Below are 144,179 nucleotides of genomic sequence, written 5' to 3'. Positions count from 1 at the left end.
ATCACACTTCTGTGAAATCAACCTGTCCAGTTTGGAAGCAACATTGACTGTGAATCAATTTCACCTTCTGTTGTGCAAATGAAACAGATGACAGGTGGAAATGAGAGGCAATTAGCAAGACAACCCCTATAAAGGAATGCAGGTAGCGACCACAGACCATTTTCTGTTCTCATCCTTTCTAGCTGATGTTTTGGTCACTTTTGCATTTTGTCAGTGCTCTCACCCCTAGAGGTAGCATGAGGTGGTGTCTACAACCTACAGAAGTTGCTCGGGTAGTGGTTTGTTGTGTCTCTCAACACAGTGTCCAGAGCATGGAGGAGATACCAGGAGACAGGCCAGTACACCAGGAGACGTGGAGGGGGCCGTAAGAGGGCAACAACCCAGCAGCAGGATCGCTACCTCCTCCTTTGTGCAAGGAGGAACAGGAGGAGCACTGCCAGAGCCCTGAAAAATTAACTCCAGCAGGACACTAATATGAATGTTTCTGCTAAAACTGTCAGAAACAAACTCTATGAGGGCGGTAGTAGGGCCCAACGTCAACAAGTGGGGCTTGTGTTTACAGCCCAACACCGTGCAGGGCGATCTGCATTTGCCAGAGAACACCAAGATTGGCAGATTTGCCATTGGCACCCTGTGCTCTTCACGGATGAGAGCAGGTTCACACTGAGCAGATGTGACAGTGTCTGGAGACGCCGTTGAGAACGTTCTGCTGCCTGCAACATCCTCCAGCATGACCGGTTTGGCAGTGGGTCAGTAATGGTGTGAGGAGGCATTTCTTTGGAGGGCTACCACAGCCCTCCATGTGCTAGCCAGTGGTGCCCTAACTGCCATTAGGTACCGGAATGAGAGTCTCAGACCTATTGTGAGACCGTATGCTGGTTCAGTGGGCCCTGGGTTCCTTCTGATGCGTGACAATGCCTCATGTGGCTGAAGTGTCAGCAGTTCCTGCATGATGAAGGCTTTGATGCTATGGACTGGCCTGCCTGTTCCCCAGACCTGAATCCAATTGAGCACATCTGGGTCATGTCTCATTCTATCCACCAACGCTTAATCCAGGTCTGGGAGGAGATCCCTCCCGCCGCCTCATCAGGAGCATGCCAAGGAGGGAGGTCGTACAGGCACATGGAGATCACACACACTACTGAGCCTTGTCTTTATGAATTTCCACTATAGTTGGATCAGCCTATAATGTGATTTTCCACTTTTATTTTGAGTATGATTCCAAATCCAGGCCTCCATGGGACAATAATTTTGATTTACATTGATCATTTTTATGTTATTTGGTTCTCAACGCATTCCACTATCAGAGCAAAAGCTAATTCCAATACTGCAAAATTTTCTACTTATTCAAAACTCTGGAAATTGTTAATCTTTCAGTACAAATACAGTGACAGGATCCTCTTGTGCTGTTCAACTTGTTAAAATAATAATCATGTCAGTTACACTTTGATGCCTCATGTGCCCCAAATGTAGTCTTTTGCTTTCTTTCTGCCACTCTTTCTCTCAAACACAGACACATACACACTCACAGATTACACTAGCACTGGCATCCTTACACTAACCCTAAACCTAATTATTAGGTTAGGTTTTACCTAATTATCAATTCTAAAACTAACCAGTTAAAAAAAAAAAATCCCTTTAAAAACGTGGGGCCCACCACGCCTTGAACTCTGTAAATTTAGTGGGTTCCCTGTTTTTGGACCTTATAAACATCGCAAAACAAGTATATATACACACACACACACTGCTTGTGTCTGGCCTTCAAGGCCAAAGAAATTAAATGACTGGGAAGAAAAACCACATGACCAGAAAAATAAAGGCAGTCAGTCAGCCATTACACTTGCGTCTGGCTTATTTTATCCTCCTTTGAAACAAATATTGTCATTGCTTCTTCCATTCTGCTCAACTACTGGCCTTTCTGACCCCTTTCTCTCCTCCTCTATTTTCAGCTGTTGAAATTTGGGTTAGAGGCAGAGCAAAAGTAATCCTGACGTGCTATAAAGTCCAGGCTCACACTCAAATCAACTAGTGATGTCATGGAAGTATTGTATCAGTGTAGAAATAAAATAGCTGTCCTCTTTTGCAATGATACATTAGATACATTTTTATTCTTTTTACCATTACACAGAGTTTGACCATTCTGCTTTTAGCTAATTGGTTACCTTTGAGACTTTGTGATGCAACTGACATGAACCAACTTTAAAGAGCAATTACTGAATATTTAAGAATTGACAACTAGGTCTTTTATTTCCACTGATTTGAGTGAGTTTTTTGTTTCATTTGAATAAATGTGTTTCATTGTTTACCATATTTTTCTTCCATTTTTGTAGAAATCAATGACAAATTCAATTCAATAATACTTCATTAAGAAAAAATTATACAGTTGCAGTATAAATACTAACTGTTGATAATAACAGCGAGAACACACAGCCGTTATAAGGAGTCATTAAGTAAGGCTTTTCTTGTAGGCTGTGATGATCTCCTGTACCAGTCTTTGTAGGTGACCTAAACAACCATCTGACTGATAATACCCCATGGTTTAATCACCATGTAGCATACAGAATGTGCAGTGATTTCTGTTACAATCAGCAACTTTTGCAACATTCATATCTGTGCAATCAGCTACAGAGCAGATCCCACAACAGAGGGAGACTTCTTTACTTCTTTTTCTAGAATGGTGCCACAATGGCAGCCTGCTGCATTAGGTCTGGACATACTGTGTCTTCTTGAGATTCTCAAATGACTTTTTTTTTCTTTGAAAATACAGATCTTTTTTGTTACTCTAGATCTGGATCCTCTGCTGATAGGGTTATTTCTGCTATTCTGGCTTTTTTGCCAATGGGAGAGCTGTTTGCATTCAACATGAGTTGACTTTTAAAAAAAAAGCACCTGGCTTAAATAAGAAGTCCAAAACTGAAAAAAAAAAATTGTCACCTATAACTTTTACTATGGCACACATTCACCAAGGCATCATTTCAATAAGCTAATGCAAAATCCCAACTAGGGCTGCATATAACTGTTATTATTCATTGCTTAATCTATCAACATACTTTTTGATTAGTTGCATAAGCTAACAATCATCTGTTTTATTAATCCAACAATTATTTTCAGTTTATCTGATTAAAATCTTGAGTAATTTGATGATTAATATTAACCATAACTTTAATTAATATTTCATAATCATGATTATTTAAAAAAATATATTTTTTCTAAATTTGTCTCTTTTAAATTTGTCTCTTCAACATCAGTTTTCTTGAACTTTAAATCGCATAAAATACAAATGTGAAGCACTAATAATAAAAAAGGAGGTTTGAAATAAAAACAGTAATGTCAAGGTGCACAGTGAAGGTGGTGGGGAACACGGTCATTGATCAGATGGATAGACAGGACTATGGAATGTTTGTGATCGTAAAGCCTGTCTTGCAAACCTTCAAACACTTTAAAAGATTTGTTGGAGATGCGTGTAAACAGTGCAATGCATCAACATATGCTACACAAATCAACAAAATTCTATAACTTATGTCAATATGCCATTGCTGCCTTAAGCACAACATCCCTTTACACCCAGAGTTGCATCATTTTTATTTTTTTTTTGCCAAGATCATGTATCGATGATGACAGATTACTGATGATGTGTAAAAATTGTTTATAGCAAATCCCAAAGACTCTCTGTGGGATTTTCAATCATGCTGAATCCATGTTTGAATATGATGGTATTTATGACACACTGAAAGACCACCCCCTTAATAAGCATATTGAGGCAAAAATGCATACAGAAAAGTAAAAACGAAGACAGGGAAATGTGAAAAGAAAACGTGGAAATAAATGGGCAAACGGAAATAAATAGGAGTAGAAAGTGCACTGGGGAAATACAGAAAAGCACATACATCTATAAATAAAATAACCAATACAATTTTAAACTGAGTGGCAAAGTAAATAAATAGCAAAGTAAGTGATGGACTGGCAACCTATTCAAGATGCACCCTGCTTCTAGCCTTGCCTGAGCTAGGATAGGCTCGAGCCCCCTGTGATGCAGTGCAGGATAAAATGGATTTGGCCATGGTTAGATTTTACAGCTGACTGATAGATTCCACTGTGAAGTTTTTTAAGACAGAATGATTTAGCTGCTTTTAAGTCTAAATGATTATAACAATTCAATTTAGTTATTTTGATGAATAATCACTAAACAGAAGAATTCTAAGCTGATACGCTATTGTCCAAGACAGAAAGTCAGAGGTCAACAATGAGGATGGAAACAGGTCAGGGCAACACTGACACAGAGCAATTCAGATGAAGGCTCTCACCATGAATACAGTAAGGGCGTATGGGAAATGGGACAGCTGAATGTTCCCTCATCACCCAATCCCCTCAGCTTGGATGGATTGGAAATTAGACAAATTCCTAAGAGTATCTCTCTTGTTTCAACTTTGCATCTGTGTGTTAAGGCTTGGATGGCAGCCAATCACCACATCAACACTGCTTCAGCCCCCCACTCGACAAGAATGTGACTGCTTCACCTCCAGACACTAATTTACTGATGACTACTGTGTGTGCGTGTGGAAGGTTCTCACACTACTAAAAACGCATAGGGACGGCATTAAACAGAGCGTATGATTACATCCATGAATTTTCACATTTTGACAGGGAGTTTGGCAGATAGAGCAGAGAAAGGCAAAAGAGAGAAACGAATATGGAAAGCACCAAATTGTTATTAAAACCACTGCTAACAATGGCTTCACCATAGATTTGCCACATTCCATGATCTTGTTTTTTCACAGCATACGTCTGCCAGTCATTTATCATAAGGCATATTTTGAGCCAAACATGGCAGCTGATTCTGGCATGCAAATGAGACTTAGAGTGACTCTCTATTATTCTCAACTGATAATAAAAAGATAATCTTACATCCTTCCACTATCCAAACACTGTTTAAAAAGAACATAAGTAGAAAGAAGAACCAGCACAAGAGGGAAAATGAACAGGAGTGCAAAGAGGATGAAAAATTTATAAATGAAACAGAAAGTAAAACTAAAACAGAGAACATAAATACCCATTAGTCGAACAACAAACTCCAAAGTAAAACAAAGAAATAAGAGGCACAACAAAAACCACAGATTATGATAAAACTGCTGACGGCATGATCTCTGATACGGACATGAATGTGAGTGAAAGAAGAAGGTTGTTGCTTCTAATGTAATCAAACCACCTCAAGAGTTCTCTGACTCAATGGAAAAGAGATTCTAACTGCTGACTAGTTCTGAGAGCTGATTCTATCATCATTTTGGCATCAGCAAAGGCGCAGTGATGCATACAACATCTTATCAGACATCACTAGTGAGTGGCATGTTCAAAGGCTTAAGAGCTTTCACTACATCTTCTGCAGTTGCAATGTCAAGAAAACTTTTTAAAACTGGCCACTCTGTAAGAGCTTTATCAAATCCCCACAGTCACCGAACTGACTGGCGTTTTTGTAAACACCTACTATTATAATACCTCTGGATAATATTACTCGCTGTGCAGCTGGTTCCAACTCTATTCAGATGAGAAACATGACACTCCAGTGATTGTCAGTATAGTAAAAAGTAATTCTATCTTTGAAGTATTTTCTATTGAGTCAGGGTTGCTGTCTCTGTCTACTGTTACAAAACTGAGGTGTTTTAGAATGTGGAGCATTAGATGGTAACTTCACTGGATGATGCAGTGATCGGTAAGACTTACTTGATATTGGTAATGTAAGTGGATAGCATATATGGGTTGGTAGGGCTGGGTACCGAACTTCGGTTCTTTTAAGGCACCGACCGAAATGCTTCGGTAGTACCGAGTATCAAAACATGTCTCGTCGTTCGGTGCAAAGTTTCTGTACCCAGAGATTAATCACGTGATCAACTGATCAACTGATCATGAACTGATCATGCTACCCTGGACTGGCTGTATTAACGTCACACTTTGCCGCATGCAGAAAAATGTGGTTATGCCCGCAGACAGGGTTCCCGTGCATCTGCGTTGGGAACTGTTGTGTGCGTGTCGTCGAACCGGTTAAACAATGCCACCGAGTTCAAAAGCATGACTCCATTTCACCAAGATTGAAGCCAGTAGTGCACGATGCAATATATGCCAAAAAGTAATCGCTGCTAAGGACAGCAACACGACTAATTTAATTAATTATTTGACCGTGCACAAAATCAACTTAAGAGGAGAACGTTGCTCCGTGTTCTTGATCTAAGACAGGGATGTCCACCTCCGGTCCTCGAGGGCCACTGTCCTGCAGGTTTTGGATGTTTCCCTGCTTCAGCACACCTGATTCAGATCAAGGCATCATTAGCAGGTTTGTGCAGGACTTAACAATTTTTTAAAGAGATCCATTTCATCTGAACCAGACGTGTTGAAGCAGGGGAACATCTAAGACCTGCAGGATAGCGGCCCTCGAGGCCCGGCTTTGGACATCCCTGATCTAAGAGTACCGAGGAAGGCGCAGTGTATGGCATTTTAACAGGTAAAATAACGTTCAGTGAAATCCAGCAGTAATCTTAATGATACTGCAACTTAATATGTGCAGGAAGCAGACATGTTTATTTTTCTGAAGAAAAACTGCTAAATGAAAAGTATCCTCAGTATGCAGGATAATATCAGACACCATCCTGTCACTTGTTTGCAACTGTTTTGCACTGGAAATGATTTGTTGTTCATTTTTTCTTTCATTAAACTGATTGGATTGGGAAAATACTGAGCTGAAAAATAAAACTGAAGATTTGCACTGTTATGTCTAATGAAATTTCCTTTTTGTTAGAATTGATATTATAAAATTGGTATCGAAAAAAGTATCGCTCAGGAACAGGTATTGAAAAATTTTGATTGATACACAGCCCTACACGTTGGTTGATTCAACTGAAATCTTGTCTCATCTAACAGATATACACATAATACACACATATGTCTTGCCTCCTGATGTCTTATATCAGGAGGCATGTCATATATTGTCAAGATATATGATAATATGTGTTGGATGCATCTGGTTGTCACTCTGGCTTAAAAAATGGTGGTGAAATTTAACTAAAAGGTCACAGTCTGAAGCTCAAGAAAAACAATATTTTTATATCTTTTAGTATCAGAATATCGATTTTTTTTATTTTTTTTTATTTTTTTACAACCTGACAATCAAAATCCAAAGATTTCTAAATTTGCAACTCTGATTCTGATTAAACTTTTACATGAAATCCAAAAGTCTTCTTTCCAATAGCACAATCATGGAGGATCATGGGCACTGTAGTATATAAAGCCATCAACAGTACCAAACTGAAGAAAGAAACGTGATAGTTAAAAGAATTTAACTGAACATATACTGTGACATAGTGTTATTAAATAAGTGACTGCCATGTTTTGACATAATAAAAAAAAGCAATTTGAAAAGAAATCATCCATGCGACACTACTCCATTGATAAAAGAATCTAGCCCTTATCCAGAACTTTTCACATTAACTGCAGCTGCCTCAGTACACAAAAATGCTAAGTAACCCTTAAGGCTTAAAGACCCACAGAGTTCTCCTTCAACTGTAGCAGAATAAGAAGGCTAACATAACTATGTTACTCTTGCGATTCGTCAGACCTCAGTTGGGCATCAGAGCATATAAAATGTGAACCTCTAGTCAAATAAAGAAAACCAAGAAAAAGGGGGAGTGGAACTAATTGAATAGGCTGACACTACTTAAGTCTACTATCACATAAAAAATTAATCCATTGTTGACCTGAAAAATTCTTCCTGCTCTCTCGCAGCATTTTCAATATTAACGCAGAAAGATCAGTCTCACCTGAGCCATGGCAGTGCTGAAGAATCATCCTGTGGTGCCTTCCCGTGGCTAACGCAGTCAGGCGAAAACAAAACTTTCTCTCTCCTCTTACGAGTAAAAGCCAGTTTTGCTTTGTTTTTGTTTTTTTTTTTCAAAACTGCAGCCTGGACTCTTTACAGTCCAACTGCACAAAAGAAGTCCATGAAAGAGTGGGTAGGCAGGGGAGGAGGGAGAGCTGTGTAGCAACTGTAAGCTGTTTGTAAAACTGTGCTTGTAATTCTGTCTAGAATTTTAACTGAGGCACATGGTGATGCATTACAAGCGGATTACAATCCTCTAAGGAACACACAGGAACTTTTCTTACCGTTCGACAATGGTATATTATATATCAATAAAATCCTTGACAGTTTTGGAGCATGACTAAAAATGGGAAACTTTGGAATCATCTGAGAAGGAGCAGCAAGTCCACAGTCTTTGTTTTTTGCACATTTGTAACACCTCAGAATCGATAGGCCAGCTGCAGGGGATGCCATAGAAACTACCATAAACGCAATGTTCACTTTCTTAATTTTTCAATATTTAATGTGTATGAACTGAATGTTTAATAAATGCTCAATAAAAAGTAAATATCAACCAGCAAAGCTAACTTGTTGGACCCTGGATATATCAGGCTAATGATCAGGTCAACGATCTCTTCCATCAGTAGCTGTGAATGGCGAAGCTGGACAATATTTTGTGTTCTGGCTCTAGCCACCCACCCTTCACCCCTCTACCAAGGTATTGGGGTAACCACCACCACCTGAGCTCCTTGTCATTTCGCTGTCTGCCACAGCACGCCTTTGCCTGTGAACAGGTTACATGTGACCACTGCACATGCGTGACTGGCTCTCTGTACTCGCAGTGATAAGGTTTTGTGTTGCTGTCTGTCATGCATCTTTTTGACAAAGATGCACAAGGACAATAACCAGGGGTACAAATAACTTTTTTGGTTTGGTTGTTAATGGAGCACCTGAAAATGTTGCTTGGTGCCCACCTCCATACAGCATGGTTATTTCATTGTCATTGTCACCGCTCTCTTGACTGCTCTCTTCACCAACTTCCGCTCTTTCAAACATGGTCAATGATGATGTAGGCCCACTTCTTTCTCCTTTATTAAGTCTGTGATTAGCTGTTTGTATCCACAAGTCAACAGCAGGCTTTGGGTCAAAAGTCTCTGTGTTCTTTGACAAGTTGATGTACATCAGGGATGAGAGGCGAGAGTCTTACAGCAGGGATGTCCCTCTCCTCGAGGGCAGCTATCCTGCAGGTTTTAGATGTTTCCCTGCTTCAACACACCTGATTCAGATTAAATCGATCACTTCAAAAGATTTTTAAGTTCTGCACAAGCCTGCTAATGATGCCTTGATCTGAATCAGGTGTGCTGAAGCAGGGAAACATCTAAAACCTGTAGGACAGCGGCCCTCGAGGACCAGATGTGGACATCCCTGGTCTTACAGTCATGATCTGTACTTGCTTTTTCTTATATGGAGACATAATGAACATTTGAAAATTCTAAAATCAGAGACAATGTAATGTCAAGCTAACATTAGTTAAATTCATTGTGGTATAACTTAAACTAGCCTGTTCACTGGTTTAAGCTTGCTAACGTCCTAAAGAACCCACTTAACTAAAGATAAAAGTTAGCCTAACGTTAGGTGATTAACGTCTTTTAACATGAACACCTGTTCATAAAGGCTATTTTACCACCGATGTATGAAAATCCTAATTTTTCACAAAGGAGTGTCTTTCCGTATTAACCCTCACACATTTTCTATTTTGACCATGCATGCGCACCTGTGCACCAGTTATGTTACCCCCTGACAATAAAAATGTATACTGACCAGCCCAAAATCAAGGCCCTGTCTGAATGACCAAGTGACCTAGAACTTTGTTGTAACTGCAGTTCCACTACACAGACACCAACTGTAGCATTTCCTGGGAAAAGACTGTGTTAAGGCATCCTAACAACACACTTCTTCTTAAAATGCTCAATCTATAACCAACATATCGCATCACTTGCAAGTTGGGCTAGGCTTGCTTAATTGCAATAACTGCTTAATTGGCTATACAAATCACAAACGTGTTAAGAGGTGCTAGCAGCCTTTAAGTTTTTAAAAGACAAATTATTTGGCATTGATGCATTTCAATAAATTTCTGAAACAAGCTAGCTAACTGTTTGCAGTAAGTTCATGATTCTACTCCAATAAGCCCCTGCAGTTAAAATGCAGATGACCAAACTCCTGCAACAAAAATTTCAGAATGATTTTGGTCGAAACATGGATGTAGCCTATATGCTGTAAAGCCTGGGTAAAATAAAGCTACCACCCAGATGTGTTGGAGCGCTTACATACAAGGGGACTAAAGCAAAACATGGGGATCACTTACAGTAGTGTAACACTATACCCCAACCCAAGTGCTTACGATGTCAAAATGTAAGACTATGGACTAGCTGTGTTGGATGCTTTATGTACTGTACGGCCAGTTTTTTCTGAGTTACCATTCTGCAGGGGTCTGAAAAAGACTTAATGAAAGCCTTTATAGGTAGATATTGACTATAAAGTAAAATCCTGGATACTGGAACTGCTTTTCTGCAAATGCACTGACACACAATTTGAAATCAAATACAGGGAACATGTCAGATTTGTTTTGTTCTATAATGATATCAGAACCCTAACTAATACATCTATCTAATATCCATAATCAATCCAGAAGTTAAACTGAATTCTTACAAATAAATTAAAGCTTAATATAGAGCAGGTCTTTAAGTGAAAAATACCTCAATTCTGAGTAGGAAGCTGATACTACTTTTTCTATGACAGTGTTTGTTTATCTATATATCTATCTACCTTTCTGTTGTTGTCAAACGCACCTTGCAGGGGGTTGTTCAATGCCAGTTGCTTAAAGTTAAAAAAAACGGGTTCTATTAACATTGTAGATTAGATGAGGAAATTGGATATCATGCATAACTCTGCTGTACAAGTGTAGATTCAGCAAGACAAATAGCTAAATAATTTTTTTTTAAAAGAAATAGTCGACCAACTCTTACCTGTAGAGGAGCAGAGCAGCATTTGAGTCTCTGTAGAGAAAAAAAGAAAAATATAGAAATGAATAGATTGTTTTCGTAAGACACTTAAAATAACCTTTAGGGAATACTACACTAATGCTCAAATGTACTTGATCAGTGTTGTAAGTGTGGCAAACCTGAATACAACAGCAAACATCTACTTGCTATGAGAGGATTTAGTGGTGTGTTAAAGTGGTAACATTCTCACCAGAGAAAACAGCCTCACTCCTTCTGTCTGTATCTGATTTATTCATCATAAACTCTCAATCTGACACCAGGTTGATCAGGCTTGTTGGATATGTGCTGCTATGCAAATACCATAAGACATTTTCTGCTCTACAAATACTAATTGTCAGAATCAATTTTTATCAAACTACCTGTACAAGCAACATACTACACCAAATATATGCATACTAAATAAAATGACATAACCTCCCTTCCTGTCGTTTGATTAATGTCCATACATTGTCTATACCTACTTAATTCAACTCAGAGTGAGCTGGAGCCTACCTCAGCTGTCATTGGGCAAGAGGCGGGGTACACCCTTGACAGGTCAGCAGTCCATCACAGGGCCGCATGGAGACAAAAGGCAAATTGGATGACTCAGAACTGTTTACTTCTAAACCCAGACAAAACTGAAGTTGTTATCTTTGGACCCGAGCGCTTCAGGGAGACATTGCCTAACTTGTTACTCTAGATGGTATTTCCTTGACTTCTTGTACTACGGTGAGGAACCTTGTAGTTGTTTTTTTCTAGTTGTTTCTAGGACTGCCTTCTTTCACCTTTTTAACATTGCCAAAATCAGGAACATCCTGTCTCAGAGTGATGCAGGAAAACCAGACCATGCATTTGTTACTTCAAGACTGGACTACTGTAATTCTCTGAAAAGCCTTCAGCTGATCCAAAATTCTGCAGCCAGAGTTCTGATGAGATCTAACAGGAGAGATCATATTTCTCCAGTTTTAGCTTCTCTTCATTGGCTCCCTTTTAAATTCAGAATAGAATTTAAGATTATTCTCCTTACATATAAAGCTCTTAATGACCAAGCTCCATCATATCTTAAAGATCTCATTGTTACATATTTTCCCAACAGAGCACTTTGCGTCCAAACTGCAGGTTTTTACTTGTGGTCCCCAGAGTTTCTAAAAGGAGAATGGGAGACAGAGCCTTCAGTTATCAGGCCCCTCTTTTGTGGAACAAGCAGCCAGTAAATGTCCGGGAAACAGACACCCTTTCCACCTTTAAGACTAAGCTTAAAATGTTCCTTTTTAATAAAGCTTATTGTTACAGATGGCTCAGGTGATCCTTAAACATTCCATAGCTAAGCTGCTGTAGGCCTAAACTGCTGGGGGGCCTCTCATGTCACACCTTCCTCACTTCGCTCTCTTTTTCTCCCTTTTATTTCCTCATATGACATTATGTACATTTGGCATTACTGTGGTCATTAACTTGTGTTTCCCTGTCTCAACAAGTATCCTTTGAATGGTGTTATGGTGTTTGGTGTTTGCAAACTCCACACAGCAAGGCCTGAATAAACTGTTGCTTATAAATAGGTACAGAATTTATGAACACTCAGAAACCAATAATTGACATGAGTAGTATGTAGTTAACAGTGATCACAGACCAAAAAGGTTTGTAACCACAGCCAAACCCACCATAATATATGATGGTTTCTGTAAGCATCATTTCAACCTGCTTTGTCATATAGGGAGTCACTGATTGTCATGTGTGGATATTGATTTAAAAAAAAAACTGGTCTGCTTGTGTAGGTGTGGAATGCTGGAGTATCACTTTCATAAATATGTAGTTAAGCAAAGTCATATTTAAAATCAAGTGGCTTTTCCTGTAATTATTATGTGCATTTTATCAAAGAATATTTTATTTGTTGTTTAATCTGTTAGTACCTCTTGCAACCTAGACTCATGTCTCTAACCGGTTTGTAAAGATAAGACTCACCAACTGTAAACATGTTTTATCCAATCGTAAGATCCACTAGCAAAAGAATTTGGACCTATATAGGCAAACAGAAACTGAAAAAATTGTGACTAAAAAGAGCGCACTCTTTTTAGCAACAGAAGGTGTAATGCTGAAAATGTTACTCAGAAGGAGAGTCTTATTTCTCAGATGCTCTGTTAGTGGGGAATTTTGGTCCATATTACCATACTACCAAGACAGTACACCTATGCTACTTTGGTAGCTGTATATATCTCACCATCAGGTGTTGCCAACACTGAGTGGAATCTCATCGGCTCAGCTGCGACAGACTAAAAACACAACATCCAAATGCCTTCATAAAGTTTCCAGGGAATTTCAAAAATACTTTTCTCTATGTTGTACTTCCAGTTTTTAGCAATTTGTCAAATTATCTATCAGGGAGGATAAAAAGTTAAATTTATTCAATGCAGACCTTATATTCAAACTTTTCTGCACTTCATCCATTTTGGAATTCAGACCACTAACTTCTTACCTTCAGCTACACACCACTTGTTCAGTAGCATCCTGTGAACATGAAGACTATAAGTTAATTGAGGAGACACAGGAGACTGTACAAACACCATTGGGATGACATCAATCTCATGACTTTCTGTGTAACAGCAGACATCAACATCTAAGTGGAGAACACCATCTTCCCCAACAATAAGTCATAAGTCACTGGTGACTAAAAGGAGCTGCTGGAGAGCAGAGCAACAGCCTTCAGTGAGATTGACCGGGAATTTTGAAGAGTGTGCAGAGGGGGCTGAAAGTGATACTCAAAAAGAGAAAGGAGGTGTACAATAAAAGGCTAGAGAGCAGTCTAGAACAGAACGTTGAGAGGAATATGATGACAGGGATGAAAATCATTACAGGCTTTAAGGCAGTGTTTCTCAATTTCGGTCCTCATGACCCACTGCCCTGCATGTTTTCGATGTTTCCCTTCCTCCACCACACCTGATTCAAATGATCAGCTCGTCATCAAGCTCTGCAGTGGCCTGATAAAGAGCCATTCATTCAAACTTCTGGTGTAATCGGACAGCAGAACTCCCAACTATGTTTAATGGTGACAGTTAAAAGCATTTCCACATGCATAATATAAAAAGAACTCAAGGTATTGGGACTAAAAGTAAACAACGCTTCAGTGAGACCAACAAAAAAATTGTTAGAGAGCATAAAGACTGGATTCTGGAGAAGTGGAAGCAATGGAAATCATGTGTCATGAGTCCAGATTTATATTTTTTTCAGAGTTATAGGCTCATCAGAGTAAGAAGGGTGGTGGATGAAGTGCTGCACCACTCATGCCTAACGTCTGCCATACAAGTCTGTGGGTGCAGCATTATAATTTTTTTATGATCTGTTATGATCAGGTTCCCAAAAAATTAGCTGAGCTGACCACCTGAACTACCGTTTTTTTCCATTAATAGTATCTTTTCTTTCAGGGGCCTAACAGGGGCTTATTCCAAAATGACAACGCCAGTATTTATCAGGCTAATATTGTGAATTCAGGATGCATGAGACGTTTTTACACATGGACTGGCAATCACAGAATCCAGATGTTAACCTCATTAAGAATTTTTAGGGTGTGTGGGAGAAGACTTGACAGATCAGCTTGACTCTCCCATCATCAACACAAGATCTTGGTGAAATTTCAAGGCAACAAATGTTGTAATAACAATGCTGATTTAAAAAAAAGTGCACTCTAATCAAAACTAAAGGTGGTCCAATGAAAAAATCTAGCCCCTCCTAATGTTTCTCAAGCAAAATGCAGAAATCAACCATGACTGAGGGAAAAGATTAGAGCCGAGAGTAGTCTCAAAGCACTGTCAATCACTACCACTTTACAGTTATAAACCCTGTTTGTGCATAACAACCTCCTCTGTAGGGAGGGGTAGACTGAAGCACAGCAGAGTGGGAGGGCATTGGAAGTTGAGATTTTCACATCTATCTTCTTAAGTCTAAAAAAAGTTTTTCCTAAGTATGGATCAGATTAGATCTAACTGAAACTAAGAACAAAACAATGCATTTGACTTTTATCCATGCTTATTGTTAGACAGTTCATGTTAATGTCATTTTAATGCTGAATTATTTCCAAAACCTACTACAAGTTTTAAAGCTGAATTTGGACTGTTGGTAGGACAAATTAGGAAATTTTGATGGGTTATCTTGAGCTTGTTATGATTTTATAGTGGACATTTTCAGCTCTATAGACCAGATGATCTGCATGTGCTTGTGTCTGTTTCAAAATTGTGAATGAAAAGTTCCCTGCTTTGAAAACCATATTGCAGGATGGATGCAACAAAAGAGTAAGGGGCCCAAAGGGCCAGCATGAATGTGCTGGGGACCAGGACCAAGATTTTAATGCTGTACCTATAAGTCAGTGATCTGATATGACCATTCCAACAAATGTAAAGCATGTGAAATAATCATGTGAAATGATACTTGTTATCATACAGGGCATTAACTATTACAACGATGTTATCATACTGTAGTGAGAATAAATAGGGTTAACTGCCGACCTGAAGGACAGTAGTTAACTTCCACTTCAAATTTTATTTGTCAAACATATTAAGAGAGTCTCACCTGATACCATCTGAGCACAGTCCAACATATCAGGTAAGCCGCCAGACTGAACTTGGCAGTCAAGTATCTCCCCGTTAAAGTGGGCTGATACAAAAGTAAGTCCGACTGGCCCTCAGGTTGCTGCTCCCCTCCACGGGTCACGCGCCCGCTCCCCGCAGCGGTGTCTCCGCTTCTTTCCATAGAGCTCCCTGCTAAGTGCGGCTCTAGGAAAGTTCACAGCTATCCTCGAGATGGCCTAACACAGACTTCTGGTGGACTGATGCCTGCTGTTTCGTGAGACGTTTCCCTGGCATCACCTCTTGGACCATTTTTTGTCCCTCGCGCTAGACTTTCATGACACCAACACATCCACTCTTCCTTACATTAAAGATCTTGCGCGAAGTGAACACTTCCTGTGTGATCGCGTTTCATTTTTCAAAGTAGAGGTCCTAAATATTTCGTTCATATCCAGGATACTTCCATCCATCGCCTACATGGAATCCACTGCATGACGTCCGACAGGATTACAGCACTCCCTGCTGGCAGTACAACACTCAGCATCAAGCTAAAAGTCTTGTAGTCTTTACTTTGATGGAACTTTTTCACATTGGTGTTGGTCACGAGTCTGATGCAGTTTGTGATGCTATTGTAATGCATTATAAATACTGACAGGTGTCTTTCGCGTTTTCCACACCTTATTTCACATAAGGTGAGTTACTGAAGTGTGTGTGTGTGTATATGTGTGTGTGTGTGTGTATGTGTGTGTGTGTGTGTAGTGTGGGGGTGTTAAGGTGACACTATTGAGATTTCTTGGTATTGTAACCGTAAAATGTGGGCATCCATGAACCAGTGCATGAAGAGGAGGAGTGGGACAGGTGTGCGCGAGTTACAGACTAAAGTCATTTATTATCAAGCTCATCTATAAACACAGGAGTAGCTCAAGAGAGGAGAACAGTGAATCCTTAAACATACAGTAAATATAACAATCAAACATTGGTGTACACTGCATGGCAAATAATATTAGTGGTCCTTCAGTATTATTCATGTTGAATTACAGTGCACCAGAACAAAGTCAAACACTTTGAAACATGCCAACAATAAACTTCACACTACCTAAAACAAAATTTCCTACAATACAAAAGCAGTATTTCTATAGTGATCTATAATCATCAGTTGTGCATTATTAATGCAAGCGAACATAAGACTAATTAGGCAACATACATTTTAGTTGATTTCAACCTTATACTTTATGCAGATCCTCTACCGTGACATACACCACCTGAGACAACACATAGAAAAGTACAGACTGAATAATAAACAAGTAAAGGTCATAAATTACAGACCATATCTCTGAGTATGTAAGCAAACTGTATGCAGCAATCCTTTTAACATTGGAAAAAAAAATTGTCCATATTTGGCTACATTTACATGTATTAATTTGTGGCACTTTTGCTTCCTTTACAGAAGACGAGGTCATCATGTGTTATAAAACATTTTAGAGTGGTCAAATAAATTCAGTTGACCCTAAATGGACCTATAATATTTGCAATAAATCACATGTGCTCTGCTGCGTGACAAGGAGTAAGTATCAGTATCAGTTGCAGGACACTGACAAATGTGATGCAGAGATTTAGAAGCGGATATACTCTAAAAAATAAGTGTGCATACCTGCATATACCATTAACTACATCACTGATTAAGGTGTAACATGTTAGGTGGCATAATGCTCAGTTTGTTTTTAATGTCTACTGTTTATGTTTGTTACATTGTCTGTTATGTAAAAATATGATCCTGAAAAATGTCAAATTCATTTATATGTTGTTACATTTAGTTTTAAACTAATTAACTTGAAACATGTAGCTAAAGCTGGGAAGAAACTTGATCCAAAGTGTCTGTGGTGATTCTGCTATAGTACAACCAGACTGAGACACAGTCAGCGCTGTTAAGAAGCTCATATTCACCTGATCATGGCAGGGATCTGGGTGGTTGCAGATGTCCTTTGGGAAGGCAGAGCGCATCAAAATTTTAACCTCCTCTGGGTAAACATAGGTGGGCTGAAAAAAACTCCCCGCCTCAACACCAACCCTGTGAAGCACCTGGAATAAAAGTGGCAGGTGGATGGAGGGAAAAGAAGGCTACAAACATTTTCCAAAACCACTAAGGCAAGGCCAAAAAGGAGCTTAAATCCACACCAGTTTTCTCTGCAGAAGACGGTAGGCTTTCTTACGACGAGCATGGTCATTACTGAGGCATTTAACCGTGTGGAGTACAGATGCAATCCACACGGGAAGTCTAAAAAGAAGAGGAGTTAGACATTTTAAATCAATAACTTGAATTGTCAAACTGTAGAAAAAAAGTTTCTTTTTTTTTAATGCAATGTGTATAAATCTTTGTAGCATGGATAATGTAATTCCTGACCAGTAATGAAAACTGAGTTTACTTATTTTTACCTTTAGTTGCGATAATTTCAAAACTTGATGTTGAACCAAGACCAATACTGTTAACATGCACATGAAGCCTGTAGCTTCAGGTGCCTTTAAATTTTAGAGTTTAGAGTTTCACATAAGAACAGTACGTGGTACGCGATATGCTAAGTGGGGTAGTAAAGCAGAGCTTTCGATTTTGACAAAAAAATAATTAAAATTGTCTGTGTTAATATTAGGATCATGATTACTTAAAATGATTAGTGCCTCTGGGAACAGCAGACATTTCACTTTTTTTCCATGTCAGATTTCTGCAATCCAAAGCAACTCCAAGTGTCTAATCTTGAGTCAAAATTATGATGAAAAAAGACTACTTCAAAAAGTAAAGGAAAGAAAAACAAACTCAAGTAGAACTAAATACAGATAAGAGGGATTTAATTTAGTTTTTGTGATTGAAGTAGCGCACAGACAAGAGGATGTTGGTGCAACACAACAGAACAACTCACAACATGAAGAATACTAAACAGTCATTACTTAAGCACAAGTATGTTGTTTTCATTTTGAGATAAAGTTGAATGATTAGCACAGTCATACGGAGTGAAGTACTTGTAATCTTGGCTTGCATAAAGCCAGAAAACAGAAGAAACATATATAATTACATCACGCATTCTGAATAGCACTAATAATTCAGCACTAACAAGTGCAGTACATACATTACCAGGGTTACTGTAATTTTTACGTACGTTTTAGCCTACCTTTTGCACGGCACCTTATGAAAAAAACCAACAACCCAAAAACCTGAAAATGTGACTTTTCATTTGTTCTCATCTCAGAGTCTACCTCAATTCTTCATCAGCATCTAAAAATTCCAGAATATAGCAGTCATGAGCCGTCCCATACGGACATCTGTGACTATGACTCTTACTACCATTTTAGAGTTTGCAAGACCATCTAAACTTAGAAAGCGTTAGACTAAAAGTCAAGTTATAGACACATGTACATTCAACCTTTTAAAAAAACAAAAACAATGTTTTTTCCAGCTGATGTTGATCTTCTCAAATAATTCAACAGTTATGGAGCATTACAGAGAAAACTCCATGTGTGAAAATCTAAACTATTTCAAGCAAGAAATAATCCTAATTTAGTACAAAGCTATATCAGATTGGAACTGTTGTGGATTGTTAATTTAACAGGGCTCTTAATTTCTGCTGTCTCTTCAGAGTCAGGACAGTGGTTAACAACTGAGAAACTGATTGATGTCCTTGTTGCTAAACGTTTCCTGGGTTTCCTGTAGCTGACTGGTAATTCAAGCAGTGGCATTTTGACACTGCTTAACTGATCACGCTAAAACCAGATTGCTTACATATCTTTTCAAACCAACAGGAATACTTTGTCATCATTCTTACAAAGTTGCACATTTTTAGGGCAAATTTGCATACATTGAAAAGACTTGAAACAAGATTGGGATTGCTGAAAAAAAGGCTTACCCAAATGAATAGCAGAGATCAACATACTCATCCATGGAAAGACTGACGGACAGCAGCAAAGTCTGAGAACCAAAAAATACAGCTTGTCTAAACATGAGCCATAGGCGTACAGTATTCAACAGTAGTAAAGGTTAGTTCATCACTGAGGTTTAAATTCAAAACTATAAAGAACAATTCAGTTCAAGGGAGGCATCCTAAAAAACCATTTCTGGTGATAGTACAGAATCCATCTCTAGTTGCTGAGTTAGTATATCCATGGACCCATGCTACATAGATAAAAAGTTTGTACTCCAGTACGACATTTTTCTGCATGACGAAGCTGAGATCCTTGCAGAAAGATGCTGCAATGCTTTCATAAGTCTGTTGTGGAGAGAGAAATGTGCAGCATCTGTTGGGCAGCAGTATCAAAGCCAGGGACCCAAATAAACTGAACATACAGATAAAGAGGGTAGGTTCTGTGCTGGGGTTCTGGAGCCCCTGTTGACTAATGCAAGATGAGTGTTGCACAAGCTTCTCAACATAATGAACAATAAAAACTTTGAAGCTGCAAACTTCGGAGTAGGTCTTTCCAAATTTGAGCATGCAGCGTAACCATGACCAAATTCCCTCGCAATGAGAGTCCATTAAATTGCATGTTGTGGATTAATAGCAACAGCTTCCAAATGTAAATAGCACTTTCGTAATTGATTCCAAAAATTTCACCTGCTTAACTGATGAACTGTAAATAAAACAGAATTAACAAGTTCAGTTCTTGTAAGTCTTAGAGTTAGTTCTATCAGGTACATTTGGATACAATGGATACATTTGACAAATGAAACCGTAGAGTCTTTTTAAATTTGTGGTCACTACACAATTCCTTCAGTATTTCTTCTTAAGACGTAATCCTACCGGATCCAGAGAGTTGACCAAATCGTGTAATACTGAACGGTGTCTGTGCGTTGTTTTTCAGTATGTGTGTAATTGTACAGTAGCATTAACAGTTGCGGACAGCCTACAATAAATCAGTTAGCAGGTTATGAGAACATATGACGGAAATGAACTGTCAAGTTCTAACTATACCTTACTGGAAGCGTTCCCTTTGGTGACAGGGGAGCCTGCACTGGTTCAATGGGTGTGACTGGCAGAAGGGGCGTTCAACGAATCGCATTTTTCGTTTGATGATCGTTACAAAATAAAAGTGCATTTGTTTTAAATAATAGTACACTTCAGGTTGTGGCGTGCTCATGAAGATTTAAAAAAGTAACCTAAATATTATATAGAAGAAAAATCTGTCAGAAAAAAAGAGACAAATTAATAGTTTATTGGCATTACTGTCACGGTTTATGTTCTGTTCCATGTCCTGTCTCGTCATTTCCTGTTTTATTTTGAAAGCACTAACTTTCTCCTCTTGTTTCAGGTATCTTGCCCTTCCTCCTGTGTCAAGCGTCTCATTGACTTCCCTGATTCCCAAGTGTTTCCACCTGTTCCCCTTGGTCCCTCATGTTTTCAAATAGTCTGCGTTTCCCTTGTCTTGTGCCAGTATGTTGTCTCTCCACATGAGCATCATTACCAGCCCTTTCTCTTGTTCCTTGATCCACAGTTCCACGAGCCTGCAGTGAGCGATCCTCCTGCAGTGCTATCTTGTGTTGTAATTTATTCTTACCCATACATAGCCGTAGTTGATTTATTCGACACGGTAAGTTTTATAGTCTTGTTTTTTCCTCCGTTTGCAAGGATTGATTTCTCGTTCTTACCATTCATAGTTGCCTCCGTTAAAGGAGAGCCTTTAGTTATCGTTAAAGTTCATAGAGCCTCTGTTTTGTTAAGAGTGCGTCTTTTGTTTTACTCCGCCTCGTTTTGAGAGCTTGTCTTTGTTTTGTTAAGTGTTCATAGCGTTTCTGTTTTCCTCCCAGTTTGGAGAGATTTGTTTTGTAACTTTTATAGCTGCGCTCCTCCTCCGCTTAGTTACTGAGGAGAGCGCTTAGGTTTTTCAAAGCCATTTCTTTGCGCTGCTTGGAGGTCGCCCTGCCTTGCTGTGCTCTGTGTGCTGTGTTTAAATAATGAACCCACACGACCCTACGTCTATGTCCTGAGTCTTCATGGAAACTGACAATTACGATTCCCAAGGATGTTGTGAAATGAGCATGATCGAGGATGGGGTGAATAGTATTGTGAAAATACTGTGAAAAAATACTATGAAAAAAAATTGTTTTTAACTGTAGGGATGCTTTCAACAACAGCGAAATCACGATCTTTAAATAAAATATCGTTTAAACAACCTATTATTACCTCTGCCAAGAAGATAGGCTTGATTTGGTTTGTTTGTCAGTTTAGGATTTCCAAACAAGTTTAGGACATAAGGATTAGCTAAAAAAAAAAAAAATGTCCAGCCTTGGTAAGGGTACTTAGTCTCTGACTGCCCTTGTTCAACATTTCCAGTAAGTATTGTTTGAGTTTGCTTAAGAAATCATTTGGCTACAGGATTTCTAAAGGTGTATTCACCTATGTCTTAAATGTAACCAAGTCAACTAGTAGGTGTTTATTCCAGCAAAGCGACAACACTTGTAACATTAAGCAGACATTAACGGGTTAGTCCAGTCCTAACTTTTCCTTCACAACTGTTTGTGTCCTTTGCAATAAACTGTACCTCTCTTCGGATGCTAAAAGCATCCCAATGTGTGAACCTGTATCTTTCTTTTGAACAGTCTTACCATCACTGTCATAAACTCTTGGGGGTTAATTGCGCAACTGACTCAAAAATGTTCAACATCACTGGCACTTTTTACCCCACAACCTCTTTTTTTATTTCACTTTAACAAAATTGTTTCACACGGTTGCTCGGGTGAACGTGTCAATTTTATGTTTTATATTCTTGGCTAATATTAGTTAAGTTGACATATGAAAATGTCAAAGTATTGCAGTTTGGCTGGTTCAGGCAGTTGACTGTTAAATTTAAGCCCCTTTATGTGCATGCACATATTCAAATTAAGATACAAGACTGATAACTTAATTAACATAATGAATTTTCTTGCATTTACACTAACTACCGTAATATATAAGACCTCGATGGAGCGGCACCAGAAAACGACAGTTACCTCACTCTGACATTGGGGGGAGCTCACTGGTGAGCGCCAGGTGGCCCAAGCCTTGGGTACCGAGGCTCAGCCAGAAGAAGAGTCAAGAAGCCACTTCCACGTGGGCCCACTACTCATAGGGAGGAAATTCGAGGTTGTGCGCAGTGTGAGCTGGGCGGGAGCCCGGACATGCCAAAGAAGAAGGCCTTTCCAGTTCGGTTGTCCCAGGGGTCACCTGAAGCAGCTGACAGGTACGGAGTGGCTGAAAGGGCTGCAGCATTTGGTGTTTGCTGAAGCTAAGACCCGGGTGTGGGAGGAATTCGAGGAGACTATGGAAAAGGACTTTCGGTTGGACCTCAAGGAGGTTCTAGCAAACCATTCAACGACTCAGAAAGGGAAAGTGGGGACCTTTGCAGGTTGTGGACGGACGGACAGACAGATACTTCTACTATTCATCCCACACTGGAAAATTTACTTGTTACAGCAGCAGAAAAGAAAGTGTAATATACGCTACAGAATTAAAGTAAAAAGGGCAGAAGCACAAAAACCCCCATAAAGAACTATCTATAACCTACACAATAAACAAAACAACCTGCAAACAGACAATGTGTAAAAACAAGTACTGAGGATAAAAAAAGTGGCGTGATATAAAAAGTATTGTAATATTGCAAAAGTGACCATGATATAAATAAATAAAATTTGCAAAAGTAAGTGACCATAATATAAATAATATTGCAAAAGTAAGTGACCACGTAATAAATAATACTGAAAGGCATACATTTAATAAAAATATTACAATGTTGTAAGTGGAAATATAAATATTAGAAATATTTAATACAGAATGAATAAAGATAAAAATACAGCCATGTTGAGAAGTAGTGAGTAGAACCATGAACATAAACAGGAAAACTACAACATTATCTGGTGGTGCAGGTGTTGTAGAGCCTGATGGCAGCCGGGATGAAGGACCTGCGGAACCTCTCCTTCTTAAGCTAGATTTATAGTGGTCTGGAACGTTGCCAGTGTCGACATGACATCTTTCATTGAGCATTCGAAGTTCTGCGTCGAGGGAACAGGTTGCTCTACAATTCACCGCCATGCCGCTAGGGGGGTGTGGCTGTGTGTTTGTGTGGTTGTATGGGTTATAGCCGAATCCATGCTTTGTCTTCCGGTCACAGTTAACAGCAGTAAACAATGGCAACCGAGATGGAGCAGCTGTATTTGCAGTTGAAGCTCATCAATATTCTCATCATATATTCTCTGTTCGACTTGGTCCATTGTTTACTGATCCAAAACAACTTTAAAAATGACAGTGTAGAAATTTTTAAAGTTATGGCCCGCGTCAAGGCGACATGTAGTTAGAATTTTTGGGAGGTGCACTACAGGCTACGGCGGAAGGGCCAACGTCGACGACGTCACTACTAAGTACCGATGTCGTCGACATCACGTTGATGCATAAACTACGACTTACACTTTGGGTGTAACAGTCTGCAACTGAAGGAGCAGCTCAGGGACCCCACAGTGTCATGTAAGGGGTGAGATGATGGATGTCAGCTTAGCTAACATCCTCCTCTTACCCACTTCCTCTATGGAGTCCAGAGGACAGTCCAGGACAGATCTCGCTGTTCTAATCAGTCTGTTGAGCCTGCTTCTTTCCCTGTCCGTGCTGCCCCCTCTCCAGCAGACCACAGCGTAGAAGATGACTGACGCCACCACAGTCATAAAATATCCTGAGGAGAGCCCTGCACACCCCGAAGGACCTTAGTCTCCTCAGCAGGTGGAGGCTGTGTGCTCACTAGTGGTCGCAGGTGTCGCAGGATGATCCTCTCCATGGTCTTCATCAGGTGAGAAGTCAAGGCAACAGGGCCTGTTGTGGTTAGGCTCCTTGGTACGTGATTCAATAAAATCTATTGAAGAACAGATGCAGTTCATCTGCCCAGTCCTTGTCCCCGCTGGCTTGTTTTCTGCGATGGCCTGCGATGCTCTGCAGCCCTTTCCAGACATCTCTGGTGTTGTTCTGCTCCAGACGTTTCTCCAGTTTCCTCCTGTAGCTGTCCTTCCTCTTCCTGATCATCAGCCGGAGTTCCTTCTGGACTCTGTACAGCTCCTCTTTGTCCCCCGATCTGAAGACCCTCTTCTTCTCATTCACCAGTGCCTTAATCTCGGAGGTCACCCAGAGTTTGTTGTTGGGAAAACACTGTACCACCTTGGAGGGCACAGTGTTCTCCACACAGAATTTGATGGAGTCCGTGATTCAGTGGGTCATGCTGTCAATGTTGCTGCCCTGGGGGCTGCAGAGTGCTTCCCAGTCTGCTGTCTTGAAGCAGTCTCTGAGCCTACCACTGGTCTCCTCAGACAACTGCTCCACAGGCCTCTTCACAGGTGGTTGTTTATTCACCACGGGTGTGTAGTCTATGATGAAGGCGAAGACGATGGCAGGTTGAAACAAGAGATGGACAAATGTATTGGGGCTTCATCAGCAGTAAGGAGGGCATTCCTCCAGTCCATTGTGGTAAAGATGAAGCTGAACCGAAAAAGCAAAGCTTTCAATTTACTAGTCCATCTCTATTCCAACCCTCACCTATGATCGGGAGATCTGACTAGTAACGGAAAGAATGAGATCGCAGATACAAGCGGCTGAAATGGGTTTCCTTCAGAAGGTGGCTGGGCTCAACCCAAGAAATAGTGTGAGGAGTTCGGCCATCCAGAGGGAACTGGGAGGAGAGCCGCTGCCCCTCTGCATTGAAAGGAGTCAGCTGAGATGGTTCAGGCATCTGGTTAGGATGCCTCCAGATTGCCTCCCTTTGGAGGTTTTCCGGGCATGGCCTACTGACAGGAGGCCCCATGTCAGACCCAGGATTTGCTGGAGGGATTATATGTCCTTTCTGGTCTGGGAACGCCTCGGGATCCCCAAAGAGGAGCTGGGGAGAGCAATGTATGGGTTTCTCTCCTGGACCTGTTGTCTTCACAACCCAACCTTAGATAAGCGGGTAAAGATGGATGGATTGAGACTGATATAATAGTGAAACACCACAGAATTGGAATGCTCAAGTGAAGTAGGCTACCAGTAGCCTACCTGAAAACTTTACTCAAGTACAGTAGCTAATCATTGTGGGCTGTAAAAGGTATTTAAAGAAAACGTGAAGGCTTGCCAGCTACCTGACTTGTCGACTGCTGTATAATGACGTTTTTTATGTAGCACATTTCATTACATTCTTAATGCATTATATTATCTAATGTGCTTAACATAAAAAGACAAATCATGAGAAAATAAGTAATATCTAATACATTCACACATAAACATAGACAAACATGCACAAGCATAAACATTGTGAGATAAATACACTGCACAGCTATAACATTATGACTACCTGCCTAATGTAGAGGGTGTTCTCCTCATCCTGCCAAAAGAGCTCTGACCGGTCAAAGCGTGGTCAAAGAACTGAAGGTATCTTGGGAGTGTCTTGTACCAGGACCTTAGCAAAGGATCCTTTGGACCCTGAGGGTTGTGGGGAGGGTCATCATTTATTGGGCTTGCTTTCCAGGGGTGCTTTCAGGTCCCATCAGATTGGTGTCTGGAGAATTTAGAGGTCAGGTGAACATCTCAGCAGGTTTTCCCAGGAGAACATTGTATTAGATCAAGATGAGAATTATTGCTCACTTTTCCTGTCAGTGGTTATAATGTTATGGCTGATCAGTGAATACATCTCATGTATAGATTCTGTATAGCAGCTGCATTATGAATGACTTGATTATGTAATACTAAGAACTGTAGATTAAACTTTCCAATATCTGTATCTGAACCTCATCCAAATTGTCCTTTCTCAACCAGCTACATGAATACAATTACATAGCAAGTTAATAATGATATGAAAATAGAAATGATAACACTGACAACAGCCCCTGCTGCATGACGGCTTTTCAGTAACATTTTGTTTTCTTGTAATTTAACGTTTGAAAATAAAGATTTTGAACTTCTCTGCCATGTATAGTGTTTTTTTTCATTAGCAATTGCGTTGTCATGTATTTTAGGAAATTCTAGTTTGATATTTTTCTTTTTAAAAATCACAGATCTACTTTTTCCCAGAAAACAGTTATTCCTGAACTTCAGTTTGCGTTTTTAAAGTATGCATTTTTCACCATTTATACTATCAATGTCATCATTTTAGCATTTTCTTTGCTGTAAACATGTCCATGAGAGTTGACTACAATCCAACTCTCAATCCAATTACAGTTGTCAAAAAGAAAAAAAATACTCCATCTGTGATCACGTGGGCATAAGGCAGCCTGGAGATTGTAGCTGTATTAGATTCTTTGTTTTGTCAAAGGTCACATAACACCACAAATGAGCATTTTTCACAAATGTGAAAATCAAATTTGACCATTTAAATAGTTTGGATGTCTAGTAAGACTGATGAATACAATTTTCTTAAACATCACTGTACTTCAGTGATTTATCAGCACTTAAAAGAGGCATCACTATATGTGTCCAGGCTAATTTAGGTCTAATTCTAATTTAGACAAAGAGAAAAGATGTTTGGCAAGGGCATTTACTTTTATCACCGTTCAGAAACAATGAAGCCTATTTTGTTGCAAGTTAGGTGCAACTCTGGCTACATTTTTATGTACCAAGATTATACAGAAAACACAAGGAATGCAATCTGGAAAAAAAGAGATTGTATTTATTTAAACAATGTAGATAAAATACAAATTTTAATTGTATTAAGGATAGATCAGTGGCATATCAATCATAGGTGGAGGATTTGACCATGTTAACAAGCTAAAAAGCCAAAATCTGTTGTTACAGAGTTAGTGTTTAGCTTTCTTTTAATTATATATAGCCCCCCACAGTCTCATGTATAATAACAAATATGTTATTTATGTTATATCTGAAAACATAACTTAAAACAGTTGAATTTTGAGTGAAATCAACATGTATAGGTACATATTGTCTTTAAAACAAGACAAAACTTAATAGAACTTAAATGTCTTGTCTATTGTGTCAATCATGGTGACACTAAACCTAAGTAAATAAAGTTATATCTACAGTTGTAAATCCTGTTTTTTTTAACTGTTGGGCTCACTGGTCCTCACAGTGTCTTTTCGACTGTGTTCACTTTTAGTAAGGTTTGCCTCCGATTGCATTGAGCATCTCCAGCCTCTCTGCAGCAGTGGGCATGTCTGGTTTCACACCATCTCTTCTCCTCTGCACCATTATATTGTGCTACAAAGAAAAAAGCACAAGAAATGAATTGGTCTCTTACCTAAAAAATCTAAAAACACATATGACAAGCTGTTATCAAATCATTCACAATAGCCTGTGCTAAAGATGCATCTCTGCTCACACTGGAAACACATGCAGCTGTGCTCATTTGTTTCTTGCTCCTTGGTAATTATCATAAGTTAACATCCCAGTATTGTTACCGCAACTTGGGTTTGAAGACTGTGACTATGTTTAAATGGCATGTGAAATCAAATTAAATTAATAAAAAGAAAATTAATTAGATTAAACTAAATGAAATTTTAATTAAATGGAAACAAAAAATGAAAATGATAAAATACTTTATTGATCCCAAGGGAAACAAATGTGCTGAATTTTATAAAGCAGGATCAAGTGTAAAAAAAAAAGGTGTTGCATTATACAGCAGTATATCTGGGCATCAGACCCACATATATTATTAGATTCTACCTGCTCAGCTAATTCTAACAGTGTTTTCACAATTTGAGGGAGTACCATGATCTGTGATGTGTCCTCTAAAGACCAGGCAGTTCAATCAATTTCCCAGCACATTTGTGATGTAATGCAATGCAGATGTGCACACCGCCCCCTGCCGAACAAGATGGGTAGCTCGATCAGCAGGGAGCTGAAGAAGCGCTGACGTCACTCTGCTGCGCCGCTCAGATTGCTTTTTCGTTTTCGAAAAATGGGCAGTACTTTGCTGGCAGACCATGAAAACAAAAAAGCAATTGTGTGCAGTCTTGGAGAAGAAAATGCAAATACAAATGGAATGATTGATTACTAATTTTATTTATGAGTCCAATAATGCAGCCACATTCATAAAATGAAAAAGCATTTCTGCAAATGCATTTTAATTCTCAAATTTGACATTTCAAATTGAATTTTGGTATCTATTTGCTGGGGCATATTTTGAAAATGACATCTCAAATGTCTATTTCTTTTTAATTTTAATTAAGTGAAAGATTGAGCACTCTTGAAGAAGAAAATTAAAATGCAAATAGGATGATTGATTACTAATTTAATTTATGAGTCAAATAATGCAGCCACAATTCTTAAAATGAAAAAGCATTTCTGCAAATGCATTTTAATTTGAATTATGGTTACGATTCGCTTCCATAGACAGGAAAGAAGAAGCCTGTTGTTAATCAATCCCTGAGTCCTTAATAATTAATTAATGCAAGTTTCCTTAGTTTGTGGTATTTGATGCTGGTAGAAAAATGCTCACCCAATATTTCCTACAGTTCTTATATCTCTGGAAATAGGCTGAACACATGCTCTTATCATAGTTGTAAACATCCAAACACTTCTGGGAGGCATCACTTTCCTAAAAAAAAAAAAAGAAGCAATTACAGTAAAAAAAACAACAAAAAAAAAAAAACAAGTGATGTCTGAGAGAGTGCAACACACAAAAGATAGTGCAAAAAGCTTACATCGATGCATGGGTTAATGTCCTGATTCCGAACTTTACGGGTGTTTTTATCCATTTAGATCTGTGAAGAGAAAAGCAACATACACTGGTTAATTTTTATGAGTAGGTGGATCATTGGTTACTTCTTCTCTGTGTGTGTGTGTGTGTGTGTGTGTGCGTGCCGTCAGAATCGTTTCAAATTGTGTGCGCAACTGACGTGTAATGTAGTGTCCTCATTGACTTATAATGGTCCCCCGTTCACGTGCACGTTCACTGCTGCACGCCTGTAATCACACAACGCGTAGTGACTAAACGTAACATTCATGTGTTTTTTGGCGAACGCACACATTAAGGCTCACAAGAAGATAATTGAACATTTTTGTCACGTGCTCACCCATACGCGGTAATGACGTGTGCAAACTCTGTCACGCATGACAAGAAGCTGCGTATGTATGAAGCAGCGTGTGCACGTCTGTCTGTCACTGTTTGACAAATGTTGTTCTACGTTCACACACATGTGCGTTCGCAGATTCTGATGCTGCGTGCCCTGAAGTTGATCTGCACCGTGCGCACCACTCCGCGTACATGAACGCGCCACGTAGTTGTTCTGTGTTCCATTTTCATCCAGTAGATGAAGGTGCAATGATCCAATACGAGATACAGACATGTAGGCTTTTGATTCATTTGTTCAATGAAGACAGAGAAAGAGTTCTGTTTCTTTTACTTTGCTTTCTCACATAAGACACAAAATCAATGACAAACATTTGTAAGTTAACTATGTCTCCGCAGGTAATCACTTCATTGAGCACTGCTAGGACTGCTGGAGAGGTGCGTTGGGTTTGTGCACCTAAATAGCTGCAACACACTCCCGGCCGATGAGAGTCTAATTTTATATATATTATCAAATGTAGCCTAATTGGGGAAACACAGGCTTATTTCGCTTATTTACAGGTACGCAGGGATTTGTTTTAGAAATTCAAATTCCAATGTCACTGCAATGTTGCTTCTTCCCCCTCCACTGCGATATTGGCGCAGTGGAGGGGGAAAACAGCTGAAACAAAAGTTTTTATGGTGGGATAAACAGCCACGGACTAGGTTCAGATTATGCAGGCTGGTAAGAAAGGCTGGTATCCTCTCACTCCTAAACATTTTTTATTCTAACTGGGTTTTTACCCAAAGATCGCTGTTTACTTGGCTTTGGCCTGGGGTTTAGGTGTCATGGCATCTCTAGGAAGAGACAGTGAGTTGATATTCGCTCCAAAATCTTGTGCACTCAATCATTCTCTTAATATCACAAAAAGTTCAGCCCTATTGTGTCAGAATTACTGTCTGTGTTGGGAGCTGGAAAAAAATGATGTGGCTACACTACTGGATTGAATCTTTCCTCTCCGCTGTTTAATAATTGCAATGTATTATGTATGCGGAGGTCAGCCCATTCAGTTCAATTGCTAAAGTGACAAGGGGACACGTACATCTGGGATATCTATGAAGAGAAGAGTTTGTGCTCCTGCGTGTGTACACAATTTGAAAAACTAAGCACAACTTTGTTCTTTTATCCACAATTAAGATGTTTTAAAGGCCAGTGGCACTCCATGACAAAATTCCTTCATGCCTCATCCACTTCAAAAAGTGCCTGCTTGGGCTGGAATCTAAAATAACAGTATTTTATTCAGAATCAGAATCAAGTTTATTGTCAAGTAGGTTTGCACTTACAAGGAATTTGACTTGGTATAGTTGGTGCACAGAACATACTTAATACAAAGGACGCTCTGCACAATAAAAGTGATATATAACCCTATATGCTCCCTTTGAAAATGTCCCTTGCTCGCTGGCATCACCCATTGAATAACCCAAATAAGGTTTGACACTGGGAAGACAAAAAAAGCTGGTTGCTACTTGCTGGAAGTCACCTCATTTCTTTTCCTTGCACGTGTGACTTTTGATGTACCTAGATATTGTGTCTTTAGAGTCATCAATGGCTCAAGTTCATAGAGCAGAGAAGGAAATTATGAAGGAAATGTAGCATTCGCTCTAAGTGAACCTAAAAACTGACTTAAAAACCATTACAAGTGGGTAGGCCTGGGTTAAGGAGAGAGGGGCTGAGTGAGTGCTTCTTCTGTTGTTGTTTAGTTTGTTTGTTTTTTTTGCTTGATTTTCTCTTCTTTTTTTTGTTTCTCCTGTTAATATTGTTGTATTTAACTTATCTTTATTCTGTACTTTAAAGGCACGTTTTAGAAATCCAGAATGCTATAAAGCTAAGAAATAAAACTGTTTTGTATCTTGTCTGTGTTTTGTTAATCTTTTTTACAAAATAAAAGAAGCCGAATTAACATCCTCTAAGTGTAGTTAAGTCATTTATCCAGGAGTTGTATGTCTAAAACCCAGTGCCTAATAGTGCGTGTGTTGTTATGAGGTAACTCTTTAACAGTGTTAGCCAACAGTGACATAAATGTAGTGTGATACAACAAATTTTACCAGAATTTAGAAACCATTAACTACCACATCACTGTAAGGACATAAAATGTTATGATAGAAGAAGTGATGACAAATTTACCAATTTCTTGAAAAACTACATAAAAACAATAACATGGTGGACACTGTTTGGATATTTCATCACTGAATAATTGCTTAACTCCTTTATCCAAGAAATGTTGCAAATATTTATTGGTATTAGTTTCTTCCAGGTCAGTGTTTTCTGCCTTTGTTCGTTTTTACAAAAAATGTATATGTTTGGTATTTAAATAATTGATTTTACTAAACATTTGCAGTCCACCATCTTAGACTTTGCAGATGTGGAACAGCATTTATCTTAAAAATATATTTGATGCAGAGATCGGCACTTCTGCAAGAGAGAAAGGTTCACGTTAACTCTAATTGATGAAACATAGATTGCAACGTTTAACAGATATTGTTTAGCAATGAAACTAACTAAACCGAAGGACAACCAAGACAGGAGTACTGGGTTTTACAATAACCTACAACATTCCAATTCAAGCCTGGTCAGCGACCTTTGCTGCATGTCATTTACCAACTCATCCAAAATACAGCTTATACCTGGTGTATGTGTGATAAGCTTATAAAAGTTAATCATTTCTATCCAAATGCTATATCCGTGTAGCTTTAGATTTGAAAAGGTAAGACAAAATTGGATTTATGAAAGGACATTCTGCAATCAAAATGATATGGTGTGGCTGCATGCTGCACATCAAAAGAGCTCCTGGCTGAAGCCTTCCTGTGTGGACATTCCATCTCCCCGTATATGCATGGGTTCTCTCAGGGTACTCCGGAGTACCCTGCCCAAAAACATGCAGGTCAGGTTACTCTAAATTGACCCTAAATTGACCCACACTCACTAGGAGTTAGTGTGAGAGGGGTTTGTCTCGTTTGTCTCCATGAGTCCCTGTGATAGACTAGCAACATGTCGAGGGTGTACCCTGCCTCTTGCCGAAAGATAGCTGTGACTGACTCCAGCAACCTGAATTGGATTAAGTTGGTATAGAAAATGGATGGATAGATGGGAAATAATATTGTGGGTGTTCTTATAGACTTTAATATACTGTTATACAGGCCCTTCTCTTGTGGAATTCTAGTATATGTCCGGGAAGCAGACGACCCTCTCTAACTTTAAGATTAGGCTTAAAACTTTCCTTTTTGATAAAGTGAGACATGGCTCAGGTGATCCTGAAACATCCCATAGTTAAGCTGCTATAGGTCTAGACTGCTGGGGGGCCTCTTATGTCACACCTTTCCTCACTTTGCTCTTTTTCCTCCTTTTATTTTCTCATATGACATTATGTACACTTGGCATTATTGTTGTTGTTAACTTGTGTTTCCCTGTCTCCACAGGTATCCTTTGTTTGTTTATGCATTTGGCAGATGCTTTTATCCAAAGCGACTTACACTGGTAGGCAGGTAGGGTAAGGGGATTATGGTTATGGTGTTTGTTGTCCTTTCTTTTCTGTCCTCTCAGCTGGTCAAGGTGGATGACCACCCTTCCTGAGTCTGGTTCTGCCAGAGGTTTCTTCCTGTTAAAAGGGAGTTGTTTATCTCCACAGTCGCCTCATGCATGCTCAGGATTGGACTGAAGAGAAGTTTTGGTGCAATCTGTTGTTTTCCTTAATTAAGAAATTGTTTTTGAATTAGCTTTGTATGTATGTATGAATTGGACTAATTTTGAATTGAATTCATTGGATTTGATTGGATTATGATTACATTTAATTGGACTCGACTTGGCTTGAATTGTGTCATTGTAGTACCTTGAGATGACCTTTGTAGGGATATATAAATGAAACTAAATTTAAATTAATTGCAAATCCTCTGCTTGCAGTTGTGATTTTCAGATCTTGTATGTATACAATTTACATTCCAAATATGTAAGAAATGTATGAAATATGTTTAACTGGAATTCCTTTCATTTCTTCTCCATGTAAACATACTATATTTATGTACATGCTGTAAAGAAATGGCCTCCTATTCATCTAGAAAATAAGAAAACATATTTCATCATAAATTATAAAAGGTACTTGCTATGTAACCGCTCGTTATTTGAACAGAAATGTCAAGTCTAAATTTATCTATAATAAAGTTAGAGTACTATTAGGGTGACTGCATCGTTGAAAGCCGAATTGAAAGTAGTTAGTCCTTTTATTAAAGATATCTCAATTTTCATATCTGACTTTTAGGAACTTTACAACGGAGGAGTGTTATCTAACAATAGTTATATTTCTCAACGGAGTTTGGCAAAGAGTAGCCCATGACCTATAACGCTTCTGTATTAACCTTCATTGTTACCTAACGGGAAGTTGGAGTGGGGGACTTTCTAGCAGATTTTCCAATACGTTAAATTGGCACAGTCATACAGCTACAGTGTTAAAAACCTACCTTCTAAAAAAGTCAGCCTTTCTCCAACGTAAGGCTAAGACTTAAGGAATCACCTGGTATCCACGGGAGTGAAGGTTATCCAATTTCTAAAAAGCCCTAAAAGACTGGAAAACCACTGTCTTGTCTAAAAGCCTATACAATAATTACATTCACATTTGAAGACTTTGGAAGCATTGCGAAATTCTTCAGAAAAGGGTTACAAATACGTTACTATGTAGACTAGAGTCTAAGCTAAATTATAATGCTGCACAAGCCACTAGCTATAGCTTCTCCGTCATGCTGAAGAAGTAGTAGCTGCAATAGCGCACCAGGAAAACCTTTTACAGCGTCATCAACTGTTAACAGTTACATTAGCCAATGGACACTTCGGAATATTTAGAACGTCGACTGACAGTCCATTATGCCAATCGGATTCCTTGTAAGATATGATCTTCTTCCTATCCTTGAAAAATAGACCCAACTAAGATTTAACGATTGACAGTATATCTAGCAAGTACAAAAATTAGGATTTAATGAAATAGCCTGTAACTGCTACTGAAGTGAAAGTGGCAGCACTTTACACAAATCAAAAGTACAAGTGGGTGGAACGGTTTTAAAGTGGGCGTGGTCACCCCCTAGTGCGGTTGCATCGCAGCGCATACACAATGGCTGCTCGAAAGAGGAGAAAGCAAACAATTTTCAGGCCCGCCGCGTCTCGCAAAAAATATGAGAAAAAAATTATTAAAAATTCGGAAAACAGTTGAAAGTCCAGAAAAACTCAACAGAAAGGATGTTGAAGCGTCCAGGGTAAGTTTGATGTAAATAAAAGTAACAGTTATTCAGTTCTTGATTTGAAATATCGGGGTTATTTAAATTATGAGAGAGGGTGAGCTGGAGAAAAAAAGTTTGTGTTAATCAGTACCCAGTTTCGGACCACAGAGAAAGCCAAGGGAGGGCATTGGTAATTAAAAAAATAATAATAAATTATGTCACTGTTGATATTAGTGTCACGGTGCGTGTTCACGAACATTAAGGATCAAGGGAATCAGCAGAGTGACAGAAAGTTGAGTTAAGTTGAAAATAGCCTCCTTACTTAGTTTATTTTTTTTAATATAATGAAACGGCCGTGCGATGATCTCTGCCAGAACCAGGCGCTCTTCTGAAATGAACACAATTTTATTAGGTGGCTTCTCTCACATTTTTTCTTGCTATACGTGTTGCTCATCGTGAGCACCGTTAACACATTGATTGAAGCATCTCTTTTTTTAAACTTTTAACGCGAAAAGCAGCCATGTAACGGCTCCAGTGAATATTTTGTCACGTTATTTCTTTTTTTCTTTTGGCTATGTGCTATATAGGCTATCACAGTTTGACACAGGTAGACTGTTTAATCGGTAGAAGAAGGATGATAGTTCAGCTATGACACGCGATGAGGCTGCTAAAAAGAAGAAGAAATTGCTTGTCAATAAAGTTGCAAAATGGAGGGAGAACTTCAGACAGTATTCGGGCATGCCAAATACTTTCTTTTGAAGCCTGCTTCCCAGCTGGTCGCAGGTAGTTTTTTGTTATGATCACAAGCTAACTTGAGTCGAGTGTGACTGGTGTCGCAGGTTGCACTGTGCACGTTACTAACTCGTAGGCTTTTTACTAGATCTGCTGAAGTCCTCTGTCTACAGCGTAGTCTACAGGAGACTGTCATGTTCTCAACGTACTCCGTGTTCCGAGCGTCAAACATAATGTGTGGTCGTCTGTCAGAAGTTCACAGTGCAGATTTGTCGTTGCTTACCCCAGTAGCCAGGGGTAGCTAGAAATGTGATACCGAAACGGTTATTAAAAGGAAGCATGTTGTCACTGTTGGCTCAAGTCTATGTTTACACCTGTCCTATGTCTTAAACCAGAACTAAACGTCTCATCTAACAAGAAGTCAGTCTGGATGTGTTTATTGGTATGCTTTCAAGAGCTTCAGAGGGCAGACACTGGCCTGGTTGCTCATGTTTGTCTATACCGCACAATCTTAATGTTCTGTATAATTGAAAGACAGAAATTGTTCTTCCTCTGCCTCCATGACGAAGATTATTAAGATTGTGACCATTCAGACCTTAGACTTTGTAAAATTATGGGTCATTAATGCCGCAAAGAATTATGTTGACATGAAGTAGGACTGGCAAATGATACTTTCAGGACACAGCTCATTCTCATTAAACAGACCTTTAAACTATTCTGATTAGCTCTTTATTTTCATAAAACTTGTACATTCTTAAGGCATTTGGAAAATATGTTGTTAAAGTAACAAACTTGTATTTATAAATGTTTAAATAAATATGTAAACTAAGATATGTTAAAGGCAGTTACTGTAATATTCAATTTGCAATGGCAAGTTAATCGGTTTATATTCCGTCTGCACCGCTGCTCCTTCTGTTTTTGTTATTTCTGTACAAATGCACCAAATTTGTAACAAATTTCTTTTCTTTTTTTTGGTTTCAAAATCTGCAATTGTTGTCATGATTAGACTTAAATTATTGTATTTTCAATTAATTATATAACAACTTACATACTTTTTGATAAAATTTGGTGTCAAAGCTGAAGACATTTTTCTTAAAATGTCTCACTTTTTTTTCTGTTATATAATTTCTGACACTTTTACATTAAAGACTTATAGATTTCTTTCTGCCTCAACTGATATATGAGGTATCTTCATTCTTTAAGTTAAAACAAGCTGTGAATAATTATGCAGAATATATTTGGTCAATTTGTATTCAACTATAACAGATTTCTAGGTCATATCAACATGATATATTATTATTTTCAGTAAGTTTATTTTAGAAGGAAACTTTTTAGCTTCTTTGCTAAAGAGCATTTGATTTTTAGCTGATATTATATTACATCATTTTATGCCGTGATAGTTCTTTCTTATCACCATGTAGTTAGCCATTGTTGTTTATCGCCATTTAGTCATTTTCTTTTTAAGTATATCAATCGCTGTTGTGAGTAGAGTCAATCGTCGAGGTTTCAACCCAATAATAAAATGATCGATTCTTGTCGATCATTGAAGAAAATGTCTAATGGGATTGCTGTAATATACGCCTCATCCCACAGTCACAACAAGGCAGAAAGGATTGTGCAAATTCTTTTCTGATGTCAACCCTGATTTTCATGCTGGTTTTTTTGCTGAGTTGCATGTTTTGTGAAAAAACTTTTTTCCCCAATTTGATTAGTATTCCAGAATTGAGTTCAAACTATTCTTGTGATGATAATATAATATGTTTCTATATGATACTTTTTATTCATTTGATCTGAGAAGAAATGGTGGCAGATGGGATCTGTTTCTCAACTTTCTATCATGTTTGTGCTAAAACTAGGTAGGAATATAAATATGCCAGAACACTGGAGGGGTCAGAGGGTTCCTCTGTTTATCAATAGTACCAGGAACCTCTTTTTGGGTGATATTTGTTTCATTGTCTTGTTGTTGCTAATTCAATTTAAAAGCTACAGCTGTCAAAGCAAATTTCTTTGAAATGCATGATTGAGTAATGAAACCATCAGCAGAAAATGGTTGTAGGTGTAAGTATTGCAGATTTTGCATATGGCACCTTGCCTTAGTTTCCAGTCAAACTGTTACGAGAGTGCCATTTTTCTACCACAACTTCGTGTGTTTCCTGTAAAAACAAAAACAAAGGAGGTTACACTGTCTCCTGAAAAGCTCAGACTGTTTTCATTGGTCAGTCCTAACAGCCTGAGCAGGCATTGGCCATCATTCTGCATCAACACGGCAAGTGCTTTTGTGTTAATTCGCAGTTATAAGGGAGGAACAAAACACTACTAAGTACTTTTTAAATTATTTTCCAATAAACTACAAACTCCATGAGAAGCTACAATATAACACTTTTGTCATTGCACATCCAAATCTTCACCTATTGCTGACCAATAGATTTAAGTCCTGTAGATTAAGGACTTTAATAACAGCAGCACAATGTGATATGGTCCATGATATAAACCCTTATATAACTTGTAATTGAGGTAGGCAGATCTCTTCTAGGCATAGAGAGACTGTGGCTGTAGCTGGAGGACACTGTTTATAGATTTAATGAAAAGTACATGATGATTTACAGAGGCGTGTCAAAATAAATAAACAAATCAGGTCCAAGATAATCAGATTGCCTCAACTAAAGTGAATGAACCGTACCTGTGCAGTTTTACATTTAGGAGCAAATTTAATTCTGATCATAAAACTCTACATCCAAAATTTGAATCATAGACATATTACTTATATTCTTAATAGTATTATTACAAAATAGTTTTGCTGTTTTATTACTACATATATTCCATGTGTTTGTACTGACATTAAGTAGTTAAATGTACGATTCATTTCTATATTAATTTAAAGCACTGTTTTATTATATCAGTACATGAACTCATCATACAGAATTTCCCAGACTTGACCAAACAGTGCAGTAATGTGAACCACAAGGTTTAGGCAACCCTGACACAGTATATTTTTATATACATTTACAGCTATTTTTAATTTGGTTCAATTTTAAGTTTTATCATTTTTCAAGTTTTTAAGTCTACTTAACCAAGAATTCAGCTTGTCAAAATGTTGCTTGAGGTAAAAGAGTTAATCCACATATAAAGGAGATAATCCAGAAGTAAAGGAATTAATCCAGAGTATGAATCCAGTGGATTTCATAATTCAGAGCCATGACCTTCTAATATTTGCCTGACTGTCCTACATTGTACATTCCCCAGCCCATCAATCTTAAACCAAGTTAACACTATGATATTTTAAGAGCCATTTTCACTTTTCAGACAAATTTTGGAGGTTGCAGACAAATGACCCAGACTAGAGGCAAATCAAAGTTTGATCATCGGTCATCCATTGTTATGCATGTGTGAAGACACGTTTTGTGGGGTTCACAGGCATGTCTCCGGCCAATTATCTAGCTTGATAGATTTTCTGGAGCAGAGACAGAAGAGGTGTGGGTGAGTGAGCTACATCTATGAAGAATCTAAGAGACAGGGTCAGGGGACAAGATAGCAGAAAACACGTAAAATGAGCATAACAAACATGAGATAGGGGATTGTGAAGAAGTCATGTTGGACAAACTCGATAGGAAGAGGCCTTGGAGAGAAACTGACAGTTCTCAACAACCACATGAGCAAAACCGACTGAATCACAGGAGCTACTTATACCATTGAGTTACAGTGATTAAGAGAGAAAGAGAGAGACTTTGTCTGCGTGACAGCTGCAACGGCCTAATAACAATAACTCAGACAAACCAGAGGTGAAGTTTGATGAAACCAGCCAACCTCATCCCCCAAAAGAAAAACTATGATCACTTGTGTATTGTGAACTAACTTGGACTGAAAAACTCTCCGCCATTAGAGAAGCACGTAATGTAATGTGAACAATATAACAATTCGACAATATCAATCAGTCAATCAACATTTATTTATATAGCACCTTACAACAACCAGAGATTGACCAAAGTGCTTCCAGACATTGATTTAAAATAGATTACATACAACATAAGACAACAACAAAAAGGTGAGCCACAGCTTCAGTGAAAAGCCAGTTTAAATAAGTATGTTTTTAATTTGGCTTTGAACCGAGGTAGGTCAGTGGTGGTACATAAATCAGAGGGCAGAGTATTCCAAAATTTTGGCCCTGCCACTGCAAAAGATCGGTCACCCCGCTGCTTACACCTGGACCGGGGAACCTCCAGTAGATGTTGACCAGCAGAGCGGAGAGCTTTGCCAGATTGGTGAAGCCTCAGGGTTTCACTTATGTAGGGGGGGGGGGGGGGGGTGCAAGGCCATTAACTGCTTTGAAAACAAAGTTTTAAACTGGATCCTAAATTTTACAGGTAGCCAGTGGAGGGAGTAAAGTACAGGTGTGATGTGGTCATGTTTACAGGTGTTACTTAGGAGCCTGGCAGCAGCATTTTGTACCAGTTGTAGGTGGTGGAGAGATGTTTGGCTAAGACCAATGTACAGTGTATTGCAGTAATCTAACCTTGAGCTAATAAAGGCATAGATAGCTGCTTCCAGGTCACAGCGGTCCAGAAACGGCTTAACTTTTGCAAGGAGGCGAAGCTGAAAGAAGCTTGCCTTCACTACTGTATTAATTTGTGGGACAAATTTAAGACTGGATTCAAATTTCACTCCCATATTTTTAACAACATTGTTACAGTAGGTGCCAGTGGACCAAGACCAGGTGTAGTACTAGGCAGGTTTGATGAGCCAAACAAAATACACTCTATAGCATCTGGAGAGTTTGACACGATGGGCAGATAGAGTTGTAGATCTTCTGCATACAGATGAAAGGAGACGTTGTGCTTTAGAATTATTGAACCTAATGGCAGGAGATATAATGAGAACAAAACAGGGCCCAAAATGGACCCCTGTGGAACGCCAGAAAACAGAGTAGCTGATGAGGAGGAGAGGTCGCTGTCACAGTTTAGTCATCCAACCATCAGTAATTTTCCATCGATCCTGCTTCTGCCCCACTCAGCCTGTCAGTCACACACACCTCATCAGTTAAGTCCACTCACCTGTGCACACAGCTGCCTCTCATCACATGCAATCAGCCCAGCATATAGTCACCAGCTCCACTCTCTCCACTCAGCTCTATCCTTTGCCAGATTGTTCTTTGCCATGCAAGTCTTTCCATCGTTCTCCTGCCAGCTTTACCGGTACCGACCTCGCCTGTCCCTGACCAAGAACTTTGCCTCTCCTCTCCTGATTCCTGTTTGCCGGTTTCTAAACCGTTTGTCTGTCTGCCAGAGTTTCAGTAAAGCCTTGAACCTTTTACCACTGTCTTCTGACTCCTTTGTACTGCAATTGGGTCCATACACCACCCGTTACAGTACAATCTGGCCAGACATGGACCCAGCAGGACCAACCTCACCACAGGATCGGTTTGAGAGAATTGAGCACGCGCTCATGCAACAGCAGCAGAGAATGGAGGAGGCTGATGCATACGCCAGACGAGCTACAGAGGCCAACACCAATGCCTTTGCAGCCCTCTCTGCCCAGTTGCAACAGCTGATGTCCACTCGCCCTCCTGCAGTTCCAGTCCCCACACTGGAGACTCCTGCTCCAGCTCTGCCACAGCCCAGAATGATCTCCGAGCCCAGAGTGGGAACCCCTGAGCGATATGATGGAAACCCTGAACTCTGCGGTTCATTCCTAACCTCCTGCTCCTTACTCTTCGGCCTGCAGCCATACACGTTCGCCACCGAGGATGCCAGGGTGGCATACGTAATTAGCAACCTGACCGGCAGAGCCCTCCTCTGGGGAACAGCAGAGTGGGAGAGGCGGACTTCCGCTTGTGCATCATTCCAGGCCTTCTCTGAGGAACTACGCAAGGTGTTCGGGTTGGGCACTTCCGGATCTGATGCCGCCCGTGATCATCTCTCCCTGCGCCAAGGGAACCAGTCAGTGGCTGACTTCTCCATCGACTTCCGGACCAGGGCCCGTCGAAGCGACTGGAACACTGCGGCTCTGTGCGATGCTTTTCTGCATGGTTTGGCAGACTACATCAAAGATGAACTGGTTTCCTATCCTCTACCTTCCACACTGGACAGTCTCATTGAACTTACTGTTCGGCTGAACCTCCGCATACAGGCCCGGAGAAGGGAGAGGAGACAGAACACTCCTGGTCATCTCGACCCAGCCCGCTGGCCAGGTTACTCATCTGCTTCTGGTTCCTCTTTACCCGCTATGGATATTGGCGTAGAGTCTGAGCCCATGCAGGTGGGCCGCACCAAGCTTACACCTGAAGAGCGAGAGCGCCGCCGTAAGGGGAATCTGTGTATGTACTGTGAGGAAGTCCTGGTGAGTCACACGGCAGCAAAGTCTTCCTCCTCAAGCTTGCGCCCGCTCTTCCAAGTCAAGCTCCTCCTTCCTGGTGGTGCACACACCCTGCCCACTTTTATATACTCTGGTGCAGATGCCAACATTATGGCTGAGAGCTTAGCTATACAACTCGGACTTAAGAAGATTCCACTTGACACCCCAATTCCTGCCAAAGCCCTTGATGGCCATCTTCTGGAGACTGTCACTCACCAGACTTCTCCTGTCCACATGCTACTTTCCGGTAACCACCATGAGACCATCCAGTTTCACCTCCTGTCATCTTCCAACATTCCACTGATCTTAGGCTACCCTTGGCTACGTTGACACAGCCCCCACATCGACTGGGCCACAGGGGGCATCCTCGGTTGGAAGAACTCCTGCCACCAGGTCTGCCTTAAAGAGGCCTCTGTACCCCAGCAGACAACGCACTCCAGTTCCTGCCCTGACTTGTCCAGAGTTCCTGCCGAGTACCATGACTTCCGGGAGGTGTTCAGTAAAACTAAGGCGACTTCATTGCCCCCTCATCGGCCTTATGACTGTTCCATTGACCTGATGCCTGGCACTTCACCTCCCAAGGGGCGTCTGTACTCCCTGTCTGGTCCTGAACAGGAGTTCATGGAGTCTTACATCAATGACTCCCTGGCTGCCGGTATTATCCGACCCTCGTCGTCTCCTGCTGGGGCAGGATTTTTCTTTGTCGAGAAGAAGGACAAGACCCTGCGCCCCTGCATTGATTACAGGGGACTTAATGACATCACCATAAAGAACCGGTACCCTCTTCCCCTCATCTCCTCAGCCTTTGAGTTACTTCAAGGAGCCATGATCTTCACCAAGCTCGACCTCCATTACCTACCACCTTGTCCGCATCCGAGAGGGGGATGAATGGAAGACTGCTTTTAACACGCCCACCGGACATTATGAATATTTGGTGATGCCATTTGGCCTCACCAATGCCCCGGCAGTTTTCCAGGCCTTGGTCAACGACCTCCTCAGAGACATGATCGACAAATATGTTTTCGTCCATTTGGACGACATCCTCATTTTTTCTAAGTCCCGCAAAGAACATATCCACCATGTCCAGACGGTCCTCCAACGCTTGCTGGAGAACTCCCTTTTCGTGAAGGCCGAAAAGTGTGAGTTTCACTCACAGACTGTGTCATTCCTGGGCTACATTGTGACTCAAGGTCACCTGGAGATGGATCCTGCCAAAGTGGACGCAGTTAGGTGCTGGCCAGTCCCTGAAACCCGTAAGAAGCTGCAGCAGTTCCTGGGCTTTGCCAATTTTTACAGGCGCTTCATCCGGAACTATAGCTCCATCGCTGCCCCTCTCACAGCCCTGACATCCTCCAAGACTTCCTTCCGATGGTCCCATTCTGCAGATACAGCCTTTCAGACCCTGAGGGACCGCTTCAGTTCTGCACCCATCCTCCAAGTTCCTGATGCCGAACGGCAGTTCATCGTAGAGGTGGATGCATCTGACATGGGTGTAGGGGCTGTGCTGTCCCAGCGAGCAGCCAGTGACCAGAAGATCCACCCATGTGCCTTTTTCTCTCGGCGTCTTTCCCCAGCCGAGAGAAATTATGACATTGGTAACCGGGAACTCCTTGCTGTTAAACTGGCCCTGGAGGAGTGGCGGCACTGGCTGGAGGGAACCAAGCAGCCCTTCCTGGTGTGGACGGACCACAAGAACCTGGAGTACATTCGAACCACAAAGAGACTCAATTCTCGACAGGCACGATGGGCCCTCTTCTTCACTAGGTTCAATTTCACCCTCTCCTACAGACCCGGCTCCCGCAACGTCAAACCTGACGCTCTGTCACGTCAGTTCCAGAGGGAGGATGATGGCACCAGTGCTCCTGACACCATCCTTCCGTCCCCGTGTGTTGTGGCATCCCTGACTTGGGAAATTGAGGAGAAAGTAAGAGCTGCCACAGAGGGTCAGCCTGGTCCTAGTGCCTGCCCGACTGGATGTTTATTCGTGCCTGCAGCTCTGAGGTCGGATGTACTCCAGTGGGCCCATGGTTCTAAGTTGACCTGCCATCCTGGGATCCAGAGAACCCGGGAGGTCCTTCTACAACGTTTCTGGTGGGCCACGTTACAGGAGGACACCCGGGAGTATGTCAAAGCCTGTCAGCTCTGCAATCGGAATAAAACATCGCGTCAAGCACCATCCGGCCTCCTGCAGCCTCTCCCAGTGCCACATCGCCCCTGGTCCCACATTTCAGTGGACTTCGTGACAGGCCTGCCACCATCGAATGAGAAGATGGCTATTCTTACCATTGTGGACCGCTTCTCTAAGATGGCACACTTTGTGTCCTTGCCTAAGCTCCCGTCAGCTAAAGAGGCAGCCCAGCTGCTCCTCAACCACGTCTTCCGCCTTCATGGGTTTCCTGTTGATATGGTCTCGGACAGAGGGCCCCAGTTTTCATCAGTGTTCTGGCGGGAGTTCTGCAGCCTCTTGGGAGCCACGGCCAGTTTGTCATCCGGGTACCACCCGCAATCTAATGGCCAGACTGAGAGGAAGAACCAAGAAATGGAGACGGCCCTCCGGTGTATGGTGTCGCAGAACCCATCCTCTTGGTCCCAGCATCTGTTGTGGGTGGAATATGCCCACAACACCCTTACCAGCTCCGCCACCGGTTTGTCTCCTTTCTAGTGTGCCTACGGTTACCAGCCTCCTCTCTTCCCAGCCCTGGAAGGGGAGGCCTCTTGCCCTTCAGTTCAAGCCTTCATCCGTCGCTGTAGTCGGACCTGGAGCCATGCTAGGGCCTCCCTCCTGAAGGCGGCAGACCGGTACTCCTCAGCAGCCAACCGTCATCGCTCTCAAACTCCACAATACCAGGTGGGCCAGAAGGTTTGGCTCTCCACCCGTGACCTTCCTCTGCGTGTGGAATCCAACAAGCTGGCTCCCAAGTTTGTTGGGCCCTTCACTATCGAGAAGGTCATCAATCCTGTGGCAGTCCGGCTCAAGCTCCCTCGGTCTATGCGGGTGCACCCGACATTCCATGTGTCCAAGGTCAAGCCGGTCAACGAGAGCCCGCTGGTGCCTGATGCTCCACCCCCACCCCCCCCCTCGTCTCATTGAAGGGGGACTCACATATGAAGTGCGCCGCATCATTCGCTCTCGCCGACGTGGAAGGGTCTGCCAGTACCTCGTCGACTGGGAGGGCTACGGTCCGGAGGAAAGATCCTGGGTTCCTGCTCAACACATTTTGGACTGGGGTCTCATCCAAGTCTTTCACCAGCAACATCCGGACCAGCCCTCCCCCAGCAACATCGGCAGGGGCCCTCGCCATAGGACGCCTGCTGCTGGCCCTTCCACTGCCCCGGACCAGTGGGAGGACTCCCTGTCGGAGGAGGAGGCAGTGGACCCACCGGCGAACTCGCCTTCCTCACAACCTGAGGATGGGGAGTTCTCGGGTTCTCCCGAGTTTTAGCCCGCCTTCCTGTTCCCCCTCCTCCCACCCTGGTTCCTTGGACTTGTTTTGGGGACGTCAGGGGCCGTCCCTTGAACACAGTCACACACAGTTTAGTCATCCAACCATCAGTAATTTTCCATCGATCCTGCTTCTGCCCCACTCAGCCTGTCAGTCACACACACCTCATCAGTTAACTCCACTCACCTGTGCACACAGCTGCCTCTCATCACATGCAATCAGCCCAGCATATAGTCACAGCTCTATCCTTTGCCAGATTGTTCTTTGCCATGCAAGTCTTTCCGGCGTTCTCCTGCCAGCTTTACCGGTACCGACCTCGCCTGTCCCTGACCAAGAACTTTGCCTCTCCTCTCCTGATTCCTGTTTGCCGGTTTCTAAACTGTTTGTCTGTCTGCCAGAGTTTCAGTAAAGCCTTGAACCTTTTACCACTGTCTTCTGACTCCTTTGTACTGCAATTGGGTCCATACACCACCCATTACAGTCGCCAATCATCACAGAGAAAGTTCTTCCTGTGAGGTAAGACCTAAACCACTGCAGCACCGAGCCTTGCAGTCCTACATGTTGGGCCAGACGTGCCAGGAGGATGGAATGGTCCACAGTATCAAGTGCCGCGGTCAGGTCCAACAACACAAGCAACACAGGTTTTTTGGCATCGAGGGAAGTGAGAATGTCATTATGCACTTTGAGTAGTGCTGATTCAGTACTGTGGTGAGTTCTGAAACCAGATTGAAGCTTCTCAAGAATGTTATTATCTTCCACAAACGATTGGAGTTGGAGGAAAACTACTTTTTCTAAAACTTTCGACAAAAATGATAAATTGGACACAGGTCTGAAATTTGATAGAATAGCAGGATCGAAGTTGGTTTTTTTTAGGCAAGGTCTGACCACAGCATGCTTGCATACTTTTGGAACAGACCCTGAGCTGAGGCAACTATTGATAAATATGAGGAGACTTGGACCCACTGTGCTAAAAACCTGTTTAAGTATATGGGATGGAATAATCTCCAGTGGGCAGTTGGTGGATCTTATTCCCTTGACCACAAAGCTCTGGCAATTACTTTCCACTCCTTGTCCTCTCTGGTTTTGTCCGTTATAAACAATCTGTTGAGTCCTTTCTGACCCTGTGTCTTTCAACCTATCGGAAGTTGGCTGATGATCCATCCTCATGCAGGAGGAGGTTGATCTCCAGCCTGATGCATGTTTTTACTTTGAAAACTAACTGGGTTCTCTGTGGTGTTCCTGTGTCTGACTTCATGAACATGATGAGGAAACATCAATGATAGCAGTGAATCTGTCGACTCACGGAATATATGAGACTCATTTACTACTTGCACTTGGAGAGCCAAGATTTTTGTGAATTGATTTATGTTAACCATTTTAAAGGAACTGTAATATGTACATTTATCACCAATAACTGTCAACCAGAAAAAACAACCTCATAAAAAAACTCACAAATGAGGCATCTTAGTAATCTATCAATATTACCTCAACAAAAACAGTAGTTACAACTGCAAAGGTGCAAACAATCCAGTCCAATTAAATGTTTGATCCAGAAACATCATTACAACAGTAAATTCCCATGAACTGCTGCTGCAAAAATTTAAAATAGCTCACAATGTACATGATTGTACATCATGTGCCATGTGACAGACTGGCTACCTGTTTGAGGCGTACCCTATGTTTATGTATTTAGCAGACACTTTAATCCAAAGTAACTTACATTGGTAGGCAGTCAGGGTAAGGAGGTCTTGCCTGAGGACACCTATTGGAGGTAGTACCTTTTATGCAGAGGATTTGAACCCTTGTCACCCACATGAAAGGTGGCAATCTTACCACTACACTATCCAGACCTTAGCTCCTGAACTGTGTTAGTTGAGATATTCGCCACCCCGTCATGCCACTGAAATTATTTAATGTTTCTTATTGTTGTCCATGAACAGATTTTTTTTTCTTGCAACATCTTCCCATAAATTAAATCCCTGGATTTGCTGACCCTTAAAAGAAGGAAAAATATATTACTTAAGCATTTAAATCTTCCCCAAATAATAAACTCTTAAATATACAATTCGCTGTCTCAAATTTCACATCTCCATCAAGGGTAACTTGTTTGGGTTTGTTTGTAAGGCTGCTCTCATATCATTGTCATGCAAACAATGAAATGCTAACAAGCCAGCTTGTTCATTGAGAGGTTTATGGTTGATCCTAATTATGTGCCAAGTTTTGATGTCAAAATCCTTGGTAGTATATACTGGCTAAAATATTTTAGTTATCCAGGCAGATCTGGCAACAATTTATGGCTCTTCTTTATTGTGGTGCAACGAAAAAGTCTGCTCGTTCATATTTTTTTCTATATCTCAGAAACCAAATATCGACTACTCCCACTAAAACACAATAACTATTTAACCTCACTGAATACCACAGTACAGTGCTACACTGAAATGTGCTAAACTGAATTTGAGAGGAGAGCACAACTCATTAGAGGTCATGTAAAAGCAGACTGTGCGGAGAAATATCATCTCTACACAGCTTGATAAAGACGGGTATATCACAGGGAGCCATATTAAGTGGAATTCGTTTTGTGATACAGACCTTGATGTGGTACTTGTCAATTAATTTTGACATAGTGTCATTTATTCTTTGCCATTACTACTGCCATTACTTCAGTGAAAAACCTAAAACTGAACCATTCTGATGGGCTTTCTTTCTCGTTCTCTCTTACTCTCTCTCTCTTTCTTTTAGGCCCCCAAATCCAGGCAGTGCTGAGCACAAAAAAATGGATAGATTAGTTGCATCAGTAGTAATCAAGCACTCTGCCCCTATCCATGTAGCAGGTCATCTTTAGGGTGTCATGGCCACGGGAACTCAGGGCCACCGTGACCACATCCTGGAGAAAGCCAAGCTTGCACCACCCTTGGGGAGGCGCAGGAGAGCAGAAGGAAAACCCAAGAAGAATTTTCCTTGCCAGGAGTGTCAGAAAGCGTTCAACAGTCTGGAGAAGTTAAAGGTGCACTCCTACTCTCACACAGGAGAAAGACCCTATCGCTGCTCCCACCCTGACTGCACCAAGGCTTTCGTCTCCAAATACAAGCTGCTACGGTACAGACAAGCAGCAGTATATAGCAGGCTGCAGCATGTTGCTTTTTACTTACACTTTTTGGAACATAGTGCTATATAGTAGTCAGAGTAATGTGTTGATGAATAGTAGTTTTCAAATCTTGTGATAATATGTAAAGCATGCCTATTTTAAATGTGATTGCAACCATTCTGAGTGCTCATAGAATGTGTCTGTGTTCCAAGGCATATGGCAACTCACTCGTCAGAAAAAAACCACAAGTGTTCATACTGTGAGAAAATGTTCCATCGCAAGGATCACTTAAAAAATCACCTACACACTCATGACCCACACAAGGAGGCTTTCACCTGTCAGGAGTGTGGCAAGAGTTATAACACCAAGTTGGGTTTCAAACGCCACCTTGCCCTCCACGCCGCCAACAATGGAGACCTCACCTGCCAAGTGTGCCTGCAGTTGTTCGCCAGCACCGGGGTTCTCCTGGAACACCTCAAAACACATGCTGGCAAGTCCTCTGGCGGGACCAAAGAAAAAAAGCATCGCTGTGAGCATTGTGAGCGACGCTTTTACACCCGTAAAGATGTACGACGCCACATGGTGGTGCACACTGGACGCAAGGATTTCCTTTGTCAGTACTGTGCTCAGCGCTTTGGTAGGAAAGACCACCTGACACGTCACGTAAAAAAGAGCCATGCTAGAGAGCTTCTGAGGGTAAAAACTGAGCCAGCTGATTCGCTGGAGCCTGTTGTCTATGATTTGGTGTCTGGGAGCATCAAGGGCGAGCTCCCGGGAATGTTGACTCCGAGGTCACACGAGCTTAACATGTATACGGGCCCTGTCCTGGATACACAGCCCTTTTCCACCCCTACTCATCCCTTTTCTCTAAAGCACCCACTGGGCCCCAACTTTACCTCATACACTATCCCCTCGAATGAGAGGGAACAGAATCTAAAGGGAGAACTGGAGACTTACCTAATGGAGCTGCAGAGCAGCATGCCATCCTCATCCTCTGCAGCCCAAGAACCTCAACTCTCCTCATCCAAACTAGAGTTGGTCCCTCAAGTGGGTATGCTAGAGGAAGCGAGCGAGGAGGTGTCTGTCTCCAAAATGTCCACATCGGTGGCAGCCACCACAGGCGATTCTCTGGCCTCATCTTCCTCTCTAATGGACTTCTCTCAACTTTTCAACTTCCTGCCGCTCAACGGGCCTCCATACAACCAGGTAGGAGGCAGTGGGGGGCAAGGTGTCACCTTTCCACCCAATGAAGAGCCCACACCTCTTGTCCAGCTGCCCCCTCAGGCCACCGCAGGTCCAGAGGCTCCAGAGAATCCGCTTCAAGGACTCCCCTCTTCGTTCATATCCAACCTGAGCACACCCACCACACTGCCCCGCTTCCACCAAGCTTTTCAATGAATCCGTACGTACAGCTCTAGGCCACACCTGCATTCAAAGACACTGACACAGACACACTGACACATGCTGAGCCTCAAAACCACAACAGCAAATAAACATTGGTGTTTTAGGATTTGCAAGTCATATCATTTAGTATAACGTAAACAAAAAATAATAACACAGTAGGAGACACATAATGATCAGTTCTTAAAACAGCCCACTCACACACGTACTCACACCTTCACACAAGGCCTAACCTAATAATATTTCTAATAGCTACTATTGGGATGTGTTTTTGTTTTTGTTTTTTATTGGAAAATTAGCAAATCCTCACCACTATTCTTATAACTGATCTTCTGCTGCTGGGTATTGTGTACATTTTCACCCCAAATAATTTTCTGTTTGCCTGTTCTGAACTGCGCTGAATACTTAAAGATAAATATTGTGGCCTGTTTGTATTTGAAGTAATTGTCTATCACAACAAAATAAGTAGTATCCAGTTATGTGCTGAAACCCATTTAAACAGATTTCACTGCAGCAACACTCTATGTACTACAGATTTAATGTTCAAACCAAAATCAAACCCAACAGGAGAAGAAATTCTGGTCAGCAGAATTGTAGATATAGCTAAATTGTCCTTGTGAGAGCTGTGTCTGTTTTAAACATTTTAGAATTTTCACTTAAATGAATGATAGTTGAAATAGGTTTGCTGTGACATTTTCCTTTTTTAAACCCAGATTGTTTAGAAGAGACATGCCTCTATTGTCTGTTTCAAGATGTGCATTGTTTTTTGTGAAACACTTTATGATGCTGCCCAACACCCAACTCTCTGAAAGGCATTTAAATTGCCAATCTATAGTTTTCAAATGTTTTTCTCAATTAACATCTAATCATTATAAACATTTTTGTAAATCATGTCACTTAATGAGGTAATTATTTTTTGGCAACAATCCAGGAAGCTATTAAACTTCATAATGGCATGCAGATAATTTAGAGTCAGGTAATCATCACCATGATCTGTCTGTACTCTTTATCAGGAACTTCACTGTACTGCCTGCACTCACAAGTGTATAAGACGGGAACAAACACATTGTCGAAGGCAAAAGCAAACTTTGATTTAGTGACTTGGATTACACAATACTGGCAGAGTAATATTCCAACTATTTACTTTTTCTCTAAATTTGACAACATTCTGACTACGGTTCATTAGTTGCCTATTGGATATTCCATTTATATGTTACAGAGAATAAGCTCTATTAATGATTCACACTCATTTTTTTTTTACTCATACACCACTGCAATATTTGTGGCCACCTAAAGCCTTCATTATAATCATATCTTTCAAAACATGGAAGATTATTTGGGGATTATTTACTAAACACAGCAAAAATTCCGTTCTCTGTGAGGTTATTTTTCATACATAGAGTGAAATTATAGCAATTTAACAGCCTCCTGGAAATTGGCAGAACATCCGAAACCTCAACAATTTTAAGCAAAAAGTCTGTTCATGTGATCAATGGCAAATGCGCTAAAGCAAGTAAAAACATTTGGTTGGTTCTTTTGATTGATCCTTTAAGTCTCAATCATCATAGACAAGTTACTTAACGAGAAGTACTGTTCTGAGGGAACAGTATAAGCAATTTTACATTTAATTTGATTTTACATTTCATTACCTTAATTTTTCAGCAAAATAACTTTTACCTTTTTTTTCTCATGTAAATTTAAATATTTATTTTATTTCATTGAGGTTTTATAGTTATCCCCTACTCCTACCCTACCCCTACTCCTAGTTAACTAAACACACAAGTATGGTTGCTGCCTGCAGAAGCATCACTTATAAGATGGTGCAAAAGAAAAATAATGCACTCTCTTGATGACTGTAAGTAACTCCAACTGCCAAGCATACCTATTTACTGGGGATTATGTGTTATATAGAAAATTGACTAATTAAACAATGAAACGAAAAACACAACCATTCACTGTTTATGAAGCTTCAGATCTGCAGACTTATTTTGTCATTGCTGAGGCTTTTGAACAGGATTGCTGCTCTACTTCTCACTTAATATTAGTACTTAATATTAGTATTAATATTAAGTGAGATATATTAATATCAAACCCCCTTAGGTTTTAACGTCCATCCCCTCACACACCTCCTCCAAGAATGATGGAAGATACTAATGCAATATCCCTTTAAGTGTAGGTGAGATGGACTGTAACTTAATTTGTAGCTGAGGAATCGGTGAAAGAATGAAACAATGAAAGGTGCCGAAAACTCATTTTAGATCTGCAAGGCATTATGTTTAAGGTGTTTAGATGTGGTACCCAGTACTATTATATTATATATATTGTAAAAAGCACAAGAAAAGGATGAGAGGAGGAGAAAAGAAAACTGAAAACAAAAACATCTAAAAATTCTAATTCGACTATGAAAATTGTGTAGAGTGCATTTCAAACCCCCCGGTGTGAGACAACAACTATGAGAACATAGTGTCTTGAAACTGCCTAATATTGCTGCTATTTTTTTTATATAGCCAAACGAAAAAAATGTTAATAGGAAATATTTAATTGTGACTATGCCACAACCAGGTAGTCATTCCAGTTTTGCAGTGAGACTGTATATTTTCTCTTACACATTTTGCAACTATAGTGCTTAGACTTGTGATGTGTGACTTAGATGGAAAACTTATTTTACACAGGTATGCACAGAACCTTCAACAATACTGCAGATATACATTTCTAGCTCCAGTGTGTTCGCTGTTGACAATTGTTTCAGCAATTTGATGTTAAAAAAAATTGTCCACAGCCTCAGATTCCCATAATACATCTCATGTCTACAACAGGAAGAAAAAAAACATTTGCTCTGACTGTTGGAAAGCATGGCACTCTGTTTACATACAACTTCAAATGACATTGTTATTTAAATTCAATAATTACAACCTCAAATTTAAAATGTAAATTAATCATACTGTCATAAAGCAATGTTTCATTCACAATAGAATATATAAAACATTACAAAAGTTAAAACAATATTACAAAAAAAATATTAGCTCATCTTGAATTTAAGGGGAATTTTGTCCCACTTTTGCCAGATATGTGATTTTAGCTACTAAATGGTAATTTCTTGTACAAGCATTTTATTTTTCATGATGTGCCCATTGTTTTCAGCTGTTGAAAGGTTGGGAAAGCAGGCATGCCAGCCCAGTACCTGGAGTTCTACTTCTACTTGTATTAAATGCATTATTTGGCTTAGCAATGTCTTGCTGAAATATGCAAGGCCTTTGTCATGTGGATGGCAGCTTATATTGCTGCCATCCACCTGTATATACCTCTCAGTATTGATGGTTTTATTTTCATATCTGCTTGTTGTCTGTACCATAGGCTTCCATCAGAGATACCAGCTTTTGAACTGAGCAGAACAAGTCTCGTGGTCCGTCTTCTTTTTAATTCTGAAATAATCTCAATTGATCCGGCCACAAAGCAGTTTTCCACTTTTCCTCCATCTATTTTAGGGAATGCTTGGGCCCAGAGAAGACATGTTGACATATGCTTTAACCTGCATTTGTGGATGGCAATACAAACTGTGTCCATAGACAGTGATTTCTTGAAGTGTTTATGAGCATATGCTGTGATTTCCATGACAGATCCATACCTGTTTTTAATGTAGTGCCACTTGGGGGTCTGAAGACCATGGACATTAGATAATAATTTTCATCCTTGAGCGCAGATTCTTGGAATAAACTATAGATGATGGAATATTCTTTGCTATTTTACATTAAGAAACATTAGTCTGAAATCGCTACACAATATATAGGTATGTTTTTTTTGTGGTAGTTGTACCTCCTCCCATCTATACCTCTGTTGAAACTCCACCTGTACCTTTATCAGACTTAAGCCAAATCCCAACTTTTGAGACAACTGAGACTGCTGTACTTAAATTCAAGATGAGCTAATGAAATATTAAACTGTCTCAATTTCAACATCTAACATATTTTCTAATTATAGCTGTGAACATAATTTTTTTTTTTTTTTCTTACACCCTTTTATAAACTGGGGATATATATTTGAGAGGAAATGGAAATTGCAAGCTCTGGTTCCAAGTTCCATCTGAATTTTTCAAATAAGTCTGGCCTCTGTGTCTGCAACAAACTTATTGTGTTGAAATGTAGCATTGTTTTGCTTACTTGTTTTCAGCTCATCATGTTAAATACTTGAATTTTCAAACTCGCAGATTTGATTTGTATTCAGAAATTTGATCTGTTGTTTCAGATTTTATTTGTGCATGCAAACATATACAAAAGAAAGTACACTACTGCTCAATTCTAAGGTTTTATGTATGAGGATACAATAGAAAGTCTTAAAACTAGATCTGGACTTTGACAAGGTCATTACAACTCCTTCAGTTTTTTCTTTTATGGTCATTCTGTTTGGATTTCCAGATATCTTTCAGATCTTTGTAAAGTTGCATGACCCAATTTGGGCCAAGCTTTAGCTCTCCGACAGATGGACTCATAATTGAATCTGGAATACTTTGGTATGTAGAGGAGTTCATAGTCCACTCACCGAGGGCAAGGTACCCAGATCATGTGGCTGCAAAACAAGCACAAATCATCACTTCTTCATCACTTTGTTTGACAATTGGTTTGTGTTGAAATTAAACTGGGATTTCATTTAATTTTATCAATTTTATTTTTTCTTTTTTTGGGAGGATGAAGGGGTTGCCAAATGTTACTTTATGTTTAGAGAGTTGAGGCTTTCTCTGAGAACTTTAGCTGTATTAGTTTTGTCTATTTCTAATTGTCATGAATTTTGAAAATTTAACATGCTGAGGCCTTGGGCTACTTATTGATCTGGTTCTTTAGCAATTTCCTCATTTGTTGCTGTTCATCTGAGGTTGAATTTAGTTCATTCTAAGTCCTGAATAGGACCAAATGATTATTTTTATGTCTTCTGATGCGTAGATCCTTAGAACTGACAGAGTGCATACTTTCTTCCTCGTGTGTCTTAGGATTTGATTTGTACTTATTTTCACACATTCATATATGGTGATAAGTTTTACAAAAAATATGTACAGGTTATTTTCCAAAATGTACAAGCTACAAAACATACATACAACAAACCCAATGTATCCTGGCCCCAAACTGACATAACCAATTTAATTTCAACCACACTGATGTTGGTCAATGAGCAGTGAAGAGAATAGTTAATAGTGTCTGCATTTGCTGTGCTTAGACTCAGATGGATGTTCAGTGCAGTTTTCTCATTGCATACAGACACATTAGTTTTTAAAAACTTTTCTATTTTGAATGACATCACACCAACACTGCTCAGTTGTGAGAAGGGACTCGCATATATTCAAATCATACAAGATAAACACAAGTGGTGCAACATATTCCAAGCAGTACTTTAACATATCAAATATTTGTTCTCGTTTGTAACCAGTGTGGGGAAAATGCTTAAGGGACACTGAAACGTGGCCCACATGACAGCTGTATTAGAAGTTATTCACATCTTACATATTGTTCGTTTGTTTGGTTGTCTTTTTTTTCCCCCATTGTTATATATATTGTCTCTTAAAGGTTCATCTTTTAAGTAATATAAACTGTCATCATCTTTCACTTATAAACTTGTAAATTCTAGAAATGATTCCAAACTTTTCAAAATATGTTAAATTTCAAGATATATTACATTTTTCCCCCCAGAGGGCCATTGAAAAATGTATTCTTTGGTTTTGAATTTTTGACTGACAGTCAGATTGTAAATTACATTTAGCACTGATGCTACCCCTTTTCATGACATTAGCAACTTCCATTACCTCTGCTGTGTTGTATACTTAAATGTGTTTTGTTGCATTGATTACTGTCATTACTACAGATATTGCTGCTTGTACTTAGTACAAACTAAACTTGTATAGTTTAGTTTGGGTTGGGTTGACCACAGCATTCTGTTAGGCACATTCATTCTGTCAAATACATTTTGGGAAAATGTTTTAAATTGTTGAAGTAAATATCTATGACAAATGAAAAGGAATTTATGGAACATGTTATGAAAAAAAAGAAAGAATCCAATTTCGTTAAATTGGAATAATACACACATAAAATGCTGCAGTTATACATCTTGTTCTCCTTCATTCCCCCTACCTTCTCAGCTTCTGCTAGTTATGCTCCTTTCTTATACCATTGGAAAAGGAATGGGTGATGGGTGACTTAATCTCTTGTTCTTTTCCAATGGCTGTCAACATATATTTGATATTCTTTTTTTCTTTCTTTTTTTTTGCCCAAGCATTCCTGAGTTGATTTCAAACTGTCATAAAAAGTGAGGGGAAAGATCTGCCCATATAGCCAATCCTAGACTGCATTTACTTATATTTGAGCGATATGTATATATATATATTTTTTTTTTTTGTTTGTTTTTCTTTTTTTTTTGTCCTGATTTAACTTTAGAACCTTCTAAGAACTGCCAAGAGAGCCAATACAGAGTCTTGTCATTGTAAAAAGTCTGTTCCAATGCCTCTCTGTATGTTGTTTCAACTTCCCTACATTGTATTATCAAACTTAGTGCCTTAATATTGTTACTTACCATTTAAAAACAGTCTTTACTTTCCTGACCTAGAGAAGGTGCTTTGGCTACCGAATGCCAAAGTGCGAGGGTTACAGGTTAGGCACGGGCTTCAACCCAGCACTGGAAACAGCTCTGTCATAAAGTGGTAGTGAGGGCAAGTAAACAAAATAACAAGTGAGAGGATGGCGAAAGGGCACAATACTTTCATATTAATGTGGATCTACTTTGTGGACATATAAGGAAGAGCATTTGGTGAAACTGCTGCTAGGAAAAAATGAACTTTGACGCTCAAAATTTCTGTAAGCTGTGGCTTCTTTTGCAAGAGAAAAAAATGTATAAAGAAAATTGAGTTTATATTTAGGGTATATTTTTCCTTTTTTTAAACAATCTCTGTCAAAAACTCTGGACAGAGGAATTTTTCAATCATTGAAAGTCCAAAGGTTAATATTAGCTGTTGATTGTCATACCATCACAGTTATTTCCCTTCTGTCACAACAAGTCATGGGGTGTCCTGGTGCATTGCAGTTCCATTAAGTTTTTGATGTGTATATCCCAATTGTATTACCATTTACCTCACATACTTATTTTGCCTTTGTGCTCCAATATTCAGAAATAATGATAAACTAGAAACATTAAGTTCCCTTGTTTAATTTCCTGAATGACAGGACTTGAATGGATTTTTCTGGGGGGTATGAAATGTAGAGTTGAATGTGTTTTGTTTTAAAGCATTTATCAAAGTGTGCTCTCTGTATCTTGTGAAGGTTTGTGGTTTCATGACAAATGTTAGCAAGTTGATATTTTGTTATTACAGCACTTTTTGTAAATTGAATGCCTTATTTCATCTAATACCTTTGTTTTAAATGGTTATTACAAATGTATAGATTATATATTTAGCTCATAAAGAACAGTTATATGTAAATACAGTATAAATGTTTTATTTTTACAGGTACAGTTTTGACAGTGTTTTTACTATCAAAGTGTCATTTTTGCTTTACTTGCACAAGGGTTCTGTGTATCTCATTGAGGGGTCTTTTAACAGATGATGCATCTTTAGTCACAGATTTTCGTAGTCCTAGTTTATAAAATTAGTTTGTGTGGTGAGAGCACCAGCAATAATGAAGCTAAAATGGACAGTTATATAGCACTTAAATATATAATATTTTCATAGGTTATTTAGTTGTGGCAAACACAAACATAATATACAATAGTTTGTTGAACAACTTCCAGGGTGTTTTTGTCTTCTTCTTCTATCCCTTGATCATATAAAATTACGACATTGTATTACTTGATTTCTTAACGAATTTGGTCTGAAATATGTTGCATGAACACAAATGTAATCAGTTATCCTCATAGTGTAGAACGTATATTGAATCCAAGGATGTCAGATTTTAAAACAATAATTGCACAGCAAAGTCAAAAAAATAAAAAGCTCTACATACCATTGAGAAGTAAATCCAAACCATCAGAGTTCACAGCTCAAAAGCTAATCTAAACTGCCTTGGGTCAAAGACGAAACAAAAAAAAATGTCTCCCCTATACTTGTGTGGTCATCCGTGTGGTAGTAGCTCTTCAGTGAGAGGCACAGATATTCAGAAATACATGTCAAAATTATCCATAAGCTTCAGTGGTACCAGTGAACTTTATGAATGTGTATGTAAGAAACACTGCAATACAGCAATATATTTTGGTATTGGAATAAGCTGCTAACATATGTCTAAAGCTCCTTAAGGTGCTACAGACCTTTTTTTTTTTTTTTAGTTCTTAAATGTATTGTTTGTACAAGTATACAGTTTAGCTGAACAGTTGGCATGTGTGTGCCTTGTTGTACTATATAGCTACATATATATTTTATTGTACTGTGATTTTTTTATTTTTTTTTGTAGTATTTTTACAGACATACACCTCTGTGTATTGGGACACTTATATAAGTAAGGAGATTGTGCTGATAAAGACATCAGTGCTGATGCTGACAAACTTTACTCCATGTGTAATTCAAAATGAGCTGAGGAAGTTCAGAGATGAACTGCATTCTAGCCATGTTATTTTTGCTACTTGTTGTATTTCAACAATGCCATCCTGTGACAATGATGGACTATTTGCAAAATCTCAATATTTTACTTTAAATCTGTTTTACAAACTACTGTTGTATTTTTATACATATAGGCAATATAAATCACATAAACATATATAACTAAATATATATGTATATGTTTATAGGTTGTGTAAAATAAATATTAATGCTGCAGCTTTTATCGGTTGTTTTTCAAACATTGACATCATCCAAAGAAACAGATTATTTATTGCTTGGCAGAATAACCTGATTTTAATTCACATACCTTGCTGCTATGAGAGAAGAGTTGCAGTCGACAACTCAAGTGTTTTTACTCGGTGTAATGAAAGTTCAATAAACATAAGAGAAATATACACCTACCAAGTCTGTTTGGTGTTTCCTAAAATGCTTAATTCACTATAACGTTGCATGTTGTTGCCCTGTATCAGTTGCATCCTTTTATTAAAATCCACTTCTATTACTGTTCAGATTTGGCTATCAAGGACACATCAACCTAACTGCCAAAGATCTTGAAGATGGACAGCTTGTTTTCATTACCATCTCACTGTGAACCACCTGACCAGATGTAATCATATGTTGTTGCATGCTAAAACATGCGAGTGACAATTACAAATACAGGCTGTGAACAGTGCTACATTCTTCTAAGTGAAGAACTAAATATGCCATGACATTTTTTTCAGTATTCATCTTTAAAGCTGTAAACTGTACAAAAGAGCAAAGCTGTTAAATAGGTAGTCTTCACATGCACTCACAGTAGCTATTCATAAATATTACTTTTATTACCACAGAAAGCAAAATAAAAAAATGTCTTGTTTTACCCAGCCCTCCCCCTGCTGTAAATGGAGTAAACTCAGTTGAACCATCAGTGTGAACCTGCTGAACCCAAACAGAAAGCATTACATACTCCACAATACTAAGAGTGTCTCACACTCACTGTGTGTGTGAATGAGAGACACAGAGAGAGGCCCAATTCCAATCCAGACCTTCCACCCTCCTCCTAACCAGTCTTCCGCTTGTATGTTTGCATGGAGGGTTTGCCATTTTAAGTGAGAGTGGGTTATGAACCACCACATCTGTATCATTCAATGGACTGGAAATTTGGTATATCTGATGTCTGACAGAAACTCAGACAATGCCATAGGAAGTTAGATTTCCTTCCTTGTAACTCGGGTACAGCTCCTCAAGTCACACTACTGCATTTTACATTATTCTTCAGATATCCATTTACAAGTAGTAAACACAAAATTCTGTTGTTGTTTTTATCTAGTAAAATGCGTTTAGTTCTGAATGTTTTTTTGTTCATAGAAACACAAGAACTCAAACCATCCTTGGACCTCCTTTAGTGTTGACCTTGTTTCAATGGTTATGGAATGTCAGAACAATAATTTCTTTCCAGAACTGTGCAAATGTTTCATCTGAATTCACATTGAAATCTTTACCTGCAGTAGGCAGTGTTCAGAGCACCATTATTTTTGAGAAGCAGAGAGGAATTGGGGGAGCCAAGCAAACGGCTACTGGGAGCAGGGACAAAAGAAGAAAATCTAAAACAATATTGCCATATCCTGTCGCTGATCAGCTCTGACAAAAAGTTCTGCCAGTCTATTCCCAAAACAACAACAACGAAACAGTAAAAATGAGCTGTCAAAAAATATATATAATGACAAGGATGTTGCTTTATTGGGAAAGCATAAAAAAACAAAAAAAAGTAATGCCCAGGAAAATGCTATCCAACAAGTCTGATATCATTTCTGGTGGATTCAGCATTACAAAAAAGTTGGTAGGGGGAAAAAAGCAATAAAATAACCATAAAAAATTCAGAGGCAAATGCAGCAAGACAAGGCTATGGGAGGAAGTGACAAAAATGAGAGAAAGTATACGAGACACAGGGCAAGAATAAACATCAGATTTGAGATTACTGCAGGAGAGAGCTCAGAGAAAAAGAAGGTTGACAGACAAATACAGTGTTAGCTTCATTGTTGCTATTGGTAATTAATAAATGCTTAGCTCTCTTGCTCTGTCACTTTTGCTTGGCTATGTTGGTAAATTTGCTGACTTGTGAGTTAGGAATAATGAAAAGAATTTGATCAAGATAATTTCTCTCTGTGCTCTGTGAAGGCTGTAAATCAGAGGAGTTTGAGGCAGATTTTTTTTAATAAAACAGGAAATACACAATATTACAACAGCAGCGTGTTTGCCTGTGTTACATCATCAATCATAAGTTGAAACATAAACGCTCTCATTATTGGTATCAAGGGCCTTATAGATGAAGCCTCAGGTGGGTTGTGTATAGCTGTGCAAGAACACGGTTCAGACAGAAATTTGTTTTTATGACAGTGGAGTTACAGCCCACAACTGTAGGGGGAACCAGAGGGAAACAAACTGCCAAAGTTTTAGTGCTGCTCGAAGTGAACTATATAACAAATTATTATATTTGATGGTGATATCAAAGCTAAATGCAAGAGCCAGAGTTTGAACTTCCCACTTCAAAAGTGCAGAAAATGCAGACTCAAATGAAACTGAAACTTGGCAGAGACCACTGGCTGGAGATAAGAAGGAAATGGACTGGATGACCTTGTCTACATGAAAACAGCTTCTCCATGTTTCGGTCTAACTCTGGGTACAGAGAGCAAACCTGTTCCAGATAACTTAACATGGCTAGAAGATGCATTATGTATCAGAAAATCTGAAATGTGTTTAGTCTCTGAACCATTTAGAGCTTTATAAGCCCACAGAAATATTTCAAAATCAACTCTGTCATGATTAGGAAGCCCATGTAGAAACCTCAAAACTGGAGTGATATGGTGCACTTCTGTGGTCTTAGTGATGACTTAAGCAGTGAAGACTCCTTTGAATTAACTGCAGCTGTCTGATTGATCTTTTAGACAGACCAATAAACACTCTGTTAGAGTAATTAAGTCAACTAAAAATAAATGCATGGGTCAGTTTGTCTAAATCACTCTGAGACATTAGTTATTTGATTTTGGATTATTTGGATGATAGCTCGCTGACTTCTTAACTGACTTGATACGGTTGTAAGTATTCAGATCTGAGTCCATAATGACATCCAGATTTCTGGCTTGGCTATTGGTTTTTAACATTACAGACTGATGTTGAGGGCTGATTTTAAATTGCTCATCATTTACTCCATTGACAAGAGCCTCTGTTGTCTTTATTTAATTGAAGGAAATTCTGGATCATCCCACTGTTTATTTGTTCAAAGCACTTAATTAATGTTTGTAAGGGGTTGTATATCCCTGGCTATATTATTATGTAGATTAGCAAGTCATCTGCATAACTATGGTAACATTTTGTTCCTTTGCATAATTCAAAGAGTGAAAATAACACTTGGGTATATGGCAGTCTGGAGGCAAAAAACAGTTTCTTACATTTGGCATCACAGGGCTGCATTAACATGTTTGTGTAACGCACAGCTGGCATGGTGGAACATATTTCTATAACAAATAATGCTGTTTTCAGTTAGCTGATTCTGCATTGAGTGCTTGCTTTTATATTTATGTACATGTTTTCTATTAGAGAGGAAATTTACAGCATATCCCACTACTGTTACTGCAGCGTACATCAAGTACAGTAATTTTAGAATCAACAGTAGAAGGCTTCATCACAATTGCTTCGTGGAAACCTTCAACCTTCTGGACCCATCCCAACCCGACTGTTCAAGAGGTTTTTTTTTTTCCTGACTTGAAACTTCTACATTTCATTTGATCAATCTGTCTTTGATGGCAGGTCCATGTCCTTTTAAGGTTGTAGTTCTTTTACTTTCGATATCTTGATCCAGGAGTGTTTTTACAGAGGAAATATAGACCAATCTCCCATTTATTTCTGATTCCTAAAAATTGTTGCAGCTCAGTTATATCACCATTAGCACACAAATGAATAGTTTGCAGAGTTTTTGTCAGGTATTAGACTGATTTCCTTATGTCCTCAGGTAAAGAATTAAAAAACTTTTTTTTTTTTACTACTGAACCCGACATTCTGTTAAGTAGGCTTGAACATCAACAATCAACAAGTCATGGAGTTTAGGGTGTTGTACTTGGACCAATGCTTTTCACTCAACACACACATAAATATTTTATATATGTGTGTGTGTGTGTGTGTGTATACATAATCCTATGTACTAATGATAGTTGTAGTTTCACCACTACAGACTTGTCTTTTCCTAGGTTCTTCTGACATTTTCCTACGAGGTCAAGCAAATATGAAGAGGAAAAGACTAAAGGTGACCTTCTTTATTGACCGTATCGACTCCAAGATTTCTAACCATCATGCATTGCTTCAAGACCATAATGCATCACTTAGCGCCACATGGAGTCGAACGCACCTGTAGATCTCTAATCCGCGGAGCTCACGCTGCACAGTCCCTACTGATAACACAATGCCTTCTCCGATTCCTGTCACCCGCCTGTTGCCCAAAGATCTGTATCCTTCACTGGACATCGGAACCTGCAGCAGCCCGCTGGCTCAAATCTCTCATGGCTCCACCTTACAGGTCCCTGTTAAACGGTTACATGGCAGAGTAGCCAGCCGGCTCTGGTCTTCTGTGATACATTGGAGGCAGCTGCGCGCCATTGAGCCAGTGGGCTCTGGGGGATTTGGCTCCGTGTACAAGGCGGAATACCTTGGGGAAACCGTAGCGCTGAAAAAGGTCAAGAAGTACACTAAAAATAAGTTGGCCTCCCGCCAGAGTTTCTGGGCCGAGTTGAATGCTGCGCACCTGCGACACAAAAACATCGTGCGCGTCATCGCGGCGACGACCTGCATCCCGACGGAGTATGAAGAAGAAAACAGCATTGGAACAATATTGATGGAGTTTGTGGGAAGTAGAAATCTGCAGCAACTAATTTACGGAAGTTCAGAGGTGCTGGGAGAGGAGAGGTGTCTTATGTTCTCCACAGACATTGTCAACGGCTTGAGGTATCTTCACTCTCATAGTGTTGTACATTTGGACATAAAACCAGCTAATGTGCTAGTGTCAAGTGAAGGTGTCTGTAAAATTGCCGATTTTGGCTGTTCTCTGAAACTGGAACAGGAATGTGAGATAAGAGCAATCAGTCCCCATCTGAGCCACGTCTGTGGCACGTACACGCACAGATCCCCAGAGCTGCTCAAAGGAGAGGGGGTGTGTCCTAAAGCAGACATCTTCTCTTTCGGGATTACCCTGTGGCAGCTTTTAACCAGAGAGCCGCCCTACACAGGCGAAAGGCAACCCGTCCTATATGCGGTCGTGGCTCACAATCTGCGGCCCCCTGTGCAGAACCACGCGGTGTTCCGGTCGGAGCTGGGGAGGCGGTGCAGCACACTGCTCAGCCAGTGCTGGAGCGGAGAGCCCAGTTGCAGACCCAGTGCTCAGGAGCTGCTGCACCACCTGGAGCAGCTGCGCTTCCTGATATGATTTTAGGTTATCCACACAATCAGATTTCTTACACGTACACATTTTAGTAGAGTTTTACAGCCTTCACACCCTCTTTACAAAATAAAGTATGCATTTTCTTTCTCTCCCTCACATTGTTGTTCACTCATTCTGTATTTTTTATGAATTAAGTTTGATAAGGTACCATGGGAATGTAATGTAATTTAAGTATAATGGGTTTTCATTAAAATTGTTTTTATACTAAATGTATTCAGCTTCTGTTTTTGTCATGACATCTTGTCAAGACTAACGTGAATAGACAGATGAATAATGTAAAAGCAGTGCAGTTCATAGTTCCCTTCAAACTACTGGTACACATCTGTATGGAGAGATCACCTCTGCACTGGAAGAACTCTCCTATACAGAGAATTCTGATCCAGGGCCATCTTGGTTTTTGAAGAAGCTCTGCTTTCCAAAAGCCCCATCAAATTTAGACTTGGAAAAATTATTTAAAAAAAATCAAAAAGAGCTGTCCCAGGTGTTGCTCACCAAAATCACCCTGCATCTTCAAACATGGACAACAATTATGTCAATAATAGAATTTAATCTTTAGCATATTAAATAGGTGTTGGGACAGACTTTAAATCTTGACATCAGTTTGTCCATCAGATAATAAAAAATACTTAATTTAGAAAAGGAGAAAAAAGCTGGGGCCTTCCTGTGTGGAGTCTGCATGTTCTCCCTGTGTATGTGTAGCTTCTCTCTGGATACTTCGGCTTCCTCCGAACATACAAAAACATGCATCTTGGGTTAATTGGTGACTCTAAACTCCTAGATGCTAGAAGTGAGCGTGGACGGTTGTTTGTCTCTATGTGGCCCTGTGATGGACTGGCGACATGTCCAGGGTGTACCCTGCCTCTCGCCCAATGACAACCCTGAGTTGGATAAAGTGGGTATAGGAAATGGATGGATGGATATTTCTGAAATTCTTCCTCTATTAATGTAAAAGTAGCACAATGCCCTTTGGAAGCCTATAAAATGCTTAACTTAAGTGCCAGCAGGAAGTAATTAAAACTGAGACTTGAATTTCCATAAGGTGCTATGCTCATATTTTGTAAGAAACAGGATTTACTTCAGTTTGTACCACCCGATTTGCACGTATGATAACCAAGGGAGTGTTTATACATTTTACCTGATCTTAGCTCAGAACACTGCTCCATTATTTGACTATATCAGTCCTGAAATGTATCACCTCCATCTCTCCATCATTCTGCTGCATTTGCCTTTTTGCCTCTGGTGACTGTATTTAATTTAGGCTGCTCATGACAGTACGTCCCATACTTGCTCAGATTGTTCCAGAGCATTACTTAAGCATAATCACCCTTTGGGGCGTAAATGTTTGTCAGGTTGCTTCTAGAAGTGTGATAACCACAGGTCAAAGACTTCTTAATTCTATCAAAAAGAAAAAAAGAGGGTTTCAGGTTTGGGGCAGAGAAGAGAGTAGGAAAAGGTTACAGAACCACAGTGAGAGAAATAAAAACTGTAAGAGAGAAGAGAGGTTCCATAGGCTTGGGGTTATCCTTATGTTCAATTTGTTCAGGACGTACCCTTTCTTCTTACCCAGTGTCAGTCAGCCCATAGCATCTTGTGACTTTGAAGTGGCCTTAAGTGACTTTATGTCTGGACTTAAAAGATGGTAATTTAGTGATGGAGACTGCATTTTTTCAGTTTATTGGTTGATTAGAAGACGACACTGAAAATGAAGTTCTGCTTTGGACACAAAACTTGAATGACTGCAGCATGGCTGCTTTGTCTTCATTCCAAACCCATAATACCGCTCAAAGTGGGTTTATTTTCTTTTTCAGATTAGTTTTTGTGGACCAAATATGTGAAACATTCCATCTGGAGCTAGAGTTTGATGTCTGTGGCGGGTCACTGGAGAAAGAAAGGATGTGTAACATGACATGCAACACGAGTCTACATCATTTGTAGATATATATGACTCACTGTGAGGTAACATCTCTTAAATTGATCCCAGAATCCTAAATACTACAATTTCAGTAACTGAGAAGGACATCTCGATGCTGCATCCCCCCTTGACCTTCCTTACGACTGGTTTACAAATTAAATTAAATATGAACACAAATAAGTAAAGACACACTCACTGATCTCCACTTTGATGATAGACAGTAGAGGTCACTGCTGCCTACAAAAAAAAATCATAATGTATTTGAGAGAGGGTTAAAGAAGAGATATTCTTGAATAAGTGTTGGTAAAAATCCCTCAAACTGCAACAATTTCACACAAGTTCTAGTGTCATGTTGTACAACATGAGGTTATATCCTACTGTGAGGCAGTGGTAAATCAAGACTTTAATTATCCAACATAGTCACTTGCATAACATGGGAATTAACCAGGGTGTTGGTGATGTATAGGTTATATCATCAGATCTGAAGGCCCATCCACAGTCACTGAAGTCATGGATTTTGCCTGTGATGAAGCTTTGGCAGAGTTATAAGAAAGAAATAATCTCTCAAGTTAAGCCTGTATCTTTTAGAGTAAATTTCTGCCATTTTTTTTACCATAACTTTTGCTTTTCCACTCAGTTAAAGTCTCTTAATTTACAGTTCTAATCTCACAGTATTTTCAAAAGGATCTTTTTTCCTTTATTAGTCATTCGTTTTCTACACTTGATGCATCCTGTTGAGGCTTGGAGCCTGTCCAATCTGACACAGGGCGAGAGGTAGAGTATACTCTGGACAAGTCACCAGTCTATAACAGAGCCAACACAAACAACCATGCATGCTCACACTTATGGTCAATTTAAAATCCCTAACTAAACTAACACAGATGTTCTTGGACTGTCACAGGTAGTACCCAGAGAAAGATAGAGAAAGAGAAGCAAAGATACTTTGAATCAAAACCTGAGAACATCGTTTTAAAGTTTGAGGTGAGACATCATTACCATGAGAAAACAATCCTTTGTGAAAAAGATAATGGCAACTAGTATTATGTTCATATTTGAAAAATACAAATGATTTTTTTCCATATCACACAGCTGCCCTACACAGTTGTTATTTGACCTTTAAAAGTAAAAAGACCACTAAAACAAATCCTTTTGAAATAAATTTGTTGAAAATGATTGAGGTACTACTGTTTTGTGTTTTAATTCAGTTGGTTCCATCCTCAACATCACTATAACATCATCAAAATGTTTTTTCAGACATGACAAAGCTTATATTTGGCAACAGAACATAAAATAATTATTTTCACAGTAAAACAATCTTTTCAAGTAAAATTGTTTTTTTTTGCAATAAAGTAATGAATGCACAGGAGCAGAGTACTTAATGTACTATCAGAAAGATGTGAAGGTAGAATGTTCAGTGTTACAGTTTTGAGGACTCAACTATTGGAACATAACATCGTACAACATCAGTAGCTATAGTGAAAAGCAACGACGACAGGTGCACAACACACATCAGCAAAATTGTTTGCAGCAGAGAGACAATAAACAATTTAAATTACATGAATAGAGCTCATTTACTTTAGTGAAACAGATAACTAGAGTGGTACATGTGAAATCCTAATAAAGTAGCAGAACACTCGGGTCACATGATAGTGACTCTTTCAGGAGAAATATTGGCAGCTGATCCCACTGGCTCCAGACGTTGGCACTTGTACTGATTGCTGTCAAGTCCCTTGCGGATCTGGTGGAGCTTGCAGGCTAAACAGGGGAGCAACATCAGCACCTTCCCCAGTATGACTAAAACTGGCAGTGCCAGGGCCACCACGAAACTGGGGGGCAGGTAGAAACGGTAGGCCTCCTCCTCAAACACTCGTTTCCAGCCAAACAGCAGGCCATGGAGAGTGGCGATGAGGAGGGCCACATAGCCCAGAGTGGACTGTAATGACAAGAATATTCATCATTCATCAGCCAGCAAACAAGTGAAATAAATTGTTTAGTATTTGTAACCATAGTTATAAAAACTTGTGTACTGAAGTTTTTTTAATAGAGTTTTTATAACTGCAACACCCTGCAAGTCTGTGCATTTCAACAGGTTCACAGACTCCTGGCAGGTTTATTTGTGGGGTTATGTTAGGTTATTTTTCACACACTGCTTCTCCATTTTGTTTTTGTTGATTAAATAAGGACACTGGGTGATAAGCTATATATTGTTAGTAATCTTAAGTTGTATTAACCTAATTTTAAGAACTGATAAACACCAGCTGAAATATATCACGTCCTGATATGCAACGTCCTAGGAGTTCAAAGATGTACTTTCTTTATCACATGGCTAAGTGCGCTAGAGTTGATTACACATAGTACACAGTGTATCGCTGACTTGATCTGATACATGATGGTCTTGAGGGAATCCATGCTAGTAAGATTCCCTCAATTTCAGCAGAACTGCATGTCAGATGACACTAAAATTCAGTGGGTGCAAGCGGCTACAGCCAGGCTAAATCTCTGGCAATAAGAGCAGAGAATCTCCTTTGTGATGTTGCAATTTTGCCCCATCTGGCTTAGGACTATATGGATGAGCATGACATGCAAAATCTTTTTGTTCTCAGGACATCAGATATGTTATCTTCTACAGTTACCACTGCCAAAAGGGATATAATTATTTTGAATTCTGTAAAGTCATATTACCAGTTGGGGTTTGAATGCAGAAACTTGCAAATTCTAATGTTCGTTGTATATGTTTTATGCTGTGATCTTCCAATTTTTGTCTTGCTGTTTGTGATATATTTTTAAATGCTGGATGCTTACTTGCATTTGGCAATAGGGACTGCCAAGGAAATTAGCCAGTTGGCTTAACAGATACATTTACAATTAACTTGTTTACAGACTGATTGTATTTTGTCTTTTTTTTAAAAAGAAATAGAAAAATACTTTATTCATCCCCCAGTGGGGGTAAATTCAAATTAGTCGAGTAGCTCAAAAAATTATAAATATTTATAATGATTGCATACTAGACAACAACAACAATAATAATCAGTAACGAAATAAATAAATTTGAGGAGAACATGTCAGCAGTCACTATTAAAAAGCCTTATGGCTGTGGGGACAAAGGATCTCCTGAACCTCTCAGTCCTGCAGCGCAGTGAGATGAGCCTCTCACTGCAGCTGCTCCTCTGACCCACCAGGATGCTGTGGAGAGGATGTTTATTATTCTCCAAAACAGAATACAGTTTCCTTCTCATCCGTTGCTCCACCACAGCACTGAGAGGGTCTAGTCTTCTACCTACAACAGAACTGGCCTTTTTTTTACCAGTTTGTCCAGGCGCTTACAGTTTTTGTCTGTAGTGCAACTCCCCCAGCAGACAACAGCATAGAACAGTGCACTCTCAATGATAGTGTGATAAAACATGCATATCATATCACTACAGACATTGAAGGACATGAGCCGTCTCAGCAAGAAGAGACGGCTCTGGCCCCTCCTGTACACTGCTTCTATATTGGCAGACCGCTCCAGTTTATTATCCAGCACCACCCCCAGGTATTTGCAGGTCTGAACAGTCGCTATCTCCCCTCCATTAATGCAGACTAACTGGTATGGAGTTTTAGATCTCCTGAAGTCCACCACCAGCTCTTTGGTTTTGGTAGGGTTTAGGAGCAAAAAGTCCTTTTTGGTCCAGCCACAGAAGGACAATGGCAGAACACTTCTGTATGTGGCAGGACTCTGAGTTGTACCTGAAATCTGATGTGTACAGGGTGAAAAGGAGCCAAAACGGTACCCTGCGGAGCCCCAGTACTGCATTCTAGTGTTCCAGAAACACATCTCCCCAGTTTGACATACTGTGGTCTGGCAGTCAAATAATCTAATCCACGATGTCAAGGAGGAGGCCACACCCATACCTAGAAGCTTGTCTTTCAGTATGGGAGACTGTATGGTGTTGAAGGCACTGGAGAAGTCAAAGAACATGATTTTCACATATGAATCAGGCACATCCAGATAAGCATATGCCTGATGCAGCATGTACAGAATCATGTCTTCTACTCCCATGTGTTTCTGGTAGGCAAACTGGAGGGGGTCAAGATCCTCAGCAACCTGCAATCTCATGCGGCGAACAAGGAGTCTCTCCACGGACTTCATGATATGAGATGTCAAAGCCACCATTCTGTAGTCATTCAGCTCCACCGGTTGCTGTAATTTGGGTATGAGACAAGAAGTTTTCCACAGCACAGGGATTTTTTCCATCTGAAGGCTCATACTGAAGAGCCTGTTATAATTGGCTTTGTTCTTAGACAATATGTATTCATATTCAATATTTTACCAAATAACCTATGTTCCAAGTGGGTACTTCTCCACTCTACTCATACAAACGCAATGTATGTCCTTGAATGGTCCAAGACTTTAGGATAACATAGCGAGACAAAACAACTGGGCCAGACAAAACATCTCTATTGGATTAGATAGGTCTGGTACATTAGATACACGCCTAAAACAGCACTCTCTCTCTCTCACACACACACACACTGTTTATTAAATCCAAAGAACATGACGAGGACAGTGGTTGTCCTGCTCAGGCCACAAAAAACTGGCCAATTATACTCTGAATACAACCTCTGTAAGATAAAGCTGAATATAAATATGAAATGCTTTCGGATATTGGGGCTCGGCCTGACGGATTTCCTGTGAGAGCTCCAAGTCCAGCCCTGCAATATACTTCACATGTGATCACTAATAAATGCTTTGTTTAATAAAAGATTTCTCCAGCTTGTTCTTGGGCTTCCAAAGAAAGAATTGGGCTAACAAGCTAATGAAGAGAGACAGCTAGTTGACCAGCACAGTCCCTCAGAAGCCTTGGACAGACGCCCTGACTGAAGTCTCTTGGGCTCCGTTCCAACCTCCTCTATAGACAAAGAGGTTGTAGCGGAGGGTTTGATGACAGGAGTAATGTTATATTAATTTTAGAGATGGGGGTGGGGGTGCAGCTGGACAGAGGAGGCCAGGCGGTGGGAGCAGCTACAGATGTGGAGGAGCAGCTGTGCTCAGGATGCCTGGTGCTGGAAGCTGTCGCAGAGGTGGATGTGTGTCTGGGTTCAGGAGGCCTGATGGTGGAAACTGCTGCAGAGGTGGATGTGCAGCTGGGCTCAGGATGCCTGGTGGTGGAAGCTGCCGAAGAGGTGGAGGTACAGCTGGACAGAAGAAACCCGTTGGTGAGAGTTGTTGCAGAGGTGGAGGTGCAGTCAGGCGGAGGAAGAGGCTTGGCGATGTGAGTTGCCATTGAGGTGGAAGTACAGCTGGGTAGTGGAAGCAGTATAGAGGAAGCAGCTGTAGTGGTGGGGGTGGAGGGAGCAGTAGCAGAGGTGGAAAAAGCCACACTATCAAACCTGTTGAAATATTCCATAAAGAGTTTTTCAGTCTGTATCCAGTTATGGTTCTCATGCCCCTCCACACCATCTTGGTGTTATTGTTCACCAGCTGTCTCTCTACCTTTTTCTTGTACTCCACCTTAGCTCGACGTAGTGTCTTTTTAAGCTCCCGTTGTACATTCCTCCACCTTTCTCCATCCCCATTCTGGAACGCCATCTTTTTCTGGTTCAGGAGGTCTTTGATGTCACTGGTGATCCATGGTTAGCACCTTACAGTCATCACTGGAATCACAGTGTCCCTACAGAAGTTAATGTAGTCATTGATGGTGCTGACCCTTCTGTCCATGTCAATATCTATTTCTTCTTCCTCCAGCAGTATAGCCCAGTCTGTGACATCAAAGCAGTCTCTCAATGCATCACGCGCCTCTGGTGACCACTTCCTGAAAGATCTGGTAGTAACAGGAAGTCTTTGTACACAATGTCTGTATGTGGGTTGTAGATAGACCATGCTGTGATCAGATCTACCCAGAAGAGATACTGCCCTGTAAGCCTCCTTCACATTAACATAAAACAGATCTAATGTCTTTTCTCCATGTGTTGGACAGTCCACATACTGTACAAATCCAGTCAGGCAGGAGGATAAAGAGACGTGGTTGAAATCCCCTGTGATTGCAATGAATGCCTCAGGATGCTGGGTCTGTATTCTAGCAAAGGCGACATGGATGATGTTATGGATGACGTCACACGCCGTTGTCGGTGCTGCCCTCGGTGGAATGTAAACAATGATGACAACTGTAGGGGCGGCTGTAGCTCAGGAGGAAGAGCAGTCGCCCACCAATCGGAAGGTCAGTGTTTCGACTCTGGCTTCCCCAGGCTACATGTCAAAGCGTCCTTCAGACACTGAACCCCACGTTGTATCAGTGTATCACTGGGGTATGAATAATTAGAAAAAAGCACGTAGTTAATCTTAAGATGTTGGTATGAATGTGTGTGAGTGGGGTGAATGCGGCATGTAGTGAAGCGCTTTGAGTGGTGACACTTGGAGTTCAATGTCTGGACAACATATCCATTGCGGGGGTTAACCCATATTTGATTAAAAAACAGGATAATACCCCTGATAATAAGATAATTCCACTTACTTCTCATACTCCGGTCACGAGTAAGGGTATGTGAAGCAGGGTATGTCCACACGTGAGTCAGTTCAGCCAGGACTCAGACAGATCAAACTGCTCTGTGGTGTAATCAGAATCAGAAACGTTCAGAAAAGTTTATTGCCAAGTAGTTTTGCACTTACAAAGAATTTGACTTGGTGTAGTTGGTGCAGACAATATAGATAAAGATCAGAATCTGGATATATATACACAATAGATGTGCGTTAATATAATGCAGAAGGTCTGGAGGTCAGAGGGAGAAAGTCAGTGTCAAGGGGGGCTCCGGGCCTTGTTGATAAGGCCAGTAGCGGATGGGAAGAAACTATTCTTGTGGTGTGAGGCTTTGGTCCTGAGGGGCCGTAGCCTCCTGCCAGAGGGGAGTGTCTGAAATAGTTTGTGACTGGGGTGCGAGGGATCAGCCACAATCATCCCTGCACTCCTCAAAGTCCTGAAGGTGTACAGGTCCTGGAGAGATGGAAGATTGCAGCCAATCACCTTCTCTGCAGACCGAATGACACGCTGCAGTCTGCCCTTGTCCTTGGCGGTGGCAGCAGCGTACCAGATGGTGATGGAAGAGGTGAGAATGGACTCAATCATCATCACCATCACCATCATTGTCCTTGGCAGGTTGAATTTTTTCAGCTGCCACAGGAAGTACATCCTCTGCTGGGCTTTCTTGACGAGGGAGCTGATGTTCAACTCACATTAGGTCCTGGGACATGATAGTTCCCAGGAAGCGGAAAGACTCCACAGTGTCAATTGTGGAGTCACAGAGGGTGATGGGGTAGCTGAGGCTGAGTTCTTCCTAAAGTTGGCTGAGAAAGGCCTCTTCCTTATCCAACCTTAACCTTCTGAGTTTGGCTGTGAACCAGGGTTTGTCGCTGTTGTAACTCACCCTGGTGCATGCTGGAACACAGCAGTCCTCACAGAAGCTGATGTATGATGTCACAGCCTCTGTGTACTCATCTAGACTGTTGGTAGCAGTCCTGAACACATCCCAGTCAGTAGAGTCCAGACACGCTTGGAGATCCTCCACAGCCTCAGTGGTTCACTTCCTTGATGTCCTCACTACAGGTTTGCAGAGCTTTAGTTTCTGCCTGTAAGCGGGCATCAGGTGAACCATGATGTGGTCGGAATGATAAGCGTCCCTGAATGTGGTGTAACAGTGATCCAGAATATTTGCCTGTCTGGTCAGGCATTTAACCCTCATGGTCGACTTCAGTCGACAAGATGGCGCCTTGAATAAAACGGCCCATTGTGGCAAATATAACGTCATATTTTGTTCCTACTCTCCACTTCTGGTTGGCAGACATGTCACATTTAATTTCTTTGACACAAAAAACGTCATCCTTCAATATAATTTTTTTGAGCTACAGCAGCAGAGCGATATAGTCAGCATTAGCGAGTATTTTTTTCCAATAATCGCACAATGTCCACTAAAAAGTTTACCTGCAAAGAAGCGCTGGATCTTCTATTCGATAATCCTTATTCTGAAGGGAAAAATCTATCTTCAGAAGATGACGGTCAGCTGTTAGCTAGTTCCGGCGCTAGTGGCGACATGTTCCCGCCCCGCGTTCCTGCCTCACCAGCAGTCGGACAAAGTGTTTTCCCTACACCAAACACCAACTTCAGATCCTTTGCCCAGCAATGTAGGTGATGAGGAAAATGTTTCACAGGGTCGAAGTTTTCATCGAGGAGTTAGCAGGCGTGGTAGTACTGGAGCGAACGAGGCTGGGTGTAATGTGCGTGTTCTGTCTTTTTATCGAGCTCGCCAAGTGAACGCTGTGCATTCTGACACGGTGCCTTCACAAAGTGCTCGCGATCGCGCAGCCAGTAGCTTGACAAATCTGATGGACATGTCAGACGTGGTCGAAGTGTCAGTGGGAGAGCTGGGGGAAAACGTAACGGCGCAGTTCATGCAGACGCAGCCATGCTGTGTCTGTTCACTGACCGGAGCGCGTGTTGGCACACTTGGTTGAGACATGACAGGAGCACATTTAGAGGCAGACGCGCTGTCATACAGCGCAGAGCCAGGTCACTAAGCCAGGTTATGGACATGCAGGCTTTGAGTATTTGACTGATGAGATGGGGTACAAAAATTAGATAAAGCCATTTGATGAAACAGTTGGATATCAGGGGGACAGAGAACTATCCGATGCTGATTCGGCCCTAGATTTTTTGTCACTTTTTCTCAATGATGATTTCTGGAATTTATTGACGATAGAAACAAATCGTTATGCCCATCAGTTTTTAGCCTCCCATGAAATCAAGCCACATTCAAGATTTCACCAGTGGTCTGATGTAACTGTCAGTGAAAACGAAAATGCATCAGGACAAAAGACACGACTAGTGGGTACAGATTAATAAATACACCTGTGTGTGTTGATGATTATAATTCATTTATGGGGTGCATTGACACTGCAGATCAAAGAATGAAGACCTAACTCTTTCCCCACAGATCAAGAAAGTGGTATAACAGAATTTTCAATGCTAATCTTAGCATAAGTATGGTGAATGCGCACATAATTTACTGAAGCTGTATTCCGGCTCCTCACAAGTCTCTGAAGGTCTTTGTGCAAGACGTGGTAACTGGTTTACTGGAAGGCTACTCCAGGAAAGAGAGCCATAAAGGGAGGAAGAAGTCATCGGGAGAAATGCCACAGAGACTCACAGAACGTCACTTTCTGTATAAGGCTGATGACCACCCAGATTGTGTTGTACGTTCTGACCGAACCCGGCCTAAAGGCCGCCGTCAGACAAAATACAGGTGTAGGCAGTGTGGGGTGGGTCTTTCTGTGGTACCATGCAATGAGAGGTATCACACCATAAAAAACTACAAACAGTGTCACCTGGATGGATAGGCATAGGCCTATTTTGACCTCTGCAGGCAAACGTGAGGTTATCACTCATGTGCATTTTTTCGGCCATTTACTAGAAATAATTTCCAGTGTTGGTTTACTCTTTGCTATTTCCCTGAACATTTTGCATTGTCTAGCGCATTGAATATAGAATATTGAATATAGCACAGACATTCATAGGGGCATATTTGGGGAAAAAGGCTGCATTTCATCATTGAAACATGAAAATTTCATAAAAATTCTATAATCCAAGATGGCCGCCACCCCATGACGTCATAATATGCAAATTAGGTGTGTCAATTTGCTTCCTACATAAACTTTGCGTCATCCTTTACATTTCTCTAATTTACAGAATTAGAGGTTTCCTTTGTTAAAGTCACCAAGGACAATAATTAAAGAGTCTGGGTTGGTCTGCTCCACACAGAGTGTCTGGTCGGCGAGCATACGCTGTGTGTCCTGCACATTGGCATGCGGTGGGATGTAAACACTGACCAGAAAGAATGACGCAAACTCACAGGGTGATGTAAAAACAGATTCCTCCACCTTTAGCTTTGCAAAACAGCAGATGAAGAAAAGTCCCTGTTTTTTCCCCAACAGCAGTTGTAATTCGTCCAGTTTGTTGGACAAGGAACGCATGTTAGAGAGAATTGTTCCCGGAAATAGTGTGCGTAATCCGCGCTGGCGAAGACGCACAAGCGTACCGGCCCGTTTCCCTCTCCTCCGGCGTTTCTCTGTGTGAGTAAAGGTGAGCGCACCTTTGACCAGAATGACCAAAATTTCCAGTGTAGGGAGAAGAAAAGTATGGGATAAATACTCTGGTGATGTTACCCTGATGTTCTTGAGCTCTTCTCTGGTGAAAGAGCTCCGAGTACCATCGCAAAAAAACAGAGTTAAAGTGCAAAACAAAACAAAAAAGTGTGCACCTACACGCTCAGGCAGCCGTCCGTGGCACCATCTTGAGAATACAGCCGTTGGTTCCGCACAAGTGCCTCTAGCTCATCAAACTTGTTTGGTAGCGAGTTAGCGTTTCTCATAATCACGAGGGCAGAAAAGGCTTGTACCTCCACCTCCTGTTGTCCCTCTTTGCCTTTTGTTTTGCTCCAGCTCTGCATCCACAGTACAACTTTTTTAGCTCAGTCGGAATTTGATTATTTAATTCGACATCCAATCCTTGAAAGTGCCAACAGTTCTTCTCTTGTGTACACTGCTCTAGTAATGGTAGCAGTGCACATTGTCAAATAAATAAATCAAATTAAATGTAAGTAAAAAGCAGATCACTAAAACTCACCAAAAAGTTTAGATAAAAACTAAAAATGACAATTATATAAACAACGAACAAAATTGAGAGCTACACAGACTTGCTGCCGACAAGGCTGGCGCATAGCAACTTTATTTCAAATAAGTATATTCTAAATTTTTTTTTTAAGTTTTTATGAAAAGGCTTATAAATACAAACTTCAACAATAAGATTGTAGTTTACAAAAGAACTTTAACAGATACAAAGGACTGTTTTATATGCCTTTCTGAATTCTGGTTCAGTTTGTCACTTTGGCCAGATAACAAATTAGCCTATGGCTAAGCATATTTGTTAATTAGTTTGAGGATGCTTGCAAGCTTGATCATTGAGTATTTTGACATTTGATAGAATTTATACAATACAAAAACACTTTATTAAGTCTCACATGGAAATTTGAGTATTTCATTGTTACTATTAATGAAAAGAATTGAAAAAAAGAGTCAATCTATAAGCCTACTACAATGGTCAGGAATTAACAGTTTTGGTCCTTACTGTAGCAGAGCTGAAAGAGCTAATGGACACTGATGGCTAATAAAAATTGGCTACAGATAATTCAGTCAATACAAAGAGATGTCTGTTAGACATTAGTATTTGTATTAGAAAGATAATGTGCGGTGCCTCACGCAACTTCATGGCTGGCGTATGCACTTTTCTACAGCTGTTGATTCTTTGACAACACTTAGAGGTGATGTTGGGAAACTGTTATAAATAAATGTGAAAACAATTAGTCCTCAAACTGAGTGATGTGCACATTTGAGACACATGAACAATTAACATTGATAAACAATTAACACACCCATGTATCTGAAATTGCATTAGTGGATATAAAAGCATATGCAAAGTGGTGCTATGCATAACATTAAAAAAAATATCTCCTTTACCGGTATTAGAAAACTTTGCAACTGGTGCAATTCGAAGAGAGCGTGTGTTCAGGTCTTTGCTCAAATTTAAAAGTATTATTATTGTAACAATAGAACAGAAAGGATTATAATTTTTATGGTTTCTAAAAAAAATAAGATAATGAAATAGCTCATATGCACACTGGAGGCAATTAGAAAAAAACTGCAGCAAGATTTTTTTTTTTTTTTAAACCACCTAATTTAAAAACTTTATCTTTTTTCCCCAGTACCTTTAGCCTTTGTATGGTAAATGGTACATGCTTAGTATAAAAGATGATACTGTAACTCTAACCCTATGTTATCTTTTCAGCAAACTGGTAAGTTGACTGGTCAGAATATGAAGTTACACCACTGACTTATGTTTCTTACATTGGAAGGACAGACCCAGAAGCTACCAATTCATCACACTGGTAGCAATAGGAAATTTTTATAAAAAAGGGTCTAATGATAATGCAAAAAGAGAAATGTTAGTCTATGTATACTGAAGGGGGTCTTCATAGAAATAACAGCACACTTTAAACAAAAGGATGTCCAGTGTTTAAATACTGACAGGTTATTATGCAGTCAAAGCTTAGGCTATATGTAGCTGAGAAATTCCTAGTCTTGTCAAAGCTAAAGCACTCAAATGTTAACTAGGTTTTCATACTGTAAAAATGTTGGGTTTGTAAAACTTGTATGACAGCATGTGTCGAAATTAAATTGTGTTCTTAAATATAGTCAAAAACTAGTCTTCAGAGAAAATTCTGTTCTATATCAGAACTGAAGCACATGTCCTCTAGAGCGCACTTTTCCAAGTGAACTTTTCCAAGTGAACAGCAGGACAGCTCAGAGGCTGTCTCACATCAGTATTTTAGGATCCAGCGTTTACGTTGCCTTATACTTTTTACAGTGTTTACGAGGATACAGCTCAGTGACAAATAAATAATCACATCCATTATTACAGATACATCCTTGATTCATGCAAGAGGTTCAAATGGCATCTTTTAATTTTGTGAGTTTACAAAGGATTTAATGAAACTTTATCTGGAAAGGATAGTGCAGCTCATCCGAGATGGCACATCAATGCGAGCTGTGGCAAGAAGGTTTGCTATGTCTCTCAACAAAGTGTCCAGAGCATGGAGGAGATACCAGGAGACAGGCCACTACACCAGGAGACATGGAGGGAGCCGCAAGAGGGCAACAACCCAGTAGCAGGACCACTACCTTGTGCAAGGAGGAACAGGAGGAGCACTGCCAGAGGCCTGCAAAATTACCTCCAGCAGGCCACTAATATGCTTGTTTCTGCTCAAACTGTTAGAAACAAGTGGGGTATGTGCTTACAGTCCAACACCATGGAGGGCGACTGGCATTTGCCAGAGAACCCCAAGATTGTCAGATTCGCTTTTGGCACCCTGTGATCTTCATGGATCAGAGCAAGTTCACACTGAGCACATGTGACAAATGCGACTGTTTGGTGGTGGGTCAGTAATGGTGTGGGGCGACATTTCTTTGGAGGGTCGCATAGTCCTCCATGTGTCAGGTACCCTGACTGCCATTAGGTACTGGGATGAGATCCTCAGACCCATTGTGAGACCATATGCTGGTGCAGTGGGTTTCTTCTGATGCATGACAATGCTAGGCCTCATGTGGCTGAAGTGTGATAATAATTGTAATTTTAATTGTAATAGTGGGATAATAATTTTGATTTACATTGATCATTTTTATGTTATTTTGTTCTCAACACATTCCACTATGTAATGAATAACGATTTTCAACTGGAATATTTCATTCATTGAGATCTAGGAAGTATTATTTTGTGTTCCCCTTTTTTTGAGCAGTGGAGTTACTCTCAAGGGCATTTCCATAGTTTCTAGTACTACAGTAAAGAACCTTGGAGTTATTTTTGACCAGAATCTATTCTTTGACGCACATATAAAACAGGTTTCTACGACTGCCTTCTTTCACCTTTGTAATACTACCAAAATTAGGAACATCCATGCAGAAAAACTGGTCCATGCATTTGTTACTTCAAGACTAGACTACTGTCATTCTTTAATATTGGGCTGTCCCAAAAATTCTCAGAAAAGTATAAAGCTCTTAATGACCAAGCTCCATCATACCTCATCTCATTGTTACATATTACCCCAACAGAGCACTTTGCTCTTAGACTGCAGGTTTACTTGTGGTTCCCAGAGTTTCTGAAAGTATAATGGGAGGCCTAGCCTTCAGTTATCAGGCCCCTCTCTTTTGGAACCAGCTGCCAATATATCTCCAGGAAGAAGACACCCTCTCTAACATTAAGACTAGGCTTAAAACTTTTCTTTTTGACAAAGCTTGTAGTTAGGGCTCAGGTGACCCTGAAACATCCCATAGTAATGCTGCTAAAGGCTTAGATTGCTGGGGGACCTTACACCTTTCCTAACTCTGTTCTCTTTTTTCTCTCTATGTACGTATGCCATTATTGTTGTCATTAACTTGCATTTCTCTTTCTCAGCAGATATCCCTGTGCTGGTGTTATAGTGTTTGTTGTCCCTTCTTTTCTGTCCTCTCAAACCCCAGCTAGACGAGGTGGATGGCCACCCTTCCCGAGTCTGGTTCTTACAGCGGTTTCTTTCTGTTTAGAGACTTTTTTCTTTTCACCGTCGCTTGTGTATGCTCAGGATGGGGGATTGGATCGAAGAGAAGTTTTGGTGCAATCTGCTGATTTCCTTGGTTCGGCTACTTTTTCAAATTTGCTTTGTACTAATTTGGAATTTAATGAATTGTGTTACAATGAATTGGATTCTAACTGGCTTGAATTGGATTGTGTCTTTGAGGTGCCTTGAGATGACATTTGTTGTAATTCGGAGCAATATAACACTGATATGAAACATAGAGGATATCATTGCTTGCTTTCAGGTTAATCACAGTAGAGCATACAACTTGGCCAACCTGCTCTCAATCTTAGAACATCACCCATAGATTCTTGATCAGTACCTCTTTTTGGTTTTGATGTCCACCTTTTCTCTTGGTATATATTTTTACCTGTATGAAGCTGAATTCCCTCCAGTTGAGTTTGCTGTTGATTGAAGGAATAGAGGTGATGGCCAGGAGAGACATGAGCCCAAAACTCATTATCCCAAAGGAAACATACATCTCCACCCTCCAGACTTCCTCCTCATTCCATGCACTGTCCACATTAGCATGGACCTGCCAACATAGGATAGGACAACATTTACCACACTTATGAGTCACTTCTTTTTTTATGTGTAACCAAATAAACTAACACATTATGTAGGGAAAAGGTGAGGTGCTTTCCCTTATGCTCAGCATACAGTTCATATATAACCTTTACTGAATTGAACATCAGATATCAATAAGGTGTTGCAACAAAGCCCAAAGAATACAAAAGACAAAAACCAACAATGGAACATCCTTCGGTTTAGCAAACTACAGGTATCCACTGTCATACCAACAGATTTAGAAATTGAATTCCTCTGTGTGTGAGCCTTCTGTACTCAATAACAATTTTTTTTCTGATTTGACAAGTAATCTATTTTCTTGCAATATGAATAAAACAGACATCTGGTTTAATAACGATAATACTAGATCTGCTTTGTACAATTTGCAAATAGGCACTTTAAAGCAGTCACAGCAAAATTTGGAAGGGACACCAGTTTTGAAGAATCTGCCAAGCCTGGCAAAGTAATGTCCTAGTTCAAGAAAAACTAACAACATATACCAAAATCAAAAGCTTTATTCTTAAGGCAACACATTTATTCAACAAAATGTGAATTTTCAATAGCTTACCAATGTTCCTGTCAACAACTCTAAATTTCTAAATAAAATTGTAACAAGTAGTAATAGGACTTTCAATCAATGTTCTGCGTTTTCATTGTAATCTGACACCCTGATTTAGAGGAAAAGCCAGTCAAGTCTTCCAATAGCTGAACTTCACAATGAAGTTCCAGAGTGCACGTCTTACCTCAGGACTTTGTGATATTTATAGCCATTTTTACAAGAGTGACTCTTAAGGGTGTGAGATGGGTACTAGCATAAGTTAGTATTGAACATTTCTAAGTATCAAACCTACATTAATCTACAAATGTTCTGACTTGATTGTCTATATAAGTATCAGTGTCTCTTAAGCAGAGTCATAGACTTCGTATTAAACCATTGCAGGAATTTCCTGATGACAGTATGTTGCCATTGATTTCATCGCATGGTCTTTTCTGCTTGCAATACAGATTTTTTCACCTATTATTTACTGCCAATAAAAGCTAAATACATTTCTAAGAGAATGACAAGCCAAACAGTGGAGTACAAGCCATTTGTGGTCACCAACTGCTGATTACTGGTTATATTTGTTGCTTAAACAGATAACATTTCCAAGCAAGACCTTTGATTTAATTCAATTTCAATACAATTCACTCATGTTAAGGAGATATGAACTATGATTTTTAGTGACAATATTTATAATGGGGGCTGCACGGTGGTGTGGTGGTTGGCGCCATCACCTCACAGCAAGAGGGTTCCAGGTTCAATTCCTAGCTGGGGCCTTACAGTGTGGAGTTTGCATGTTCCCCCCGTGTATGTATGGGTTCTCCCTAGGTATTCCAGCTTCCTCCCATCATCCATAAACATGCATGTTAGATTAATCGGTCACTGTAAATTGTTCCTAGGAGTGAGTTGTGTGTCTCGTTTGTCTCCATGTGGCCCTGTGAGGGACTAGCTACATGTCCAGGGTGTACACAACCTCTCGCGCAATGACAGCTGGGATTTATAAAAGGTAATTTTTCTATTAATTCATTCAGTTTCTCTGGGGAAAATGAAAAACAGCTAGAACTAGAAACACAAAAGAACCGAAATCATTGTGACACCAGCATGCGTTATCTTGATCCAACAATTTCTGGCAGAGGTGTATAAATGCCACAAAAAAACCTAGTGATGTTGGTTCAGGTTTACCCCTGGGATGCACTATAATAAATACGTTTTTTATGGTAATCCCCATCTTCATTGCTGACCGAACTTTTTTTTTTTTTTTTTTTTTTTTTTCTCCCTATGTTGGAAAATTTGTCATATTAGCACTACTGACCTGCTGGTAGGCGGTGTTGAGCAGCAGATACCTCTCTGACCTCCTAAGAGGAAGACAGAAGCTGTAGAGAACATGAATAGCAGCCAGGAAAAAGCTGATAAGGCCTAGCTGTTTTCTGCTCTGTAGCCAGCCTTCCAGCCAGAGCGGGAAATGTTTGTACTTGGTACCATAGTAGAGCTGGTGGGCAGCTGCCAGCTGACCAGCTAGGTACACCAGGGCCAAGAGAGTGATGGCAACAGTGGGCAATGTCCGATTCACTATCTCTATGGGGATCTTGTAGAAGTCACTCTGTCTGTATTTTACATATGGGTGGATTATATCTCTTATAAAAGAATAAACAAAAAAGAAGATGGACAGGGACACAGCAGCAAGGACAGGGCCTTTCCAACCAGGAAATAACTGTATTGGGATGTTCTCAATGTCACGGGAAGATGAAAGGGTGCCCATATCCACAGGCTGGAAGCTGAGCTGACGGGCTAATTCCATTATCTCTTGTCGAGCCTCTACTGAGTCACTGCAGATAAACACCTATGGAGAAGCAGGATCACACGAGAAAAAGTCTAGTTACAGGGGGGTATAAGGATCGAGGGAGCAATTTGGGCAGAACATGTCACTGTTTTTCTCCAGTAGACAGAAATTGTTGTCCAAAAACAATTAATAGATCACTGTTGCTCTGGATTATTCATTACAATGAAAATACACACATATCTGAAATTGTTGTCTATTCTGAATGTGTTTTATACCCTACCATGTTTTCATAAATGTCCACTAGAATACTTTGAACTAAAAAGCGTAGTTTAATCCACAGCTTTAAAATGTTGTATACATTTTCTTTTTTTTTTTTTTTAAATAGCATGCAGTTTAGAGTTTAATCTATTGTAGTATTACTGGAGAAGAAGTACTGCCTTCAAAATTCTTCTGAATTCATTTTTGTTTCATGCTCCTGGCATTGTGATCAGACAAAAATCACATTTGAATGCACCACTTTGAATATACCCACAGAGATTGAAAAAAAAAGAAAAGGCAAAGTTCCATTTCATATGATGGTACTTTTTTAACTTACAGTTATTGGCCTCAAAGCAGTGTGAAATGTAGCAAACATTTTTGTTCTATTGAAGTCTCTTGGAAAAAAAACAAAACAATCAAATGTACTTGTCTTTCGCAAAGGATGAAAAGTAAAAAAATTAGCTGGGTTGACTGATTGACAGAGTTGACTGACTGATAGATCTTATACTTTTAATGATTTCATCTTGTCGCACCCCAGTCTTATACACAAACCAAAGATACACAAGCAAACATGATCACGCGCACGAACATTCACAATCACCAATAAGTGACAAATCAAAGTATATGAGAGAACCACTAGCTACCCTTCACTGTAAGGTTTGAAGGTTCAGTTTTCTTTCATTATCTGTCATCCTGTGTTTACATCTATTATTACCTGAATTAAGGTTTACACTTAATTAACATAGCCTTACCTGGATAAAACGATTTCCAATCCCAAAAATGTCAGAACTTGTTTAAATGTACCTGTTTTATTGAATGAATAGAATATATTCTATTGTACCCGTGTACTGGCGTCTATGGGGTAGCTCTGCTGCATGGCCCAGGCTGAGATGACGTTGAAGCCTTTGACCACATAAGACTCTGGCAGCAGTGAAGCCAGATATTCAGCATTAGACTCTGGATACTGGTTCACCCTCCTGTTGTTACTCACATCCACCAGCACCTTCCCTGTAGAACAAAAAAGTGAACGCTTCCTTTTATGTTATTTTAATGATTACACGTTTCTTTGGCAATTCTTTTTATGCAAAGCCTCGATGCTGACATGCGGCAAAATACAGCTCATGTGTTCGAAAATAGGAACAATCTAGTGTTTACACGTAATTTCCTAACAATGTTTATGCATTTATACTCACTGGAAAATGTTGTTCAAATAATCACAGCTTGTGTGTCAGGAATCACATGTGTATTCAGATGTTGCAGTAATGTTGCAGTAAGCTTCAACTTTGAATGGTCCAACAAAGTCTCTCTAAAATATGTTTTTGATTGCTCCTAAGAGGAACATCTAATGTTAAAATAAGGCAAGTACTGAGAGGTGTCGTAGATGAACCATTTGAAACTAAATGTAGGACTTGGAAACTTTGAGAAGAACATGAACTTGAACATTTGAATTCAATAGTGGGAGCATGTTGATCCCATGTGACCTGAAGGCTAAAACATACTCACAGAACTCGAGTTACATTCAGAAACTGCCCCACAACCTCCCAGGGGACAAGCCTGTAAGCTAATACAACATAAAAAGATGACATTACGCTGCATCTTTTAGGCTGTGTTGGACCACAAACTGTGATGAGCATGACATTTTGAATTAAATAGGCTAATTTACAGGGGTGTTACTTCTCATTTTAAGATTAACTGATATGTATCAAAATACACACCATACAATACAAATCAGGAATGATACATTTTCAAACAATATGTTTTGGTTTAGGGCTGCACGTTTAGGGCTCATTATACATTTCAAGTGATTTCCAAAATGCTGTGTAGCTCGACTGTTTGTGTGGGCACTCCATGTACAGTTGTTGAACATCTCACTGCAGCTGATCAAGGTTTAGAAGCTAGCCTGTGGCCTTTTGCCACATTTCATCCTCTTCTCTCTGTGTCCACTTAACATTCAGCAGGTAAGCAGTTTAAATGATGTGCAAACTATTTAGAGCAATTCTGTCATTTGCTGGCAAGTTAATGGTGTGGAACTACTCTTAAATTTGACTCTGATGTTGATACAGAAATTATATTATGACTTTGTGTAGCATCTATAGTAAAATTGTCATTAACTAACATTTGAATGTACATTTAAATGTAGTCAATCCAGGTTTATATATACTCTTCCCTGCTAGTGTCATTTTGGACTGGATTGCAGGGGTCAGCTCTACACAGCAGGACTATGATGCTGATCAGCAAAAAGAAAAAAGAAAAGTAAGATCAATCTTCCTGCTTTTTATCTGATATAATTTAACTGAATGCTGATTAGACCCTTTCCCACTGTACCTAAAACCCAGATGTAGGTTTTTAGCCAATAGAAAAGTGGCTTAAATGTCACTGCAATCAAAAAACTGCTGTATGCGTATTATGTACCTTCCATTAGATGCTTGAGGTCCCACAAAACAGAGTAGTGCTCACGTCGGATTGCCAGGAATACAATGCTAGCCTTCCCTACAGCATCTTCATAGTGTGTCACATCCACCACATGAGGAAATGACTGGGCTGCCATCTTGGGATGGCGGCTGCCCACCACCACACTGAAGCCACTGCGTAGCAAACGAGTGGTCAGGCACTTAGAGAAGTCACCTGAGCCCAGGATGGCCACTGTGGGTTGAGCAGGCATAAGACAGAAGGTTCCTGAATCTGTAGCTCTGTTCCTCACTCCATTGGGCAGCATGCAGGTCTGAGAGTGATGGAGATGGTGGGAGGAGGAAGTTGTGAGAAACAGAGGACTTCTGCTACATCCCATCATAGAGACAGAGTCCATCCTTCCTTTCTGTTTACCTCCGCTTATGGTTTGCTGGTTAGAAATATTTCAGTAGGCCTAAGGGAGGTAAAAGACAGAAAAAGAAGGATACATTTTTTTTCTTTAAATCTTAATCCATCACAAAAGAAACCAATCAACCATATAATTATCAGATTGCAATGAATCTAATATGAAGCTTCAGAAGGTCAAATCAAGTGAATATTCTTATGTTCTTTATATGTTTTTTTTCTTAAATCAGTTTAGTTTTTTTACTGGACAGTGTTTTCTTGTTAACTTGCAGTGGACATATATATCTTATCTGAGAATTTTGTGATTTTGGAACATACCTACCAATTAAATTGGATAACTAAGCCTCGTATTAGTTTATTCTGTAGTTCTACACTCCTTCAGTTCATGGCAATTTCGCTTTCTCTTCGCTTTGCTCATCCTTCTCACTACTGCCCGACCATATTCCTCCTTAAAAATGTCCATCCATTTTTTAAACCCACTTAATCCAATTCAACGTCACAGGACGGCTGGAGCCTATCCCAGTTGCCATTGGGTTGGAGGCGGGGTACACCCTGGACAGGTCAGCAGGCTATCACAAGGCCACACAGAGACAAACAATGCTAACACTCACTTCTAGGGTCAATTTGGAGTCACCAGTTGTTGTCACCATGTTTTTGGACAGTGGGAGGAAGCTGGATTACCCACAGAGATCCCACGCATATGCCGGGAAAAAAGGCAAAACTGCACACAGAAAGGCCCCAGTCAGGATTCAAACCAGGAGCTGCCTTGCTTTGAGACAACCACCACACCACCGTTTAGCCCTCCCTAAAATTTGCTGTGGCAAAAATATTTTTCTCTATGCCACCCCAGATATGCTCATCAGCACTGAATGATATGAGTGTCACAAAACAATAAGAATGTAAAAGAATGAGAAAATAAATTAGATCATTATAAATTATTTCAATGTGATTTACTTCAAACTGTTTTCTTTCGCCATATTGTTTAGCCATTTATCTACTATGTGTATTCATCCACCTGAAACTTCGAGCTTTCAAGTCAATGAATATGTTGCCTGAAAACTATCCTCACCATGTGACTATATAACCAAGGGTGGCTGTTCCATTCCTACACATGAACCTTCCACTCCTCTTAGAACAACTTATGAGCATGGACAACAGGAAGCAATACGGTCTTATAGAAGAGGGAAAAGATGTACTGTACATATGACATTTTACTGATTCATTGGAGGTGAACAGAAATTAGAATTAGAAAATGGGACAAGAGAATAAAACTAAAGCAGATGCAGTGTATTTACTAGTCTGGATAACTCCATCCAGAGATGCAAGACTGTTTTCCAAGTCCATAATTCCTAATGTCTGGCGTGGAAAAGGGTGAAAAGAAAATGTAGATAATTTTTTTTCAATAATAATAACGATAATGATAATGAACTAACTGTTAAGGTTCAATCGATAAACCACCTCCATTTAAACAGTGAAAGAGAACCCAGTATTCTGAAATGTTTCTGCCTGAGACTGTTTCCCCTGTTTTATATAGGAAAGCTCACACACGACAAACACGGTGTTTTCCAGGTGTCCCACTGCAAATGCCCATTTTGTTCTGCCCCAGGATTCATTCACAAAGACCAGCGTCATCCTCCGTCAAGCATCTGTTTGCAGACGGAGTGAGTCTCCGAAGGACACAATGTGTGTCGAGTCCAAATGTGTGCACCTGTGTCGCTAAAGTATGGCCGCCGCTGCAAAGAGAAGGATCCGCACAACACGCAAATATACAGTAGGCTGCATATTTACCGTGAGCCGGAGAGGAAAAGGCGTCCACGGTGTACTGCACTGTGTAAGAGCGACAATTTTATTTACCTGTCATGGAGACACACAGGATAACGGTGTCAATGCAGAGAAGCATTCAAGGCACTCGCTGCCCATCTTGCTTGATGTTGCACAGCCTCCTCCACTGTCTGGTCCACGCTACCTTCAGGTGCTGTGGGGAAATTAAATTCTTCTAAGTTGGTTGTGGGTCTTATTATGTAAAATGTTTAAACGTAACTTTATTTGAGATATGTAATTTTTTTATCCTAAATTCCTCATTTTTTATTTTTAATTTGTATTATCTTTATTAGGCCTACTTCACACTGTCAAAGTGAGGGCATCTGTAAATGTTTTCAGAGACGACAAATTTGTCAGGGAGTGAGGTAGGACCCAGATGCAGCTCTTTCGTTCACAAAAAGGTTTATTCCAAAATAGGGAGCAAAAGGCAAGAACAAAAAGCGCGGCCGAGCCGGATTCAAAAATACTTAATGTTAACAAAAACCAATGCTATGAAAGAAATAAGACAAGACTATGATTAACTATGATAACAAGATTGTGAAAAAAACAGGACTATGACAAAACAAGACTATGAATACTATGAGGCATGAAAACCAGACTTATCTTTGTGCAAGGCGGTTACATGCTGCCATTCCGACATCTCGCCATTCCGACACTTTTTTCCTCCTATGGTCGGAATGGCGGTATGTTTTTTTTTTTTTTAACATACCGCCATTCCGACAGTTCCTTTTAATAGCCTATGTTTTACCCACATTTTGCACTAATGATATGCCGGCGCAAATACGCGCGCCGGCATATCAGCCTCGCAAACAAACTTTAATAATCTATTATCAAAATCCCCTGAAATGTCAAATATAAAAATACAGATATTAATGTAACTCTGGCGAGACTGAAACTGATTAAGCAGAAATACAGTGTCAGTGACCTGTCTCAGCAGCCAGCTGGAGCGGAGCTCTCCACAGAGCCCATGCGTCTTTTGCACACTGTCATCATATGCAAAAGTAATAATTGCAATTACAGATATCACGGCTACTGCACAGGATACAGTTGCGAGCACTCTGCCTTGCCTTGCCAATAGGAGAGGAGAGAAATGACAGCATAGAACGTATAAAACACAACAAAATGCAGTAAAAACGTTTATTCATGTTATTCACGTGATTTAAGAGTACTCGCTCCAATTATGGGAAGCGCGGATGGGCTTTGCGCATTTGGCACAAACACACAGCCGTTGCGCAAGGCTTTATACAGCCTGTTGATATCTTAAGGTCCTAACAGGTCACACCTGTGAGTAAATGTCATGTAGAGATTATTTTTACATGGCATTACAGCTGAACATATAGCTTTTATCCACATTCCAACGCGGGAGAGCCCGAAGACGCATGTGCCAGACACACATAGGCATGCGTAAAACCAATTTTGACCACTTCATGCTGTTAATTTGCTTTCTTTTAGTTAACTTTCGTTTCTTTTGGATTCTTGTGCGTATTATGGAGCCGTTTCGGTCCATATTTGTAAGCCTTTTTTTCCTGGATTAAATTTTCGGAAGTTAAAACAAGCCACCACTGTCTGCTTCTTCTCCTCCAGTTGCCGAGACTTTGTGTTTTTAATAACGCTTATCTGTAAACATGTGTTAAACATTTAAATTGCATGAACAGAAAGAAGGGACTCACCTGTTGAGTAACGCACTTTTCCCTATACGGAAAGCCTTGTCGGAATGGTGGGAAGTTTGAATGTCGAAATTGCGGGATGTCGGAATGGTGGGATGTCGGAATAGCGGGATGTCGGAATGGTGGGACGTTTGCATGTCGGAATAGCGGGATGTCGGAATGGTGGGATGTTGGAATGGTGGGATGTCGGAATAGCGGGATGTCGGAATGGCGGGATTTCGGACAAATAAATAAACAATCAGTGGAATCAATATTGGAAGAATCAGGAAAAAGGAAGACATTTATATAAATTACAAAGTGTAGCAGGAGAGGCAGGGTGTTGTGGACAGAACAGAACAAGTCATTATTAGCAGGATAAGAATAGGTCATTGTAAACTGAATAATACACTTAAGATAATGGGGAAACATCCAACTGGGCAGTGTAGCTGTGGGGAGAGGGAGACAGTGGAACATGTGTTGATAGCATGTCCCAGATATGGAAGGGAGAGGGAAATAATGAAGATAGGGCTGCAGAGGGCAGGAATAACAGAATGTAATTTGAAAAACATAGTAGAATCTGCTAAGTCTAAAGAAGGGAGGAGAATAACAATAGGATTCCTGATAAATACTGGAATAATTAAAAAAATATAGAAAAGAAGAAATAGGGGGAAAAAGAAAGACATTTAGTCCAGTAGATGGCGGCATATGCAACACCAAGGATGCCAGCTGCCATTAAAAATCAAAGAAGAAGAAGAAGAACGCAAAATATCTGATTTGGTCACACAGAGCTACCGTAATTGTCATGGCTTTGCTGGTAGCGGCTTTGTTTGCTGTTTTATTTCTATGTCTCTTACTTATTATTCGCTTATGTGTTGTTGTGAAGACGGGACCAAACTACCAGCCTGGAACGAAAGGTCCGGTTGCTGTTCTGGTCGTCGCGGGTTCAGGTAAACTGTTCCACCTGAACTCCTCTAACATATGATGCGGCTGTGGTCTGTCGTTGTACAATTTAACTCTACTGTAGTCATCCTCGTGTATTAAAACACACCCTGACTGCTTGTTGTGTTCACTGAAATGTCTGCCCAAAAGGGTGAACAAGCAGAATGCATATATGTATTTAAATTAGACCAATACAGTTTACGAGACTAACAACACGGGCTTTGGCCTGTATTTTATTATCTTTATACTGTCGGAGTCGTGGATCGAAATTTCGTTCTGTATACTTGTACATCTGAATGATAATAAAACCTGTCTATGAATAAGAGAGTTTTCTCCCTCAGCTGTAACAAGCTGCACTGAAATCAACTGTTACATCACTTACTAATATGCAATATACTACAACACTAAAATCATTGACCAGCTTCAAAACTCCTTATGGTTTTAAGTGCGTTTGAGTGCACCTGCAGTTGACGGCCGCCGAGGGTTACAGTCGAATAGGGAAAATAAAATTCCTCTTATAGTCCTTTCCTGAGCAATTTTGTTTGACCTTTCAAAGGCCATGCAGTTAAGGACAGATGGTAGAAAAAATTAGGGACTTAGGAAATAACACTTCGCCATAGTGACAAACCAGCCTCAGTGTTGTATGGGTCTGAACTTGTAAAATGACAGTTGTTAAAAAAAGTAAGCCACAAAGGGCTGTTTCACTGGACCGAGAATTGGCATGCAGGCACAACACATAAAGAATACGTTGATGAAGAATCTCAGTCATCCAGGTAATGGTAATCATAAAAGCTTGAATAAGGACAACTGGTCTCCTTCTTGGACCTTGAAGACGTTTCACCTCTCACTCGAAAGGCTTCTTCAGTTCTAAACTAGATGGTGGGGTGTATCAGCTTATAAACAGAGATGGTCTTTACAGTCACACGGTCTTTACAGGCTGGTTATAAATGTTTTGAATCTATTTGTTGGTCTTATCTCATGCAGTCTGTGTGGATGAACCAATTGGGACTTTGACGATGTGTTCTACACTTTGGGTGTGCTGCAGGACTACAGTCCTTGTACATTTTGCAATAAACACAGTCTGTGGGTTTGGGCTGCACAGACAGAGGGCTCGTTCCATCTTTGCTTGCTTGTGCAAATGGAAAAAATCGAAGTACAAATGCCTTTCACACAAACAAACATGGAAACTGAGTTGTGAGTTACTGTTACTGTGAATAATTCAGCCTTTTTCTTGTTTGTTTTTGTAGGTGGTCACACCACAGAGATCCTGCGACTGATGGAATGCCTGTCTGCAGCTTACACACCTCGACACTATGTCATTGCTGACACAGACAGGATGAGTGAGGAGAAAATCTGCTCCTTTGAAAGCTTTAAACAACAGTCAAACACTGAGTCACAGGTGTGTAGCCTATCCAGTGGCTGAGATCTGCATGTGTAAGGTTGGAATGTGTCCCTAGACCTGTCTAAGTGCTACTGGGTGTTCCTGTGTAAATATTTTGCTAAATATTTTTTTATTTCAGCAACTCTCTGTGTTACCCATAATGTGGGACATTTTACCTAAAAAGAGACAAGCTGCTATACTGCACATTCACAGCCATGAAGTAAGGTGTGTTATCCAGACTATCTGGTGCTCAGCCTACACAGATCCAACGAATAAACTGGCCTAACTTGGACATAAGAAGTGTGCTGTTGGTCAAATTATGCAGTAACAGTTTTGAATAATCTGAGTGATACACCAGTTATATATTTATCCAAAACAACCATTAACACTGCCTGGTTCACCAACCAAGCGTGACACTGACCGTCCCTGACTCAGCCCATACCAGGCCAACTTTTATATTTCTTAATGCCTTTTCCATCACAGACTCAACCATCCTCTTAGCTGAAATGCACTCCATTTACATCACAACAGTGGCTGCCTTGTCTCTGCTAGGTGACAAGTAAAAATAAGTTTAACTTTAAAGTACATAAATATTTGTCTGATGATGTAGACACTGTATGAAGTCACCTTAGTAAGCCATGTATAACCTCCTTTGGCAAGGGCTTGACTGTAATATATATATATATATATATATATATATATATATTTATGTGAAAAATAGCAAATTCCTGCACTATGGTCTTAACCAATTGTGATGTGGAGTGTCATATAAATCGTTTTACCTTTTTTTAAGTCTGGGGTGGCAAACATATCACATCAACATTTTCAAGACACATCAACAATTTTTAGATAAAGATAAATATAGATTAATAAACACGAGGGCAAAGTAAGTAGTTTACAATAAAAGATGAAGGTTTAACCTCTTAAACATTTTGTTTGTTTTTTTTTCTATAGAGGCTGATAAAGTTTTTTTTTTGTTTCTTTGCCCATCATTCTCGAACCATAGAAAGTGAAGGATTTTTTGCTAAGCAACCAATGAAGACTGGTTTGAGGGCAGTTCACTGTACAGTTACAGCACATACCTCTCAGAGATGACACCACACATAGGATGTATGCTAATAGGATGTAAGCTGGCATGAGCTGGAGTAACAACAACTGATTTCATCATAAAAAGGACAGTGCATGAGAAACATTAAATAATGAGGTTTGGGTGGAAAGTGCAAATAACAGCTGTACTGAGCCATTATTCTTTATGTATAGTTTCACTCAACCACAAAGCAAATCCTTGTCCGCTATGACTTCTGTCTTTTCCGTGGTGGGGCAAAGGACTAACAACCATGTCAACAATAGCAAGAGAAGCTCTCATCTCAGACTGCCTCACATATTTTTTAGACTTCCCCCAAGGGGAAGCAACATACAACAGATGAATGTGCCTTTGTGTCACTGTGTGAGCCACCAATGCAGAGTAGACACAGAACCATGTCCAGGGTCCATGATGTCCAAATCCAGAGTTTGTGTTTAGGTAGCAATATTAATTAGACTTTTATTTCATGTACTAATAAATATTTTGTAAAGTAGTACATCATAGAGCAATTTTTGTTTTGTTTTCAGCATAAAAACCCCCCCTGAAATCTTCAAATATTGACCTCACAGAAATATTAAATTAAGACAAAATGCAAACTACTATGTATGATTATTTAATAAAACATGATCCACATATATTTATTTGAATTAAACTAAATTCAACTTTATTTAAGTTGAGTTTCAAACACAAGTTTATTCCAAAGTGCTTTACAGAGCAAAAATTAAAGTCAATTAAAAACCAAGGCAAAAAAAAAATTAGAAGACCGTTCATGAAAGCAATAAAAAATGGCAATAAACATAAGAAGTTAAAAAAAAAAAAAGGTAGAGTAAGACACGCAGCTCACAGGCATATCAGTGTATTATAAACAGGCTCTTTAAAAGAAGCCCCACTTTTAAAAGCAGAGAGGAACCCAAGCAGTTTGTTTGTTTTCTTTTTACAGTTTCAAATACATTTTTGTGGTGGTTGCAAACTCAGCTGAACTTCTTTTATTTTATTTGTGATAGTGTTTTCAAAAGTATGGCCTTGTATACTGTTAAATCTGAGATGGTTTAAAGCTAGTTCCACTACAAGACAACAAAAGTTTTTTTTGTTTGTTTGTTTTTTTACAATTCAGTTCACTATTTGTCAAATCCCACGGAGCAGAGAGGTCCATCAGTCTTGGAGTTCCTCAGTTGTCAGCACCCTCAATGCCCTGCGATACTCCCTCCCTTTGGTGTTCAGACTCAGACCTGATATGGTGAGTGACCCAAAGTACAAACACAGCAACATACCACCTTATAGTTGATTATTGGGGTGAATAAAAAAGAGGAAATTTGAAAAATAAATAATTGGAACCTTTTCTGTTTGCTCAGCTGACTTAGTGCTCTCTGCTTTGTACTTGATTGCCTGCCTCTGTTTTAAGTATTTGCAACACAGCACGTGAGCAGACAGGATATTGAATGTGAGGTGTTACAGTCTGAAGCCAAAGTTGGTAGTTTAACTAAGATGAAGCAGCAAGAAATATGGAGGGAAATACAGCCACTTCCAAAGCTTTGGTTTAAAGAGTTGCCTGTCCTAGCTAAAGAGGAACAGCCGGACGTCCATACCAAAGTCGTTGAAGAGTCTGCAGAAATTGAAGTGACTGTCTCATACGCATTTTTAAGAAGTATAGTATATGTGTATGTTCATCTTATAATTGTGTTACCTTATTTGATATTAAAACAGTTTTAATTAGGTGTCTTAATATTAAAGATTATTCCTATTTTAACACCTTAGGCATCCATGTTCTAGGTTACACTTCATAAGACTGGCTTTGCACAGAAAAGGAAGAATTGGTTGCCTGAAAAAAAGCAACCTTGACGACAGTAGGACCTTTATAAAAAGTTCTGAGATTTGAAACTTTATGTGCTTGGAGCAGACACACAAAAAAAAACGCTGAGAAAAAAAGAAGCTGGGTGCAGTGCTTTTCCTTAATCGGCTGCATATGCTCTCTGCTCATTGGAGCAATTAAAAAAATGTGGATTATGTGGACACCGACCCTAATTTTCATTTTAATGAAATCCTGAATGAGAGGCTGTTTATGCAATACATGTAAGACATCATCCTTGCCAGCCTGTACTATCCACAGTTTGCATTAAGAATTAAAAGATCTATGTAGGATGCCATGATGATGATACTCCTCCCTTGCAACATCTTTGATTACATATCAGGACATTAAAACAACAACAAAAAAAGTTAAACACATACAATCCTAAACAGATCTTAAAATTAGGTTTAAAAAAAACACATGGCAGTGTAGTTTATTTAAGAAAAAACAAGTCTTCACATAGAAGCTTTGTGTAGAAAAATGAAGTACTCTCTTAAAGTTTCCATAGGAATAAAGAGGATAAGTATTAGCCAAGTGCTGCTAATCAAATGTGTTTGATTAAATGATAATCATCAAATATAAGGACGTCTATAGACGTCTATAAAAGTTTTTTTAGCATAAAAAAATCATAAAAGTTTTTTTATATTTTGCATTCAGGGTTGTGTTAGGAAAGAAATAAGAAAAATTAGGGAAAAAAAAGGCTGAACAAGTATGGCTTGTTTGGAAGAGTTGCCAGAAGAATGCCATCAACATGGCAGGAGAGCTTAGGTTTGCAAAGTTGCATCCAAACAAACCACAGGACTTCTGGATTCTACCACTGGTTCTTTTGGCAGAGGTGATCAAAGTGGAGATGTTTGGTCATAATGACATTGTGTTCAGCAAAATCCATAAACAGCATAACAGCACAACAACTTCATACCAACTGTCAAACACAGCTATTATGGATGACAGTTTTCTTTTGTGTTACAGCTACAGGACCTGGGTACCTTACGGTCTTTGAATTGACTGTGAATCGAATCACATCTGACCCAAGCTTTCTGTGTATTATAAATATATTCTTGGTGATTTAGATTTTTTTTTTTTTATTTTAAACACTGATTTATAGTAATACACGTTTTTGCATAGAGAAGCATGTCCTTAAATCATATGTTGCATTAATAAATTAAGCTTTAAAGAATGGATGACTTGAAGTTAAAATATTAGAACTCTTGGAATGCTGGAGCTTTGTAATTATAGATGTGCATAAAATTGCGCAGCAGTGTTTCTGGCAGACGCTTTTATCCAAAGCAACTTACTTTCAAGTGCAGGAAGATACTATTACACTATCCACTATCCAAATTTTACTATCCAAATCTAATCCCATAATACAAACTATGAGACTGTAAATATGAATTAAAAGCATGTGGGAAAGCAAAAAATGTGTAGCTTTTAAATTTCCCAAGTTGAATTCCCACCAGTAACCAATCCAGCAAGTCTGGACAAACGTCCTGACAGTCAATTGCTTAGCAGAGGGATACGTTGGGCAGCCACTGTGCATACAGTGTTGCAGATAAACACAAATGTTCTTTGGTTAAGAATAAAGTGACAAATTTTTTAAGATTTGAGTTGTTTTAGATTGAGTTTATCTCCCAAACTGAGATACTGAGAGCAGTAACTGATGTCTACAGCAGGCAACAGCTAGAAGATATGAATAGGAAAAGGTGGACTGCAATGAAAAAAACTCCAGTAATGTACCAAAAAATGTATGATTGCTTGAGACTTTATACACAGCTAGAGAAAAGTAAACAATTTAGCAAACTGCATCTGGCCGGGCAAAGATTAGAATTTTGCGACTCATAAGCTGTTTAAAGTCTAAGCCAGTAAACAATAAACTCAGGTGACTGACCAGCATCTTCCCAGATATCCCAGCTATTCTGTGTGATGAAAATAACTCCTCAAAACTCCAGTTGTTTTTTTCCTTTTTTTTTTTTATTCAGGGTTTCTTCCACTGTATTACAACCACTAGTATCATAGAGTATTATGAGTATTGCCAGCCTCACAACAGCACACAGACAAGTTTATTTGCTTCAAACCAGTTTATAGAAATGTGTCATATTCACATTCCTTGTTTGCGTTTTTCAAAGGGTTATTTTCCATTTGCTTTGCTAACAGAAACCTAGCTCATAAGTTCCTCACAACCCTGCTTAAAAAAACACAAGACATCCATTTATCATCAAGTTATTCTAAACTCTGAACTTACAGTTGATGGGTGCTAATGATTCTGAGCAAGACTGTTGGTCTATTGTTTAGCTTCTAGAATGACACAACTGTTGAGAGTTATGAATGCAGAGTGCACATTGAGTCTTCACACTAGTGTGGAGAAGATTATAGTGGTGCTGTGTCTGTGGAGTTGTGTGATGACTTCTCCAGACTCCGGAGCAGCTCTGTCTGGTTTCCTGTGAACCCAAACTCCCCCAACTCCCTAAATCTGCCTCTGGCCTAAGGCCACTTATTCATTTCAACCCCTCCCCCACTCTAACTTTTGAGTTTCACTGAGCTGCTGTCTTTCTGCCACTGAGTCATATAGAAAGAATATTTTTGCTCTCCTTGCCTTTTTTAGTTTTAGACCATATATTTAACATATTTGTTCACTGTAGGACAGCACAGTTTACCAGTGTTCAGCAATAATCCTCAGAATCACAAGATGTATGTATAGCAAATATGTTCATGATCATTTCCTGCGTTGTCATATTGCTCTATTCTGTTTGGCTCTTTCTGTTTTCATTGATTTATTGTAAAAAGTTAGAAAGGCTAAATGTATCCAGTGTTTAATGTGAAAACACTACTTACACATCTGTTTGTCACTGCTCTGTCTAGCTGCAACAACTACTATTGTCTGTAAGTGTTGAAGCAACTTTTAATCCTTGTAATATACTATGTTCTTGTAATTCTTTAAATTTAGGATTTAAATAGAAAACGTGTTGCATACTAGTCTGCAGATGTTATTAATGTTAAATGGTGAAAGATATGTTTCCAAAAAAAGTCTCTCTCTCTCTCTCTATGAAAATATATGTCTATATATTTATATTTATATTTATATGAATAAAAATAATGTAGTGATTTGCAAGAAAGTTGTTTTTTATTAAGTGCTTGTTTGGGGGAAAGCTTCTTAGTTTTGAAAAGAAGCTTTAAAATACAAAAGGTTGATTATTTATTTATTTTTTGATTGTGTGTCAATATTTTTAAATAAGCTCAAATATTACCTACCATCTACTGTTTTAGTGCCTAGATGTCATTGTCTGACATCTTAGTGTTACTGGAAACAGCTGGGAAAATGCAGGATTGTTCATTAATTGCAATGAATAACAATTAACTAACAAACAAAAAAAGATCTTCCAATTAAAAACAAATCAGACCTAATTATCTCTTCTTATCTGTTCTGGGCTGGCAGGGCTTTAACAGATATTAAGACAACAAACAAATGCTCCTTTAACTGTGTCTGTCATGTGACATAAAGTTTCTGTCACAGATGTCCTTAACTGCCTAAGACATTGCTTCCTATGTATGTGTCACTTTGTTGAAATTTGCTCAGCCCCTCTCATCTGTGTGATTGTGTTGTTTCAGGTGCTGTGTAATGGCCCAGGGACCTGCGTTCCTCTGTGTGTGGCAGGACTATTGCTTGGAATTCTGGGAATGAAGAAAGTCCTGATAGTGTATGTTGAAAGCATTTGCCGAGTGCAGGCACTGTCCTTAACGGGGAAGATCCTGTACCTGGTTTCAGACTATTTTTTTGTGCAGTGGGCCTCTCTGAGGGACAAATACCCAAAATCTATTTTCCTTGGGAGAATAGTCTGAAAGGATCTGCTATACATGGACACTAAGTTTTATACATACAAATAAAGGATTAAAGAGCTTGCATTTGTCTCACTTATGAATAACTGCTCTCTCTATGTGAAAATTAAAAGAAAAACTAGCAAAAAACTTCTCTTCAGAAATGTGATGCAATTTAATGAGTGTTTCATCAATCAGTCTGATATCAACAGAAATAAATCAAAATATTGAAAGTTACTCACAAGCAAAAGCCTAACCAGACTCTCTAGAATCTCCCACCTGATGGCATTAACTTCTGAATTTCTGCTGCACTGCAGTTTGTCAGACTATTATGAACTAAGCGGGTTGAGCCAAGTTCATCACAGGCTTGGACGAGTACAATTTTCAAACTCCATTACCCAAATGTACCTTTGTACTTATGACATACATATGACACATCCACCTTATAAGTATTACATCAATTATTGTAGAAGCTCAAATACAATGCAACACTGCTGAGATAATTGTGGATTTGTTATCATTTATTTGTTGTAGTTGATCGTTTAACGTGCAGTACAGAAACAACTGGCTTTGTTGAGTTCAAGTTGAGTTCAAGTACAACTTCTCAATCTATGTTACTCGTGTTTTGGTAAGCATAGGTCAGCTTTCCAAACATCTATCCATCAATTTTCTATACCGTCAATCCATCAGTCGGGTCGCGGGGGGGCTGGAGCCTATCCCAGCAGTCATCGGGCGAAAGGCGGGGTACACCCAGGACAGGTCACCAGTCCATAATAAATTCTTATTAATAAACTTTCCATGTTTCAAGTCATGTTTAAAATGGATGAAACACTAACTGTGTAGATATGGCCTGAAACTGTTGTTCCATTCCATTCCAGATGATGCATGGCTGTACTCCCTACTCTGAGAATGTCAGTTAATAGATCTTCCATTAATATGATTCCACTTTGGAACAACCAGCAACAAAACAAACAAGACAGGACTCCCAATCACCTGAATTATCCCTGACTACTGCTGAGGTAATTTTAGCACTTAAAGCTAACGTTAAAACAGTTTCACAGCTAAGCCAAACGAACCAACATCAATTTGGCTTGATAATCAGACAATAGATAATCTCCCCCTACACTTGCGGAATATAACACCACTATCCGTTTGAGCCCTGCACATGTACAGCCATAATTTGTTGTCATGTTTAATATGTTGTTATGTTGAGTACAAAACAACAAAACATTTGATGATTCTGTGATCACAAGAAGCTGCCTAATGCACACCTTGTTATAGGGTGTTGACTAGAGGGCTGCATTGGGATTGGGTCCCGCCGGGTCCCACGGGACCCAACTCAAATCTCGCGGGAGCGGGCGGTATGAACTTTGCTGCGGGCAGGTGCGGGCGGCTAAAAAAAAACACTGCGGGATCGGGATGCAGTGTTGCCAGGTCACGTGTACGATAATTATTGTATTTGTATGATAATTTTGCCCTGTGTACGATGTATGATCAATAATCCCAAATTTTGATAATTATGACAATTTGACCATTCTGTGAATGTGTGGTTGTAATTAGCTTAACGCAACTGCTGATGCAAAGCCGTGAGTGCCTGTTAAACGCTATTAAACTCTAGAGTGACTATAGCCCATCAATAGACTTGTTATTTTAGTTATGACAGTTGGACGATAATTTCCCTCAAAATACGATAATTTTATGTTTCTGGTACAATAATACTACATTTTCCACCTGGCAACACTGTCGGGATGTAGCCTTGCGACAGGATGTCAATAAATGGAAAGGAAATGAAAGGAAAGGAAAGGAAACTCAAAGAAGGTCTTTACAGCACAAAGACAAAGCAAGGCAAGTCTGACATTTGGAGAAGTTTCTCAATTGTCCATGAATCTCTTTATTAATAGCCTATAAAATTACGTGTTTTCTCCTGCGGGACAGGAGAAGACACAAAATCAATGCATTTCTATTATTGTGCGGGCATGAATTCTCAAAGTTTTGCGGGTGCGGGCGGGAGTGGACATACACATTGCGGGAGCGGGCGGGAATGTAACACACATGTTGCGGTCAGAAATGGTCAGAAATTTAGCGGGAGCGGGATGAAGAAAAAAAATAGCCCCATTGGGGTGTATTGTTGTCTGGCCTTATTGGCACACATCTCGGATTAATGAGACTTTAGCATATTTCCTCAACTAGGATTTCTTAGGACTTTTAGTATGTTGTTCTGGACACCTCATAGAAATTATCTAAGCTGAAAAAAAATATTTTACAATTAGTCTGTCATAAAACGCTACTTTGCCTGGACTCTTCAGTCCTTACCAATAATTGCAATTGTAAATGTTAACTATGCACATTTCTGGAATTTTTTAAAAGTTAAACACTGTTATTCCCAGTATCCCCTTCCATTGTCCAGAATTGGGTGTTACAGGATATGGGTGATGAAAAATGATGTGGCAAAGCTTAACAGATTCATTAAGTATTTTATTCACCTTAATAAAACAGCATTCATTAACATGTTCATCCTGCATTGACCCTCAAAACAGAGGTCAAAATATCTTCTGACATTTTATTTAATTTAATTTAGTAATTTTATTATTCCACTACACAATACTCATATGTCATTGCATGGTATCTCAAAATCACTGTCATTGTACTGGTCAGTTTCACAGATTTCATGATGGTGAACATTTATTTTCAAATAAAATTTAAATCCCAGCTGAAACCATTATATCGAGGATCAGTAACTTTTTTTCTATTTTGTGCTGCTTTCTGGAACAGATATTGATTGGACCTCTTTTTAGCCTTGACAATGTTCTGCCAAGATCTGTTGAATGTGTTTCTCATTCATCCATTCACACACACACTCGTATCGTGATTCTTATAGAATACCTGCAGCATTTGTTTTGTCGCATCAATAAGCACACTGGGGGCAATGTTGAGTTCAATGACTTGCCAAGACACACTTCAACACAGGCAGCAATGCTTTCAGCCACCTGTAACAAGGATAACCTCTTGATCACGCTAGAATAAACTCGTCAGACTAGTCACGTAGCGTTACTGTACTCAGCAATGCTCTTTCTTTGTTGTGCTTAAGTCACATTTTCTTTGGCATTTTTTTCCTGAATCAAAACCGTTTGTCTTTAAAATGTTGGTGCAATGTGTATGCTACTCCAGGTCTGTAAGGTAAAATGACTGATATGTTGCTCCTGGGTGAATGTGCTAATTATACAAACTTTCATAATGCTGTTACTTGTATATTCCCTTCATCTTTTTTAATCTGTCTTTGCCTAATTCCCATATGAATGTTACTGACATCAAATTGAATTAAATTCAGTTTAAATTAAATTCTGTTTTGAGAAGAGTAAGAATTGGTTAAGAAGAGAGCCTGACAGTTCCACCCACCCACCACTGAATTTTGGTCATAATCATTAAATGTTGTTTTTTTCTGTGATATTTTTTGGTTCAAATGCAAAATGTTGAATAAAATGAATCTTGCAAAAAAAAAAATTGCTAAAATCAGGAACATCCTGTCTCAGGGTGATGCAGAGAAACTAGTTCATGCATTTGTTACTTCAAGATTGGACTACTGTACTTCCTTATTATTGGGCTGTCCCACATATTCTCTGAAAAGCCTCCAGCTGATTCAAAATGCTGCAGCCAGAGTTCTGATGAGAACTAACAGGAGAGATCATGTTTCTCCAGTTTTAGCTTCTCTTCATTGGCTCCCTGTTAAATTCAGAATAGAATTTAAGATTCTTCTTCTCACATATAAAGCTCTTAATGACCGAGCTCCATCATATCTTAAAGATTTAATTGTAAGGTATTTTCCTAACAGAGCACTTCGCTCCCAAACTGCAGGTTTACTTCTTGTTCCCAGAGTTTCTAAAAGTAGAATGGGAGGTAGAGCCTTCAGTTATCAGGCCCCTCTCTTGTGGAATAAGCTGCCAGTAAATGTCCGGGAAGCAGACACCCTTTCCACTTTTAAGATTAGGCTTAAAACTTTCCTTTTCGATAAAGCTTATAGTTAGGGATGGCTCAGGTAATCCTGAAACATCCCATAGTTAAGCTGCTATAGGCTTAGACTGCTGGGGGACCTCATCTGTCACACCTTTCCTCACTTTGCTCTCTTTTTCCCCCTGTTTAATTTCACAATTGATTTTATGTACATGTGACATTATTGTGGTTATTAACGTATGTTTCCCTGTTCCAACAGATATCCTTTGAATGGCGTTATGGTGTTTTTCCCCCCTCTTTTCCCTCTTTTCCGTCTTCTCAAACCCCAGCTGGTCGAGGCGGATGGCCACCCTTCCTGAGTCTGGTTCTGCCAGAGGTTTCTTCCTGTTAAAAGGGAGTCGTTCCTTTCCACAGTCGCCACAGGCACGCTCAGGACGGGAGATTGGACTGAAGACAAGTTTCGGTGCAATCTGTTGGTTTCCTTAGCTAGGATATTAATTTTTTGAATTTGTTGAATGTGTTTCTCATTCATCCATTCACACACACACTCGTATCGTGATTCTTATAGAATACCTGCAGCATTTGTTTTGTCGCATCAATAAGCACACTGGGGGCAATGTTGAGTTCAATGACTTGCCAAGACACACTTCAACACAGGCAGCAATGCTTTCAGCCACCTGTAACAAGGATAACCTCTTGATCACGCTAGAATAAACTCGTCAGACTAGTCACGTAGCGTTACTGTACTCAGCAATGCTCTTTCTTTGTTGTGCTTAAGTCACATTTTCTTTGGCATTTTTTTCCTGAATCAAAACCGTTTGTCTTTAAAATGTTGGTGCAATGTGTATGCTACTCCAGGTCTTTAAGGTAAAATGACCGATATGTTGCTCCTGGGTGAATGTGCTAATTATACAAACTTTCATAATGCTGTTACTTGTATATTCCCTTCATCTTTTTTAATCTGTCTTTGCCTAATTCCCATATGAATGTTACTGACATCAAATTGAATTAAATTCAGTTTAAATTAAATTCTGTTCAATTCAGTTTATATTTATATAGTGAAAAATCACAAGCAATATTATCTCAAGGCACTTCTTCAAAGATATTGTCCACTTCTAGATTTGTTTATATGTTCTTGATATAATGAATTAAGGTAGTGATAACTCAACCTTATTTCATTTGTACTGTATGCTAAATAAAAGTTTAAACATGCAGACGAATCAAAGTGTAAGCAGGATTTGTTTAAAATATTTCCTTGCTCTTTTCTCATATAGATTATGAACATAGGAGTGAGCAGCATATCAAATACCCTGGTTATACTGAACCTGCTTTGAACCACATATATCATGCTGTTAATCAATGTATGCATATTAATGTAAGAATGAATTTGCTTTTGAACACAGTCTTTTGCATGGCTTTTAATTGTGAAAGGTATTGTTAATATAAGGTGCCAGTCAAAATTTTTTTAACACTACCATTCATTCATTTTGTAGTGTAGTGTTTTGGCAACAGTCACATGTTTATGAATTTAGCAGACACTTTTATCTAATGCGACTTACAAATAAGGATATTTGGCAAATAAGCCATGTATTCCTTTAACTCTCAGCAGTGATTATTTCATGAGATTCTTTATCAATAAAATTGTTTCTATCAGAGGGAAGATTGATGGAATCCTTCCCACCATTATCACTGATGTATCCTCAAGTGCAGCAGCTTTAGAAGTATCTTTAGAACCTGATTTGTATTTAGACGGCTTCTGCTCAGTTGATCTCTCTGAGCTAACAACGGCAATAGTCTCTTCTAAACCATCAACTTGTATTTTAGACCCAATCCCAACCAGACTGTTCAAGGAGGTTTTCCGCTTAATTGACACTTCCATATTGGATTTGATCAATCGGTCTTTGCTGACAGGATATGTACCTCAGACTTTTAAGGTTGCTGTAATTAAACCTTTACTTAAAAAACCTACTCTTGATTCAGAAGTGTTGGCTAATTATCTACGTATATATAATATCCCATTTTTGTCTAAAGTTCTTAATATAAAAATATTTGCAGCTCAACTTTGCAATCATTTACATAGAAATATTCTGTTTGAAGAGTTTGAGTCAGGATTCAGAGTGCATCATAGCACAGAAACAGCACTGGTGAAAGTTACCAATCCCCTCTTAGCCTCTGATAGCGGACTTGTGTCTGTGCTTGTCCTGTTGGATCTCAGTGCTGCATTTGTTACAGAGACTTGAACATGTTATTGGGATTAAAGGAACTGCATTAGGCTGGTTTAAGTCATATTTATCTGAAAGATTTCAGTTTGTTCTTGTCAATGAAGAATCTTCCTCACACACCAGAGTAAGTCATGGAGTTCCTCAGGGTTCTGTGCTTGGACCGATTATTTTTACTTTATACATGCTTCCATTAGGTAACATTATTAGACAGCATGGCATAAATTTCAATTGCTATGCTGATGATACTCAGCTGTACTTATCTTTGAAACCAGATGAAACCAATAGGTTGGTCAGACTACAAGCATGTCTTAAAGACACAAAGACCTGGATGACTCAGAACTGCCTGCTTCTAAATTCAGACAAAATTCTTTGGAGTGGACCTGAGCGCTTCAGGGAGAAATTGTCTAATTATATAGTTACTCTAGATGGTATTTCCTTGGCTTCTAGTTTTACAGTGAGGAACCTTGGAGTTATTTTTGACCAGAATTTTTCATTTGATGCTCATATAAAACTGGTTTCTAGGACTTCTTTCACCTTCGTAATTTTGCCAAAATCAGGAACATCCTGTCTCAAGGTGATGCAGAGAAACTAGTTCATGCATTTGTTACTTCAAGATTGGACTACTGTAATTCTTTATTATTGGGCTGTCCCACATATTCTCTGAAAAGCCTTCAGCTGATCCAAAATGCTGCAGCCAGAGTTCTGATGAGAACTAACAAGAGAGATCATGTTTCTCCAGTTTGAGATTCTCTTCATTGGCTTCCTGTTAAATTCAAAATAGAATTTAAGATTCTTCTCCTCACATATAAAGCTCTTAATGACCAAGCTCCATCATATCCTGAAGATCTCATTGTAAGATAATTTCCTAACAGAGCACTTTGCTCCCAAACTGCAGGTCTACTTGTTGTTCCCAGAGTTTCTAAAAGTAGAATATGAGGCAGAGCCTTCAGTTATCAGGTCCCTCTCTTGTGGAATAAGCTGCCAGTAAATGTCCGGGAAGCAGACACCCTTTCCACTTTTAAGATTAGGCTTAAAACTTTCCTTTTTGAAAAAGCTTATAGTTAGGGATATCTCAGGTGATCCTGAAACATCCCATAGTTAAGCTGCTATAGGCTAAGACTGCTGGAGACCTCATCTGTCACACCTTTCCTCACTTTGCTCTCTTTTTCCCCTGTTTAATTTCTCAAATGATATTTGATATTATGTACATGTGACATGGTGGTTATTAACTTGTGTTTCCCTGTCTCAACAGATATCCTTTGAATGGTGTTATGGTGTTTTTTCCCCGTCTTTTCTGTTTTTTCAAACCCTGGTAAAGGCGGATGGTCACACTTCCTGAGTCTGTTTCTGCCAAAGATTTCTTCCTGTTAAAAGGGAGTCGTTCCTTTCCACAGTCGCCACAGGCACGCTCAGGACGGGAGATTGGACTGAAGACAAGTTTCGGTGCAATCTGTTGGTTTCCTTAGCTAGGATATTAATTTTTTGAATTGGCTCTATATGAATTAATTGGATTATGATTACAATGAATTGAATTCCAATTGGCTTGAATTGGACTATATTATTTAAGTGCCTTGAGATGACAATTGTTGTAATTTGACGCTATATAAATAAAACTGAATTGAATTGAATTGATATAACATTACAGCTAACATCAAAGCTAACAATAAGCTTTGATTGTAACTTTGTAACTATCGTGTTTTTCTTCCTGTCTTTACTGTTCCTAAATGGAACATTGGACAGGAAGTGTTCAGAGATATTTTTCTGAATCGAGCTTATGAAAAGGAGGAGTATGAGTCTGAGGAGTCTGAGTATCTGTATAGAAAGAACTTAAAGGAGCAACATTTTTCATGATGAAAGACGGCTAAACTCCTTGTGTGTTCATACTGAGCCTCATATTCAAATTATGTTCAGAAGCCAATACTTTGCTTAGCAAGTAGTGAATTACAACAGGCGAGTGGATTTGCTGAAAATCCATTTGATTGCTGATTGAATTAACTAGGGAAAAACACAAAGACAAAGTGAGATGATGATGTAACTCAACTATGGAGTTCCATGTATCACTTTCATAAATACTAAATAAAAATCACTGGAATATACACATAACTGCCACAACTGCTATTTATTTTTCTAAATTTGCACTGATAGGAAGAAGCCTTAAAGTATATGTCAAACACAGGTAAACACAGCTGTCAATAGTACTTCAAGTTGTACTACCCCTGGACCAGTCCAACATGGGGCCACACAGAAACAAATGCGACAAATAACCTTGCACAATCACAGTCACTCCAAGGGTCAATTTGGGTAGTCCGGGGACAGAGACACACCGTAAACAGTGTTGACTGTGAGCCGCTTCCCCCCCCTGAGACGCCGGATGGTGGACCAGAATCTCTTCGAGGCCGTCCGGAAATCGTTCTCCATGGTCTCACCGAACTCCTCCCAGGCCCGAGTTTTTGCCTCAGCAACCGCCGAAGCCGCGGCCCGTCTGGCCTGTCGGTACCTATCAGCTGCTTCCAGGGTCCCACTGGCCAAAAAGGCCCGATAGGACTCCTTCTTCAGCTTGACGGCTTCCCTCACCACTGGTGTCTTGTCTATGTGCAAGCATAGATTTCTGAAATATTTTTCTAAACGACAAAGAAGGTCAGTACCACTTGACAAAGGGAAATCCCACTGGACATATTTGATTTAAATTAAACCTTTTTAGATGAAAGACAGTTTTAAAAAAATCCACATTGTTCAAGTATCATAATTAATATTTCCTCTTCAGTAAATGCAGGAGTTAAAAATTTGATTGCTGAAAATGAAGTGTAGCGAATTAATAATGCATCTGAATGAGACAGGGCTTCCACCTTAGCTTGAAATGGCTTTCAGATACTGTTAAACTCACATTTCTCTCTAATCTATGTTTACTGTCAAACACTTCTCTTTAATCGTGTTGCTCCACATACTGGTTTGAGCATCTCATCCATGTAAGACGAGCACCAAAAGGAGGGTGTAACTCGATCTAAATCGCCTACTCTCATTGGCTGTTGTTGCTACGTCAATCATTGCCACTGCATTTGACGACGACGACATTTTTTGCCAACTGAACTTGCAGTGCCTGTAGTGGAGTCTCTGGTACCCTGCGCCTCGAAAACGCTCACAGCAGTGTGGGTTGTTTTTATTATCTTTTTATCCACACTGATTCAAGTCGTGAAAACGAACAGAAAGAGTCACCGTTTGGTTTGAGTTTTCCCTCAACAGGCTCTTTGATACTTTGGGATTACGCGCAGAATCAACAAAATGACACATTTCAATAAAGGACCAGCCTACGGATTGTCTGCCGAAGTGAAAAGCAAAGTAAGTGACTTTTTTGTGTGTGTGCCTAAAAGACAATAAACCCCCATCAACCGGTTCAAAGAGTTAAATGGTGAGCGTTCCCATTGGTGTTTTTAGACTACAACTCCTTTGTTTCCACTGAGAAAAGCAACATGTGACAGTCGGTTTTTCGAATAAATCTAAGTTTAACAGTATTAACCTTTTCTTTACTGTGAAGTCTGCCTGAATTCACCGAAGAGTCACAGTTTTCCCGAGTTTCTTTAAAGCTCAGAAAATTTGGACTTTAACTTTACACGAACACGTCAAAAAGAAAGAGTGGTGAACAACTTGTAAAAGTTTAAACCGGCTGAATCCTACAACAAATAAGGTTTACGACACGAAGGGCTGGGGGAGGATGTGGAGAGCCTGTTTAAAGGGCCCGATGGAACGTTAAGTTTCCGCCACTGATTTTCCTTCCGTGCCTATTTCTTTTTGGAATAGATGACACGAGTGGTTTGAAATGGATTTGTGAGATTATGGTGGTTAAGCGAACGTATTGCGTTTTAAGGCCAGGTTCGACGTTGCTTGCGCAGCAGGAGATTGATTATTATTATTTTTAATTAGAATGGGATTTTTTTAATTTATTATTATTTGATGGGGAGGCGCTGGTCCTTTAAGTATGACTCCTGACTTAACTCTCTCTGTGGCCAGTGTTTGGTTCTGTTGTACTGTTTTAGAAACCGCTTTCAACGTGGAATAAATCAGGCCACAGCTACTTAGCATTGTAATAATGCATTTTACCAATCTGCGGCAGTGTCACTCGGTGTTCTTGGCAAAACTGTGTTCTGACTCAGAAAAATAGAAAAGATTAGGATCTCCTCATGGGTGCTGATTTAAAGAGAACCTTAAATGCCCCCTGATTTCTAACACTGGTCACCCACTTCAGTGGAAAAGACTGAGGCTTTCTACTTTGGTAAAGTGAAACAATTAATGCGTGTGTGTGTGCCTTGATTTTAAAAGTCAACATTACTTTATCAAATCAGTTCTTTGGAACTATAGCTTCCAGTCAAACAGTGATGTTTAAAAAAATCTGCTTTAGGAGCGACTTCTTTCTTTGGCACCATCCTTACCAGTTTTTATCATTTTCTGTATGTTGTAAACTAAACTTGATTAATCTGTGATCAACTCAATGTTACCTAATCTGTAGGGTCCTTGTGGCTTTATGTTCACTTTCCCAAAAAGCAACCACTTGCCCGGGATGCAGACCACAACAGCTATGATTGGTTGGCTTTTAATGTGTGAGCCAAATTCTTTGCTCAAAGACATCCTCTTGTGAAACAAACTTATAGATGATTATTGTGTCTGTTTTTTTTGTTTGTTTATTCATATATTTATTTTTTTAAAGCTGTGCCAGTATGCATAGCTTTCATTGGGGTTTAAAAAAAGAAAGAAAACTCCTTCCAAGTCTTTCCTCTTTTCTATGGTGCAGTACTGTCCTAAAACATTTATTATCAACTGTTTTCTCCTCCATTATGAAACCCTGCGACCAACTTTTGCAAGGTTGTTTACAAATGATAGGTTTTAGGCAGTAAATGCCCATGCATGGGCATACAATATTGTTATTTTGCTCCCTTGTCCTTTTACTCTAGTAGGTGTTTTCTTTTTTTTTTTTTTTCTGGATTGAGATAGATCCATTCGCACTCATACTTGACGCACTCAGTCTGTGTTACAAAAATTTTAGCTGGATGCGCTCTGCTGCAAATGGAACCAGAGAACCCTTTCAGACTGCTGAGGATAACAAAATTTACCTCCCACAGGCCTTGTGGAAACTGAATTGGTTTCTACGGGTATAGAAGCTCACAGCATTTCAGGTCACTCATATGGCTCTGTGTTTGTCTAACAATGAGCCATAAACAATTTTTTACATGTTATTCATAGCATACACTTAGGGGTTTAAAAAAAAACCCTAATGACTATTTTCAAATAGTCATTAAGCTAAAAGAAAAGTTTAAAAGTTGCAACCATAGTCTTGTTTGTAACCATTTTGTTTTAAACGGCAACTGACAATAATGCATTCTATTCATCATAACAGAAGTGCCTGGAAATGCCATATGTAATTACAATGCCAGGAAAAACTGATAATCTTTACCAGTCTGCAAGTCTTAAGTGCTGCAGGCCCCACCCTGAAATAGCAAGACCCTTGTAAAAATGCTGCTTATGAAGCAGAAAGCATCTCCTCGAGCATCAGGTTTTAGTTCTCTGTGTGTATGTAGTTGAGAAAGCTGAATTTCTCAAAATAGTTCAACTAAAAAAAAAAAATTCAACTAAACTCACCATCATTCCAGTTGAGAAATTGGGAGTTTGACAGTAGCTTAGCAATTGTTTCTCATCAGCCCTGTGACGGGCTGGGGCTGTGGACAGGTCACCACTCCTTGACAGATGCTGACTTGGAGATGAACAACCAGGCATGCTCTCACTCACGTTTAATTTAGAATTTTCAGTTTACCTTTGCGTGTCATTGGACTGTGAGAGGAAACAGGAGCACATTGAGCACATGTAGACTTTGCACCAGCTGAGATTCAAACTGAAACCTTCTTACTGTGAGGGGACATTGTTAACAATGTTAACTGCGACACCCCACAGTGAAATTCAGCAGGTGGAATTTCCTATTGTTGTGTAGCTGAAATCAGACAAGCATTGTTGTGAACCACAGCTATCATAACTAAGGTCCTGAAATGGCAGCTGTTGTTGGTGTATAAGTACGCAGCATTCAATCAAACATTTCTGTTTTTCTGACTGAATTTTTATTAAAAAGTCACATTTATGGTAATAAAAGTTGAGCATCTAACCCATGCATTCGGTCTGTAAGAATGGGGAGGGGTGTTAAATACTCAATGAAATAATCAATGTTTTTATCAGTTGATTTGTAGACCGTGCAATGTGTCCTTTTATATGTACTGCTCTTCACTGCTGCTGATATTTTATTTTATTTTATTTATTTTTTTCCTTTTTAAAGCCCGGATAGGAGAGGGCTCCGTCCTTATTCTTTGGAAAGAAATGTTATATTTTGTGTTAAGGATGCTGCATAACCGGGTCAACTCAAACAATAAAAAGAGAATTTGTGCTCTCCCAGTGATAACAAACCCAGATGGTTGAAACCAGTAATGTGTCTGTGCAATCACCCTCCCACAACATTTTGGCTCATTTGCTGCATGAGCAATTTTCATTCTAATTAGGATGGCCCTGTTTTTTTTTCCTCCATCTATAGAAAATGATAGATATCAAATTTTCTCTATGGCGGTGTCAGGTTGTCATCCCTGTGCTTATGCTCCTCTGTTGCAATTTCATGATATGGTGAGAAGGGGTTCTACTGAATTTAAGTATTTTATTAGCCCCTTCACTCCATGATATACTTTGAAATGAGTCTGATACAGCATAATATTTTCAATTAGTCCAAAGCATGGCACCTTATCAGTGCTCCCATGACAACAAGTCGGTGTTCAAATATAGCTAACCCAGGGCTTCTGCTGCTGTCCAGAGTTGAAACTGCGTTCACAGCTGCATCAAGTTACATTTGATTGTGAACTCTTTATTGAATTTTATCCTGAAATACAAATGAAGGCTGGATCAGAGACTGCCTTCTTCAGTAGAGTGGTCTGTTTGTGGTTATCCCAAGTAAAACTCAAGCATGTGAAAGGTCACTATGGAAAATCTTCTCCTAACAGGAAGTGACTCATCTGAACCTCTGAAAGTAGAATTGCCTTTTAGGAAAAACTTTAGTTTCTGATCAGGGGATGGTATCAAAGTCATCTCTGTCGTTTAATAAATGTTAAACAATCTGTCCTGAAAACTTCCACTTTGGCATTTCAGTCTGAAGAAGTTAATTTAATTTGATTGAAGGTTCCAGATAAGCTATTAAATGTACTTTGAAATTGTAATTTGTGACATAGATTTCCTTTTTTGTTGGTAGCTGACTATTTGGATATCCAGATGCCCATTCTGGTTCCCTCACATAAAGTGTAATCAGTACTCTACTTGCAGCTGCATTCATTACATTGCTGACATTCTTCAGTAAAAACCTCTTGTTGAGGATCCTGTTTGCTCAGTTGGTATACAGTGTTTTTCCAGCCTCTGTGGTTGATTTGTTGTGCTGTTAATGTACAAGTGGGGCCTGGATATCTTTTCGTATTAAATATTTTGTGTGTAAGGGAAAATAGATTTTGTCACGGTTTTAATGATTATCTAAACCATTAGCTTCCCTCTCCTCAAATAATTATTAGAATGTCAAATGTGTCAGAACAGTTAAAAGATTCATTCATACAAAGAGCAATACTGTATAGCAATAGCTCTAACAAGGTGAGTGTCTACACGACAGAACAACAGCAACAATCTGTAAACGCCAAGGTGCGTAGTACTGCTGTGTGCTGGGTACTCCAGTCATACATTTTTGTATGATGCCAAGATGTATTTGGAGACAGGATGATAATGCTGTATGTTCTGCAGGGAAAAAAAAAATCAAGAGTGTGGGTTCACAAAACGTTACAAAGGTGATATCAGAAAAAAAAAAAGAACATATTTTTGTTAGTATCATTCTCAGCTTTAACCTACTAAGATTTTGGGAGGAAAAATGTCTCCCATGTCACCAATAAGATAAGAGAAATATATGGTCAGAATGACAAACTCTATTTAAAAAAAAAAGTATGCAATTAACCATTTGATATATTCTTAACCTACAGATAATTTAATTGTTTATTTATATTGTGCCAAATCACAACAAATGTAATCTCAAGGCACTTCAATGACACAGTCCAATTTGAAGCCAATCAGTCCAATTTATTATAATCATAATCCAATCAAATCCAATTAATTAAATTCAAAATTAGTCCAATTCATACATACAGAGCCATTTCAAAAACAACAAACACAATTCGATGGATACCTGTTGAGACAGAGAAATACAACTTAATGCAAACAATAATACCATATTTGAACATAAAATGAGGGGGGGAGGCAAAGTGAGGAAAGGTATAACATAGAAGGCCCCCCCAGCAGTCTAGGCCTATATTAGCTTAACTATGGGATGTTTCAGGATCACCTCGGCCATCCCTAACTATAACCTTTGTCAAAGAGGAAAGTTTTAATCTTAAATTTAGAGAGGGTGTCTGCTTCCCGAACATATACTGGCAGCTATTTCCATGAGAGGGGGGCCTGGTAACTGAAGGCTCTGCCTTCCATTCTGCTTTTTAACACTACAGGTGTACTTGTGGTACACCTGTAGTACTTGTGGTACACCTGTAGTGTGAGAGCAAAAGGCTCAGTTTGGAAAATGTGTAACAATGAGATCTTTACGGTTTGATGGCGCTTAGTTATTAAGAGCTTTATATGTGAGGAGAATGTTAAATTCAGAACAGAATTTAACAGGGAGCCAATGAGAGAAGCTAAAACTGGAGAAATATGATCTCTCCTGTTAGATCTCATCGGAACTCTGACTGAAGCTTTTTAGATCTGCTGGAGGCTTTTCAGAGAATTTGTGGTACAGCCCAATAATAAATAAATAAGAGTGCTGTGATCGATCGTATCAAATGCAGCACTGAGCTCCAACAGGACAAGCACAGACGCAGAGGCTAAGAGGAGAGTGATGTTTCTGTGCTATGATGCACTCGGAATCCTGAAACTGTTCAAACAAATTATATTTGTGCAAGTGATCACAAAGTTGAGCTGCAAAAATGTTCTCAAGAACTTTAGACATAAAAGGGAGATTGTGATATACGTCTATAATTGGCTAATGCTCCTGGATCAGGAGTAGGTTTTTAAAGTAAAGGTTGAATTACAGCAACCTTAAAAGTCTTCATCTGAAACTGAAATGAACTGAATTCATAATTGGTCATAATTTTGACCACATTATGATAATGTGGACAAAGGTTTGGCTGCATTAAGATTCCTAGCGATTCCAGAACTCTCATAGATTATAACAACAACTCTGATACAACAGTGTTTTGTCAGCTTACTAAAATCTTTCCAGTTCAAACCACGAACAGGTCACAGGACCCACTCTTACAAAAGGTAATATTTGACATAATCTTTTCTAGCGGTCATGACATTGCAGGTACAACTATTCTAGATGTTTCCATCACAGACCACTACTGCATGTTTGTAAGCAAGTAATCTGTTCCTCCTATCAAAATAAATACCAACTGATTAACCAACAAGCATTGCACTGTAAAATGAAAAACAAGAATGCAAATACAGATTATTTATTCATTAGTGAGTTCTCAAAATTTCAATAGACATGTCACATTTTATAAAAAATAAAAATTGACCAATAAAATTACAACTAGTGAAATTCTAGTTAAACATTTGTGTGGTAGAAGTACATGAGTCATAGTGAATAGTCAAGTAAACGTGTTTCATGTTTAAGTGCAACATGAAACCATGGCAGATTTTCCCCCAAGCATATAATATGGTTTCAGGTCCTTGTTTGTTTTTTCAGAATTTGGTTTCTGGTGAAGTGTTTGTGTAGAGTTTGATTGGTCTGGTGATGGAGAGCTCTTTCCCATGAACCTCTGTCTGTTTACCAGAGCCACAAACTTTGACTGAACCAACAGGTTCTTCCAGTTGCAATATGTCTTTCTTAGAGGGTAAAGTACATACTAACCGGATGTTGCAGCTGAATTACTCTAAATCACTCTACACTATGCTGAAACATTTATGCATTCATTTTTCATATCTGCTTTATCATGTTTAGCTGGAGTCTGGAGCTTGTGGCAGTGTACACCCTGAACAGGTCATCTTTTCATCACACGGATGAATAACCATGCACACTCACACTTAGAGGATCCTCAAGGACACAGCATTAACAATTTCAAACATTTAAATAGTTGGTTTCCAAATAATTACATTATTATTATCAAGGTTAAAAACATCCTACTACATTAGTAACATGTCAAAAGACTCAATCGATTTAAATCTGAGAAATTAGGGAAATTTATAGTGAAGAAGCAAATGAGTGTTGAAGTCTTGAAAAGAAGTGATTTAGGAAAATAATCCAGATTTTTCTCTACTGCTCTTCAGTTTCAATAAAGAGAACTAAATGCAGAAGTTTGAGAACAGTAGTGCAAAAAAACATTGTTTTTATTAATTTACAATCTTACTAGGACAGATTACATTTGCTAGATCATTGATCTAGCAAAGCTGACTGTGAACATGCTTAAAGCCATTTCCATCATAAGGCTGAGAGCGGACGCTTCACCCAAAGCACCTGTTTGTTGTCCAACTAACACTCGCTGAGCTGGCTATGTCTCTGCTGTCACAACATAAAGTTAATAATTATAGGAGTATATATTTGCTTTAAATGTGACTTGAAACTTGCTCTTGCCATATTGACAATATTGTCAGTTATTGCCACTTATTAGGACGTGACAAAATACACTTCTCCTAAAGTGGCACAGTGCACTGTGATTTGTCTTTTTGAAAAACTAATGGAGACTTGATTACATAACTTTTATCTTTCAGATTGCTCAAAAATATGACCCACAAAAGGAAGAGGAGCTCCGCTTCTGGATCGAGGAGGTTACAGGAATGTCTATTGGAGAGAACTTCCAGAAAGGTTTAAAGGATGGTGTCATTCTCTGCGAGTAAGTGTTTTGTTTTTTTCTTTCGTGCATGCTTGCGTATATATTTTTTTCACTTTTTAATTTAAATTGTTTTGGGAGATGAAACTGAATGCACATTGTCACTGCATGCTGTGAACCTCTAATTGATGTATGTTGCGCATGAGCAAGTCCTGTGGATTAATGTAGAGCTATAAAATCTATATACTGGTTCCAGACATTTGTTTTACTGAGTTACTATTGAGATTGCAAATCACCCCTGCCAAAACATAACCTTCTTTGCAACTTATCATGAAAATAAATTGGATATTTTACAGGAACCATATGTGTTCATAGTATTTGTCTTCTGCAGAAATTGGCTTACTATGTTTCTTTCAGTGTTTGTATGCAGTTACCTCCTCGTTAACAAAGTTTAGCCAAGTTACAACAGCCATGTGATAGCTTATGGGCTTGTCCCCTTTTAGGTAGTAGTACTTACTGCACCATCAAGTCAAGTGTTTGATGATGCAGTCACACTGACACAAACTCTAGCAACTGCTAGAAGTACGTGATTGCAGACCTTACACCAGGGATGTCCAAATCCGGTCCTCAAGGGCTGCTATCCTGCAGGTATTAGATGTTTCCCTGCTTAACAACACATCTGATTCAGATGAAATGGATCTCTTCAAAAGATTAAGTTCCAAATTATGCATTTATTTTAAACAGGTGTGTTGAAGCAGGGAAACATCTAAAACCTGCGGGCCAGTGATCCTCAAGGACCTGACATGAACATGCCTGCCTTAAACAGACCACATTATTTATTGTTAATATGTTGTGTTTTCTGTTTAATTTAGACTGATTAATAAGCTGCAGCCTGGTTCTGTAAAGAAAATCAACCTTTCACAACTGAACTGGCACAAGGTAATACTTTTTTCTGAACCAGAAAGACTTCGACTTTGACATTGTCGACCAATAATATTTTTTATTTATTTATTTTTAATTGGAAAGTAAACAGTCTCCTTAACTAAGCTTTCACTAATTTCCATCAATGTCTTTATTTGTCCTCCCATGTTACCTTTTTTTTTTTTTTTATTTATTTATTTTTTATGTTGATCTGTGCAGCTGGAAAACCTTGGGAATTTCATCAAAGCTATCCTGGTCTATGGCCTAAAGCCCAGTGATATCTTTGAGGCCAATGACCTGTTTGAAAACGGGAATATGACACAAGTACAGACCACATTGCTTGCACTGGCTAGTATGGTGAGCAAACAAAGTTCATTGGGCTGTTGTGTAATGAGGAGCACACGTTTCTGTTTTTATAGAAAAATTCAGTGTTGCATAAGTCCCTTGACCACCATGTTATCTCTGTCAGGCAAAGACAAAAGGAATGGACACAAAGATTGATATTGGAGTGAAATATGCAGACAAACAAGCTCGACATTTTGATGAAGAAAAGATCAAGGCTGGACAATGTGTCATTGGATTACAGGTAACTGTTAACTAACATAACTGATTATTTGAATGAAACCTGTTTAGCTACTAGTACTAAAAAAAATTATTTACCTTAATTTACAATCATGTGAAAAGTAGTACCTGGAAGAAGAGTGTATCCCTCTCTGGCTAAATAAAGGGTATCAAAAGGGACACTACATCCTCTTTCAGATTTTTACCTATTGAGACCAAATAAAATCTCATATGGCCCTTGCCAGGTCTTGAAATGAAAATAAAACCCAAGATTAACACATGGAATATTACAGTTTCATTATTTATTTAACAAAGTCTAAATGCAGAGGCATTGATTCTGATTATGATTTCTGTATGTTACCAGTCTTTCTTTTTGTGGAGGCATATGGCCCACTCTTCAGTGTTTCTTTAGTTCATTGGGGTTTGTGGGTATCTGTTCATGTAAATCCCTCTTAAGGCCCTACCTCAGCATCTCCGTTGGTTTAAGGTCTGGACTTCCAAAACTTTTATTATTTTGCCTTTATGTTGTGTTTGGAATCATTACTCTGTTTCATGGACCAATTTTGGCTCCATGTTCTTTTTTTAGTACTAGCAATCCTTCCCAACTTGCTCATGGGTTCTTTTATATTTGAGCAACAACATCTTAACTGAGGCCTGTGGAGTCTGAGATGTTGCTCATGTTTTTTTTTTTTGTTTGTTTTTTTAGGATTTTGATCATTCAATGGTCTGGTCTTACTGTAAGGTCCACTCCTGCCAAGACTGGCAATCTTTCTTTGGAAATTACCGTGTAACCCTTGATGGGCAGCAACAATTCAATTCAATTTTATTTATATAGTGCAACAATTGTCATCTCAAGGCACAATAATATAGTCCAATTCAAGCTAATTGGAATTCAATTCATTGTAATCATAATCCAATTCATTCATATAAAGCCAATTGAAAAAAAATAATATCCTAGCTAAGGAAACCAACAGACTGCACCGAAACCTGTCTTCAGTCCAATCTCCCGTCCTGAGCATGCCTGTGGCGACTGTGGAAAGGAACGACTCCCTTTTTAACAGGAAGAAACCTCTGGCAGAACCAGACTCAGGAAGGGTGGCCATCCGCCTCGACCAGCTGGGGTTTGAGAAGACAGAAAAGAGGGGGGAAAACACCATAACACCATTCAAAGGATACCTGTTGGAACAGGGAAACACAAGTTAATAACCACAATAATGTCACATGTACATAATATAATTTTGAGAAATTAAACGGGGAAAAAGAGAGCAATGTGAGGAAAGGTGTAACCGTTGAGGTCCCCCAGCAGTCTAAGCCTATAGCAGCTTAATTATGGGAGGGATGTTTCAGGATTACCTGAGCCATCCCTAACTATATAAGCTTTATCAAAAAGGAAAGCCTAATCTTAAAAGTGGAAAGGGTGTCTGCTTCCCAGACATTTACTGGCAGCTTATTCCACAAGAGCCTCCCATTCTACTTTTAGAACAACAAGTAAACCTGCAGTTTGGGAGCGAAGTGCTCTGTTAGGAAAATATCTTACAATGAGATCTTTAAGATATGATGGAGCTCGGTCATTAAGAGCTTTGTGTGAGGAGAAGAATCTTAAATTCTATTCTGAATTTAACAGGGAGCCAATGAAGAGAAGCTAAAACTTTTGATTCTTAAAGATCACAGCTGATGCCTTTCTTCTTTAGAATTTTGTCAACACACATCTCGAGTTCTCCACGCCAGAAAACTGGCAAAACTTCTGCAGTTATGGAGGTGCTCACACTTGCTAATGATCAATCCAGTGGATTTGATCAGCGGCTCCTGGTTGCTGTTTGCCCTCTTAAATCCTATGAAAGCAATAAGGGTAGACATAATGCATTTTGGGCTAGTTTTTGTGATACGATGTGATAAATCAAGTGCCGTTGTTAATTTGACATTGTATTTGCTCAATGTTATGTATTTATTATATGTTGCTAGAAGGAAAATAAAGTGTACTTCTTTTAAAAAAGACTCTGTAATTACTTCTAGGATCACTTCACACAGATGGATGATTAGAAATCATTTGCCTTTTGTTCTCAGATGGGAACAAACAAGTGTGCTAGTCAGGCTGGAATGACAGCTTATGGGACCAGAAGACATCTGTATGATCCAAAGACTCAGACTGACAAACCCTATGACCAGACTACCATCAGTTTGCAGATGGGAACCAACAAAGGAGCCAGTCAGGTAAAAGGAGGCAAAATCCAAGAAAACTGACTTTTTCACAAAAAAACATTGTGGTCAGAGGCTGCAAAATTGGATAGAGAAAAATTTGGGGGTTTAGTGGTTTTTGTTCCTCATATAAAGTTTAATAACATCTTGTCAATATCTTTTGAGACCTTTTTGTTTACATTGTGAGATAAAGCAGCATGTAAGATGGGATGTTCGCATCAAAATATTCTTTAATAACAGCACGTACATTGTCACTAGCAGCGCTCATACTTTGAAAACATAGTCCTTCTGGTTTGAAAGAGGGACCTAACTCTTTTGCCATTGTGTTTTTTTATTTCCCGTTGTGTTTTCTGTTTTGCTGTTGTGATTTGCACTTCAGGGCCACCGTACATTTGTTTGTGATGCATCTCGTGATATAAGATGCTTCAGAATCACTGTGTAGAAATGTGATAACGTATATGTGTGAATCGAGATCGCAATTTTGTAACGATTTATTTTGCAGTCCTATTGTAGGCGTAATTAAATACTTGTATTGCTTAGTTTGCATGTTATACAGGACGATTTGGTATGGACTGGATTGAGTCTTCTCATTCATTTGAAAAAAATTTATGTTCACGGCAACAAAACAAAAATTATTTCATAGCCACATCTCTGTCAAAAAACAATTTGTTTGGCTTTTATAGGAGTCATTTCCTGACTTGAAAACAAAATTCCTACACAGTAAGGATTTTTAGAACAGCCAGAATTACTTTGCATTAGCTAGCTCCACAAAACCTACAACTGTACTCAAGAGTTACAGAGTACCCTGTGGTATAATGCGGTACCCTGCAACTCTTACCATGGGGTGGCTTTTCCTTTCAGGCTCTATGAAAGGTATTCTGGATTCAAAGCTGAAAACAAAAATAAAAAACTGAAAATTATTAGATGCTCAATAAATGAACCAGTATTGCAGCAAACAACAAAATCTTATCTAAACTTTAAGAAGTGATTTAAGATAGAGAATGTTTTCAGTTTTATTAATTTATTCATAATATATTCATAAGTATACATCTGTAAGTTTAATTTATGCATTTCTTTTGATTACTTCTCTCTACACTGCATTTTGTGCATCCCTATTTTTTCCTCTGCTTTTTAATGTAATCTTTGTCTTAAACTTCAAACTGTGTACATTTAAATAAGTCTATTCAAGAAGGGCATTTGTCTCCTTCATTGTCCAATAATTCATCCAATTAGAACAGATTTACACAATCGCACAAGACAAGTATGCTCTACCTTTATGTGTCAATCTGGTTTCTTTCAGGCGGGCATGTCTGCCCCTGGTACCCGCCGAGACATTTTTGACCAGAAAGTTGCACTGCAGCCAGTGGACAACTCCACCATCTCCCTCCAAATGGGTACCAACAAGGTAGCGTCCCAGAGGGGTATGAGCGTATACGGTCTGGGGCGACAAGTTTATGATCCCAAGTACTGCGCCCCCCCAACTGAGCCAGTAATTCACACTAACGGCAGCCAGGGCACTGGCACCAACGGCTCAGAGATCAGCGACAGTGACTATCAAGCCGAGTTCCACGAGGACCAGTTACATGGAAGTTACAGTAATGACTACGACTCCCACTACAATGATCAGAGCATTGACTATTAGTGGAGATGTCCACTTCCAGAGCAGTATTAAGCATATTTTATCAACTACCCAACAGAGCAAGCCTTTTGCTATCCTCGGTAGTCATTTTAATCTCTTGAAGCTTAAAATAAGTGTTTTTTTATCTTTTCTTCTTCAACTTGACTATTTGAACAGCAAATGTTTTTAAGAGGTTGTAATAGAATAGAATGAGATACAGAAATAGTTAACTGAAAGCAATATTTGCAATATCCACTTTTTAAAGAAAGTTTTAAAGTCTTAATGATGTAACTCTGAAGTAGTGATCATGTTTAGCAGTCATGAAGTATGAAGTGAAACACATGAACGATTGCATTGTAATGTTATGAATTTCCTTGACCTAAGTATTGTCCATGTGGAAGTAATTCCTTCATGAAGTTCTCAACATTATTTGTTTTGATTCGTTTGCATCCCTTCAGCATTTTCTCTGTTTTGGTTCTTACTGCCATTGTTAATAGTATTACAATTTTTTTTTTTTTTTTTTTGGTTAATAACTATAAGATTTTCCCTGTTTAAATTATCAGATATGTATACAAATCCTGATGGCTACCATATATTCCAGATGACCAAACTTGAACCACTTTCCAGCCAGACCTCCTTATGCATCACATTACAAACTTTTTTTTTTTTTTTTTTTTTTTTTTTTTTCCTGCTGTATTTATAGCAGTGATTCTTTGTAAGGCACTATTTTGTGCTCAAGAATTAAAATGGTATGTTTCAAATAAAGCCTGAAATTCTTTGATTTTTCAAATCCTGTTTGCACAATTCTTTTGAAACATCACTTGTCCAGCCATGCTGGAGGAACGTTTTACATCAAAGAACATCTCAAGGTCTTTCATTTTATGTCCTCTTGGAGTGGAACAACTGAAACTCTGACATGACGGTTCTGCTAAACAATCCTGTGCGAGAGTGATGTGGACATGAGTCAAACTGTCAATAGAAATCACTCTTATTCTAAAACTCCAAAAAAGATGGGAGGCTGTGAGAAGCATTGTAAAAACAATATTTTGCAACTCAAACAAGATGGCACTTGTATGTATGTTTTTTTTTTTTTTTCTTAAAATAAGAGTACACCCATTACAACAAACAAATTACAGTCAGTTTTTAATACTTGTAGTAGCAGTCTTTCATCAGTGCCCTGTTCACTAAAATTTACCAGTCCAGTATACCTCAACCTCTCTGAGGACAGGTATGTTTTCAGTTAAAGGTTTAGGAAAAAATCTCATCGCTTTTTGTCCATGTGATGCGTCAGTCTAGAGCCAGATATTCGTGAGTGTTCGCAGTTTAATGTTCAAAATTTGTCTTTTGTAAATAATATAATTTGAATTTACTTACTTGTCTGATTGTAACCACTTCCTTTTGATTTTTACTGGATAGTAGGTGGCTTCCTGTGTGTTAATTTTATTGTAAATGACTATAGTCATAGTAAACTGAGTTGAAATATTAGTTAACTTCCTGGTTAATTTGATTAATGTTCAGAACTTTGACACATTGAAATGTAACTTCTACTACCACTGTATATTATGTGTGTTTATGTGTGTCAATTTGTTAGGAAGCTGAGCCAGCTGAAATAATAGAAGGAAAAAAGAAATATCCCATTTTTGGGCACGACACAAAATGCTCCCAGTTATATCAAAGGCAGTTTGAGCCAATCTTGATAAGAAAGGAGTTTGCCCACATACAGTGGAGTCTTGAAATATTGGAGATGCACTCGAGTGGTGAAATGTATTAACTCAAATATCTACAACTTTTGCTCAAGACTTCTTTTGGGGATCTTTCACCCTGCTCACTAGGGAACTGTCTGTAATATCAGTCAATGAGACTACGTACCAGCATAGCAGCAAATATTCCAGAGCATTTGTGTACATGTGTTTGGATTTCTACTGTACAACAATATGTGGTGTTTATATCAACACAACAATCATCTGCTATTCTTCACGTGTCATAAAACAAACACAGAGGTTCTCCATCCATCCAAAATCTCTAGCGTTTAGGTTTAAGAACCACTAGGTTGTGCGAAAGACAGTTAGATAGTCTACAGTAATTGTTTACAGTTTAAACATAAAGACAGCAGTGCCACAGGTATTCCATGCTGAATACTATGTTTGATATATCTAAATATGGAAAACGCATCAAAACCATTTTCACACATGCACTATAGTCCTGAAATGTTCAAGAGATGTTCCAGAACTGTGGTATGTGAGAATGCTAATGTCCACAACATTCACTCCGAACCTTTGCAGAGGTTTCCCACTGAGTCCATCCATCCATCCATCATCTACCGCTTATCCGGGGTCGGGTCGCGGGGGAAGCAGCTTTAACAGAGAAACCCAGACGTCCCTGTCCCCAGCCACTTCCTCCAACTCTTCCGGGGGGACCCCGAGGCGTTCCCAGGCCAGCCGAGAAACTATGTCTCTCCAACGTGACCTGGGTCTTCCCCGGGGTCTCCTCCCAGTGGGACGTGCCCTGAACACCTCACCAGGGAGGCGTCTAGGGGGCCTCCTAACCAGATGCCCGAGCCACCTCATCTGACTCCTCTCAATGCGGAGGAGCAGCGGTTCTACTCCGAGCCCTTCCCGGATGATTGAGCTTCTCACCCTATCTCTAAGGGAGAGCCCAGACACCCTGCGGAGGAAACCATTTCGGCCGCTTGTATTCACGATCTCGTTCTTTCGGTCACTACCCACAACTCGTGACCATAGGTGAGGATGGGAACGGAGATTGACCAATAAATAGAGAGCTTCGCCTTCTGGCTCAGCTCCTTCTGCAGAGCCCGCAACACTGCAGACGCCGCACCGATCCGCCCGTCAATCTCACGCTCCATTCGTCCCTCACTCATGAACAAGACCCCGAGATACTTGAACTCCTCCACTTGGGGAAGGAGTCACCGAGTCGTCCTTGTTAAATCAATGGGTGAGACAATTCATAAATGGGTCTGCAAATATTCCAGTCCATTTGGTGCCGCTTTGCATCGATGCGTGTGTTGGAAAGAGTTTGTTCGATCAACTTATCTGTATGGTGCTATCTACTTCCTCCCTGTTACTGTGGATACATTCAAATACAATATAAAATTAATAATTAAATAGCAGTTTGCCCATTGTCACATCTGCATTACTTGTTACCTCCTGCATGCAACTTTCCAGTTCTCCCACAGCTCCTCTCTCAAATCTAGCTGGTCTGTGCATTTCTTGTAGAACATCTTCCAAAGTAATGTGTTTGTGTGAACTGCTACCACGGAAAAAGTCCGGGCAAACTTTTGCAAACTTTCTCTCGAAAATCTCTGTTGCTCATGTGAGAAAATGACTTAAAGGCATAGTGTCTGATCCTATCAAAATGCACTTTTTCTTCGATGTGTTGATGTCTTCTTCACATCCCACCACCTATCAATTGATTTGCATGGAAAAAGAAAAAAAATGAAAATAAAAAACATAAATTTTCTAACTCTATCACAGTCTTGTGAAAAAAAAAAAGTCAACCAATCTCTGCTTCTGGAACTAATCCAATGATTTGGCAGCCTACCGTTCTATGTATGTACCTCTATTAACAAAAGATTTAGACATCCTACGTGTGCATTGTTACCACCTTGAACAGGTAGTGTAAAAAAGCATAGAGGATAATCAGTGCAGCCACTCCAGAGCCTTCTTCACTACTCCAGTTCTGCAATATTGATATACTACCTGAAATTATCTGCAGTTACAGTGCTGTCATGTTTATTTGGTCAGTATGGTGCATTGGCAAGCAATGGTGGCAGAACAAAAGGAGTCTTTTTTTTCTTTCCTGTCCAGCATTATGGCAGCATAATTGTAATCTGAATACCTTTATGCCAAACAGATTTGCTTTGCCAAAGCTTTATAAGTGTAAAGCTCCCCTTGATGCCCATCAACTGCCCATTTATTTATTTTTGTTACAATATTTAACATATAATAGTGCCAAACCGGACAGGGAAAGAGGAAGAGCAAAGAAGAAGAAACAGAACAAAAATAGAAAGAAAAACAAGACAACCAGCTGCTACACCTGTAAAAACAAAACAGACGACAATCCACGACCTATGGAGAATCCAGCCTTAGCGCCACCAGGAGCACCTGAAAGCAGACAAGCAGAGAAAAACAAACACACAAAAACAAGACACCCCCCCCCCCCCCCCCCCCCCCAGCAACCAGATGCAGGCAGAGAGGGCCACAAGACCCAAGGCACCAGCAGCCCCAACGGAATACAGAACCCGGGAAGCCCACCACAGGGACAACCACGCATCCACCCAGAAGACTGCAGAGGAAGCCCCCGGACAGAGCCCCCATAAGCATAAGGCAGAGGCCCACCGGGAACCAGGGGTAACAGCCCACCAACCCTGCCAGGCCCCAGCCACCCAAACATGGGCCGTGCACTCGACCCAGGCCCCAGGAGCCCAAGCGCCCCCAAACCCCCCGGCAGAGGCCCCACCCAATACCCGAGAGGGCCAAGCGCCCCAGACAGCCAAGCACAGTGCGCCAGCGCCTGCCCCAGTTCCCCTGGCTAAGTGTCCCGGGAGTCAAGATGTGCCCACAGGTGGGTGAAGCTGCGAGCAGCAGGGAGAAGCAACGCTCCCCCCCATCGGGAATAGCACAAGCAGGCCAGAGGACAGCAAGTGCCAGACCCAGGCCCAGTCATCACCACAAATACTTGCACAGCGGGCACACCAGGGGGCCAGCAGCCCCCAGCCACCACAGTCCCCGAATCAGCAGAATAACTCATCCTCCTGGCCTCTCCCGACCAGGGCAGCAACCAGGCAAAAAGGGTGTGGGAAGACCCCTCCCCTTGCCCATCTGGCTTTTCAATAATTTCTTATAGTGAGCGATTCAAATTGAGGGGCAGCCAACCTTGTAGAACTGGGAGCGCGTTTCCTGTGACCTGATGTCCACCAGGCCCAGCACCACCTCAGGGCCACTAAGTGACCCTGCCCCATGCCGCAAGATAGCCCCACACGCAAGCCCCCAAAACTGCCCTCCAAGCCCCACACACAGTACCCCCCCGGCAATGATCAACCTGGTCCCCAAGACCCGAGAGACCACCAGATGCCACACAGATGTAATAAGGATTTTGCGAGAGAAATAAAAAGGATACCTTCGATCAAACTCATTTTGACAGGTGACCTCTGACCTCTTATCGATCAATCAAATTAATATGACAGGTGAGAGATATAAAAGGACACCTTTATTCAAACTCATTTTGACAGGTGACCTGTGACCTCTTATCGATCAATCAAATTAATATGACAGGTGACCTTTGTTTGACATCCGTTTGCTGACATCTGGGGATATGACTTTTGACCTCTTATCGATCGATCAAGCTATTTTGACGTGTGACCTCTGTTTGACATAGATTAGCCATCTGTTGAAGAGATCTAAGGAAGGAAGGGGGAGTTTATGGCTAGGGTTAAGAATGATTACAGCTAAAGTCAGGAGGTTGTGAGAAATATATTAGTTGAATGTTTAAATAAGAGAAAGGGTTAATAGAAAAGGTTAAGTTGTAGAAGTGGTCAGCATTTTAACAGCTTCAAAGACCGGTCCCTGTAAGGTAAAGATGGGAAAATAATTAGATGTGTGGGGTGGGGTCTGTTAACAGACATCTGGTTGTCTCTGGCTGCACCATACTGTGACACTGAACGGAGGATGGGTTGTTTATAGCAAATAGAGGTAGGTTTAAATTACATGAAAAAGGTTTCCCTCTTAGTTTGCATACATGTTGTATATGGTATCATGGGCTAATCTACAGAGAATTCACTAATAGAACAGGTTGCCCATAAAGTTTACATCTAGTTCTCGCTCTGACTGATCAGCTCACACTATGAGAGCCAACTGCAGGGGGTCGTAAGAATGCATCATGCTGCGGCACTGGGCTGTAGGGGGCAAATGGCCCGGGTCAATAAGAATGCAAAGTACAGTGTGGTAAACAGTATGTGTCCTTGTCTTAGTTCGTAAGTAAACAAATGAACATATATGATGTTCACAAGGATGTACCATGCTGTGTGGGAATGAGATAACATTTTAAGTCTCGTACGAGCAAGGCTCAGGGTGCTGGAAAGTCCTCCTTTTACCAGGTGTTGCTAGCACTGCATGGATTTGGGCGGGGTGGGGGTGGGGGGTGTTAACAGACATCTGGTTGTCTCTGGCTGCACCATACTGTGACACTGAACGGAGGATGGGTTGTTTATAGCAAATAGAGGTAGGTTTAAATTACATGAAAAAGGTTTCCCTCTTAGTTTGCATACATGTTGTATATGGTATCATGGGCTAATCTACAGAGAATTCACTAATAGAACAGGTTGCCCATAAAGTTTACATCTAGTTCTCGCTCTGACTGATCAGCTCACACTATGAGAGCCAACTGCAGGGGGTCGTAAGAATGCATCATGCTGCGGCACTGGGCTGTAGGGGGCAAATGGCCCGGGTCAATAAGAATGCAAAGTACAGTGTGGTAAACAGTATGTGTCGTTGTCTTAGTTCGCAAGTAAACAAATGAACACATATGATGTTCACTAGGATGCACCATGCTGTGTGGGAATGAGACAACGTCTTACTTCACAAGTAAACAGAATCAATCTGTTACTAACCGTAGGGTGGATATAAACTAAGTGTGAAGAGCAAATGGGTTGAAATTAGCACTTCAAGAAATTTTTAAAACACTCCCTTATTTCTATGGAGGGGGGTAAGACTATATAAAATGGTTCAGGCATTTACGTCAGGGGCTCAACCGACAGGATAGGAACCATGGACACAGGTACGCAAAAAGTCTCCTTAAAACTTTAAAAAAAAAAAAAACAACAAAAAAACCAAAAAAAAAAAAAACCAACAACAAACAACTTTTTTAGGACGGAAAACAAGAGCTGACGTCCATACACAGCCAACCGGCGGTTCTTTGGCACTCTTAGGAGTATTCAACGGTAAGTAAAAAAGATCTGATGTTAAACATATGAATGCGTGTATAATTATATTACCACACCATGACAGAGTGTTAATTTCCAGAGTTGGACGCAGAGGATTTGGATGACTTCATATTGACGCAAGCCGATTATGGTAATGTTACTTTAACTTTAATAACCTTTAACAAGTGAAATGTTTCAATGAAATAACAACAGATGTAATTGTTCACAGATTTACTAAACAGTGTGGAGCAAGGCCGAAAAAAGAAGAACCCAGCCGTGTTCGAAGGTGAATTGACTTTAAACGCGCCGGGAGGGGGAAACGGACTTTCCCTGAATAAATCCCGGCTACGACGAAGACTGCTCCCTGTACAACACAACCAGTTTTCAACTGAGTGTCCGAGTGTTAGTACAGAGGACGGACGGCAGGAAACATCTGTTCTACACACACCTCCGAGTGTACCTTACAGCCCACGAGAAACCCAACGACCCGAGTCGCCTGTGAGCGGCTACCATACCGACACAGCTGCAGGGGCTGTCGGTTTACTAGGCTGCATAACGGCGCAGCTATTAGAGGCGCCAAGCGTTGCTCGCGGGGGGGAGGGACCCCTCGCTAAACAGCCTGATCAGCGGGGTAAGTTTTTAAAAAAAACTCATCACTCATTGTTTTTGTTTTCTCACGTGAGCGCGTAAGCGTCATACGTCATCAACACGGATGTGACGCATAGGGAGAGGGTGAAGGGTGAGAGGGGTTAAAAGAGCGCAGCCTTTTTTTTTCCAGTAGAACTCATGTCTGGTGCCTGTAAAACAAGCCAGTTGATATATTATTACTGCTCTGTCCACTTATCCGTGCTGCATTCAACGGGAGCATTACATGGTAACATCTATGCAAATTTCACATAGTGTATACTTAAGCAAGGTTTTTTTTTTTTTTAAATTTATTTATTTATCTATTTTACGCTATTAAACTGTGTTTCAATTTGACAGAATCTGATGTTATAGCTCCCGTGAGGTCCGTGGTGAAGAATCGGCGGTGCAATAGAGTGCGCAACAGACTGTCGCTTGTCGAAGGGCTAATGAAAGGTACAGCCTATTATTATTATTATTATTATTATTATTATTATTATTATTATTTTTATTTTAAATTATTATTATTAATTTTTCTTAAATTTTTTTTTATATATAATTTCTTTAATTTTTTTCATTTATTTTAATTTAAATTTTAAATTTTTAATTTAAATTTTTTTTTTTTTTTTTTTTTTAAACTTTAATTTAAATTTTTAATTCTTAATTTTTTATTTTTTTTTTTATTATTTTTTTTTTAAATTCACAATCACTGAACCAGGTATATTCAAAATACTTTTATGGTTATTTCTCCTTCAACCACAGAGGCCGATCTGTCAATAGAACGGATAAATCCTCCAAGCCGGCCCGACCCTCGTCTGTGGAGGAAAAGAAACGCTACCATCCGACGTGAAAGATCAAGAGCTCGGGCATTCATGAGAAGTAGCGAGATTCTTATACAGAGAATTAACCGTGACTTGGCCGTGATTTCGAAGTAAAGTAAATGTGTGTATATATATATAAGTAGATATCTTAACCCCTCTTAGCCATTCTCAATTCTGTGTAAAGATGGATAATCAAGCAGGCAGAGCTGTGCCGGCTGTAATATCCGAGGCTGTGGGAAATTTGGAAAACATACCCATACCGGTTCATGTGTGGGATTACTTTACACCACTGGAGTATGCGCTCCTTAATATCGATTATCAATCATCTCCTATGAATATTGAAGAAGATGAAAATGGTCAAATTGATGTGTTACATGAATTAGAATCATCAGTCCTGAATTTAAACGGGCCTCCGCCACCCGGCCCGAGTTTACAAAATGAGTCATCAAAACCAGCTCCTTGTGTCACATCACTAGAGACAGCCTCAGCGATTAGTGCTTCTCAATCTTCAGCATCAGACACAGCCTCATCAAATCTGAATTCTTTACCTTCTCCAGCTGCAGCAGAGCAAACTCTGCAGCATGGTAGGGGGGTCAATCAGGAGAACGTAGCCGTCCCTGAATTAGAATCGTCAGTCCTGAATTTAAACGGGCCTCCGCCACCCGGCCCGAGTTTACAAAATGAGTCATCAAATCCAGCTCCTTGTGTCACATCACTAGAGACAGCCTCAGCGATTAGTGCTTCTCAATCTTCAGCATCAGACACAGCCTCATCAAATCTGAATTCTTTACCTTCTCCAGCTGCAGCAGAACAAACTCTGCAGCATGGTAGGGGGGTGAATCAGGAGAACGTAGCCGTCCCTGAAACGAGTCGGAGAGCTACACCTCAACCGATTGAGCGGGAACGCTACAATTGTCTTGAAATAAGACGTCCCGTCACAATACCGCGTCCGTGCCCTGATAGAATGCCCAACATCGCTGAGTTCACTTCAGCTGTTATGAGCAATCTTATTGAAGTGGCAGAAACAGCGCGATCACACGCCAGATGTAATGATGTCGTCCAGCTAGAATTAGTAGGTGAGAGTATTTCTCAACATATTACCGTTTCTGTCACAAATGAGTCTGATGTAATCCTGAAAGCCTTTCTGGACTTTTTAGACGAGTTAACTCAATCGAACGCAGAGATTGCCTCTGATACTAACATGGAGTTAGTCCTCCAGGTAGTAAGAAACCCTACAGGGGGCGCCAAACGGAAGGCTTCAAAAACCTTAGAATGCGAATTAATCCATAAGAAAAAACGTCACTTGTACATTACAGATAACTGTGACAATCAGCTCTGTTTCGCCATCAGTCTCGCGCACGTCTCCGGTTCTAAATTTACCGATAGTCAGGCTTCGGCCCAGGCGAGAGAGTGGCAGCGTCAGGCAGGGCTGACTGATCAGACGCCTGTGTCTTTCGGTGATGTTGGAAAATTCGAAAAAATCCTAAACAGAAAAATTGTGGTGTTTCACAGAACCAAGGGTGATCGAGCTCTGTGTAAATTTGAGACTGATTTCAGAGATCGATCAAGCCCTCTCTTTCTGTTATTACTCCAAAACCATTACTATGGAATAAAAAACCTCAAAGGATTTTTAGGGTCGAAGTACATTTGCGAGCACTGCTACACCAGTTACAATGAGCCACACTCACACTACTGTCCTGGTTACTGTCCTGTGTGTTGCGACTCGTCATGTACAAATCAAGAGCTCAGTCCTGTATTTTGTGGCGATTGCAACAGAAGCTGTCGTAACTCGTCGTGCTTCAACAGACACAAAGAACCTCGTGAGAGACCCCAAGCCAGAATGCAAGTGAGTCATTGTGATCTGATTAAAAGGTGTCCGACGTGTAAGAGATTTTATCGCGTTGCGATGACTAAGGTAAAAACCCCCCACGTGTGTGAAGGTTTAAAATGTAAAATCTGTGGTGAGAAACTGACCCTCGGTTCTACACCAACTCTCGGTGGACATCAGTGTTACATTCAGCCTACCAGCACCGACGAACGGCTTGACGAAAAACTGATCTTTTATGATTTTGAATCCTTAGTCGGTCAGAACGATGTGCATGTCCCCTTTCTGGTCTGTGCAAAAACGCTGAAAGGTGTGGAGTGGTCTGCCTACGGGTTGGATTGTGTCAAGAAATTCCTCCTCCGTTTCAGGAGACCACGCTACCGTGGATACACGTTTATTGCTCACAACGGACGAGGTTATGATAGTTATCTAATCCTTAACGTCATGGTGCAACTAGGTATGAAGCCCTCTCTCATCACACAGGGGAGTAAAATTCTCTGTTTTACAGACTGTGATTATGGTTTGAGATTCATCGATAGTCTGTCCTTCCTGGCTATGAAACTGAGTATGATGCCGAAAGCGTTAGGTTTCAGTGATCATACCAAAGGTTTCTTTCCCCACAGATTCTCTTCAGAGCAGAATTTGAAATATGTGGGGCCTTTTCCTTCACCGAGTTACTACTCTGTAGAACTCATGAGCCCCAGTGAGCAGGGAGAGTTCTACAGATGGTACGATGGAGTTTGTAAAGGCACCTTTAACTTTCGTGAACAGAGCATGCTTTACTGCAAAAATGATGTAGATATACTGTTCAAGGGGTGTGTCAAATTCCGCGAGCAATTCTTTAACGAGACGCGCGTGGACCCCCTGAAATGCATCACGATCGCGTCGGCCTGTATGAAGGTTTTTACCGCCAACTTTCTGCAGCCTAAAACCCTGGCCATACCTTCACCCGTTGATTACAGTCAGCAGAGTAAGACCTTCTCAAACGCATCCATCCAGTGGCTGGAGTGGTTAGCGTTTAGCAGAGGGATTGAGATTAGCCATGCGTTAAACACAGGGGAAAAAGGAATCGGTCCTTATCACGTAGATGGGTATGCGGAAATTGACGGTGTGAGGGTAGCTTTTGAGTTTTACGGCTGTTTCTTTCACGGCTGCCCCATCTGCTATCAGCCTCAAGACACATGTCCGCTGAGGAAGGAGCCGTTTGAAAAGTTCTATGCAGAGACCCATGAGAGAGAGAGAGAACTTCAGTCAGTGTACGGTCTTCGTCTGCATATCATGTGGGAGCACGAGTGGACTGAGATGAAAAAGTCCCATCCGGAGGTGATTGAATTTCTCAAGAGCTTTAACGCCCCTGAACCTCTCTCTCCAAGACAGGCACTGTACGGTGGTCGGACCTGCGCACTCAGGTTGAGGTACAGTGCGGGGGTAGATGAAACTGTGCACTACGCTGACTTTACATCTCTTTACCCCTATGTAAATTGCAGCTTTCCTTACCCTCTCGGCCATCCCAGAATCATCTGCAGAGATTTTGATGACCCTGACAGCTACTTTGGTTTCATAAGAGCTGTTGTTTATCCTCCGCGCGGGCTGTCATCTCACGGAAAACTTGTATTCACTCTCTGTCGCACCTGTGCTGAAATGAATAACCAGGCAGGTGCGTGCAGCCACAGCGATGAGGAGAGAGCACTAACAGGTGTGTGGGTGAGTGTGGAGTTTAGCAAGGCGTTAAAGCTTGGTTATCGTCTTGCTAAAATCACTGAGGTGTGGCACTTTGAGAGGACCAGTAGCTCAATCTTTGTAGACTACATACACACATTTCTTAAGGGTAAACAAGAGGCTTCAGGATATCCCGCAGACGCAGTTGATGAGGAGAGTAAGCAGAGGTACGTCAGTGATTACAAACTCCATCAAGGTATTCAGTTGGATACCAGCAAAATAGAGGTGAACCCTGCTAAAAGACAGGTGGCTAAACTGTGTCTGAACAGTTTCTGGGGGAAATTTGCGCAGAGAAGCGACCTCCATCAGACCACCATCGTCACAGACCCGAATGAATTTTTTAATTTCATGTTCTCGGGTAAATACAAGATAGCCTACTTCCACTTTCTAAACCCTGACATGTGCATGTTGCAGTGGACTTACAACAAACGGTGCATCGCTCCACCCAACAAGGTAAACAATGTATTCATTGCAGCATTTACCACCGCATATGCACGTTTAAAACTGTACAGCTGTCTGGAAGTAATGCAGGACAAAATTCTCTACATAGACACAGACAGTCTGATCTATGTGGTGAAAAAAGGTGAGACTCCACTGAAACTGGGAAACTATCTGGGGGATTTGACCGACGAGCTGGGAGGTGACACAATTCAGGAATTTGTTGCAGCAGGACCCAAGAGTTACGCCTACCAGACCAGAAATCAGAAAAAAGTATCGATGCGCGTTAAAGGCATCACTCAGACGCATGAATGCAGCGAGAAGGTCAACTTTGACAGCGTCAAAGAGTTAGTGGAGGGATACTTGGCTGACTCCAGAGAAACGGTGATCGAGACCCCTCAGCGTACCATCAGAAGAGATAAAAAGGGGTTTCTGTTAAAAAATGTGACATTCCAGAAAAAGTTCCGGGTGGTGTATGACAAGAGACGCCTTTTTCCTGACGGTACAACTCTGCCTTTCGGTTATTAAGGTATTAAGGTGGTTAAGAGAGGGAAAAAAATAAATAAATAAAAATGCCGCAATTTTCTGATATGAAGGAGATTGATTTTGACCCCAGACTAAAGACTCCTTTTTCATGTCTGATTGTGGGGCCCAGCGGATGTGGAAAATCATTTTTTGTTAAAAGTGTTTTAAAAAAGTGTAACCATGTGATGGATGTTGTACCGGATAATATTGTTTGGATTTATACCTCTTTCCAACCACTGTATGCTGAACTGCAGCGGTTGAATAAAAACATCAAATTTGTGGAAGGATTGCCTCATTCTTTTGAAGATGAAAATCTGTTCCCTCCTGATCGTAAGCACTTGGTTATTCTGGACGATGTCATTTTTCAGGCTTCAGACCATCCTGAAGTGGTAAAAATTTTCACACAGTACAGACATCACAGAAATATGAGTGTCATGATGTTGACTCAAAATGTATTTCATCAAGGGAAATACAGTCGCACCATCAGCCTGAACAGTAACTACCTGGTGCTGTTTAAGAATCCCAGAGATAGATTGCAGGTGAATATACTAGCCCGTCAAATCTTCCCCTCAGAGAAAGCTATTTTTCTGGAGAGCTTTGAGGACGCCACCAGAGAGCCGCACGGGTATTTAATCGTCGACCTGACCCACTCATGCCCAGAACAATACAGACTGAGAACGGGTTTACTTCCTAGTCAGTGGCCAGTTGTCTATGTTCCGAAAGCATAGTAATTTATCATGTCAGCCCGTATAAAAAGGAATGCTCCGTTACTCCGAGCTCTGTACCACGCCACACCTCAGAAACGTAAGGACATTCTCGGCCATTGTTCACCCGACTTTCTTAAAGCTTTGTGTGAGATTGCTCTGAATATTTTAAAGGGTAACATTAAGCTATCCCCTCCCCAGTATCGGAGTTTGAAAAAGCAAAAGAAAGTTATCAGACTGCTGGCTGATAAGAGAACCGGTTTAAAACGTAAGCAGCTGGCTCTCAAAAGTCAAGGAGGAGGGTTTATTCTCCCCATCCTAACGGCTCTTGCACCCGTAATTGGGGATCTAGTGGCCGGAATCGTTAGAAGATAAGATGTCGCTCAGGACAGCACAAAAGATGTTTCTCATCTCACCTCATCAGTTCAAACACTTGAGTCAGTCAGAGACTTCTATCAGACAGACGGCGGAGGATGATTTGGATAGTAAAATGAGAGCGATACTCGACGAGTCAGGAATGACCTCTTATGAAAAAATTAAGAAATACGACGCCCTGCTGCAAAGATACCTCACCCTAATCAAGCAAGGTCAGATGGAGGAGCCGCGGATGACTGTGACTCTTCAGCGAAACAATCTTAATGATCCAATACCTGAATCAGATTCCCGTGAGACGGATCGTGTTCACGAGCCCGATCAGCTAGAATTGGATGCAACGGCGAGTGAGGTATTAAAAATCCTTCCAAAGCGCGATCGCAGAAATGGTGAATACATCTTGAGGAAATTATCTGAGAGAAATGGCTGGACCACCAGAGGAGAATTTGTTTATCAGGGGCAGGTTGTGAGAGGATCACATTTGGTTGATTTACTTAAAAACCTTCTGCTCCCTTTTAAAAGAAAAGCCCAAACCATGCAACCAGCAGGCTGGACAAGTTTTCTCAATGTTCTGAATGAACTGAACATACCTTTATCCTCTGTGAATAATCCGCAAGCCCGTGAACAATATCGTCGTCTCAAAACAGAGTCGAGCGGAATAGAGAAAATACCATCTGTAAAACCGAAGAAGAAGATAACCCTCTCCCCACATTTTTTAAGATCTGGACATAATGAGCGAGACAAGGCTGCAGATGAACATAGTCTGCATAAAAAGATAAAACCTCCGCGCTGGGTTACCTTTTCACCATAAATTTCTGTAAGAAATGAATAAAATGATACCGTCATTTGTTCTCAATAAAAAATTTTTATTGATTCCAATTTTCAGAGTCTACAGAGTCATCACTTTCATGCATTCACAATTTATAGCACTCTTTGAACATCTGTAAAGAACAGGCTCCGTGATGAAATGAGGTAGCACTGTGCTTTCTGATGCATCTCTGATATTTTTTCACAAAGTTAGATACCATCACATCATTTTTAAGAACATCGTCACTGTAGGAGGATAATACTTGCTGCAGAGACATTCCGCACGCCCGGTGGCAGAGGTAATAAACGCACTGCTGACCGCACACGGTGGACAAGGTGTTCTGAAGTTGGCGATTATGGTACGTTATCTTCAGGGATCGGTCTTTCAGAAATGACACAATGTCTGAGGGGTAGTGAGAAAAATCTGGCGGTAGCCCGTAAGAGTCGAAAAAGGTGGCTTGACCGTTCTCCTCCAGAGTCAGAGCTAGCCAATGCTCCCCAGGCATGTGAGAAGGATGTGTGTTCACAATGAAGTAAGCCGGCTTTGTAAACGTTTGTGTGAGCAAGGGGAGTTGGTCACTAGCCCACACGCCACAAAATAGGTCACCCAGTAGATGGTGCAACAGGCTCTCCAGTTGGTGGTTATTCATGCTTACTCTTTTAATAATAGTCCACCAGCACCTGTCTTCTTGAGTTGATCTCCAAAATGGAATCGTAACATGCGTAGACAATGAGGGTTGTGGTGTGAGGTAGCGGAACTCTAAACCTCGCCTCCAGTCTTAAATTCCCATTAGAAACAGGTGACAAGGCGTCGCTATCCTCACCAGGATTGAGATTAAAGATAAACAGCGAGTAACCGTTGTTAAATTCTTCACGTGTGATACTCAGAGGGAGATCTTTTAAATGACGACCTGTCGCTGTGAACAAATTGTAAAATTCCCGGACTGAAATGCCTTGGTTGAACTGAGGCTGGAACGCCTTGGCGGGAACTTGTTTACCATCCTGACAAAGAGCTAGATACTCTATATCCATATGTTTAAAGTTGAAGGGTGACAAGTCCCTTCTTCCCGTGAATGCCTCGTGGTGCACCATACCTAAAACAATATATTTAGGCATCGCTCCCAAAAAGAGATTCTCCTGATTGCATATCCTCGAATTTTCAGGGATGGAGTATGTTTTTACATTCACTCGTGACAGTGGGTAGAGAGCGTTTCCTCTCATTAAGGCCGATGTGTGGCCTAAGCGAACAGCGGGGGAGACGGAAACTTTTTTGATAAAAAGAGAGGCTCCTAATATCATTAATCGGTAAGTCGAGTCTCTGGTTCCCATGAGATAGAAGGCCTCACTTGCTCTGGTTAGTTTAACTCTCATATCCACAGAGTTCAGCAGGAGCCTTTCGCAGAAAAAGATATCCCCATGGAGGGGGCCCAATAGGTGTACTTCTCTGGAATTAGCTGTACAGAGAGCCCTCTGGTTTAGCCCTCTGTTTGGCCCATTATTGGTTACTATAGAGTCTATGGCGCCGGCTGTGTCTTTACAATAAAGACCAGCGCTGAACTGACTCTTTAACGTGTCTTCAGAAAAGTTTAGCAGAGTCTCGATCATAGCTCTATATGGGTGGGTGGCACTAGACTGTGAAATTAATCTATCACCCAGAGTAACATCGCATTGACTGAATAGTGTATTGAGAGGATAATTGATGAGACCCACAGGTGCGTCGTTCGCCAAGTTTGTGCCGTCTGCATTGGTGATCTTCACGCGTAGATGTAACAAGGTATCGTTGAGATCCAGATACTTTTCACCATCTCCCGGTATAAAAAACTCAATCGGACCATTCTCAGTAATAGCGGATAGAGGCATAATTTCCGTGTAGATCTTATCCTCGATAGAAAGCTGGGTCATAGGGACTGAAAATAAGTCCAGTTCTGCCAGGGTGCACTCAGGGGATTTGTGATGCAAAAGAGCCATGTTTCACTCTCTTTCTCTCTCTATTTATGATTCAGTGGAATATATCCCTGCTCCGTGCAGACTTCCTCCCTTTAGGCTTGATCCTTCCAACTGACTTCTTTCTTTTGAGCGGCCTCACTATTTGTGACCTCCTCACACGTTCACCCGGCGGCCGCTTTCTTGGTCTTCGTGACAGAACCATGATACCCGATCCTTCTTGTCCTCCCGTCTCTGCAGGACCAGAGATCCTTCTCATGGTTTTGCCTATGACATCTGAGGCAATGTTTGTAGCTGCTGTTTTCAGATGAGGCTTAGCTATAGCAAAACCTTTTTTAACAAGGGGGGCTACGAAGCGAAATAATTTTGAAAATATAGAACCTATTCCACGACCGTACATTACAGGTGCTCCATAAAAACCAGGCAGGGTACCTCCGACCTGGTTCTGGTAATAGTTTACGAAGCGGTGAGGATCATCCCTCATGTTTATCTGAACCATGTTGCTTTGTTTTGTCGTCCTCCTCCTGACACAGACACAGACACTGAGGTGACCTCTGACTGAACGTTTGTTTGATAGTGACTAATGAGTCTGTGATCAACTCGTTTTTATATATATATATATATATTACCTCTTACTCTCTCTGTGATATTAGAGTGAATGACCATCATTTCATTACGCGTTGTGATATCACGGGTCGGAAGTGTAGTCTCACAACGGTTTTCCCATAAGTAAAATTTACCGGAGTGTTTTGATCCGTTTTAATCTCTATGTGGATGTTTTCAATATGCCTCTTTGCTACAGGTAGATAGTTGACCGGGTTAAAAGTATGCGTAATTATATCGCCAAACTTACCCTCTACTCTAGCTGTTCGCAAGAGCGGGGCATAAGCATCGCCGACTATCTGAGGAGCAACCACATCGCTGTAACAGTAAAGCTGGTAGAAACCTGCTTTTAAATCCATCGGGTAAGGGGCACTCCTTTTATCAAACACGATCCATTTGCCAGGCTCCACACCTAGCATGTAGCTCAGTGGTGGATAAAAACGCAGGTGGTACTGGCCACCTGCCTGATACACGAGTCTATTTTCCACCGTGTTCACGACTAAATAAATATCAGAACCTATTTTTCTAAGTTGACCCTCAATCTCGGCTTTGAGCTGATTCAAATCCTTGAAATGTCCCCATCCTATATTGTGGCGGTAGAAATTTTCCAGCCCCGCTTTCCTCCATTCAAAAAAAGCCTGGTCCTTGGGGGCGTTATGCCATGTGTACGGATAAGAAATCTCCGTCAAGGCAACCTGCCACGAACCTTCCAAATCGATATGCTGGGCTAAATCCACGCGGAAACTGGAACTGGTATTATTCTTAAAGACGTTGAGACTAGCGTTGGAGGGCAGGGTGATATAAAACCCCTCATCCTCCACCGTTCGGTTCATGGTGTAATGTAGCGGGCTAGCAGTAGCGATGGCCCCCTTTATACCTCGTGAAGGTCACTGGCTCTGACCCAGCTGTTGAATTTCTCAGGCCAGTTTTTCCAACGGACAAAAACCTGTTTTACACCCCTGATGTTGCGTCGTTTTAATATCTTCTCCACTTGATACATCTTGTCTTTATTCAGTTTAACTTTTTGAATCTCCTCCGCGTAAAATGAACCTTCAATAGCTTCTCCATCAAAATCTTTGAGTTTGTACACAGGGGGAGATCGTGCAAGCTGCTCGCTCACTGTAAACACTTCGTCTGTAAAACTTTGTTCATATTTCTTGTCAAACACACCTCGCAGTTTAGATATTCTTACAAGATCTCCTTTTTTAAACTTTATCCTTGAGTCCTTGCAGCATCGATCGCGTGCAGAGCCGTACAGGTTCTGAAAAACTTTAAAGGTGTTTTCTAGAGTCACTTCTACAGGCTTCATTTTGATGCTCGTGTGGTAACTGTGGTTGTAACTTTCCACGAGATCCTGCAGGACGTCGACGTATCGACGTGTGTTATTAGCAGTAAAATATCTCCACATCCTGGTTTTTAACGTGCGGTTAAACCTCTCAATCACAGATGCCTTTACCTCGCTCGGAGTAGCAAAATGCACAACTCTGTGGTTCTCTAATAATGCCTTAAATTTTTTGTTAAAAAATTCTTTCCCGGCATCAGTTTGAAGTTTTTTAGGGGTCTCGCTTTCTCTAAAAACAGATTCAAAAGCCTTTACGACCTCTGCGGCTGTTTTTCTCTTCATAGTGCGAACGTAAGCCTTTTTTGAAAACACGTCAATGACGGTTAATAGATAATTATACCCGTCATTGTACTCAGCCAAGGCCTGCATGTCGCAGAGATCTGCTTGGAATTGTTTTAAGGGGCTGGTGACAAAAACTCTGTTTCTCGGAAAATGTATTCTTGCAGGTTTATGTAGAGTATATGCATCTTGCTCTGATAAGAAGTCTTGCACTTTTTCGCACGCAACTTTCTTACCCGTTTCGTCCTGTACAGCTTTACGCAACCTCTCTACTCCCCCAAAACTACCAGGGTGGATAGGATCGTAGAAAACCTTTTTCATTAACCTCGTTTCAGCCATCTCACCTTATACAAACTCTGGCTTGTAATGACAGAAAACACAAAACGCAAGTATATTTCAACCTTTTATTTTTTCTCTAATGTGTAATAATACACACACACACACACACACATACAAATGATCACAAAAAGCAGGAATGCTAGTAATATAGGATTTAAGAAAAGTTAAATGTTATAAAAACATCACACGAATACAATATTAGTCTAAACACATCCGGCTGATGGAAAGAAGGAATGTAACACCCCTCTTTTAACCCTCCCAGAACTTTGTCATGGTTTGAAGCTGCTGCAATTTCTTTACATCATCTCCAATCAACTGCTCGTACATATCGTGTATAGAAGTGTTGATTTGTTTCACCAGAGTTAGTTCGTACAAGTAAGCTTCTGCCACAGCCCTGACTCTGGCATCATCTTCACAAATGTTACGCGCAGTTAGAAGATGTTGAATGGAAGCAACGAATCGTTGATTATAAAGTCTCCGCATCAGAGTGTAGTAATGGTCATGAAAAAAGTCGTCCTCGAGGACATCCTTGCACTGATGTTGGCGTAAACTAGGGTGATCGACACTACACCCGTAGCATGATTCAATCATAAATTTTTTGATGGTCTCGTTCAAGAGGTGTATCACTGCAGTTTTCACAACTTTGATGAAACCTGAGGGGACCCATCCATCAAACTCGTCCTCACCCTCTCCTCCGGCATCCTGAGTGTGTGCAGGGGACCCCTGGCCTGGTGGAAGCTGAGAGTCCTCCATTTCGTTAGATTTTGCTTCCTCCGTTGTTACGGCCACGGTGGATCCTATCGGGTAGAGCGTTAAGCAGCGGTCATCAGGCGCCGAATTTGAGAACTCGATCTCGAGAGAAGAGGAGGAGTTGGAGGAGAAGAAAGACTCAGACGAAGTCGCTGGTGAAGGAGGGTGATACGGCTCCAGGTAGTATCTGTCGCTGTCTGGTGATCCAAACTGCGGTGATGTGGATGTTGAAGAAGGACTCCCTGTATGCACCAATAGCGACGGAGAAGCATTCTCCAGATCGCGGTCAGCGATCTCCTCGCACAATGTCTTCTGGACGCTAGTTCTCATCCTGTTCCTCGTGTTGATCGGTGTATGACCTGTGCTGGAGTGTGTCCTTATAAACCTGAAGGGGGTGTGGTTATTGAGGTTGAGGAGGAGGGTTCTCAGCGGAGGGAGGTCTACACAGCCAGGGTTTTCTTGACTGCTAGAATCTCACCCCAGTTCTGGCAACTGCGGAACAGCGTGGAAACTCGATCCGCTATATCATTCATCTTCTCCACCCAGGCTGCATGAGGTATTGCTAACAGCGTCCTAAACACACCACAGTCAGAGTTATAGCACTCAAGAACAAAAAGATCCCCGTCTTCATTCTCATTAGATTTCCGGTGGCTTGCACGGAAGAACCAACGGCCTGTAACGCCTGTTTTCGATTGCCACACAGCAGTGAAAACCATCCTTGTTTTGGCCAGCTCAGCATCATCCAGAGGATTCCTCAGTCTCGGACTCTCCAGTCTCGGCCGTTTGGCTGCAGACGTTGCCGGGATTTCTTCGGGTTCTTCTTTCACTGTTAACACCTCCTCAGCCGAGCCCATGCCTCCTTCTCTATGACGCGGTATCGCTAGTTTCAACACTCCCCAGTCGTTGGAAGTTAGCATACCCACAGTGGTCAGAGGTCCCGGCTTCTCACCACCCTCGTCAAGCTGATACAGACAGAGGTCACCTGTTTCATACATGAACACATAGCCCCATCTTCCCCGCAGTCCATAAGGCTCCAGTGACCATTCTTCCCGTAGAGACACGGGCGGCGGTTGCTGCGTTCTGCACAGAAACACCATCCTTTTCTTGGGAGCATTAGGTACCAAGGGCTGATCTTCAATTATCGTTACCGGAGTCTCACAAATGAGAGACCGCAGAGCACACGTCCTCTCCGGGGCCTGCGTAGATTTATCCTCTACACTCACTCTGCTTCTTGTCCTCGGCATCTTGAATCAGCTATCTTTCACCCCAAAGTCGTTCTCTACACACTGACTGTCTCAGGGTTTTTATCCTTTACTCGAAACACCTCCCCTGTCCACCCATTGGCCCTCAAATCTGGGGGTCGAACAATACCCCACCCCACACATCTAATTATTTTCCCATCTTTACCTTACAGGGACCGGTCTTTGAAGCTGTTAAAATGCTGACCACTTCTACAACTTAACCTTTTCTATTAACCCTAACCCTTTCTCTTATTTAAACATTCAACTAATATATTTCTCACAACCTCCTGACTTTAGCTGTAATCATTCTTAACCCTAGCCATAAACACCCCCTTCCTTCCTTAGATCTCTTCAACAGATGGCTAATCTATGTCAAACAGAGGTCACACGTCAAAATAGCTTGATCGATCGATAAGAGGTCAAAAGTCATATCCCCAGATGTCAGCAAACGGATGTCAAACAAAGGTCACCTGTCATATTAATTTGATTGATCGATAAGAGGTCACAGGTCACCTGTCAAAATGAGTTTGAATAAAGGTGTCCTTTTATATCTCTCAGGTGACCTTTGTTTGACATCCGTTTGCTGACATCTGGGGATATGACTTTTGAACTCTTATCGATCGATCAAGGTATTTTGACGTGTGACCTTTGTTTGACATAGATTAGCCATCTGTTGAAGAGATCTTTGACATCTAAGGAAGGGGGTGTTTATGGCTAGGGTTAAGAATGATTACAGCTAAAGTCAGGAGGTTGTGAGAAATATATTAGTTGAACGTTTAAATAAGAGAAAGGGTTAATAGAAAAGGTTAAGTTGTAGAAGCGGTCAGCATTTTAACAGCTTCAAAGACCGGTCCCTGTAAGGTAAAGATGGGAAAATAATTAGATGTGTGGGGGGTCGCAAGAATGCAGCATTGCCAGGATTTGTGTGTGGGGTGGAGGGTAACAGACATTTGGCTCTGACTGATCAACTCATACTATGAGAGTCAACTGCCTGCATGCTGTGGCACTGGGCAGTAGGAACAAATGGCCCGGGGTTCAATAAGAATGCAAAGTACAGTGTGGTAAACAGTATGTGTCGTTGTCTTAGTTAAAGTAAACAAATGAACATATATGATGTTCACTAGAATGCACCATGCTGTGTGGGAAAGAGACAACATTTTAAGTCTCGTACGAGCAAGGCTCAGGGTGCCGGAAAGTCCTCCTTTTACCAGGTGTTGCTAGCACTGCATGGATTTGGGTGGGGTGGGGGTGTTAACAGACATCTGGCTCTCTCTGGCTGCACCATACTGTGACACTGAACGGAGGATAGGGTGTTTATAGCAAATAGAGGTAGGTTTAAATTACATAAAAAGGTTTCCCTCTTAGTTTGCATACATGTTGTATATGGTATCATGGGCTAATCTACAGAGAATTCACTAATAGAACAGGTTGCTCATAAAGTTTACATCTAGTTCTCGCTCTGACTGATCAACTCATACTATGAGAGTCAACTGCCTGCATGCTGTGACACTGGGCAGTAGGAACAAATGGCCCGGGGTTCAATAAGAATGCAAAGTACAGTGTGGTAAACAGTCTGTGTCGTTGTCTTAGTTCGCAAGTAAACAAATGAACATATATGATGTTCACTAGAATGCATCATACTGTGTGGGAAAGAGACAACGTCTTACTTCACAAGTAAACAGAATCAATCTGTTACTAACCGTAGGGTGGATGTAGACCAGGTGTGAAGAGCAAATGGGTTGAAATTAGCACTTCAAGAAATTTTTAAAACACTCCCTTATTTCTATGGAGGGGGATGTAAGACTATATAAAATGGTTCAGGCATTTACGTCAGGGGCTCAACCGGCAGGTCAGGAACCATGGACACAGGTACGCAAAAAGTCTCCTTAAAACTTTAAAAAAAACAAAAAAAAACAACAAAAAAAACAACAACAACAAACAACTTTTTTAGGACGGAAAACAAGAGCTGACATCCATACACAGCCAACCGGCGGTTCTTTGGCACTCTTAGGAGTATTCAACGGTGAGTAAAAAAGATCTGATGATAAACATATGAATGCGTGTATAATTATATTACCACACCATGACAGAGTGCTAATTTCCAGAGTTGGACGCGGAGGATTTGGATGACTTCATATTGACGCAAGCCGATTATGGTAATGTTTCTTTAACTTTAATAACCTTTAACAAGTGAAATGTTTCAATGAAATATCATCAGATGTAACTGTTTACAGATTTACTAAACAGTGTGGCGCAAGGGCTCCCCCAAAAAAAGCAGAACCCAGCCGT

At 40.2% G+C, this 144,179-nt stretch overlaps 6 protein-coding genes across 8 annotated transcripts; 4 read left to right on the top strand and 2 right to left on the bottom strand.

The window, feature by feature from the left end:
* Positions 1-27,084: 27,084 nt before the first annotated feature.
* chchd7 (coiled-coil-helix-coiled-coil-helix domain containing 7) lies at positions 27,085-34,219 on the bottom strand. Its single transcript, XM_072378821.1, has 4 exons — positions 33,912-34,219; positions 29,053-29,112; positions 28,848-28,946; positions 27,085-27,607 (listed from the first exon to the last, which is right to left on the bottom strand). Exons 2-4 carry the CDS (start codon positions 29,104-29,106, stop codon positions 27,503-27,505), a joined length of 258 nt encoding a protein of 85 aa, XP_072234922.1. The 5' UTR covers positions 29,107-29,112; positions 33,912-34,219; the 3' UTR covers positions 27,085-27,502.
* Positions 34,220-34,551: 332 nt separating this feature from the next.
* On the top strand, positions 34,552-49,744 carry plag1 (pleiomorphic adenoma gene 1). Its single transcript, XM_072378874.1, has 3 exons — positions 34,552-34,697; positions 47,924-48,280; positions 48,482-49,744. The coding sequence occupies exons 2-3, from the start codon at positions 48,033-48,035 to the stop codon at positions 49,665-49,667; spliced, it is 1,434 nt and encodes a 477-aa protein (XP_072234975.1). The 5' UTR covers positions 34,552-34,697; positions 47,924-48,032; the 3' UTR covers positions 49,668-49,744.
* Positions 49,745-62,482: 12,738 nt separating this feature from the next.
* Positions 62,483-63,804, top strand: mos (v-mos Moloney murine sarcoma viral oncogene homolog). Its single transcript, XM_072378372.1, has one exon. The coding sequence runs from the start codon at positions 62,669-62,671 to the stop codon at positions 63,683-63,685; it is 1,017 nt and encodes a 338-aa protein (XP_072234473.1). The 5' UTR covers positions 62,483-62,668; the 3' UTR covers positions 63,686-63,804.
* A 2,258-nt stretch (positions 63,805-66,062) lies between these two features.
* On the bottom strand, positions 66,063-87,713 carry steap2 (STEAP family member 2, metalloreductase). 2 transcript variants are annotated; one of them, XM_072378769.1, is made up of 7 exons: positions 87,617-87,713; positions 86,374-86,483; positions 85,361-85,811; positions 83,790-83,956; positions 82,223-82,750; positions 80,173-80,337; positions 66,063-67,545 (listed from the first exon to the last, which is right to left on the bottom strand). In XM_072378769.1, exons 3-7 carry the CDS (start codon positions 85,752-85,754, stop codon positions 67,252-67,254), a joined length of 1,548 nt encoding a protein of 515 aa, XP_072234870.1. In that variant the 5' UTR covers positions 85,755-85,811; positions 86,374-86,483; positions 87,617-87,713; the 3' UTR covers positions 66,063-67,251. The 2 variants fall into 2 exon arrangements, with proteins under 2 accessions (XP_072234870.1, XP_072234871.1); XM_072378770.1 differs by lacking the exon at positions 86,374-86,483.
* A 2,303-nt stretch (positions 87,714-90,016) lies between these two features.
* On the top strand, positions 90,017-101,921 carry alg14 (ALG14 UDP-N-acetylglucosaminyltransferase subunit). Of its 2 annotated transcripts, XM_072378826.1 has the most exons (4): positions 90,017-90,176; positions 91,416-91,567; positions 93,748-93,870; positions 98,083-101,915. In XM_072378826.1, the coding sequence occupies exons 1-4, from the start codon at positions 90,032-90,034 to the stop codon at positions 98,311-98,313; spliced, it is 651 nt and encodes a 216-aa protein (XP_072234927.1). In that variant the 5' UTR covers positions 90,017-90,031; the 3' UTR covers positions 98,314-101,915. The 2 variants fall into 2 exon arrangements, with proteins under 2 accessions (XP_072234927.1, XP_072234928.1); XM_072378827.1 differs by lacking the exon at positions 93,748-93,870 and having other exon boundaries at positions 98,083-101,921.
* Positions 101,922-107,543: 5,622 nt separating this feature from the next.
* Positions 107,544-121,410, top strand: cnn3a (calponin 3, acidic a). Its single transcript, XM_072378370.1, has 7 exons — positions 107,544-107,795; positions 115,266-115,387; positions 116,197-116,263; positions 116,465-116,602; positions 116,715-116,831; positions 118,871-119,017; positions 120,303-121,410. The coding sequence occupies exons 1-7, from the start codon at positions 107,739-107,741 to the stop codon at positions 120,642-120,644; spliced, it is 990 nt and encodes a 329-aa protein (XP_072234471.1). The 5' UTR covers positions 107,544-107,738; the 3' UTR covers positions 120,645-121,410.
* Positions 121,411-144,179: the final 22,769 nt, after the last annotated feature.

Source organism: Leuresthes tenuis, unplaced genomic scaffold (genome assembly GCF_036924035.1).
Source record: "Leuresthes tenuis unplaced genomic scaffold, fLeuTen1.0.hap1 SCAF_24, whole genome shotgun sequence".
Classification (NCBI taxonomy): domain Eukaryota; kingdom Metazoa; phylum Chordata; class Actinopteri; order Atheriniformes; family Atherinopsidae; genus Leuresthes; species Leuresthes tenuis.
This window is presented reverse-complemented; position numbering and strand designations above follow the sequence as displayed.

Excerpts from the sequence above, each read along its gene's own strand:
- steap2 (XM_072378769.1), bottom strand. The coding sequence starts at position 85,754 with ATGGACTCTGTCTCTATGATGGGATGTAGCAGAAGTCCTCTGTTTCTC. Across the intron at positions 82,751-83,789 it reads CCATAGACGCCAGTACACGG|GTGTTTATCTGCAGTGACTC; the intron begins GTACAATAGAAT and ends GCTTCTCCATAG. Across the intron at positions 80,338-82,222 it reads TCAACACCGCCTACCAGCAG|GTCCATGCTAATGTGGACAG; the intron begins GTCAGTAGTGCT and ends CTATGTTGGCAG.
- chchd7 (XM_072378821.1), bottom strand. The coding sequence starts at position 29,106 with ATGGATAAAAACACCCGTAAAGTTCGGAATCAGGACATTAACCCATGC. Across the intron at positions 28,947-29,052 it reads ACATTAACCCATGCATCGAT|GAAAGTGATGCCTCCCAGAA; the intron begins GTAAGCTTTTTG and ends TTTTTTTTTTAG. Across the intron at positions 27,608-28,847 it reads AGAACTGTAGGAAATATTGG|CACAATATAATGGTGCAGAG; the intron begins GTGAGCATTTTT and ends TTTTCTTTGTAG.
- alg14 (XM_072378826.1), top strand. The coding sequence starts at position 90,032 with ATGGCTTTGCTGGTAGCGGCTTTGTTTGCTGTTTTATTTCTATGTCTC. Across the intron at positions 90,177-91,415 it reads TCTGGTCGTCGCGGGTTCAG|GTGGTCACACCACAGAGATC; the intron begins GTAAACTGTTCC and ends TTGTTTTTGTAG. Across the intron at positions 91,568-93,747 it reads AGTCAAACACTGAGTCACAG|TTCACTATTTGTCAAATCCC; the intron begins GTGTGTAGCCTA and ends TTTACAATTCAG.
- cnn3a (XM_072378370.1), top strand. The coding sequence starts at position 107,739 with ATGACACATTTCAATAAAGGACCAGCCTACGGATTGTCTGCCGAAGTG. Across the intron at positions 116,264-116,464 it reads CACAACTGAACTGGCACAAG|CTGGAAAACCTTGGGAATTT; the intron begins GTAATACTTTTT and ends TGATCTGTGCAG. Across the intron at positions 116,832-118,870 it reads AATGTGTCATTGGATTACAG|ATGGGAACAAACAAGTGTGC; the intron begins GTAACTGTTAAC and ends TTTTGTTCTCAG.
- plag1 (XM_072378874.1), top strand. The coding sequence starts at position 48,033 with ATGGCCACGGGAACTCAGGGCCACCGTGACCACATCCTGGAGAAAGCC. Across the intron at positions 48,281-48,481 it reads TCCAAATACAAGCTGCTACG|GCATATGGCAACTCACTCGT; the intron begins GTACAGACAAGC and ends CTGTGTTCCAAG.
- mos (XM_072378372.1), top strand. The coding sequence starts at position 62,669 with ATGCCTTCTCCGATTCCTGTCACCCGCCTGTTGCCCAAAGATCTGTAT.